Genomic DNA, 143,554 nt, shown 5'->3' on the forward strand with positions numbered 1-143,554 from the left:
CGGGTACTCGGCACAAGCAACGATCTCGGGTATTCGGGCGTTTCGGCCGCCATACGGTATATTATGTATAACGAATCACTAATGATATTTAAGTAGAGAGGTTCGGGGTAAAAAAAAAAAAGAAAAGGATGAAAAATAAACAAATTTACTTCATATTTTATGATTAAAAAATAAGTAAGCATTTTTTTTATCACGGTCATTTATTTTATTGTAATTCTTCTATTATATATATATATAATTTAATTTAAAGTATTTTTTTTAAATACATATTTAATAGAAAATTATAAATTAAAATATATTTTTTAATGTTTTTTTATAAATATAATTCAATTATTTATGTTAATTTTTAATTTGTTTATATCTTTATTTTTATAATTTATATTATATTTATTTGATATTTTTATTTTAGATGTAAACTTTTAATTATTAATACACAAAGTTACATTTCATTCAAATTTAAATTTAAATATTTTAATATATTTAGTTTAGAATTTAATATATACATTAATTAAATGTTATTTATTTTAATTTTAGTATTAAAAAATTGTTATTATATTTATTTAGTGTTATTTTTATATTAATAATAAACTATTATATTTTATTAGTATTGGTTTAATTATTGTTTAATATGATCGAATCATTAAATCTTGAAATAATATATATAACCGTTTTGATTTTAAAAACATTACTTTTTATATATTTTTTTTTCTCCTTTATTTCTTGATTATTTTTAGCAATAAAGATACTCATCCACTCATATTTATTATTTTTAAAATTTTTGTAATTTTATTTTTAATATTTTTAATTTTTAATTGTTTGCTCAATCTTTAATATTGTATACATCGAATATAAAGTTGTGAATTTTATGAAGACATTTTCAAAAATATAACATATTGATTTTATGATGAATTATTAATTATAATCAATATATTTATTATCGTTACCAATTTTAAACTATGTTTTCTTATTTTAAATTATTAATTATAATCATATTGTTAAAACATATTTTATCTAAAGCCTTAAAAACTACGCCGGATGGCTATAAATGAACAAACCCACCGTTTGACAGGTTATAATAGAACCAACGTCATTCACAATAAATTTGCTCCATGTATTTATTATTATTATTATTGCAAAGACCTTGACTTTATTATTTCTACAATACTTATAAATTTAAAGATTTTGACTTTATTATTATTATTATTATTGTTATTGTTGTTGTTATTGTTGTTGTTGTTATTTAAAATTATTAAAAGTTTTTTTTTTAAAAAAAAAATTCAACATCTTTCTTGCATCGTTCATGATCGGAAGGTTGTCGCTTCGATTGTGGTGGTGTAGATTCACACCAACCTTTACTAATAGCTTCATAGAGTCAGGGACGGAGCCAGGATTTCAATACTGGGGGGCCGAGAATAAATAATATATAATTTATAATAAATGAAAATTAAAGTATCAAAAGCATATAAAAAAAAATATAAAAAAAAATTAAAATTGTTGGGGGGGCCGTGGCACCCGTAGGTCCCCCCTTGGCTCCGTCCTTGCATAGAGTGTTATGAGTTGAGGTCGCTTAACGAATTTGAGCCAAGATCTAAAAAACTTTTGTCACACGTACTTGTGATCATGTGTAGTGCTACGAAATCGCTTCTTCGATCATGGTGGTGTAGATTCGCATTGACCTTTGCCGATAGCTTCCCACAATGCTCCGAGTCAGGACTAATGACGAGGAGGAGTGTTGTGCGATCATCGACATCAATGTTGTGATCATCGTTAGAGTTAAGGTTTGTTGTTGTTGGAGCCAACGTCACCAGAGAAGAAGTGTTAGGAGTTTAGGGCTAAAGGCTTAAGGTCCTTCTATGGCATGAAGAACCCACCATTGTTTGCGTCTGAATAAGTCAACGTCTTCACAAACAACGCCAACTCCTTCAAACCCTTTGAGATGCCTTCATTGTTGTCATCATCAAGCTCCAAGCTCTGAAACAATGTGCAATATCGCGACATGGAGAACTCATCGCCATTATTCATGTTTGACATTAGTGTCTTTGCGAACAACAACACCTTCTTTAAAACCTCCAAGGTACCTTTGTCATTATAGCCATTGAGCTTTGGAGCGAAACTAACCTGAAACGCTTGAAGATCCTGTCTATGTTAAGGTCTGCTAGAACTTTACTGTCACCAAGCGACACAAAATAAGCGATGAACTGAATTTGAAAGAGATAAAATAAAAATAAAAAAAAATGATCATTTATCATAAAAAATAAAATTAATATAGTAATAAGAATTTTATCATCAAATAAATGTGAAACATTTAATTTAATTATTCATACATTTAATAGTATTTTTTTATTTCTTCACTAATAAATTATATAAAAATTACACTTTTATTTCTTGATCTACCCATAAACCATATGATATATCGGTTCAGGGTAGAAATCGTCTTGATTTGGATAATACCAATTGATTCTTTAATAAAAACACATTTATTTTCATAAATCTTTATATACTCTCTTTAAAGAATATTCTACCTTCTTTTCGGATATGCGTTCGTCCATGCACCTTCAGGTTCAGCTCTTCACCAAGCCCAACTCGGCTCATGCCTAATCCAGGCCCACGACATTGGGATCCTCCCTCCGGTTCGATCCGATACCTAAGCATGTAGTGGTAGTAATATATACTATATAAATTAAATTTTTAAATAATGAACCACCCACCAACTCCAACTACTCTCACGAGTCGGCATACTGGAAGGTTGTTTGTTTAGTGGGAGTGGGAGAGGCCACTTATTTTGGGGTTATCGTTTTGATGTATTCTATATATTCCATTTTTGTAGCCGGATCAATATCATGTTTCATATGATATAAGTTAGTCAAACAACAATCTGTAAATTGTTTTGTTTTCAAGCTACGTAAGTAAAGGAGTATTTATTTTTAAATTTTAATGAGTTATATAATAAAACATATCAATGGGGGGAATAATCTTGTACAAACGTCGCTAGGCACAGTTCAAAATTGAAAATTCTGCTTCTAGTGTCTGTTTAATCACATTGTGATATATGTAGGACATCCATTAAGTTTTGTAATAATTGTTTTAAGAATAACATCCAGACTAATTATTTCAACATGTGAATAATCACAGTGAAATCCTCTTACTCGTAACCAATCACCACTTACTACACAACACAAAATAAGTTAATGGTAAAAGATTTTATTAACTTATCAAACGACATCCGTTTAAACCTACCTACGACTGTTTCTAGTCAACTCAAACCCGATTTCTGATTTATTAGTAACATATCAGAAAGGAAACACAGATACATATGGCAATGTCGTTAATTCTTGTGTAGATTAGACTTTGAAACTACGAATTACAAATATACAAGCTGCAAGGGATGATACATAGTTATTTATAGACACTGGAATAAAAATGGTTTTCCTTTCTTTCTCGATTCTCGCATAACAATTGAATACAAGTTGTTATACAAAATGTCAGAACTTACTGATTGGCAAGTGCTAAAAATATGCCCTCCAAAGTTCCAACTGACTTCAGTTTTGTCCTCTACCCCCATCAAAAACTCGCTTCTTCCTATCAATGGCTTCGCCTCACAAACGCCAATAGGCCTAAGGCAGCCATAATTGCAGCTCCAGCAGCAATGGCATTGTGTGTCGTGCCCCATGCTTCTGGATTAGCATAGCTCAAACTTTCTGGACTTGAATCAGTTCCATAATCTCGTGTTCCAGAGTAGTCTAAATGCAATCTCAATCCCTACGAAATTCATCAATTCAAAGTCAAACTTATTTCAGACAGATTCCTTCAAATACTATCATTGTTGATAGGTTCAAATTCCGCTCAAGAGACAGCCAGGTTTAGATGATTGGACGTTAAAATGATACAAATTAAGCATTTTTTTAGTTACAATGTACCAAAGATTCTTTTACTATGCGGTTAAACTTAACTCCTTTTAACCTTTCTCTTAATTTATAAAATTCAATTTAAAAAATAGCCGTATCTGATAGACACGCATCTTTTATATTCTATCAACACCTTTATGTTCTTCCATAAAATAAAATGAACAAGTTTTTTCACCTTATAAGACAATTGATTCTTGACACCGACAATAAACGTTTTAGGTTTTGCTATTCCATTTTGATATATTTGTGATCCCATATAAAATTAAAAAAGAAAAATGAAAAAGACTCATTATCCTATCTTGCTTAATCTAACTTCAAAATAAATCTATAGCTCCTCTCCCTCCCACAAAAAAAAAAAGGAAAAAGAAAAAAAACAATCCATTTAACCATACCTTTAAACCAGCCGTCTTCGCGTGGTCCACAGCTGCAGTAAGATCATTGTCTGAAGCCAGTACAACTTTATCATGTTCTTCATCTTCATACTACACACAAATTAACTAGCTTGCATTAGGAAAATGGGAAAGACTGACTTTAGAATATAAATATAATATCTTCAAAATTACCAAAATCTGGGGCAGGTTCTTGGGGTCAATATCATCACCGACTCTCTGAACGATGGAAGTTATAACCTCTGCCAAGCTCCGAGTATCTGAAGTTGCATGCAAGCAGACAAACAACTCAGCTTATATTATTTTCTTAATGCTTAATTAACTTGAAAGTTGAAGGAGCTACTTCAGGCAATGAACAATTTTCTCGTTTAGGTTAAAGAATACCCATTATTACCTTCTTTCTTTCCTTCCTTTTATTTTTTTAAATAAAAAATTTAATAGAAGGAAAGAAGACGTATTTTATCAAAATGCATCATTATTTATTTCCTTAAAATAAAAACTCAAGTACACTTCTATGCATATTGTTCCCATAGTCCTAACCTATCATTCAATGTTGAACTACAGAAGTTTCTCACGTTTCATCACCATTCATTTCCCCTTCTCTTTCTCTCTGTTTTATTCATCAATATTAATATTAATGAAGCGGAATCCCCTGTTTGAATTAAATGGCTGTACAATATGCGCAACTAACATTACTCAAAACTAATAAAGAATGCAGATTTACGCATCAATTGACTGAAGACATGCAAACCAGTCACACTCAACTGAGACTCGTGAAACGACAACGGGATATGAGCATATATTATAACCATCATTAGCAATTTTGCATGTTAAAAGAGATAGATTGTTGAGAGGCAAAGCACACATGTAAGCAAAGACCTTATTGGAAATATGTAATTTGACATACCGCATGTGAACCTATGCAATCTACCCTTCCTGTCTTGTAATTTGAAGGAAAATGCGTTCTGCATGCTTGACCCAAGATAAGACATGGATCTCCCTGTTTCTCCTCCCTCAGAAATCATTTTCAAGGAACTGTCGCTGCCATGTAATCAACAATGAGTAATTAAATTAAAATATTGAAATAATTTTTCCTTGCAAAAATTGACGCATATACACATATGTAACCTTTGTGAATCGTCATCCTCATCATTTGCAGTTAAGGCCATGGCCGAATCCCAAAATTTTTGCATCATGGAGTTGGCAGCTTCATTGTTAAAATTGGCAGTATTTCCCACCTAATTAGTGGAGAAAATTATACCGTCATTACAAATGTTTCCCGAAAAATGATCATGGAAGCCGAAAAAAAGTTGAATTTAGGTATTATGGTGTCTGCCTATTCAACATAACATCAGAAATGTTCCAAACCCAGTAAGTAAAGGAAAATAATTTTAGAATTATATCCATTAGGAAAAACTGTTGAATATATTCTTTTTGTCTTGGGAGCTACACAATGCAAGCAGGGGAGGGAAAATCTGAACCCGGAGTCCCAGATACTTTTCGTCATTGATGGGACCCGACTCAGGCTACCATTGAGCATAAATTGAAAATAAGGGTAAAAGAAATCCTTGATGCATCATGGGATAAGCCAGCAACAAAAGTAATAAAGAATATTTTATTTTTTTCCTCTGTATCCACTAAGAATATAAACATGAAATTCAACTTAAGGGGGATTTTATATAAGGATTGACTTCTCTATAATGCTTGACAATTGGTAACTCTAAATATTCAATTTCATGACATGAAAGAGAGAAAAAGATATCTTACGCCAGTAAACGATTTGTACGACGCTAATCAACGTGATTAAAGGCACCAGTTTTTGTTTTAATGACTCTGGTCATGATGATGATGGAAAAGATGAAACAAGAAACGGTAAAAATTTACAACTCTGTCCAGCATTCTTTATGTTACGTCATAGAGTATGTGGAGGTTGAAGCAGAGAAAAAGAAAGGAAAAAAGTGACTTCTAATATCGGTTCATTAAGATTTTGGTTATTGCTACGGTGCCAGTTTATTTGAAAGGGTCGGGTGCCCCTTCTAATATCAGCAAATCAGATATTGAAATGTGTAAGTCATGGTCAATTCTCTCACAACCGGTCAAGGGATAATTTTGGAATTTCACTTGGAACATCTCTCGACGAAACTATCGTCTTCTTCGACGAATCTATTGTCTTCTCTGACAAAGTAAGTGACCCAATTGGTTTATTCCAAAAAAATCCCTCATCTTCTCCGACGAATTCGTCATCTATCAGGAAATTATTGTTCAGATAAGAAAGTTGGGGGCTGAACTGGATTGAGGGGCGAGGGAAGTCAGTGGTGTGTGAGGCTGTGATTAAGGAAGAGGTGGTGAAGAAAGTGTTGAAGAATAGCGTCGAGGCTTTGGTGGAGCTTAAACCTTGCTAGTTCCGCTGCTGCTGGTGCTCTCGATGGCTTCAACGCTCATGCTAGTAACATTGTTTCAGCTATTTACATAGCCACTGGACAGGATCCTGCTCAGAATGTCGAGAGTTCACACTGCATAACTATGATGGAACTTGTTGCCGTCGTGAGGGAATGGTGGAAGTGGAGGTTGTAGGTACTGTCCCAAGTGAAATTTCAAAATTGTCCCTTGACCAGTTATGAGAGAGCTGACCATGACTCAGCTTGTTAAACACACGTGTCAACATTTAATTTGCTGATGTAAAAGGCGTATCAAAACCCTCTCAAATAGCAATAGCCTAAGATTTTTAGTATGATATGCCACCTCCTTTTCTAATCTTAATACCCAGTTCCATGCTTTAAGAAAATTTACTAGATTTTGTATAACAACATCAAAACAAGATAAACAACGAAATAAGGACATGAAAAATAACAAGGTTAGCTGACAATAATTTATTCTGACTTACAAATAAATAGCCACATACCCCGTTAGAACAAGGATTCAATAGATGTTTCATGCAGTAAAAAGTAGTGGGTATAAACATAGTACAAGAAGCATACCTGACTAGCTGTCGCCACTGCCGCATGAGTGATATGAATCACATCAACCGTAGCAACAACAATGCCATCTGTTTTCAAATTTCAACTACACATCAGAAAATATTGATGCAATAACTTGTTAGTTACTCATCTCATATACTATTTATATTACCTCTATCAACCACTGGAAGATGCAAAAATTTTCCATCATGCATAGTGTGAAGTGCGTCGACAATTGGTGTGTCAATTATTGCACATTCTGGATTTGGAGTCATGACCTGTTGATTGTGTTGACTAAATGTCAATAAGAGGGACAAGAAACGATAATTGGACGAACACTCTGAAAAACAACTTTTCCTTCTAAAACATGGCAGGATAAACATGGCTGTAAACACCACTAGGTCTAGTCGTACCTTCTGAACAAGAGTTGACGATGGAGGAAGACTTTGTGCTATTACCCGCATCAATATATCTTTTGAACTGAAATTTTCATGCAGGTTATATAGTACATCAAAACTATTCCGAATTTCCGATGATAAATGTTGACAAAAAAAATTATTTTTCAGAGCAAGGCAAACGTAGAAAATGTGTATGTTTTCTGAAAAAGAAGGAGGGCTGGCAATGTCCATAGCAACACACTTACGTAAGAATACCACAAGGTTTGTCGTCAACTGCCACAACAGCACAACTTACACGAAGTTCTAGCATCTTCTTTGTCGTCGTCAAAACTGAGTCTGTTGGGGAAACTGTTACAACCCTGTAAAGTGCCACTATCTGGTGAGTTCACTTTGAATAAAATAACTCCAAACATGCAAAAAATAAAAAATAAAAAATCTGAGGTAACTTTTGTTCAGCTAAAACAAAAGAAGGTATTACCTACTTTGAATTCTCAGGAATAATTGTAGACAAAGATGGCTTAAATATCTGCTCGCGAAGAGTCTCAATGAATGACGAATTGGAGCCTGCACAAAGACCAAATTAGCATGAAACGAAACCAAGCCTATAGAAACTGGCAAGCTAACTACACTGTCCGATAATTAGAAATACAAACTAGGCATGCAAAAAGAAAATACTGTACAAACCAGGAGCAGATGTTCCCCAGTGTTTTTCGATACCTTCAACAGCTGCGGCAATTGCCTTTCCTTTCTCAGCTGCTCTTTCCATACGGGCAATGGCATCATACAAACACTTAGCTATGTCAAGTATGGCTACAACTTCTCCATTCTCCACCACAGGTAAATGTCTGAACCTCCCTGAAAACATAAATCATCCTTGTTTTTATTCATACAAAAATAGCAATTAGCGTGAAAAAGTATATTAAGTGCTTCTCTCCGTATACTAGTACCCACCTTGCACCATCTTTTGGAGGGCTTCCACAGCAAGAGTGTCAGAAAGGACAAATACAGGATTCCTTGTCATAACCTTGGAAGCAGGTGTTTCTTCGAGATTAAGCTCTCGGGCAATAACTCTTGTTGCTATGTCCTTTAACCACAAAATTAGGATAGCAAGTTACATATATAAAATAAAAAAGTGTAGAAATTCAAGGAAAAGTCCCAAAACTTTTTGTTCTTATTCTATCCTAAAAAGAAGCCGAATATTTATTTACCTTGTCTGTGAGGATTCCACAGAGCAAAGCATTAGAATCAGTTAGTAATAGAGCATCTACTTTGCGAGCAGCCATCCTACGGCAAGCTTCATAGACAGATGTTGTTTCAGGAACTGTCAATGCCTTTGAAAGCCGCAATGTTTTCACAGTTCTCTCTCCCCTGATCCAATGGCATCACAAATTAGTGGTTAATGAATGAATCAGTCATGAGAATGTGTTTCCATAAAGAGAAAATCACAATTGACAGGAGCACGAAGAGGATATGCGTATTGGTAATAATATTTGAATTTGAATTTGAATTTATGTATGGAATCTAATTAACAATTGAATTGAAAAGGAAACATATATCCACGAGAACAGCAAAGATGAATGTAAAAAAAAGGAGAATGAGAAGGTACGTGGTGCGTAATGAGGAAAACGTTTTACGAGTAGTTAAGTCTAGCGGTGAATAATCAGAAGGTTTCTTCTTGGAGCGCGTGGGGCTATTGGACAAGGAAGCGCTCCTTCGATAAGAACCACCGAGGCTTGACATGTTTATATATATATTTGTTTATCTTTCCCGGACGCTACCTAAGCGTTGAAATTGAAATGAAATGAGGAGTGTGGGTGCAATAGGAAGAGGAACGAGTGGGGGAAGGGGGTAGGGGCGGTCGGAAAATGAGGGTTTCCGGTGACCAGCCGGCGAGGAGAGAAAGAGAGAGAGAGGGTTGTGGAGGTGGAGCTGGGTGGAAAAAAAAGGCGGGGTGATGGGAGAGGAGAAGTTCAAGCCGATTCCAGGGGGACCAATGCCCTTGCTACACCTCATCACTCCTTTTTATTTATTTATTCACTGTCGTAACAGCAACTGCGCTCAATTCGGAAATCTGAGGCTAAGCCATGTAACGTGCTCTCCGATGACGCCAAACAAACAAACAATACCTTATATCCCTTTTTACCAATTTCGGATATGTGTTTTATCATATCATTGCTGTCACACATATGATATAATTATAAATTGTTTTCGCTAACATTGCAAATAGATTAAACTTGTCACTAATAAGGTTTTTCCATCTAAAAACGTTATATTGATCCACACGTCTTAAAACAATTATTACAATCATTGAGATAAGAGAATTGATTTTATAAACACAATTAAGATTGAGTATGTGTAAATATAGTAAAAAAAATAATATTTATAATAAATATTTTGATTACAATATTTTTATAGGGATTAAAACCACCAGTTTTTTTTTATCATTTTAAAACTACTAATTTAAATATATACTAAAATTATTCTTTAAATGAAAATTACTATCATAAATATTAAAATTAAGTTGCACATTCAAATACATGGTTAACCCAAGTAATACTATTATTTTAAGACTTGCTCCAAACACTGGCTTGCGTTAACATTTTTTTTATAGGGTGTTCATATGATTCGTAGAAGTTTCGCTAATATTAAGAGACGTGATATTAGTGGGTAACTAACGAGGATCAAATTGCAAACCTGTTTATTTCAAAGTCAGAGTCATAATCATGCAGCTGCACTACTTCATAAACTTCTGTAGCCGTTGATGCAGCTATTTCATGTTGTACCTCTTCAATTAATTGAAAGGTTTGCCTATCATATACTCACAATAATAATAATAATGAGTCCAGCTGACACACGAGATTAAAAAAAAATCTTCGAAATTAATCTATGTCCAGGGGTTGGGTGTTTTACATTTTAATATAATTAATTTTTAAAGAATTAATGTCGAAAGCATTGTAGCCGGAAAAACAAGTTTATATATAAATACATTTTTAAAAGAATAAATATAAATATGATTTGTAAATCTCATCCTCGAAAATAATTATTAAAAAGTATTTTTTTTAATAAACTACACCCCTATTGATTTCTCATTAAGCTCCAATGTGTTGATATATTTAAATACTATACATTTCTAAATGTTAACTCTTATTTTTTATGGTCTAATCTCTTAGGCTAGATTTTTCAAGCTGAACAATTTTTCTCGTACTATTAAATTTCCCAAATTAATGTTTTCATGGCTTTCTATGTGAAGGGTAATACCCTTATTTGGTTTAAGTGGTTATACAATAACAATTAATTAACTGATTAAATTTTTTTTATTTGAGTACTTGAATGTCATTTTGATCTATCTTTCTAAACAAAATTACTAAAAATTTGACAATACTTGATTGTTTCTAAATACCAACTTCATTTTAAAAAATATTATCTAAATTGAGTATTTGGACTATCTCCATCTACCCTTGTTTCTTTTCAAGTTTACTACCATAAATCAAATGTGAACTCGCAATCCTTAAACCTCAATCCATAGGACTTGCCAGATTAGTGGAGGATAAGATTTGTGATTCAAAACCTAATGGTGTGTTTGGATGAGTGATTTTACAAATTCAAGGAATTTTAAATTCTTAGTATTTGAATTACTTTGATTTCAATTTCTCATTTTTAAAATATTTTGTTTGGATAAGTCAATTCAAATTTTTTAAATTTTAAATTGTTAAGTTGGATATAATAATTCGATTCTACCATGATAAAATTGATTTTAAAAATATATTTATATGTTGATATTTTTGAATTAAATTTTATAAAAATAAATATTAGCTAACTTTTAAATATTTAATAATTTTAAAATTTAATATTAAATAATATTTAAAAATTTTAAAAATATTTTTTAATATTCAATAATTAAAAATATTAAGAGATAAGAGATAAGATAAAATATATAAGGGAAATAAGAAGAAAAAAATATACGAAGAATTTGAAATTCTTACTTTTTTGGGAGAATTTCAAATTCTACTATTTCAAGGAATTTCACAAATATTTAAATTTCAAATTCTTTATAAATTCTCCATCCAAACAAAGTATTTCACCTTAAAGAATTTGAAATTCTTCAAATAAATGAATTACTCCATTTAAATTCTTCATCCAAACACACAATAAAATCATTTCCCAATTCCTTCTTCCTGCACCTGTTTCTTTACAACCCTTGTCGGCCAACTCTTCCACCAACTTGTCCCCACCTTCCCTTCTTCTTAAATGTCGCACCCATGCTTAAATGCAAGAATGTCACATGAAATGACTTTGTTTCAATTGTGATGAAACATTTTACCTAGCCATAAATGTAACCCTAACCAATTCTTCCATTTACTCATTGACGAAAAATCACCTATCCTAGATCCACTTGACCCTCTTGATGACTCTCTTCTAGATCAAAACCGTTATTTTTCTTCAAGCCCTAACTGGTCAACTCTTCCCCCAGATTCTTCGTTTTCAAGGTTCCATTGATGGTCTTTTAGTAACCATCCTTATTGATACAAACAGTTATCACAAAACCATGTAACCCCACATCGCTCATTAATGACAACTTCCTATCATCCCAACACATGTTTCCCCTGTCATGGTGGGTAATGGTGCCCATATTCATTCATTGGGTCTTTCCAACCAAGTTTCCGTTCTCATCCAAAAAACACAATTCATAGTTCTAGTTTATTTGCTTCCCATCCAAGGAGTTGATATTGTGTTGGGCATTGAATGGTTACAAGCCTTGAGACCCATTACCTCTAATTTTTCTATTCTTTGTATGTCATTCGTCTATAATGACTCCTTTATCACTCTCTATGTAGATCAACCTCTAGTTAACCGTTCTACACGCCAACAACTTTGGCATTTTTTTCATATGGATGCCATTTAATCCCTTCACCTCCTCTCCATCACCAAAACTCTATCTCCTTTTTCCCTTGTTTTACTTAACTCCATTACTCATCGTCACCCTCAAAGCAAGTATTTAACTTAAAAAAAAAAATAGGAACTTTTACAACCACTACCCGTTCTAAAAAATTATTAGGATAATATTTCTATAAATTTTGTTACTCATCTATTGCCTTCAACTCACTACCATATCTTCTAGGTGATCTTAGATCGACTTACAAAGTACTGTTATTTTGTTGTTTTACCTGATCATTTTACATCAACCAACCTTACATCACGATTTTTAGTTGAGATCATCTGTCGTTTACATGGTCTTATCAAAATGACTTTCTTTGACTGTAATCCTATTTTTCTTAGCATTTTCTAGTGCAAACTATTTGGTTTTAAAGGGACCACTCTAAAGTATTCCACTGCCTACCACCCTCAAACTGATGGACAAGCTGAAGTTGTTAATCGATCCCTCCAAACTTACCTTTGTTGTTCCATTGGTGACCATCCTTCCAAGTGGTAACATTTCACTCAATTAGTCGAACTTTGGTATAACACCTCATGGCACTTCTCCATCAACATGACACCTTTTTAGGCTCTTTATGGTCATCTTCCCCTAACCCCCTTAAATTATCAAGTTCAATCTTCTGATCCTCCAAATGACACCATTTCTTTGCAACGAACATGAAAAATCATGGAAGCTCACACAAACAAATGTTGAACAAACCTTACCTTTCAACCAAAGGAATGGGTTTGGTTTTGACTTCAACTTTATCATTAGTAATTTGTTTGCCATTGTCCTTTATAAAAGTTGACTCACTTTTTTTAGGGGCCTTTTCATATCATCCACCATATTGGCCAAGTTTCCTAGAAACTTGATCTTCCCTTGACGACACACATACATCTCGTCTTCCATATTTCTTTATTATGTTGTTTCATTGGCCCACCACCAACAATTTTCATCCTTCTCCCTCTATATTTGTTTCCTCCTTTGAAAAATATCATTTCAATCACCCACCCTTCTCCCTCCCTCACTTTAGTTCCCTAAATTGGTTCAACTCAAGAAAAGGACACAAACTTTGTTCCATTGTTTAATGACACACTCAATACAACTAGCACTCACTGCTTCTCGCCTAATCCTTATGCACAATCTCATCCCCTGGTTCATGCCTCGAAAGCATCCATCCTATTGTCACCCCCTAATTCAAACTTCACCCCACCTTCCTCGATTAATGTGCTGCCACCTCACTCAAAAGTTCTAGATTCTTCTAAGGGCTTTGAGGACAAAACCAAGTTTGATAAGGTCAACATTGATAAGTCTATTCAGATAAATAATCGTGGAGAAGGAAAGAGACTCAAATGTATTACAAAAAGGCCCAATTGACTTGATAGTTTTTGTTTAAATTGCAATAACTAAATTATCGCTTTTGTCTTTTTTTAATGTTGGATAATGACACCTTGACGCCTCTATTATTTTTAAACAGGGCCTAAGGTTTCCCCTTTACCATAGGGAATGAAGTTATATATATATTTTTTATAGCATTTCATAGATTATTTTACTGTTATATAGATTTTAGTGACTTGAAGATAGGGTTAATCTCATCATAACGATACCATTGAAATGACTTATTCATCCCAATAATACGAAGGTACGAGTGATAATACAAAGACAAACTTTTTAGGAAGATAAAAATATTAAATGCATCACTTTCATAGTATATATATATACATGTATATATACGTTGTATTTGTGTATTATAATTTATAATTGAACTACAAATAAGATCATTAGATTGTGAGTTATGTAATACAGATGTAATCCTAAAATAATTTTGCCCATTTAAAATATAAGATTATGCAAATAACAAGATAAGTCAACTCTTATTTAACTCTACTTGTGATTTAATTTTTTTTAATTAATAAATATGACTTATATAGTTAATAAGTTAATTATTATATACTTGTATGAGAAACAAATGAATCTTTTACTAAGTTTATAATACAATAAAAATTAATATATAATATAAAAACTTGAACTATTAAACTTGGAAGAGATTGAGAATCGAGATAAATGCATTATGACTTAAAAGAGTGGAAATGCGAGATTTAAAGAATAATATATTTAAATTGTGGGTGAGGAGAGGCGTGATCAGAGCCGTTGAAATGGCATTTAAGACGGTGACGCGTTTACTGAGAGTGATAAGCATCAGTTTCCGTGTTTGCGAGCCTTGTCTACTTTGTGTCCCCTCATAATCCTAACGTCTCTAAAATGGCTGATTGGGGTCCGGTGGTCATCGCGGTGGTGCTGTTCGTGCTGCTCAGCCCGGGGCTCCTGTTTCAGATACCGGCTAGAGGAAGGGTTGCTGAGTTCGGTAACATGCAAACCAGCGGTGCTGCCATTCTGGTTCACGCCGTCATCTACTTTGGCCTCATCACCATCTTCCTCATCGCCATCGGCGTTCACATCTACACTGGCTAGCTATCTCCCCTCCATCTCACTCTATTTCGCGCATCTCTTTCTCCCTGCTTTTTACTTTTCTAGATTTACATTCCCTTAGCATCTACTCGTCTCTAATTTCTGTATCTGTATGTGGGTTGGGATAAGGAACGAGGAAGATTAGGATAAGGATGATGTTATGTTCTGTTGTCTTGTCTTGTGTTTTATGGAGATATCAATCGTGATCGGTGATCCTTTTTTCTTTCTCACGTTCCCTTTGCCCAAAATTATTTCTAACCTTTGGCCTTATTATGCGCTCTTTCCCGGATTGCTCATCTACTTGTCAAATGGAAAAAAGGCACCCATTCAATGCATCATTTATCGTTTCCGCTTCTGAAAACACTTTTAACTTTTTCAAAAAATAATACTACCACTTCACTTGTGTAATTTTTGTTTAAATTTAAGTAGGTTTAATTATGGAATGCCTAATTTAATTTGCAATTTTGTTTTTCAATCTTACTTGCTTCGAGGAACACTCTTGGGTTTATTATGTTAAAAGTCTTGTAGTAAGTGTGGTAACTTATTTTATAAAATTAATCTTATAATTATTATTTTTTATTTTGAAAATGATGCAACACAAAAATTATTTTTTATACAATATTATTATAGATATAAATAAAAGATTTAATTAAGATTATATTAAGAAATTAATATAACACTTATTTTTATTCTCTTTTTTTTCTTCTAATGCTTCACTTACTATCAAACAGAGTAGTTTCAAGAAAAAGTTATAAGACTATTATTGTGAAATGACGTTTTGAAATTTGTTTTACACAAACGACCCTTCAGGCCTAAGCTATAAAGCTGTTTATGTTTACTTCGCGAGGTGCATTCACGTGGTTTCGACGTTTCGTTACTTTCGTACACCTAAAAAATAACAATGATAGCGTAAAATATAGTCCTTATAATAATTAATAATTTCAATTTTGTCACTTTATAATTTTTTATTTCAATGTAGTCCTCAATAATTTAAAAATATCAATTTGGAATTTTTTGTCCAAATTTTACAAACGGTATTAAATGTGATGATATGGATGTCACGTAGATGCATAGGTAGCATCCCTTCTCACCCTTTTTTTTAATGATTTGGAACAGCCCGTTCTGAAACCAGTCATGGCGACTCAGACACTAATATACGCCTAACTAATTTATTATTTATATGGGTAATGATGAAAAATAAGGATAAGAAGATCAACTCAAGTGCATATTTTTATATTTGAATTTATGCTATATTATGAATTTTTGTTTTCAATCTTTGAACCACATTGGTGCATTTTGTTGAAATGTAACATTTAAATTTAAACATCAGTCAATGCTCCTTTAATGAAACCAGAACGGTTCGTTCTGATACACTCGTTGTGTGTTACATTTGCACCTAGAACGACCCGTTTTAGATACAAAATTAACACACAATGAGTGGGTCAGAACGGGTCGTTCTAGTTTCAGAACGGCCCGTTCCAGCAACATTAAAAAAAGAGTATGAGACCTTGCCACTTGTGTATCTACGTGGCATCCACGTCATCTACATTTAACACCGTTTGTGAAATTTGGACGGAAAGTTCCACATTGACATTTTTTAAATTATTAGGGACCAAATTGAAACAAAAATTATAGAGGGACCAAATTGAAACAAAAATTATAGAGGGACGAAATTGAAACTATTAATTATTATAAGGGACCAAATTAGATGTTTTGTCTTAATTTTATCTTTGAAATTATTTTTATTATGATTCATAATTATTTTCGTTCTTGGTACTAGTATTATTATTTAATTTAGTGTCTGAGTTATATAAAAAAAGCCAAAAAGGTTATCTAATCTAATTATATAAAAATAATAATAATAATTTCATTAACAGAATTATAAGAAAAAAATAAATTTAAGCCTTTAAACTATATTGATTGAGCGATGAATTTATAATTAAAATGATTTATAATCCATATTGTTTGTTATATATAATAAAATGTTGATTTTAATTAATTATTTAAAAATTATATATAAAGTAGTTTCTAATTAACAAACCAAATAAAAATACTTATACTAAAAATATATGAAAGTTAAAGATAAATTGTTTGATTGTTAAAGTCAAATATCAAATGAAGACCATCCTTAAAAGTCTAAATCAATTAATTAATAATTATTAAAGTCAACAATCAAAATTATGAGCTCTAATATAATGGTAAAGACTTAAATAGCCTAATAATTATCAATTTTAAAGATTGATTACTTATTTGATGGGCTTTTTATTGTAGCACACTTTGCTCCCCCTAAGAAAAACTCATCTTAAAGTTTTTGGGGGCAAATTTATTTATTTATTAAATTTGTTGGACTAAAATTTCAAATGGGCCTGTTGTTCAGTTTAAACAGTCTGGGCCAAAAATGCAGGTCCAGATAGCCGATTTGTCTGTGTAGCCCAGAAACGCGTTTCCCCTGGCTTGCTAGGCGCTAGCACTCTTTCCCACTCTCATTTCTCGGTTTCACTCTCTCTCTCTGACTATCTCTCTCTCATGGCGAATCTCGCACGCTTCTCCAAGCGAGCCATCGGAAACGTATTCGCGCTAACAAGGCACCACGTGCTACCGCAGCCTCTGGTGGCGGCAGCGGAACGCCATTTCGCCACGGAGACGGTGAAATCGATAACCCCGTCGGCGGATCGCGTGAAGTGGGACTACCGAGGGCAGAGGAAGATAATCCCGTTGGGACAGTGGCTCCCGAAGGTGGCGGTGGATGCTTACGTGGCACCCAACGTGGTCCTCGCCGGCCAAGTCACCGTCTGGGACGGAGCCTCCGTCTGGCCCGGCTGCGTCCTCCGCGGCGATCTCAACAAGATCAGCGTTGGATTCTGCTCCAACGTTCAGGAACGCTCTGTTCTCCACGCCGCATGGTCTTCTCCCACAGGTTAGCTTCCCATTCCAGGACCTTCGAATTGGAAACGTTAATTATAGATTCGGTTCGAAATTCCAAGAATTCGTGTTTCGCGAAAATCGGTGCGATTTAATTTGTGCATTTGATAATACTATTGCACTTGTATAATCTTTCTTCTCTAGCAAAATTAAGTGGAGAAAACCTGGTTTGCTTCATAGTTTGGTAGTTGTCGACGTTGGTTCATTTGGTAATCAATCTGCTTTCGAATACATTGGAGCTGGGGGTTTAATTTTATTAACTTGTAGTTTCTGACACCAAATTGTTGCCCAGAAGAGAAGTACGCTTTTGTATTTCTGGTTTTCTCTACGCCCACACAACCTTTTTTGCCCCCTCCCCCGCGTAAAGAATAGTGCATTGCTTGTTAGTACAAGTTCTATATGAATATAGAGGTGTCTGTATTTCATTGGATTACCGGTAAGACTCTGTTTAGATAAATTTCTCCGGAAGGAAATAAGAAATAAAATTAATTGAGCTTCTCCCATGAGTTCGTTAAAATTAACAATGGTACTCTAGATTTTGTAGAAGTTAAATGGGAATTTGTATAGAAGTTAATTACATAAAGGTCCAGTTGGACTTTGGATTAACTTTTTCATAAACACTTATAGGAGAAGAAAATAAAAAATAAAAAATGAAATAAACTTATCCATAAGATAAAATTAGCTTATGCATAAGTTAAAACTAAGTTGTTAGAGAAGTTAATACAAGAGTTTTTACAAATTAGTTTATACATGATCTAATTTTAGTTTATGGAGATTTTTTTTTTTTAGTAGTGTTTATGGGGAAATTTATCTAAAGTTCTAAACATCTCTTGATTTTAGCTTGTTAGAAAATCTCAATTCATATGCATTTGTTATTTTTTCTCTTGATTTTAGCTTATTAGAAAACCTCAATTCATATGCATTTGTTATTTTTTCCTCTTATAAGTGCTTCTAGAAAAGTTTATCTAAATGAGACTTAAATTTAAAGAATACAAAAAATAAAGAAACTGGAATCCAACTTGTCTAAAGTGAGAAATTTACTTTAGAAGATAAAATATGTAATTCAGTTGTTTATGTGAAAATTAACAGTCGATATTACATGCATTAATGCATTAATTCAGTTGTTTATGTAAGTCAGCAATTGTTTTTTCATCAGTGATTGAGATTACTTATTGTTATTCACTTGCATTTGGTACCCGGAATGTTTTTCCATTCCTGGAAACCTTAAAATGAGAATCTTAGTTTCTTATGTTCGGTAACTATTTTTAAAAAATAAGATATTTCCAGGAATGTAGTTTCCTGGAAATCATTTTTATCCCACTTTCCTACAAAGACATTCTTACGAGGGGGTGAGAATTCAACTTTCTCGAGTTAGGAGGAAAGTTTAATACATATAAAAAGACTACAATATCCTTTTTTAAAATAGAAGATCTTTCTCCTATTTCTCTTTCTCTCTCTATCTCTCTCATTCTCACTTTCACTCCCACTCTTCCTCTCTCCCTCTCCCTCTCTCTCTATTTCTCTCCCTCTCTCTCTCCCCTTTATTTCTCTTTCTCCCTCTCTCTCTCACTCTCACTTCTCCTCTCCCTCTCTCTCCCTCTCTCTCTCCCTCTCTCCCTCTCTTTCTTCTGTATCTTTATTTCTCTTTCTCTCTCTTATATTTCATTATTTCTTGACCATGTCAATTTTAATAATATTATTAAAGTTTGTTTTGTTTCTATAGTTTAATAATATTTGTTGAAAAAATTTAATTTATTAATTTATTTATTTGAATGAAATGAAATATATATTTTTATCCTTCTTAATTATTATGTACCATTTTTATTTTGTTTATTTTTTTTGTTGAATTTTGTTTTTAAATAATTTTAACTATAAGTTTTTAACTTTTTAAAAATAGGTTAATGTCATTTTTTTATAAGATTTGAGTAAATAAATATATCTAATAAGTTTATTTTAATAAAGGATATTTTTGTAAAAAATATTTATATTCCCAGAAATATGGTATTGTAATAAAACATAAAAATCTTTAATTCCCGGAAATCTTATATGAATATTCTCAAAAACCTTTATGAATAAGGATTTGTAATTCCTTGGAATCATGATTCCTAAAAATAAAAAAACTTCTCCTTTATCCAACGTCCCATTAGGGTGAAATGGTGCCACTTGTTTCATGTAAAACTTTCGTGCAACAGTGTTGTACCAAATAGTATTTTGAATGAAATATTGTTTCATTGATTTGCCTAAAGTCCTTAACTTACTAGTTGACATCTGTATCAGGGGATACAGATGCTCTACATGTATAAATGAGTTTTCTTAAATGTTGAGAATGAGATTATTTTTCATTTCTTCTGAAGTTAATAATTTTCGAATATCATTGAAGATCGTAATATCTATCTTATTCATTGGGTCAAAAGGATTACTTACATATTTTTTAGAGAGTGGGGATGAGGTGGAAGAGGAGTTCGATGCAGATACTTGTTTCATCTGATTACTTCACAATGCTGGGGGATCAATCTTTAGTGATTGTGTTATTGAATTACATTGCAGCTTCCATATTCAATTTGAGATCCTTGAAAAATTCGTAATTATGGTTTATGAATGTATTGCTTATGCATTATTTATGCTTTCTTTCGCAAAACAGGCCTTCCGGCTGACACCTCAATAGAAAGGTATGTGACAATTGGGGCATACAGCTTGTTGAGGTCCTGCACTATTGAGCCAGAGTGCATTATTGGGCAGCACTCCATCCTTATGGAAGGTTCGTTGGTGGAGACACAGTCAATCCTTGAAGCAGGGTCAGTAGTTCCGCCAGGAAGGCGAATTCCATCAGGTGAACTTTGGGCAGGAAATCCAGCCAGGTTTGTGAGGACGTTGACTCATGAAGAAATCTTAGAAATCCCCAAACTGGCAATTGCTATAAATGATCTGAGCAAAGACCATTTCTCAGAGTTCCTTCCTTATTCCACAGTATATTTGGAGGTTGAGAAGTTTAAGAAGTCCTTGGGTATTTCAGTTTGATGCTCCTTTTTTGTTATACTTCAATGTATCTGTTAGCTGGAGTTTTGCTTGTAAGGAAATAAGAATCTAAACAAAGAGCAAGCTTTTGTATTTTCTTTGTATTCCTTGCTGGAATTATTAGCTAAAAACATCATGTTCTATATAATTGACTGGAGTAATATGTTCAGAGATGAGATGTATCTCCTGAGCTCTGGGCATTAGTTATTTTACTCCCAATTGGACAGATCCGCTATTTCTCCCATTTTATCCATTTGTTGCAAACCGGTATTGGGTGGATAAATCAGGTTTTTATCACTTTCTCTCACTGCCTGCTTTTTTTTTTTATATATTTTTTTTATCAACTATTTGAAGGCATTTGTGAAAGAGATACACGGGTTCATTTGAGTTGTGATTTGAGTTTCCAAAGGAAAGGGTATGGGTGGTTCTTCCTTGACTATGTGACTTTGCACACTATTCTTATGGTTTAACGGTCGTGACATACTTGCCTCAGTGTAATATATATGCAGTATGCTTATTTGTTTTCCTGTTGAAACATACAGTATTCATTATCCAACTTCGATATCCACTATGTCAACAATTATTAAATACTAAGAAAGCCAACTCCAAGTTATTAAGTATGAATGGGATAATAAAAAATATATATAACGTACAAAGACTGCATTGTTGTATGGTGAGAACTGAACAAGGATGATACTAAAATCTCACAGTAGACCCCAGAATCAGGGGGTGGTGCTGCCAGGCCAAAGGCAGACTCAAGAGGCCACCCCCACTTAGTCAAAGATACTTAAAGTTAGCTTAATTGTTATTGCGGGATTTGTTGTCAAACACGTTTTAGTGTGTTTATCTTTGTGATATAGTTGAAGGCATTGAGATGCTCTGTGGATGACATTGACTCCACTGTTAAGAATGGCAACATCATATCATAGGAGGTACTTTATTAGATGCTACTAACTCCCAATTATCGGAATTTTTTTAATTTCTGTTTCCTTTTGTTGTTGACGTAGTTGGATATTATTTCACATCTTGGGAAAAAAAATTTGTTTGGAGGAACCCTCGTATTTTGCGCTTGAATGAGATAAGTTTCTAGTGAGGGATGCTTTGGAAAAAAGGATTTAAAAATATTTCAATTGCTGCAGTGGACCATTTTAGGATATAATATGCTACAACTCCACTTTCATATATTAAGTGAGCTGGAAAATTCCTAATTAGTGAGGGGATTAGGACATGGACTATAGTTGTATAAATGATATATTAATGTTAAAAATGGCCACTTGAATTGTAAAAGGAAGGCAAGATAAGAATAAGATTATACGTTCAATTTCTCATAAACCAACCTGCATGAACTAAACAAAACTATGTATTAAAACTTAATGGATTCTCAAATAATTAGCCTAATTATTATTCCCTGTTGTTGTAGGAGATAGGAGGGTGGAAGAAGAGATGGGTTTGAATAATGACAATTAGTTGGCACAATGTTGGAAGCATTATTTAAAACATATTTGATTAGAAAACCGGTGAAGAAGGAAACCTCCCCTTTGTGGTCTCATATAATCATCAACCATAATGTAGGTATAGATGTAATGGGAAATTTATATAATAATTGATAGATATTGACCCCTCAACTATCCTAATTTAATTCAAAATTTTCCCTATATATCACCCGTTTTCTTCTCTTATAAAGCAAGCCACTTCAAGACTTGCTTTCTTCCATAACGCCAGAGGCCCCAATAAGACCCTTATTTCAGTTATTTGGTTCGTTGCTGGAGCAAGACTTGGCTCGAACTCAAGCCTATGTTGTTCTTCACTCACAAAGGTAGAAATTGCTAATGTTTATAGTAATTTCTTTTGTTGGGGGAATAGGAACGGATGTTGGGACGGCTCAATCAAATCAAATCTCCTAATGACTGGGTCCTTTGGTATGATTGAGCCGTGCCAATATCAATTCCTTCTAATCAAAGATTAAGGCATTTTTGTTATCCCTTTGTGTATGTTTAATTTAACTCATTTTTATCTTAAATCATATAGAACTAAAATATTATTAAGATAGCTTCCGAAAAATGATTTATTTTTTAAAATTAAACTTTACTCAACATGCGTGTACCTAAACAGTTAAATGCTGAATGGTTATTCTTATTATTTGCCATGTAAAATGCTAAGATGTTAGCTGACAGTGCCCACTGCCAAACATATTCATATGTAACTACAGTATGTAAGGGCGGATAAATGTTTCCCCTCCCGTTTTAGGAAAAATTACACAGTGCTGTATTTAACAAATTTTATGTCTAAGATAAAACATTTATTTAAGTTTTATCCTCAAATAATTGATAGTTTTTTATTTTTTTTATTTTTTGCAACAAATTATTAATTAAATCTAATAGTTTAAAATTTTCAACATCTCACTTAATGATCATTCATTCAATAACTATTTTGTAACATAGTCTCAAATTAATCTAAAAAAAATTAATTTTGATAAGTAATTATAAAAATAATTACAAATATTATTTATAATATTTTATAAATTAACATATTTCACGAATTTAAAAAATATTTTTTAATATAGTTTAATATTTATAATGAAACACTAATTTGTTTGTTAATATTTTTTTTATTAATTTCAATTTAGAGAAGAAGAAAAAATCCATAATCTCTAATGATGCAATTTTTTTCTTCAAAATCTTATTTATTGAAATTCAAATAAAAAATTCAAAGTAATTTTATATTTTAAAATAAGTTGTGAATAAAATAAAATAAGATAAAATGATTTGACACTTATAAAAAATGATCAAAACTAGACAAATATTTTTTTTATAAAAATTAGAAGAATTACTCTTTAACCAAATGTTGTTATCATTATCATTTTTGTTATATTTACTATCATTCTATTTATTTATTATATATAGGTTATCATATTTTTATGAAATTTAACCTTTATATTTATTTCAATAACATTTTTTCTTCAATTCAAAAAAATATAATATAAGTTTTTAATTATGATAAAATTTTCAAACTAATAATTTTACAATAATATTTATATATAGACACATTTTTTAAATAATTTTATAATCTAATGTATTAAAAAAATTAATTATTAATAATATAATTAAATATATTTCTTAATTACATAAAATTATATATATATATATATATATATTAAAAAAAATTGGTTGAAAACCTAAGACAAAGATCTTATTGACATTGCCTTAGCTACGATCATGAAATTACAATAGGTATAATAGTTTTTAATATTTGTTTATTATCCCTATAACTTTGAATTCACTAACCTGAACTTAATTTATTAGAGTAAAAAAAATATTTTTTACGTCCTATAAATTTCAAATATTGAATCCATTTGTTTTGGGCCAAGGCCGACTGACACCTAAACAGCCCAAAGATAAAACAATGGGCTCATTGTCTGCGTCATGCCTAGGAAGCACCATGCACCTGCGTTATACGGAAACATACTTCCTAAAATATGAAGTAACAATGAACGAGAATGACATGAAAAAATGGAGAGCATTTTTGAAAATGGGTGGATGAAAGATAAATTGATAAGTTAAATAGTACGAGGGAAGCATATAATAAAAGAGTGTATGTAGTGTCTATTCCCATTGGAAGGGAAATAGTGCAGGGGCATCATTCCCCTGGGATCCATTAGAAGCTAAGTTATACATGGAGGAAGAGTGGTCACTCCCAGTGGGGCCCAAAACGGGGTCCAAGCTGTTATCGTGCAGGCTGAGGCCCAATGGCTGCATAAGCGGCGAGTGGGGGTTCACCATTTGGTTTAACCCATTTCCAGGACTGTGCGGCTGAGGTGATGACAGAAGAGAGAGAGCACGAGAGGAGTCGTGGACCGAACTTGTAAGGCTATCACTGAACATTTTGCATCTCAGCCCACCGCTTTCCGAGTACGGGCTCGTCCTAAGAAACATCTGGGCCTGGCCCGCCGAACCAGCTCCCAGATGTGGGCTTTGGCTGTTCATGGCATGCGTATGGTCACCTTGCATGAACGCGACTTGCTTCCCTTCTTTATAACCGGTTGGAGAAGAAGACCCAAGAAAAAGGTCCTGTTTATCAACCAAATGCAATTGTTGGTGTTGGTTGTGCCCATGAAGCCTAACATCACCAGAACCACCAACAACTCCACCCCAAGTAGGATTCACCACAGTAGTGGAAGGGTACACATGTGAACTTGAAAAAGGTAGCAACTGGGTGCCTGATAAAAAGTATTAGTCACAAATCACGGTAAATATCACTTGTAATTTTAACAAACTTACCATATATCAACTATTTTCTCATTGTGGGGTATAGGTGGGCGTGCCTAACCAATAATTGAGCTTATGTGTGTGTTTGTTTGTGAAGAAATGTCCAAACCGTGTGAGAGAGTTGAGGTGTGACACAGGATAAGATATTTAGGCAAAATACATAAGACTACTTACACACAACAGTTCTAGGATGTCCTCTCTCAAAAGCAAAAGGCTTTTGTGTGTGTTGTGAGTACTGACACGTTATGCTAGTGGCCACTGGATTGGCATTTGGTAAGTGCAATGTGCAATTGTGTGTATATGTTAGCTTTGAAGATTTGTGCAGCTATGTGGGGATACTGAGGAAATGTCTGCTCCAAATCTAGGCACACAGGGGTCCACTCAGATAAGCTAGAAGTGGAAGTTGAAGCTAACCTTGGTAAGTGGACAAAAAACTAGCAGAGCGCGTTAGAGGTTCTGGTTGGGGCTTTCTTCTCCGTCGGTTGTGCCCATCTAACCGCTTCCTGCAGCTCCTTTTCCCCTCATCAAATTCCTCTAGTGAATGGAACCTACACAACACACAACTTCACTAGTGAGTCAGGTAACATGTCATGTCAACATGCCATCAACACGTACCATGCACATGAAGCTTCAAAAGTGGAAAAAATAGCTAATCAGGAATCATCAACACTCAATAATACAGCCATTAGGACACTTATTTATTTCTCCATATCGCAGAATCTACCGGTATGGGGGTTTATCAATGTGTCATCCCATCAAGTACAATTCAAGCTATACAACATCAAGGACATAAAAGAGTGTGGTCTCCTAAATTAGCATCATACTTGCTGTAAATTAAATTAACCATTAACAAGTGATTTATGTTGTACATTTTGCCCATCTTCACGGTAAATCATAAGCTACGATCCATCTTTGATTTTCAAACTTGTAAATCACAAATATTATTAGTTTCAGACATGTGATTGCACTGTTTTCAAGAACTTATTTGTGCTATGTCCAAGTCCCTAAAGATATAACAGATTTTTCTCCATAGATATAGATATCATGCATTCACACATTCATGAATCTGGACTGTTGGATGAAGATCAAACGATTCGTATTTTAATGTGCATTTTAAGTGAAATTTATCAAGATAACATATGAACCATCCAATCTTTATCCAACTATTAATGCATGTATTTGGTAACTGTAGGGTATCCAGATCCCAGAAGATGATCAGGTATCTTAATAGGGAATTATCTTAATTAATCAGGCAGCATTTTCTAGTATCTATAGGTATCATCAGTTGAGATTCCTTTTTTGTTAGGATTGTGCTTCTACCTCCCTAACAAGCAATTTCATCGCAACGCAAGACACACACACATACAAATGTGAAATATGAAATACGAAAGATGCACCTGCTACACTGTTGGCAGAACCTTTGTTTCTGGCCTCCAATTGTGACCTGTGCAGTCTTGGAGTGGACTTCACAGACCTTATGGCGCCTATGATAGTCCCTACAATTACTGAGATCAGAATGGCAACCATCCACAAGGCATGACACTGTTTGTGTCCCATTGCTAAGGGCACGAGCCCTCTTAGATGACCCTGAGGATGAGGATGCCATTTTGGACACTCCAACACCATCTTTGGACTTGCTCATCACTGATTCCATGCCAGAATTCCCAACCTGGCCAAGCTTCAAATCAACAGAAAATTCCCCCTTTGTTCCATACATTCCATATTTGTTTGACCCTTCCATAGTTTCCATGTTGGTCAAGTTTGCCTGATCCACTTCACTCAAATCCCAAGAAGGTGCTTTCAAATTCCAGTCCATAGCAAAAACACTTCCACTTTGCTCACCTTACTGTGTGTACCACGAGAAGATGCTTCTCAATTACAAGGAGATTGATAAGTAAGAGAAAATTAAACATTGGACCAAACAGATAGATTTTATGAAAGAAGGTAAACCAAACTTTATGAAAGTGCATCTATAACTGATTAATGTGCAACAACCGAAATTCTATTCAACAAGATTTTTTGAGTGACAACTGATAGAGCAGGATTTTATTTTAAAAAAATAAAATAAAAGGGACAAACATAAAATAGGCTCCTTGTATAGAACTATATTAGACATTTGTTTGTCCGTATTTAGCAAAAAGGAGAGAGAGAAGAAACCTGCACCAGAGAGTGTTGAAAATACGTAATAATGACTAGCACACAGCTGCCAAGTAGAAAGAGTTCCAAGGAAATCGGAGTTACAATTCACAAACTTACTAACAGCATGTAATGAAGCAAATAGGAAAACAAAAACTAAAAACACATTAAAAAGAGGAAAGTAAGTGTTTGTAGACAACCATAGGTGAAGTATGCTTACTTCTTCACTTCACCACCAAAACCGCCACTGGACAGCCAAATTAAGAAAGCAAGCTTTTTTTCTTCCTTTATTTATATTTTTTAAGTTGAAAAAAAAAGGGGGCAGAAAGAGAGAGGGTTGTGTGTAATATGAAAGAAGGAACACCACATAAAGCATACCTTGTTAGCCACTTAAGAAGATGAAACTGTGGATTTGTGCATACAAGAGTGTGGATAGTGTATTGATAGTTGAAGTTGATACTAGGGGAGGACTGAGGACAGGGACAGAGAGAGAGGGGGAGAGAACAAGAGCAATGAAACTCAAAAAGGGTGAGGATAATGTACCCTGTTTATCAAGTTGAACTAAATATTTTAAGAATTTAAAAATGCGATTTTTTTTTTCCAAAAATAGGGCCTCTTCCGGGTATGTAAAGCTTGAGAAAGAAAGGAAAGAAAGGAGATATAATAAGGACAGGCTGTTGGTTGCTTTCAGCTTTTGTAGTCAGGAAAGAGAAGTACAAAGAATGGATGCTCAAGACAAGGCATGTGGCATTGTGTTTCACATTTCATGGCATGTCTTTCCTTTCTAAGGATTATCTTCCTTTTTTAGTTTTCAACACTACAGTAATCCTTTGTTTAACCATCATGAAGAAAATAAATAATCAAATGAAGGAAAAAAATAGTAATAAAATATGCAATCGAAAGGATGTATTATTTAAATAAATAATAAAAAAAAGTATTTTCTTTTAATATGGAAAAAACTCTCTTATTTGAATACTAAGGCAATTTATTTAATACAAAATTTCATGTTCGATTCTTATTTATATGAAAATCCTTCAGATCAATGGTGACAATCATAATATTAAAAGGGAGATAGGAAAAAAAAACACTACATATAAAAAAATTAATAATAAGCTTTTATAAACATTTTTTATACAATAGAAATATTAAAAAAACTACGATGATAATTAAATATATAAGTTCTCACAAACATATATTTTTGTTATTTTTATTTGAATATATGCACATACAACTTCACAATGATTAGATATTGTCCAATTTATGTTTAAGTTTTTATGATTTTATTTTTGGTCATTATTTAAAAAACTTTCAACCAATAAAGTATGTGTGTGTTTTATAAATTATTTTTTTTCTCATATTCTAATGATGTGTTACTTAATCTATATCCCAATAATTTTCTACCTCAAACAAAGGACTTTAATCTCCCATTTAGCAAGATTTGTTTTTGTATTGCATTCTTTTTATTGTTTGCATGTTATGGATTATGGGATTATTGGTTGTCACTAAATCCAACCTTATACACTAAGAGGAGGTAGTTATACCTTTGTTATTTTTATTAGGGGTATTTGGACACACAACTTCACAATAGTTAGATATTGTTCACTTTAGCCAATAATTTGGATGAAGAATTTTACAAATTCAAGGAATTTTAAATTCTTGGTATTTGAATTACTTTGATTTCAATTTTCATCATTCTTAAAATATTTTGTTTGGATAAGTCAATTCAAATTTCTCAATTTTTAAATTTATGGGTTAAATATGATAATTTGATTCTACCATGATAAATTTGATTTTAAAAATATATTTATATGTTGAGATTCTTAAATTAAATTTTATAAAATTAAATATTAACTAATTTTAAAATATTTAATAATTTTAAAATTTAATATTAGATAATATTTAATAATTTTAAAAATATTTTTAAATATTCAGTAATTAAAAATATGAAGAGATATGAGATAAGATAAAATATATAAGTGAAATATGAAGAAAAAAAATATGAGGAATTTCAAATTCTTACTTTTTTGGGAGAATTTGAAATTCTACTATTTCAAGGAATTTCACAAATGCTTGAATTTCAAATTCTTTATAAATTCTCCATCCAAACAAGGTATTTCACCTCAAAGAATTTGAAATTCTTCAAATAAATGAATTACTCCATTTAAATTCCCCATCCAAACACATTATAAGTTTTTCATGGTTTTTGTTTTTGGTCATCACCCAAAAAAGTCTCATAATTAATGAAGTATGTGTGTATTTTATAAACTCGTATTTTTCCTTTTTCTTTAACTATGCGAGACTTGATTTATATCTCAATATTCCTTTCTAACCTCTCAATCATTATGTTAACCCTAGTAGTTGTTCTATACCAAAATAAATATAATCAACATCATTATTATAGTTAAATATTTATTACATATTTTCTCATTAGTAAAATAACTACTTGAACATCAGTCCACTTGGATTTCATCTCAGTTAGTATATTTTGGAGCTCAAACAAAGTCAACACTTCTACTTCAAGCACATCAAATTTCATACAAATTCATTATGATCGACCTAGTGATATGAAATCTAGATAATTTACTTGAGACTTTAGACTCTTACCTCACTAATCTATTATACACACACACATACACACACACACACACACACACACACACACACATATATATATATATATATATATATATATATATATATATATGAGGAGGGATTCACTTATTCCAATAAAGTCTATTACACTTACTTTATTCAATAACTTATGTTTCACATCAAATTTCAGTGATCTAACTATTGAATTAAAAATTCTTAATACATAGATCGAGTTTGCAAAATTAAAAAATTTAGAAAATTATTTAAAACTTTATTTCATTAATTCAAATCAATATATATATATATATAATTATTATTATCTGTCAATTTAAATCAATGAAACACAATATCAAATAATTTTTTATATTTTTTAAAAAATTTTGTAGATTTATTTTATACATTAAAATATTTTAATTCAATGATTGAATCATTAAAATTTTATGTAAAACATGAGTTATTTAATAGAATAAGTATAGATAAACTTAGTTTTAAAATAAGTGAATTTATCTTTTCTTTATGTATATATAAAGAGAGAAAGGGACATGGAATAAAGCTCACAACTTCTTGAACTAGTATTATGTTTGATGGCATTATTTAAATAATTAACCTCTCAAATAAATCTTCACATCTAAAAATAAATAAATAAAACTTTAGTTTATCCACTAAGAGATATTCTGAATTTACTTAAAAAAATCATAATTCATTGTTTTCTGAAAAATTAATCATTCTCATTATTGATTAAGCCTATCTTTGTTAGTTTATTTATTTTTGAGTGATATATTTATATTTAGTTGAAATTGGAAAGTTGGTGATGTAGGGTGTAGCCCACAGGGGCACAGGCGATGGAGCGACAGCGGGGAACAAAACAAAAGACTTGAAATTTGAAAATGAAAACCTAAGTCCTAAGGTGTAGGGTTTATTTAAAAGGGTAAAAGAAAAGAAAAATCTAAGGTTGTCTAACACTAATAGTCATGTTGTAGTGTAGTTTGTTGGCAGAAGGCTAATGATGAGTGGTGCTGGTGGGCCTTGGCAGAAGACGCTCGCCATTAATTTAGAGGGCTCCAGGTTTAGATAGATGCCTTCCTCAACAATAATGAGACTCAATAAAACCTTCACATACCCTCCACCACGTGATACTCATAATCCTTATTCTCTATCTGCGAATCCTCATGCTGCATAATTGCTATTTATCATTCTCACAAACCTTTTTTTTTTTTTTTTTTTTTAGTTCTATATGCAAATATATCCAATTATCCTACATTGATTTTGGCTTTTTTTATTTGAATTTTGAGAAGAATAAATTGATAGAAAATTTATAATAACGAAGTTTTCATTAAAATTAAGTTTTTTTTTTTTCTGAATTGATTACTTTCCTTCACTCAACTTTCTTCTTAGAAAATATATATCGTTGAGAGTATTCTTGCAACGTCGTTGGAATTATATTGAATGAGTGTATAAAACAGTTAGTAGAGAGATCTTAATTACAATTTAACTGTTGGTCAAATTTCTTTAAATGGGAGAAGTCAGGTCAGGTATCCAATGCGATATTTAAATATTAGGAACAACAAAATATATATAACTTTTAGGATGTGAATTAAAGCAGGTCAACTTAACTAAGTCAACTAGCTCATAATTGGAAGAAAAAAAAAAGGATTAATTAAATTGAATTTACTTTAATACCGAGTTAGAAACTTTATCCCAAATCAACTTTAAGTAAGTCGTGGATTGAGTTGATCTGCCATAATTTTTAATAAAATAAAAAAATAAAAAAAGATTAATTATCAAATGATTTCTTAAATAAATAAAAAATTATATAAACATATTCATAATAATCATTAACTATTCAATTATGATCGGTCTAATAGTATGTGAATAGTTCGAATAACATGTATAAAATTTTAAGTTTTAATTGTGTTGTCATCATGGATATCATTTAACTTTGGAGAAATAAAGTAGTTTTCAAGAATGAGGAGGGAAACATATCTCAGCTGGTTTATCAAATTCAAGTCCTTGGTTAATATTTTATGGTTGCATTAGGTAACATTTAAATTCCTCCTTGGTGAACAAAAGTGGTTAATATTGTTGGTGATGATAATGAAGTGACTTGTACACACATATTTCGTGAAACCAATTAGGTTGCTAATAGTTTGGCTAATTAGCATGGATGTTTTGTTAGCTGAAGATATCTATATTTTTTCAGGATCCTCCTCAATGGATTTAATTAGCTTTATTTGTTGATTTGTTAGCAACTTCTTTCTTTAGAAATTTTTAGTTTTGACTTTAGCCTCTTTTATATATAAAAAGGATAATACTTCAGTAAGTAATTACGAGTAAAATCATTGAATCATTGCATATTAAAAAAAATTGTTGAAGAAATACAAACTCTTAAATGGATCATAATATCTTGAGACATTATTCATTGGCTTTCGACCCAAGGATATACGCACAAAAAATATTTTAATTCATCAACACTAATAAATCTATAGTCACTCACAAATGAGTCTTACTAAGTTACTGATGAGGTTTTTCGCAAACCTATCACTTGGCAAGTGAACCAAGTTTCGAAGTAGTATTTAAAGATCGTCCTCAGGGATTTGAGTGATTAGTAATTCTTACTCTAATGATTTATAAGAAAATGATGTTCAATTTGCGGATGAATGATGATAAATTAAAACAATACAGTAAAACAAACGTAGTAAGGATGATGATTAAGAAACAAGGATTGGTTCGGAAGCACTTGCTAACTCATAGATCTTCTTAAAATAAATGCTATTCTAATTCCATTATTTCCACGTTCATTAAGTAATCCAACAAGATTCCTCAAGGTTGAATCCTAAAGTCATTAAGCTCAAAACATGATTCCTCTATGTTTTGAGTTCAACACTTCGCATTAAGAACAAGAACTTGAACAATGTGACTAACCAAATCAAGTCTATCCCTAGAACAAGAATTGATTAGGTGCAAGATTCAGTTCGGGTTTTCAAAAACGTTTTCCAACTGGATTCAAAAACCAAAAATTCATACAACGGGTGATCAAGCCGATATAAGCATTAAGTAAAGAATCATACACAAATAATGAGATTAAAATGCATATATTTAAGAAGGAGAAGAGTTAGTAGTTACATCCAACCAATCCTCAATGAAATTAGCCACTCATGGCCATTACAAATTCTGCAGCAAATTCCATAAGAGAGTACAAAGTTGCCGATGAAAAACAGAGGTTTTGGGAGCTCCTGTACGTAACTCCCTAGCTGCAGCCCCCCAATCAGTTTCCCTTCAGCTGTAGTCTCCAATCAATGTATATACAGCTGTTTTTGCATTATTGGTTCAATTAGTGGTTTTTCCACTAATGATTGTCTCCTTTTTCCTTGTTTGTTTCTCCTTGTCTCTCTTTTTTTTTAATTGAGTGCTCCTGTGCTTCTTGTTTCTTTCCTTAATTTTGTGCCCCCACTGTTTCTTTCTTTTCCTTTATTTATATCAACTTTAAAATAGGGGCAGAAAAGTGATTTTTATCTCCACAGCTACAGCTGTAGATTCACAGCTATAGCTCCAACTTTCTGGACCCTTTTCAGACTTCCACAGCTCGAGCTCCAGATTCACAGCTCGAGCTTCAGCTTTCCAGATTTCCACAGCTCGAGCCCCAGATTCACAGCTCGAGCTCCAGATTCACAGCTCGAGCTCCAGATCTACAGCTATAGCTTCAAGTCTCTGGAACTTCACAATTTCTCCCCAAATTTTCACAGCTCGAGCTCCAGATCCACAGCTATAGCTGTGGATTTCTGCCTAGCCAAAAAATTCTGCAAAAATATGAGGAAATTCCTTAAAATTGCTACTACTCCTCTACTCTTATAATATAACTTAATTATTTAAATAAAAAGAGTGAAATAACATACATATTATCTCTAATTACCCAAAAAGAGTGCCAAAAGTTGAGTGCAAAACAAGCCTAAAAATGCACTCAACAACTACCCCAACTTAATCTCTTGTTGGTCCCCAACAAGATACCAATCAAAAACCAAAAAGGTTACTTCCTACCATAAGATTTCTTCTATATCAACAATAGGTAAACACTCAATCAATTCACCATCAAAAACCAATTTCTACTCACTGAGGTGCCCACAACAACAACCATGCCCAAACACAAAAATTGCAAGGCAAATCATAGCATGAACATTACAAACCAATATCTGAACATACTCTCTCAACAATGGCTCTCCAGGGTGAGTGTTTCTCTCAAGTCCATTCATCATTTCTATGAACATAAGCATTGATATCATCTCTTCAGTACTACTCTTTGAGAGAAATTAAGGATCACGAGGACTTTTTTTTTTTTTTTTTTTTTTTGGAAAGTTGAGGGTTGACTGAAGCTTGGTTAACAAAGGAATGTGGTTTTTCAGATTAACAGGGTTTAAACTCAAGAGAGTAAAATGAACATGAACCAAACACTCCACTTTGCTCACTCTAAATATTCAACTCCAACCAGATCTCTCAGCCCAAAATCTTCCTCTAATTACACACCCTCTTTCCTTAAGGTTCTTTGCCTAGATTTCAAGAGGTCTCTCTCTCTTTTAAGACTTTTTGTACAGGTGCTTGCTTATTTTGCTCTTGATTTGATTTTATTTTATTTTATTTTATTTTTTTTATTTTTTTATTTTTTTTTTTGATTTTTTTGATTTTTTGATTTTTTGATTTTTTGATTTTTTTTTTTTTGATTTTTTTTTTTTTTTTGATTTCAAAATAATGATAGAATGAAAATAACAAGCACACTTGAATGTGAACAGAGAAAAATGATGGAGGGGTGACTCTTCCCTTCAACTTGCATTGGCTTACTTTCCCCATTTTCTTTCCACTTGGCAATTCTTACCAACTACCCCAACTTAATCCCCAATTCATTTTCATTTACTCTCAAGAATTTGGTCAGAGTGATGAGTTGGTATTTGGGAAAGGTTTAAGGTGATTTGAAGGTTAAGGCTCAAACAGGTTTTGAAGAATAGATTCAATTCTGGCTGGCTGTTTGGTTCTAGGCTTAAAAAGATTTCAGTTATTTACAATGGAATGCCTTGATCCTGTCCAAAACTTCTCACAAGAGCAATCATTCAAGATTCAACCAATGCAAACACATATACCATGATGATGGCTCTCAAAAGTGAAAAAATATATATGCACTGTTTGGTCTCTCACTCACCAGCTTGGCTAAGTGTTCAGTTATTGATTTTTCATGCCATGCTAATCAAATAACTCACAATTTCATGATTAAACAAAGTTGAAAGAGTGTTACCTCAAAACAAGCCGCAAAACAAGCTATTCTTGAGTGAATCAAAAGATGTGTTTTTACTATTGTTGATCTAAAATCCATCTCATTTAGTTCCTTTCAACAAACAAATTTTTTTTTTTTTTTTTTCACAAAAAGTATATAAACCACCAGATAGTTCAAACAGTTAACAAAACAAAAACTAAACAACTAGAATTTAAAAAAATGGCATAAAATTAAAGTTAAACTCCTCCTTTTCATCATTGCTTGCTCATGCTCTTGCTCCCCACCATGAAGTTGTTCACCTTGATCTCCTTGATCTCTACCCCCTCCAGAAAATATAGGACTGTCCCCAGGCCAGTTCAGATGGTGGTGGTGAGGTTGGTGCATCGGGGATTTTATGAGTGGCTTTAGAACTTCCATTTGAATTGCCACCTTTTGAACAAACTATCTGAAAATTTTACAACCAATTCTTGCAACCAAGTTAGTCTACAAGTTGATCATACAAACACAATATAATTCTTCATGGAGCATAAGGAATGATCAATAAACATTGTAACATGTGAAGCACTAAAGTTATTTCCAAGCCACCAATAAACAAGCAAATATTTCTTATTTGCTTCCATGATCAATGATTTCACACTTTGGATAAAGAACACAAATTCACTCACGCATTTAACCAAACACATGGTTTACATGAGAAAGAAAAGCAAAATGCAGGTGAATTGTTGCCATGCAAGGTTTACATTTCTTCACAAAAATGAACCATTTCAGTGATCACCTTTTTCAAAGCTTTCATTGTGTTCAAATCAAATACTTTTCTCATTCAGGCAATTCTTCAAACACAACATAGGCAGAAAATGAGAAGGATCATGCATGTGCAATATTGAAGAATCAAACACCCAAACTCATGCAATTCCACATTGGTGTACTTCCAAATCAATCAAAAAGTTCATAAATGATGAAAGATTATGAGAAAGATTCAAAGAGATGAAGAGCTCACAAATACGAAGATCATTGGAAGAAGGAAGAAAGATGAAGACTCTACCTTGAAATCCCAGCAAAAAGATGAGTGCTTTGGTGTTTTAGTGTGGAATGACTAAGGAAAATGGGGATCTTAATGAAGAGATAATGAGAGGAGGAATTGATGAAAAGGGATATGAAGAGTGGGGAGATGGAGAGTGTTCGTGAGTGGAGGAAGTAAGAAATGAAAAGGTGGAGGGAAAGTGGTTTTATCACGCATTTTGAGTCCCAAGATTTCAGAGTTGGCACCAGAGACTTGGCGCTTTAGCTGTGAAAGCCAGCGCTTGAGCGCTGGAGTTGAAACACCTCTCCATATGCTCCAGAGAGTTGGCGCTATAGCGCTGAGAATGGACGCTTGAGCGCTGGAAATTTAACATGAACAAGGAGGCCAACAGAGAGTTGGCACTAAGGCGGTAGCAACTGGCGCTTGAGCGCTGGAACTTTCTTAAGCAATGGTGCTGGAACAGAAAGTTAGCGCCTTAGCTGCAGATTTTGACGCTGCAGCTGTGAAATTTTGAGATCAAGGCTGAGCTCCAGAGAGTTGGCGCCATGGCTGTGGAGTCTGGCGCTCCAGCTGTGGAATTTTCACCTACAAATTGGCTCAAACCGAGACTTGGCGCTAAGTGAAAACTGGCGCTGGAGCGGTGAGATTTTGGACACAAAAATGACAGAATTTGGTCATGTGGTCTTCATGAAAGTTGTAGCTGTGGATGTTAGCTGTGTAGTCGTTTTGGAATCACTCAAAAACAAGGTCTATAACTCCAGATATGACTGTTTTAGTGAACATGGGTCAGGCTGCCAGTGTGAGTTAAAACTGTTGCGGTTTTTAGAATATTTAACACAGTAGATGAAGGAATTTGAAAATGGCTTCTTCATAAAAGTTATAGTATTTTCTCTTATCTTTCTATTGACATAAAGTTTGTATCATTTGGATAACCACAGATAGAGTTATACCCCAAAAACCAAGGATTGACAGTCAGCCCAGCGAAAACGATTTTAACATGTACTTAGCCAAAATCCATTATAACACCACAACAAACATTGAACCAAACCTCTCTATGCACAAATATCTTTCACTCCACACTCCAAATCATTAAACTACTTACAAACCCCACATAAACAAAGATATGTAAAACATATAAACATACAACATATTAAACACACACACAAAAACAAAATGACATCCAAAATCTTAACTCACAACACATAAACAAAACTTACTAAACCAGAAATGTTGAACATATTAAAAACACAACATGCAACTCATCAAACACAATCATCCTAAAATTAAGCAACTCTATGAAATTAAAACAAAAACATGCTAATTTAATGTCCTTAGCTTGACAATCCTGTTTGTTCATGGCTCCTTTAATTGTGTGCTTGTGGTGAATCTCTCAATCTCACCACCCAAATAATGGTTGAGCCTCTGACCATTAACTAACCAATTCCTTCCAGAGGCAGGATCTTCAAGTTCAATGGCTCCATAGGATTTGACAGATTTAATTGAGAAAAGACCTGACCACTTAGATTTGATCTTCTCAAGGAAGAGTTTCAACTTGGACTTAAACAACAATACCTGCTGGCCAGGCTGGAAGTTCCTATTCAGAATCCTCTTGTCATGGTACATCTTGGCTTTGTGCTTGTAGGACTTAGAAGACTCATAAGCTTTCAATCTCCTTTCTTCCCATTCATGCAATTGAAGCTTTCTTTTCTCTCTTGCTGCCTTCAAATCATAATTTAAGGCCTTCAAAGCCCCAAATGCTTTATATTCCAATCCCACTGGCAGATAACAAGCTTTACCAATGACTTTTTCCAACTCTTCATTAGAGATAGACAAAGCCTTCTCTAGTGGCGATGAGCTCTTGAAATCATTTTGAGTTTCTAAGTGCACATCATCTAATGCATCAATTCTGAAGCAATCTTTGAGACCTTTTGGAAACTTTGTTGTTTCAAATACATTGAAACTCACTTCCTCATCTTGGACCCTCACCTTCAGCTTTCCTTCATCCATGTCAATGAGAACTCGAGCTGTCTTCATAAAGGGTCTGCCCAGAATCAATGGAACCTCCACATCTTCTTCCATATCCATCACTACAAAATCAACTGGGAACATGAACTTGTCAACCTTTACAATCATATCTTCCACTATACCATGTGGATGCTTGATGGACCTATCTGCCAACTGCAAGGTCATTCTTGTAGGTCTCACTTCCACTTCTCCTATTTTCTTCAGCATGGATAAAGGTATCAAGTTAATACTGGCTCCAAGGTCTAAAAGTGCCTTACCCACTAATAGATTACCAATTGATACAGGGAGAGTGAAACTGCCTGGATCTTTGGACTTCTGAGGTAGAGACTTTTGTATAATGGCACTGCATCCTGCCTCAAGCTCCACAGTCTCTTCTTCAAAAATTCTTTTCTTCTTAGTTAACAATCCCTTCATGAACCTAGCATATGTAGGCATTTGTTCCATGGCTTCAGTGAAAGGAATATTAATCTGCAGCTTCTTGATGATATCCAGAAACCTTGCAAATTGTCTTTCCTTCTCTTTCTTAGATGGGGCATGAGGGTAAGGTAAGTCTTTAATAGGAACAGTGGAAATGACTTCCTTGCCCTTCTTTTTATTTTTCTCCTTCTCAACTTCATTCTTCTCTTTTATTTTCTCACTATCTACACCCTCATTTTTATTGCTTTCTCCCTCATTCTTCTCAATCTCTTCCTCAACCCCCCTCAATTCAACATTTTCTTTCTTTTCATTTTTCTCACTTACCCCAACATCACCACCTACCACCTTTCCACTTCTTGTTGTTATGGCTTGGCAATACTCCTTGGGGTTGGTCTTGGTGTTGGCTGAAAATGGGCCTTTAGACATGTCAGCTAATTGTTTAGCTAGCTGACCCACCTGCACCTCCAAGTTCTTGATGGATGCCTCTGTATTCTTCTGGTTGTTCATAGATACCTGCATGAACTGGTTCAGAGTATCCTCCAACTTGCTGGTTCTTTCATGCATAGAAGGATAAGCAGGCTGGTGTTGCTGTTGTTGTTGTGGTGGTGGCCTATTGGATGATCCAGCTTCATTCCTCCATCCATATCCTTGGTTGTTATTGTTGCTTCTCCAACCTTGATTTCCCTGCATATAATTGTTAGTGTTATAATTACGGGAATTAAAATTACCTCCTTGTTGTTGGTTCCCCACATAGTTGACCTCTTCTTCATTTGGAATTTCTGAACAGTGACCATTAGGATGATCTCCTCCACAAAAATCACATTTTAAAGAAGGTTTTTGTTGGGTTGAAGAAGAAGCAATAGCATGAAGCTGTTGCGGAATCTTGGCCATTTGCTTAGTCAATGCTTCGATCTGTTGAGACAGCAGTTTGTTCTGAGCAAGAATTGCATCATTAGTGTTAAGATCGAGAACTCCTCTTTTATGAGATTGATGTCTCCCATGCTCTGCTTGGTGATCAGAAGATGCCAGAGATTCTATGATTTGAGTGGCTTCCTCTGGACTCACAGTCATCATGGTGCCACCAGCTGCTGCATCTAATAACATCTTCACCTCAGGCTTGATTCCATTCACAAAGAAATTCAGTTGAGCTATATCTTCAAACCCGTGGTTAGGACATTTCCTGAGCAATGACTTAAATCTCTCCCAGGCTTCACAAAATGGTTCATCTACACCTTGCCTGAAAGTAGTAATTTCTGACTTGGCCTTAATATACTTGGATGAAGGATAGAATCTATTTACAAATTTGTTTTCCACATCACCCCAGCTTGTCAAACTTTGATTTGGGTGAGATTGTAACCAAATTTTAGCTTTTCCTGTTAGAGAAAATGGAAACAATCTCAAATACACAGCTTCCTCATCACCTCCAGGTATTCCCATTGTTCCACATAACTCATAAAAATTTGAAAGGTGTGAGTATGGGTCTTCATGGTCAAGGCCAGCAAATTGTTGTGAGCTAACCAAGGTAAGGAAGGCAGGTTTCATCTCCATGGCTCTAGAAGTGTTTGGAGCTGCAATGCTAGAGAAATGTCTAGGACCCTGTTGTTGTGCATAATCACCTAGGGTCCTTCTGGGAGGCCTAGTTGGTCCATTTCCACCATTATTATTTCCTGTTCCGTCTTCAGCCATTGGTTGATTTGATGAAGTAGAAGAACTTGGAAAATCCTGCTGTTGTTCTAAGATTCTCTCTAACTGTCTCAGCCTTCTTGTTCTGCTATTATTCCTCCTTGCTGTTCTTTCAATTTCAGGGTCAAAATGCAATTCTTCAGCTGGAGTTTTTCCTCTCATACAATTTTAAGAAATCTGCACAGGAAGGTGAATCCACAAAACACAACAAGACAAATATCTCTATATTGTAGCTATTCACAAAATGGATTATCTACACAATTGCAAAATCACAAGATTAAAAATTACTAATTAGCACCAAATCCCCGGCAACGGCGCCAGAAACTTGATGGTGTTTTTCGCAAACCTATCACTTGGCAAGTGAACCAAGTTTCGAAGTAGTATTTAAAGATCGTCCTCAGGGATTTGAGTGATTAGTAATTCTTACTCTAATGATTTATAAGAAAATGATGTTCAATTTGCGGATGAATGATGATAAATTAAAACAATACAGTAAAACAAACGTAGTAAGGATGATGATTAAGAAACAAGGATTGGTTCGGAAGCACTTGCTAACTCATAGATCTTCTTAAAATAAATGCTATTCTAATTCCATTATTTCCACGTTCATTAAGTAATCCAACAAGATTCCTCAAGGTTGAATCCTAAAGTCATTAAGCTCAAAACATGATTCCTCTATGTTTTGAGTTCAACACTTCGCATTAAGAACAAGAACTTGAACAATGTGACTAACCAAATCAAGTCTATCCCTAGAACAAGAATTGATTAGGTGCAAGATTCAGTTCGGGTTTTCAAAAACGTTTTCCAACTGGATTCAAAAACCAAAAATTCATACAACGGGTGATCAAGCCGATATAAGCATTAAGTAAAGAATCATACACAAATAATGAGATTAAAATGCATATATTTAAGAAGGAGAAGAGTTAGTAGTTACATCCAACCAATCCTCAATGAAATTAGCCACTCATGGCCATTACAAATTCTGCAGCAAATTCCATAAGAGAGTACAAAGTTGCCGATGAAAAACAGAGGTTTTGGGAGCTCCTGTACGTAACTCCCTAGCTGCAGCCCCCCAATCAGTTTCCCTTCAGCTGTAGTCTCCAATCAATGTATATACAGCTGTTTTTGCATTATTGGTTCAATTAGTGGTTTTTCCACTAATGATTGTCTCCTTTTTCCTTGTTTGTTTCTCCTTGTCTCTCTTTTTTTTTTAATTGAGTGCTCCTGTGCTTCTTGTTTCTTTCCTTAATTTTGTGCCCCCACTGTTTCTTTCTTTTCCTTTATTTATATCAACTTTAAAATAGGGGCAGAAAAGTGATTTTTATCTCCACAGCTACAGCTGTAGATTCACAGCTATAGCTCCAACTTTCTGGACCCTTTTCAGACTTCCACAGCTCGAGCTCCAGATTCACAGCTCGAGCTTCAGCTTTCCAGATTTCCACAGCTCGAGCCCCAGATTCACAGCTCGAGCTCCAGATTCACAGCTCGAGCTCCAGATCTACAGCTATAGCTTCAAGTCTCTGGAACTTCACAATTTCTCCCCAAATTTTCACAGCTCGAGCTCCAGATCCACAGCTATAGCTGTGGATTTCTGCCTAGCCAAAAAATTCTGCAAAAATATGAGGAAATTCCTTAAAATTGCTACTACTCCTCTACTCTTATAATATAACTTAATTATTTAAATAAAAAGAGTGAAATAACATACATATTATCTCTAATTACCCAAAAAGAGTGCCAAAAGTTGAGTGCAAAACAAGCCTAAAAATGCACTCAACAGTTACAAAAAATATATATAAGAAAATTCAACTATTTAGATTTACTCGGCCCAACATGCTCAAAAATAAGTTCCATTAAATTGAACTCAAAGAATAGAAGTGTTCATAGTCTGAAATATAACAAGTTTACATGTCCTTATGCAACTCAAAATTTTGATGGAATCATTTTTTAAAACCTAATAAGCCTTTTTTTTCATATTTTAAAGTGACTAAAATAAGACCCCAAAAAAAAATAGAGAGATTAAATTCAAACTTGAAAAATTCTTAAGAGGTCAAAAATATATTTTACCCAATGTAATATCATGTTAAACAAAATAATATATTCAACAAAAAAATTATGTATTAAGTTAAAAAGTTATATGATTAGTACATAATTATTTACAAATTACACTCTTTAAAAATCTATAACATTAGATCAGAAATATAACTTAAATTCGTTCTTAAAACTATCTTAAATTGGAAAGCCGTCAGAAGTTGGTTGAAAATGAATGAGGTTAGTGAAACGGGATGGGGTTTTGAACACTCGTATGGAAGAGTCGGTGAGAAATATGAATCCATCTCACCCTATACACTATACAGAGGGGTTCATGGTTTATTCAATGGATCATACTGATTTCATTGGTATGTTATGATGACCAAAAAAATACACTGAAATGGTTGAAGCCCCTAGTATTAAAGTGTGTTGATTGAGCTACGCATTGGGAAGGAATCCAAGTATAAGATATGAAGATTTGTCATGGGACCATGTACAAGTCTAAAGAAAGAGTGAATAGGATATGGGAAGCAGTGAGTTGCGACTAGTCACTGCGTCTGCATGCAGGCTTTTGGATCGATCGCAGGCTACCTTTGTTTAGTACACACACATTGCTGCTTATCAGTAATGTACACTTCACTTTATATGAGATATCAGTAACCATCATATATAATAAGTATCAATTTAAGACTCTCTACGTATTATTTTAACTCTCCTTGTTAGGTCGATCATCAATCATCGATCATACTAATTTACTTCGTATACGAGATATTGTGAGCCACGTTCACATCATTGTTTTGTTGGGGTTTAAATGCATTGTAACAAAATAGTAGGACTTTAATGTCACGTGACATCGAGAATTTATTTGTTCTTAAACAATATGGTACTATTATTTTACACACTCCATTCAAATATTGCTTTGTTGGCATCTTTATATTTTCCGAAATCAATTCTGGAGATATAATTAATGATAAAAGTATACCACAAATAGATATAACAATGTATACCTAGAATTTATAAGCAAGAGTCATCCCATACATTCTCAACTACATCAAATATTAGTCGGAGACAATCCTTTAATTAAATTATTAATATATATTTAAAAATATTATATTTTGTATCCAAATTTTATATATTGAATTCAATATATTTATATTTTATTTTATATTATATAATAATAATTATTAATTTATATTTTTCAAGAAAATTTTTCGCAATAATCTAAAATCTTGGATTCGTTATTGGTAACTATTACGGCACCACGAAGAATAGGTAACAAAAGATGCTTTTCTTATATATTCAAATTAGTAGGGCGAGATTATAGTTAAGAAAATGGGTGAATAGATAACCTAACTTCTCTTTTATATATATATAAAACTTATGTGTTTTTAGTACATGGAAAATTCACGGTTTTGATTTTTTATTTTTCCTGAATCTTTAATTTTTATCCCTCGAATGGAAAATCATTATTTTTGAACTATAACACTTGTTAATTATTTATGTTTTAACAAAAGATCAAGTGATAATGTTAAATGACATTTACTTGTATATGTGATATTATATTAATATGTGACACTTTAAAATATATGTAAAAAATTAAAATAAATATTATTTATCTATTTTAAAGTGAATATTGAAACTAAAATTAATGATTTTATATTTAGAATGGGTGAAAATAGATTGTTTTTACAATAACTAAAACTAAAATTTACTTATTTTCATGAACTCAAAATAATTGTTTATTTTCATTAATTGTTAAATGAATTGTATGAAAAGTTAAGTGACTAACATAAGTGATATCAATGGTGTCGGTGCTACTATATCAATATATGATACCTCTAGAATTTTTCATTATGTATAAAATAAATAAATATTATTTCTATTTTAAAATGAACATTAATTAATATTGGGACTAATGATTTTTTGATTTTGAATAGATGAATGTGTGTATGTACACACACAACATATATATATATATATATATATATATATATATATATATATATATATATATATATATATATATATATATATATATATATATATATATATGTGTGGATCAAGATTAGTTGGTACTATGATGCCAAATTAGTAAAATAATATTTTTAATAATTTTTATACTAAATGCAAATCTAACCATTGTGTTTTATGATATTACTAATTAAATTAAAATAAATAAAAAAACACATTTAATTATAAAATCATATCATTTTATTTTAACACATAAAATGATATTTAGAATATATGTAAATATTTATTATTAAATAATATATCAAGAAGAGTTCAAAGTCTAAATCATTTAAAATTTAATATACATGATAATGAATTTTATATCATCAAATACAACAATTAAATCAATTGAATTTACATTTGATACAATATTATTAAAAATATCCTTTCACTACTTTGATATCATTGTGTCAATAACATATCTTGGCCCAAAAAATACAGGCACACACGCATATTACAATGGTCAAACTCAATTTAAATAATTAGTTAGAGAGATGGTACTAGGCAAATAGAAAAACGTAATAATATAGCAAGAAAACATTTTAAAAGGATTGTTTTGGAAGTGCCAACATGTTTGTAAAAAAGTTTTTTAGAAGTGTTTAATATAATAAGAGACCCATAACTACACTGTATTTGGTAAAATGAAAGAAATGTGCAATATTGTAAATTTTAATTATTGTCTTTTAGTAATAATTATTTACATATATATACGGTGTTTGAGGTGTGTTGTGGGACTTTGAGAGTTTAAAGACTCTCAAGAGTTTTTTTTTTAAATCTCTAACTAGAGGTTTAGTTGACCTGATGGGAGGAAGTATTTAAGATTTGCATTGATACTAAGCCTTATAAGTTAATGTTCTCTATATTTTAAGAGATAAACTAAAGAGAAGTATTCTTGGTTTGTGAGTTTTCTTCTTCTCTAAACTTTTTCTACATTGGAAGATTTTTTCCTTGGAATAATTGATGTGTTTGTGTGCTTTGATTTAGGTCCCTAATGAGCTGAACCAAAGTGTTTGGTGTAGAGTTCTTGTACTCGAAGCTTAAAGCAATGTCTTTATTTCTTTCTTCCTCACTAGCAATTTTCATTTCTCCCTCATCATTTCACACTCTAACAAGTCCTTCTTCCAACCTAATTTTTGTTATAGAATAGAAAATTTGAACATATCTTTTATAACTCATTTTTTTTCAACAAATTATAGTTATCTCTTGCATTGACCATTCATCTGAATCACACTCAGTCATAGTAAATATTTTTCTTTTAGTGTATTTTAACTAATCACCTTCTGATTTTGTCATCATCTTTAGTAAATGACTCCCATGAAATACATCAATAATGAAAGTGTACGAACACATATTTTGGTTCCACAAAAAATTAATTTAGTAAAAAATCAACACCTTATTGTTATTGCAAATTCAAAGAAAACAACATGATAGAAAAATTAGATTAAAACGACCTACCTTTACTAATGCACCCCACAATAAACATTTACATGAGATGTTGGCAACAACATACTTATACGAAACTACAATAACAACACAATATTATAAGCTTTAAAATCCCTATTCGTTGTGTCCAACTACAAAAAAAAAAAAAAAAGAAAAAAAAAAAGACAATGATAAGATTTTTCTTGCTTCACAAACATGCCCATACCAACTAAGAAAGAGAAGAAACTTTATCATCAAAGATTCTTCATTTCTTTCCTTTTAAATCATTAATTGACATGTCATTATCTACAAAACTAAATATATTATCATCACGTAGATTTAATAAATTTATTTCACTTACACTTAATAGTGTTAGAAATAAACTAACAGATAAATTAAAAATGATTAAAAAAATGTAAGGTTATTATTTTTAAACTACAAGAAAGACGAAATAAGTGAAATTATAAAGATTAAAAAATATTTAAACTTTTATTTTATTTTATATAACTTTAGGGATTAAGTTAGTATTTTAATTTTCAAAAAAACATTTATTATTATTTTTTATTTTTATCTAAATTAACACTAACAAGTAACAACGTTAATAAAATCAGACAAAATATTAGTATTTAACTTTTTTGAAAATTATATGATAGATCAATATTTTTTTTTCTTTTGTGGATTCATATAATTATGTCATGTTATTTTGAAGAGTTAATTATGTTTAAATTCTTCATTAAATAACATCATGTTAATTAATTTTATTAGTTATCGAACTAAAAATAATTTTAAAACTTGTGTTAAATAATCTATAAAATATTTATTAAACTACCAAATTTAATCGTAAGAATAAAATTGGTTTAATTTTGATACTACATTGAAATTAATCCACACCAAAATCACATATTATTATGGTTAGTTTGAATGACTTTTGTAATGAATTTATTTAACCCAATTTGCCCTCACTAGTAAAAAAAACAAATTGCGCTAGATTTATTGTTTTTAAACAGAAGGATTTAATTGTTTTGAGAGTGAGTTGAGTTGACCTACATAATTTTAAAATAAAATAAGATGACCTACAAGTTAACTATAAAATAAATAATAAAAAACAAAAAAGAGTCATTCGAGTATAATATTTATTAATCTATCAAAACATTAATGAATGACAAAAAAGTTTAAAAGAAAAATAAATACAACACGATGAATTAATTTACTCAAGCCCAAAAAAGATGGATTAAAGTGAATTTTGAAAATAGTTAAAAACTCTAACCCATCTCACCTCATTAAGTTAACCAAATAAGGCGTATTTAGAAAATTTATAAGCAGAAGTTTCACATTGCATAGTAACAAATGTAGAAAATAATAATACGGCTTATGGTTTGACTTTCAAGTTAGTTCCAAAAACTTAACCGGCTCATTGGTTAGAAATACGAAATAATTCACTTTTTATTATGAAATTATATTCATCATCTTTAACGTGACATTTTCTTTACATAAGATTTAAACCTCAAATTTTATTTAAAATAATAAATTAAAATTTAGTATTACTTAAATTAATCATTTGTTAGCGGAATGTATATGTTAATGTCAGTGCATTATTACTATGCAAAAGTAGGTCTAAAAGTTTATGAAACTAACTTTTTTAAAAGCTTATATATTTGAAGTTTTTCATTTATAAAACATTTTATTTTTTTCTTAAAAAATAGTCCAATTTATTTCTTAAAATATCTAAAATAAATTAGCCAAAATATTTTATTAGTTGGAAGGATAAAATTAAAAGGTATATTTAGTTTCACAGTTAGAATAATAAAGCTTTAATTACAGTCAAAATATATTTTATTAAAATATAAATATTTATTTATTAATAGATAAAACTGATTTTTACTTAAAATTTAAGTTTGACTAAAAGTAATAAAAAAAACAAAAAATAAATAAAATTGGACACCTATGATAGCTAGCTATTTGACACTTATAAAAGAGAGAGAGAGAAAAATTACTAGGATGATAAGTGACATAATTTGATAGAAAAAGAAAGATGAAATAATTATTGATAGGGAGTATAGAATTGTTGGGTGTCCAAATATTAGTATCGTAAAACAAATATATAAGAAATAAAACATTATTGATTTTGAAAATTAATGTGAAAATATTTTTGAAATTAATTAAAAACCCCTTTAATTTCATTTTTGTCAAACACATTTTGTTTTGAACATTGTATTTGAAAACCAAAAACTACACTCACAATCATTCCAAATGATATTAAATTAGTTAATTTTAATTTTAATATCATAATTAAAAAGCTAATCCAAAAAGACTATAAAATTAAATGATAATTATATTTAATGATAGTATTCATAAATTAATAAATAAATTATTCTACCAATGGAGATGATTTATAATGTTAGTAGTTTAATATTAATTCTTATGAAAAATGAATACATGATTCGATAATAAATTAATAATATATATAAGTAAAATTATCAATTAGTATATTTAAAAATAAGCTTTCAGTTTAATAAATCAAAATATTATTTTGATTTATTTATATTCCATATAAATAAATCAAAATAATATTTTAATTTTTTTACATATAGGAACAAAAGTAGAAACTTTTAGTTAAGTGAAAAAAAATATATAAAGTTTTGCTGTTACAAACTTATTTTAAAGAAAAAATAATTTATTTGTAAATTATACCGACATTACTTGAGGATTTGCGAGATTTTGAAAGATTGAAAATAAATCCTTGTGTTTTTAATTGTTACAATAATTACTTGAATTATTTGAAAATATGACACTAACACCTTTTTAGATATCATATTAATTCTTGAATTGTTTAAAAATATAGCATTATATTTTGTATAAAATATTATTATAAAGATTAAAAGTATAAAAACGAGTATAATGTGAGAAAATTAGAGTGATATTAATTAAAAAATAATGGTAGAAATGTTTAGTAGGGAAAAAATAATGGAAGAGGGCATTAAACCTGCAACCACCAAAGAGTCAGTGTGGCAGCTATGGCCTATGGGTGTAATTGATATTGGGATGTGGATCCCTTTCAGTGCAGATTTTGTAAAACTCAGACTGCAGTGCTGTAATGTTCATGATTCAGCCTTTCAATTTATTATTAATTCATGAAAGAAGAAAATATGAATATGATTGTAGTATTTGAGTTAGAAGTTAGAAGTTAGAAGCTCCAGCAGTAGCAGTAGGACCAACTTCTTAAGTATTTGTCAGTTAACCATCTCCATTTCTCTTTCTCCCTCACTTCACTATGCTACACACAAACATTCTATATTTAGACGTGTCATGTGCCAATATGAAATTTTAGTCAATTATTCATATCATGTGAAATGGTTAATTAATTTCTTAAAAATATATAAGTAATTAAAAAAAATTACATAATAATATATTTTAAATATATTTAAATATTTTTTTTTAATTTTTAAATATAATTAAATTTCAACTATTTTTACTTCATTTAATGATATTCTTCCTAAAATACATATTTTTTAATGCATGACTTTGTATTATTTTTTTAAAAAAAATTTATAATAAATATAATTTTAAAAAAATATTACGAGATTAGTAAAATTTAATATAGATAACAAATTTTTTTAATATATGAAATGATGTTTTTTGAGTAGCTTTAATTGAGCCCATTTGTTGTGACAAGTCACAATCCATTAACATAATCATGTTAGTTGCGGGTAAAAAATGAATATGACAGGCCTACATATAAAAAGTTGGGTGTAGTTAATTAATTAGTGAGGTAAATCTTCCCTAGCACTTGTGGCACGATTCGAATTTCAAGACATGATAGTTAATTAACGCGACCCTTCTGTTCCCCCATCGATAGAAAGGTAAACCCCTTCCTATTCTTTCCCAATTTGATTCTTCCAATTGAATCCTTCTAATTCTAACACAAGAAGCAAGTATGTACACATACATAACTGCATGCCCTTGCCCCCACACCACACCCAGTTAAAGCAAAAGCAAAAGCAAATTTATTTATTCATTAGCCTTCGCTGCCAGATCAGGGAAAATCAGGTACGCATTGTTTTAACCACAACACACTTAAATGTGCTAGATACCCTTCATGATGCATGATGAATGATGCCAGACTTGTGGGTATGTGGACCATAATAGGACTTCCCAACCAGGAATTTCGCCCTGATACAGGTTAGTGTTAGTCACTCCCTACTTCTCCAAACACATTGCCTTTTCCTTTCTATTTTTTTTCTTCTCTATCATCAACATACCTCATCATTTTCAACTATCTGTATACTAAAGTCGTGATTATGCTCCCTTAAACACACAAAATTCTTTTAGGATTCTATTTAGAATCGATTGATTTGAGAATTTTTTTTCTTTCTAAATGGATGTCTAGAATAACTATAAATAGTCCAGAACATTTAAAGATTGTAACTTATCTCCCAGAAGTTATATATCAGTGTTTTTGTTTAGTTATATTAAAATTCTAAATTCTTTATAAGTTTCTTTCAAAAATGTAGTTTTAGAATTTAAAGGAATATATATCTCGAGCCTCAGGTATATAAGTAGAAAAAAGTTTATGTAAGTGACGAACTCAATTTGTGTTGATCGTCTTTGAATTCGAATAGTATAGTTTTAATTATATAATTATCTTTAAACTATTTGGTATATAATTAAAAAAGAAGAGTTGGTTAATTACGCATTATTGTATTGGCAGGATTGAAATGGGTGGTACGTGGTGGTGAGGATGCAAAGAGGGAGCATATAGTTAGAAGGAAGAAGAAAATAAGAGGCATTGATTCTGTGTTTTCTAGGCAAGTTTAGGCAATGGTTTTGTGTGTGTGAAAGGAGTGGAATGTGTAGGCATGGTGACAAATAAGAAATGCTAAAAGTAGCAGTGCTAGAGCTACACTAGACCTTGGACAAATAGTTCCAGCACCTAAACTTGGACCACCTTGAAAATCACACATTTAAAAGCAACCTACTTTTTTTGTTGGTGAAAATAAAACAAAAAGGTTCATTCTCTTTTGGGGCAGGGCGAGGCGAGGTGAGGTGTGAGTGTGAGTGTGAGGAGCAAAGGAATCAACTTCGTTGCTGAAGCCATGCCCTCACAAGTCACAAACAAAAAGGATACGACAGAATCAAATCAAATTCAAATTACTGCACGAGCTAATTTTTCAATTTTCAACTTCACACCTACACTCCACTATAACCATTTCATTCATTAAATATTACTAATGCCTTTTTCAATACACTTCTTCTAAACTACTACTGTTACCTTTCTTCCACTATAATATTCTCTTCTCCTATTTATTATATTATTTTCTTTAGATCTTATTCCTATAATTTTTAATAAATTTTAATTTTTCCTCAAAATAACTTCCAGTATTCACTGTAACTTTTTTCTTCTTCTAATATATGTATTTTTAATTAATAAAATGAGGTAAATGACGCATTGACTTCTTCAATATTTTTTTATAAAAAAATTTAGTTATATAAAATGAATATTTATGGTGATTGCATTAAGATACCAGTACTAGTTAAGTTTAATTATGAAAAGATAAAATTTGTTCATTTTCCATAGTGAGTAGTAGCTAAACAGACACATTTTCAATTTGCAATTAAAGCCCAAATTCTGTATACAGATTACGTGGTTCCGTAGTGGTAAAACCCAATAAAGTTTACTTGTCTGACACTTTGTTTAGCTTTTGGGCTGAATTGGGCTTCATCTGCTGGGCCCTTATGTTCTTTATTCTGTTGACCCTTAAAAAAAATACTACGTTCAACGTGACTCACCGATGATTCACATCGACGCGCTCTTGAAAGCTTGAACTGAGATACGAATTTTCGGTTTTCTGGGGGATTCAGCGCGAGTGGGTGTTTGTTATTGTCGTTAAGCTTGTGCTTTCTTTGTTTTTTATTTGCGACGCCGAAAATGGAAAGTGAACGTTCCGATGATGTCGTGGAACAGGTTGCGGTTGGGAATGGACGGTGACGGCGAGGAGTTGACGGCGCAGGAGACCGCTCTTTACGACCGTCAAATTAGGGTTTGGGGAGCTGATGCTCAAAGAAGGTTTTTATTCTGAATTGTTTTATGCATCATTTGCTTTTGTTACTTTACTCTTGTAACCTAATCCAATTCTGCTATTCTTTGTTCTTCGTTGTGTCTAATTTAATTGTAGTTTAAAGAACCACGATACGTAGCATTTTAATTATATGTATACTTTTTTGTGATTCTATTTTTTGTTTATTTAGATTAAGCAAAGCTCATGTCCTTGTCTATGGAATGAAAGGAACTGTAGCTGAGGTAAACTTTGAACTTGTCTCTCTGTTTTTTCAAATTTGATTTTGACACACACAAAAAAAAAAAGAAAAAAAAGAGAGATTAAAATGGGTTTTGTTTGGCTATTGGTTGTTTTTCGTTGCACTTTTGTTTCTCATGTTGTTGTTATAATGTGTAAGGAGTTTGAGTTTCCTGTTGTTGGTTAGTTTTGCAAGAACATTGTTCTGGCTGGAGTAGGTAGTCTGACTTTAGTAGATGATCGGATTGCTACCGAGGAAGCATTTTCCTCAAACTTTCTCATCCCTCCTGATGAGAATGTGTATAGTGGAAAGACTCTTGCTGAGCTTTGCTGTAATTCACTTAAAGACTTCAATCCTATGGTTCGAGTTTCGGTTGAGAAAGGTTTGTTTTGAGCCTGTTCCATATCAATGGTTTCTGCTTCTGCATTGATTTCATCTGGTTTTTGACATTTTGTTGTGGTTTTCCTTTTCTGTTTTTCATCTTGGCTTCAGGTGATTTATCTAGTTTTGATGTAGAATTCTTCAGCAAGTTTGATGTTGTTGTCGTCAGTTGTTGCTCACTTTCTGCCAAAGTAATGTGGAATATTCTTTATCTGATACATGGATACTCTGAGGCTTTACATCGCCACTTTGTTATAAATTACTTTACCCCTTTCTGGATACTGTAGATTGTCCTTTAACATTCTTGTTTACCGTTTTTCTTTTGCTGTAGAAACTGGCTAATGACAAATGCCGAAAGCTATCAAAACGTGTAGCATTTTATGCTGTTGACTGTAGGGATTCTTGTGGTGAAATTTTTGTTGATTTGCAGGACTATAAATATTCGAAGGTATCACTTTTTGGACTAATTTCTCAAAGTTAATTATTGGCTTTTATGACATGATATTATCTTCTTCTTTTTCGTGTTAGTTTGTGTGCTTTTACATGAAGGTTTGCAAAAAACTATAAATTTCTATTCTATGTAAGATGATAATGGATACAAAATATATTATAGTCTTCATATTTTGTAGGATTTTTTTTTCCCTTGCAATTAGTCATAAAAAACCACAAGGGCCAAATTTGAGTTTAATATCATGAAAATGAAAAACCTTGTAATTGTGTAAAATGGGATGAATGAAATACCTATATAGGCCTAATTGCCTATGATTGTATGTTGAGTTGTTGACCAATATTACACTTCATTAATATTTTTCTGAAATTTAATCTTTGTTTGTTACAACTAACAAATTGTTTGTGTGATTGGAAGTTGCAAATGATAAGCATAAGAGGATCTTGTGCTGCTACAAGAATCACTAATTTCTTTTTAATGTTCTATTCTTATTTGGCAGAAAAAACTGGATGAAACTATTGAATGTGACCTGAAATATCCTTCTTTTGAGGTATGTCAGTCTAAAATCATTATATTTTGCATTGTTTTCTTGCATTTCTTCATCTTAAGTTAAAAAAAAATACTTTATCTGTTTGGTTGGGTGAATGGAAAACAAGAAAAGAGAATTTTGAAATTTGAGTCGAAGGAAGGGAAATTTAATTTTATGTTTCTAAAAGTCATATTTTCTCTTCCTTTTCCTTTTTGTTTCTCTCCAACAAAATAAAAGACAACACACTGTTATCCGTTATCCATATTTTCTTTTTTCTTTATTTTCATTTCACCCAACCAAATATATCGTTTCTCTAAGTAGTATTTACAATCTAGCAATAGTGTGTTGATGTGTTGCAATCCTCAAGGTCTTCAATGTGTTCCAAATGATTTATTTTATGATTGGCAAAAGGAAAAATTATCTGATAAAATGACAGACTGGTTTTGACCTGAAGGATATTTGATGTAAATGATAACCTTAATAGTTGGCCCAGGCGCCCAGCTCCCTAGCCATTAATTTGCATTAGATACCCATGGGGTAACTTCCAATGCATACTGGTAAATTCAGTGATTCTAAAATAATAATCTAGAAGCCAGAAATGCCCTTGTTTTTGTTATATAGTTGGTTTGGCGTGCCATGTTAAATGTATGCTTTCCTTGCTGGATACAAATTTGTGACTTGTGTTGGTTTTGTAAAAGGAAATTTGGCCTTTACCAAGCTCAAATGGTAGATGTGGGGTTAGGGTTATCGTGCACGTTATTCAGCCTAGGCTGTCAGGACCGGCCCAATGGTTAGGTCAACAAAATCCTCACTTTAGGCTTCCTTTAAAAAATTAATTTATATTAATATTAATATAATTTTTTCAAAGTTATATAACTTAAAAGTCACATTTTGCATTTTTAAAAATTCATTTTAAAAGGTCTATTTCTAAAAGATATTAGAATATAATTATTTTTTACAAGGCTCATCTCTAAAATATTTTTTTTTTATATTTTTATTAAAAGATGTTATTATAAATTTTAAAAAAACCTTCCTTTATGATTTGCTTTAAGCTTAATAATATGTTGGGCTGACCCTGCAGGTTGTCTATGTCTATGTCATGTATAGTCCTGTGTGGCTATTCTTGTTATTCTTCTTTAACATAAATCATTTGTAGTTGAGAGCTTCATTTTCACGAGTATGCTCATTTATTTTCTGCTGCAGGATGCATTATCAGTACCTTGGAAGGAACTTCACAGGAGAATGTCAAAACTGTACTTTGCTATGAGAGGTCTGGTGAACTTTAGTGTTTTGTTTTGTGATTATAATACCCGGAATAAAAATAAATAATTCTAATCACTTGGAATATAAAACTTCTAGTTGAGGATGTCTGTCTTATTGATCGATTCCTTAGACTGTTAATAGAGACGAGAAAGACAGATAGGTGAAGAGAAAGCTTACATATTTAATCCTGTTAGTTGTCTCTCTTCCGCTTTGCATTTTATGATAGTTCTGGTGTGGTCTATAGACAAAGTGGCTGTCAGTAACATTGAATTGTATGTTGCAGTAATAGAGAAGTTTGAAGAGGCTGAAGGACGAAATGCAGGGGAAGTTTCAATTGCAGATCTCTCCGGTGTTCTCAAGTTGAAAAAGGAGCTTTGTACTGCACAAGTATGCTTGCTGGAATTGTTATTTTTGTTTTATATATGTTTTACGAGTTAAATTCATTAGTTCTTGCATCTTTATGTTTGTGTTGACAGTCTCTCAATGAATCTCGTGTGCCTGATGCTCTTCTAGAAAGACTGTTGACAAATGCAACAGAATTTCCTCCTGTTTGTGCTGTTATAGGGGGAATCCTTGGACAGGTATTTAACTACTTTTCACTGTTTTTTAAAGATGTCTTGTGATTTTTAACCGACTAGGTTGACTGTTGTAACATCACAGGAGGTTATTAAAGCAATTTCTGCGAAAGGAGACCCCCTAAAGAATTTTTTCTTCTTTGATGCTTTTGATGGGAAGGGCATTATAGAAGACATTTCTGCGAAGTGATTAATGGCTGAGGTTTCGGCAATCTAATTCTAAATTAGGGATGGATGTAACTTTTGTCAAAACAGCACAGAAAACTAGTAAATTTCAAAAGATCTCTATAAGAAGAAACTGACCCTTTTTATTAATTGCTCATATAGTTTCTTAGTTGGTAATTTATCTAGACTTGTGACTGTTTAGGGTTAGGATCTTCTCGTTTTGTAGACACTAAACACTTAAGTGTATGTAGGCTTTGGGCCGTTAATTATTTTTCATCACTAAGCATACTCTGAAGTTTTGAAGCCTAATTTAACTTGTTTGTGTGGTACTAATTTAACTTATTTAATGATACATTTTATTACAATTGATGACATTTTTGGTAGGACTTGGCGCCGAGAAAAAAAAAATAAAGAATAGTACTGATATTTGCTAATTTACATAAAACTCGCCGTATTCCGTCATTTGATAATGAATGGTCTATTATAATATTTTGGAACTCGGGTTGCGGTTGGTCATTGGTCTTATGGATCTAATTTGACCTTGTCGTCGGTAGAAAAAAAAAAATCTTTTTTTAAGACTTGCTTTTCTACTATACAAGATTTATATATGATTTATTAAACTTAAAATATTACTAGTTCGATTTGTAGAAAACTAACAATCTATGCTAGAATTTTGGATACCCGAAAATAACTATCTATTGTTCATAATTTGTGTGTTTTTAGATAAATAATGACTTGATTTAACATAATCACTTACACAAGCGTGTATGTTAGAATAGAAACTTCCCTGTAATCTCTTTTGTTAAACAGATTGACTGTTGGATGGAGTACTACAATTAACTGAAGATAATGTCCATCTATTGTGAATATTAAACTTTATGAGGCCTTACACACAAAATTAGCACACATTCTATTGAACTTTGACCCTATAATTACATAGACATACATGACTTTTGATATTTATATCTCCCTAAATAATAAGTAATTAAATTAGAAAGGTATTTAAGGAAAGATAATTAAAAAAAGAAAATGGGGTATATTTATAAATTACGGGAAGTGTAGTTATCTATGTACATATACTTAGTGATTCCCCAAATCTTAAATTGGATCAAATTACTAAAATGAGCTCAAAGGAAAACAAATATTTTAAGTCATACATCCAATCTATATTTTAATAAAATCAAAATACCAAAGTTAAGACACTTTACTAGTTAAATTATGTACATCTTAGTGTATTTTAGAACATTTTTTTTATTTGAGGGCCTTTTATATTATCTTAAAGAAAAATTATGTTTTATTTATAAAAATTATATTATTAACTTTTTTCATTTTCATTCTATAACTTTCTCCAAATACTGCTATGTGCATTAGAAGCCTAAATAAACAAAATGTTAACACGGTTCATATTTCTTTGAAAAGATAATGTCTTGTTATTTTTAGTAAGTTTTTTTTTTACTTACTAACCTATACAACTAAAAAAAATATTCTTTAAAAAAATAATGTTCTTTTTTATAATTGTAGAAATATAGAAACATTTTTTATTTTACATAAAATTAAAAAAAGAGACTGTTTTTATATTTTCTTATTTTTTCAGTTTTTTTAATAAACAGGTTAAATAGTAATTAAAGTTTTAACACACGAGAAAATATTTTTTTTCTTTAATGATATTTTTTCAGAATATATATATATATATATATATATATATATATATATATATATATATTATAGAGACATTCATGCACAAGTCATATTTAATAACACAATATTTATAATATGTTTAGAAGAATTATCTTTTTATAATCAGTTGTTAGTTCTTATAAAAGTATAAATGTGCTTATATTTTTTATGGGACAATACCTAGTTACCTATGATAATGATATCTTCGAGAGAAAAAAAATTTACATACAAATATATGTTAAAAAAATAATCATTATAATAGATATTCTTACTTTTTCTCTTTAAACTCTTTCTTTAAAGGAGCGAAATATATATATATATAAGAGAATGTATTTATTCTATGAATAAATCTACTTATTTATTCCGTTTAATAACTCATATTTTATATTAAATTTTAACGATTCAAGGTTTAAATTTAAAGTTCTTAATATATAGATTAAGTTTATAATTTTTTAAAAAATTAAAAATTATTTAATATTTTTTTTATTAATTTAAATTGATGAATAATTATAAAAAAAATTTACACATTAATTTAAATTAATGAAATAAAATATCAAATAATTTTTAATTTTTAAAAATATATAAACTTTAATTTATGTATTAAAAATTTTAAATTTAATGATTAAATTATTAAAATTTGATATAAAACATAAATTATTAAATATAATAAGTGATTTACTTCTAAAATGAACGGATCCCCTCTATATATATATTTTGGAATATAAAGATAAATACTAGCTCGATTGTTAAATCACAACTTCAAATTGACAATAAATTGAAATGTTGTTTATATCCACTACAATTAATGAACTAGATCTTTCAGATAACATTAGGTTCTATCTATCCCATGTCACCCTATTCTAACATTTAAGTTACAATATTAATTATAGACTTAAATGGTATATTTGAAAGTTTCTCAGAATCTGCTCAAAGCTTTCAGGTGACTTCTCAACAGGATGAATATGTATCCCTTCATAGGTTGTTACCACAATCTCTTGGTCTTTCCAATGCCGTTGGATTTGTTTCTTCACAGTGCAACCTCTATAAGAACATCTGTAGTAACTTCTGAAAGCACCAAAACAAATTGCAACTAAAGTTAACTATTAAAGATCAGGATTCAGGCTAGCTAATTGCTAACTAAAAAATATTTGCAACACTCACTCTAATACCGTGGCTAGTTAATTGCTAACTAAGAAATGTTTGCAACACTCACTCTAAAATATCGTCTTACTAATTAACACTTTTTTATTATGAGTTAAAATTCATAAATTTTTGTCAGTCTTATCACTAAATTATGAGAGAGATATGTTAAATGAGAAGTGAGGCTCATAATATTTACAATTTTCAATAAATTTCAATGATATAAAAAATGTTAAAAAGAGAATGCCAGAGAGATATAGATAGCATTCCCTCTTAATCTTTTTAACTTAAGAGATATATTTTTTTTTCTACTCTTAAAAGTATTTATGAAAAATTTATTCCAAGAACTTAATACTTTGTAACAGTTAATAATACTACAAATAGGCAATGAATTAAAAAGCAGTAATGAAGTAAGACAATCAAACCTAGGAAATTTATTGTTTTTGACAGACTTTTCCCCATACTTTCTCCAGCGGTACCCATCATCCAGTATGTCAACCTGACTCCTTGTTTGAAATGCATATTTGTGACTGATTTCTTTACCACCTTTCTGGCTTGGCCATGAAGCCTTCTTGACATGAACATTAGAATTATGGATATGATCACCAAGTTTTAAATCAGATGATGAAGATGAGATAGGGAACAACACTTTCTCCATTGATTGATTAAGAAATAACAAAAGAGGGTTATAGTATTTAATTCATGTGTTGTATATATATATATAGTGGATAGAATGTGATGAAGGATGCATGCATACATATTCTAAGAAGGTGAAACATGAGGGCGGCAAGCAAGTCAATTGGTCTGGTCAAGATCCAATTTATCTGACTATATATGGAGAGAAACTACATATCATGGGCATGCCAAGTATATCGTATAGCATTCTTTGGGGTGCCGTGAATAACATTGAATCTAATAAAATCATACGCAGACATTATAATCCTAATTTTCTATGCCAAAAGTTTCTAAATTGTGTCTTTCTTTTCTATTCTAACCCATCAAATTTAATTAATTAATTTCAAATTTATTTAACCCAAAGGCTATAAGAACAAAGTTTTTGTTTAAAATAAAAAAAGTTACATCTTAAACACTTTTTTAATAATATTTTTTTTTGATAAATCCAAAAGCCTTACCTTTTATCTATTCTTATAAATGAAGCTTAGACTTGCCAAATTCTTTTTTTTGTCACATTATAATTTATAGAATTTTTTTTTTTTTTACTGGTAATATGTATTTGAGATATATTCAGACATTAAATGTGAACCTTTTTCTAACATAAATTAATTTGAATCTTAGTTGTTTATGTAGCGAGAAAAGTAATCCCTTCCACAGTATCTAATCCTGACCCAAAGTTGTTCATATATTTTTAAACTGGGTGTGTATATATTTTTTTTCTACACATTTTTACATTTATTAGTCTAATAAAAGACGTGAGCATTTTGCCAACTGCGAAACGTGCGGTATTGGGCATATTTTAATGAGAAACATGGGACACAAAACACAACATTGTGTTGGATTCGTGAATCATGGCGGCATAAACTTGAAATAGGTCATACAAGTCATTAATAAAGGACCAACTATAGCATTTTGTGAGTTTCCATGAAATTGCTCCATAAAAGTACATTACCAACTTGTGCAGCAGCTACAGAGAAAAAGAATAAAATGCAGCATGCAATCAAGTTACTCTGTTGACTAATGACTAACCAAATTTAAATGGAAATTTCTTTGAGTTGTGTCGTAACGTGAAGATCTTCCAATACTTTATTTTCATGACAATAGAAAAGAGATCCAGATCAGAACGATGATACGTAGAACAGTGGTCCAAACCAATACTTTAAATTGCCCTCCTAAAAGCTCACATATACCGTCAAATTGTAATTGCTAAATTGATCATACACTATCATAATTGAATACATAGCCTATAGTATACCCAGGTGGTCCCAATATTTTATGAACCAAGGCGAAATAATATATTATTAGGCTTCTTATATACAACTATTCAAAAATGTAATTTGATTAAAAATGATATTTTTTTAACATTAAAAAGTGTTATAGTTTTAACAATTTTTTAAAAAATTGTATCACATTTTTTTATTCAATTTTCTCTAATATTATTGTTATCCCAATCTCCAAAATAAAAATTTACAGACAAATATCTATATACAAGGGGTCCTTAAATTAACATTTTCTTTAACTAAATTTGAAGGTCAATTTTGATTTTAACAAATATCTCTATATAATGTTTAACACATTTAAGCATAAAAATTATTTTTTATAATTATAGGAATAAATATATTTTCAAATGAATAAATTTTAACATTGAATCTTAATATATATATATATATATTATTTTCATCATTCTAAAATTTGAAATCGTTATTTTTTTATTTCTATAAAACAAACAAAATTTGATTTTATCCCATTAAAAAAATAGTTTCATCCCTTCAAAATTTAATCAATTATTTTGTCTCTAATATTTTATGTTAGGATACAAATAACATTTATTTTAAGACACAATTTTGAGGAGTTAGATGCTGGCATAATACGGTATGCATTATTGTATACCACTAAAACTGACCGCATCACCTTCTATTTGACATACAAGTAGTTGCTCATTACAACAAGGACAAAAAAATATTGATTTTAAATTTTAGAGTAAAAACTAAATATTCTTTTTTATAGAAACTAAAAATAACTCACTCATTTTACAAGAGCTAAAAACATTTAATTTTCAATAGTAAATATAATGGTTATAAGAACTCTTTCACACTAATTCGAACACTATTTCCATTACTGTTGGTTGAAATTGATGGCACAACGTTTTATACGTGAACTTGAAGAAGTTAGTTTCATCAAACTTGGTATTAAGGTTGTATTTTTTTTAATCATATTATTAGCAGAAGTATTAAAGTTGTATGTAAATGCACTTTAATTATTTATTCAGCTGATTCCAATAGAAAAAGTCTTCATAATTCTAGTAATATAGGCCATAAATGGAGAAGGCCACACGAAGTAACCAAGTCTACTAAAAATGATATGCACTTTAAAAATAATATTAATTCCTTTTGGTTTCGTGTTTACTAAAACGAGTCTGCATGTTCTCGGAAGGAGTATCCCGTTTTGTTGGTTCTCATTTTACCATTGCAATGAACTTCCGATTCATGTTTTTCACATTGCACCGGCTTTTCTTCTCTAAATACAATACAACAACCACAATGAAACCCTTTTAACATATCCACTGCCTTGAAATGGCAACAAATGTAAGTTTTCCAAACAGATGGTTGATTTACATAAGGAAAACCAAAGAGGAAAACCCTTCACGTTGAAAGAAACTTGCTCATGAGACTCATATTTCATCTTCTTCAAAGGGATCTCGTTCAGGGTAGTCACCAACCTGACAAGGAATTATACCGATAAATAGTTTTTTTTTTTTTTCCACAAAAGTTATCTGAAATTAAAGACATGTTATGCAGAGGCTAAATAGAACCTATTATAATTTTCCTATTTTCTTTTATTTCATTATTATGGAATTAGGATTTTATTTTCCACTTCCAAAGGCAATTAAATACCATCGCTAGCTTGCATAAGCCTCAACCATTTAGTTTTATATTGCAGCTAATAGGGATGCTTGCACGATTTGATTGATTTTGTTCGATTATAGTATTTTATAAAAAGACAGCTTAGTTCACAGACCATTAGAAGCAACCAACTTAATATTAAAACTCTTAAAAGCATCCAACTTCTAAGATTATGGCGGAGCTTTTGGATTTGGCTATGTTGGATCTTGAGCACATAAGGACTACATTGTTGTCAGTGCCTTCGGCCAGGGATTGATGTGTGGTGAAGTTTCTCAGTGCATTTTCCTGTCTAAAACGTGGATCTGATGCAACAGTCACACTATTATTGGAGCTTGACATTTAACCAACTAGAAGGTATCCTATGTGGAGCCTGAGTGAGTTTAGTACTGCTTACACCCCTACTCTCTTTATATCGTAACAGTAGGTAGCTGGTTGGTTAATAGTCCATTACTCTAGTATATTAACACTAATGTTAACTCAATTAAGAGCATCTTTACTCGTACAATCAGATTCCAATTTCCTGAATTCTCTCAATTTCTCTCCATTCTTTCTTTCTTTTGGGCTTTGTCATATTTCTCAACAGGGGTAATTCCCAACAAATAACATCTTAGTTCACACCAATAGACACAACAAAAAATTGAAAGTAAAATTTTGAAAGGTTAAGCATACCAAAATTTTAAACCATCAGTAGACTTGAGTTCATTCAAGCATTTAACCTAAACTAACTGAGATGTAACAGAATCCAATTCAATCGGTGAGAATCTAATTTTCCAAAAGCTTAATTTCTCAAAGATGCTTTACATAGGCTTAAACTGCCGTAATGAGGGACAGACACATTAAAGTAACATTTGGTGGTCATCTTTCCATAGGTGAGCATTTTCACTGTCTATTAGATATCTGTTACTGTTTGTAACTGTTCTACAGTTTATAATTTATACAGAAGTAACTACCCTTGACAGCTATCCAGTATAGCTATTAGTTAGGTCCTGTTGCTATCAACTTGCAGTTAGTTAGCTATGGCTATATATAGTGGCAGGGAGAGAAGGGGGGGGGGGGGGGGAGTGTATTAGGCGAGAGATGAGATTAAAACATATTTAACTATCCAATTTATATTGTATCATCAAGATTAACTCCTCTCATGCCCATATATATGTTTGTTTGTTTCCATTAGCGGAGAAGGAAAATATGAGCTATGCTGTATATCAAGTAAAAAAAGAAAAATTAATGACATGAGGAAAAACACATCTACACCCAACAAAATCAGCCAATGGGAGTAAAACTATATAAAAATAATAATATGCTTTTATGCACGTATTGTGCACGAAAAAAGCAACATAGCATGATAAGAATAGGTATTTGGATTCAATTTGGTGTTAAAGCACATGACCTTTTATATGGGGTTTTCTCACAATGTTGAGGTCCGAGGAGGGATTGGGTAGCTTTCCTCCAAGATATTCTCTTTGTTCTTTTCTGTTTTGTGTTTTGTTCTCATTTTAAGGAGGATTCCGTATTCTCTCATCTTTTTGTATTTTTATTTTATCGTGTTAATCAATTTTCTTTTATCAGAAAAAAGTAGCACCACGTAAAATGGAAAATATCCCAATATTTAAAGGATTACTACAATGTGATTCAAAACAAACCTTCACTTTCTCTGGTCTAAGCATTCCACCATGAGATGGAGGGCATTCGAAGTAGCGTACTCCTTTGACCCTGTATCATAACAAAGGGAAATTCTAAGTGTAGGTATAATCTGAAGTTTCTAAATACAGAAGCACGTAAGGATACTGATATCCATATCATAAATAGATATAGGAATTTTACTTACATGCCATCATGTTTGCCCAAGGGTTCATCATACTGGACTCCAACCCAGAAACCAGGACCCAGTGGTTCCGCCTGACCAACAAATTTTACAACACCCCTTTTTGCCCCAGGTTCAACTTCACATCTGGATCCTACCTTAATATTTTTGGAAATTGGAAACAGTAGAATAACAAAATAGCAATTAAAAAAGGTTTAATGCATTAAAATATATGTATGATAGACAATAATATGAACAAGAAAACATATCAACTTTTCAGCAATACAGAACAAAGGCGCATGAATCAAAATTAAGAAATCCAAAGAAAAATACCATGAAGTATCCAACAAATAGGTACCGTTCAAAAATCATCCAAATATTCAAGTAACTGAGGCTACAGCCAACCACTAGCAGGTGATAGATGTCTTTAGTCAGGACTCACTAATTATACTACAAGCAATTGATACGATACAAATTCTAACTCTTACAAGCATTTCAATTCATGTTTTATTTGGTTACATGTGGCTTCTTTAATTAGACGGCAAGCCCATCCATTTTCCTGAAGTCATGTTGATCCTTCTCTAAACCTTTTTCTTTTCTTGAGTCATCTATCCCCGCCCCTTTTCCTCCCTTGCATAAAACTAGTTGAGCACCAAACTAACCAAAGTTCCCTTTTATTTTTCTTCCACTCTTTAAGATAAAAAGGTGATAAATGAAAAACCCAATATGGAGAAGAAATGCAGCAGTAACAGAGGTTCCTAAGCAGTTTTTCCTTTCATTTACATGGTCACGATTTATTCTCCAGTATAAAATATTTAAAATATTCCATCAAAACCAGCTCTTTTGTTTTACTAAATCATATTTTTTCAATGGCAATGGCTCAATAAGCACCACTTCCTTTTTATGGGCCACTAAAAAATCTGAATTTAGAAAAAACTCCAGTGACTAAAAAATCAAGAACTCAAGTCTCTAAATTTATTAAATAGTAAAATTAATATCCAATGCATGTGCACAAAACCCTTTAACCTTTTTAGGGAATCAAAATGCACAGTTTGATGAGTTGAAGGAATTGAGTTTTGAACCAGCAGATTCTTCTAACATTGACAAGTAACTGAAGAGGTTTCTTGCATTTTAGTCTAACTTATACAACAGTTAGGAGGAAGCAGTTATTTCCAACATGCAGACAGATTTGGCAGCATTTCAGCACTTATCTTTTTCTTGTTATTGCTATTTATATATATAAATAAAAATATAAATAAAAAATATTTGAAGGGACCTGCTTACTGCAATTGGACCCTACGAAATTAAGCATTGTGATAGGATTTTGATTCTAAAAGAGGTGTACACTACGAAAGATAGGCATGACATAGGCAGATAACATCCAAGCTAACGGAATTATGGTGTGGTGTGGTGCACACAGCACACTTGGTACAATTGTCAGTATTATTCAATCATATAGGAAGATGAGACGGAGGGAAAATTAGTAAGAATTGGACTGGTTTAGGGGAGAGTACAGGGTCCCCCAAATACCCTGAGTTTCTATCTCATCTTCTATCTTCCAATCACACTAATTAGTGGAGAGTATACTCAACAATACAATTCCTTCTGGTTGTCTGTTCTTTCCTTTTTCGTCTCTGTTAATGGTCTGCTTTTTTTATCAAACTCATATCACAGCTCCCACATCCAGGGAGCTTTTCATGGCTGCAATCAGAGAGGTTTGTTAGAGCTGAGCCCGAGGCATCATAGCAAGGAAGATGGAGAATGTAGATTACCATGGAAGCTCAAACGTGTGAAGGCAAGAAATATTTTGTCAGCTGGAAGAATTACAATTAAACCTATCAAAATGGAGAAGACTCTGTATCTGATTCAGGGAGCAAGAATGCATACGTCAATGATGACATAGATGACAAATGGAGGAAACTCGAGATTCTGGTTTTCACCAAACACAATGCATACAGATGGGTGAAGTGCATTGAGGGATGCTTCCTGCTAAAGAGAGTGATGAACGATGAAAAGATGCAAGTGATCAAAGATAGCACCTTATCTTGGTTTTTAGTGGTAGGAGTCGTGTATGGTAAATCCAACATGCACCCTGTTTTGGAACACTGCCATCGGGCATTTCCAACCTACCATGATTTAGAACCCCTCAAAAATCTTGTTGGGGCTGAAACAGGAGAAGAAGGTGCAGGAGTAAAGGATTAGATACAAGGTATATTAGGCTTGAGAAGTAATTGTTTCAGCTTCAAGACCAAGTGGATTACTGGATTAGATGAAGTCATTGTTGAATTCGAACCTTCACAAATAGCTTAAGCTTCGGAGATAATTGGTCCTTGACATTGTAAGTTGTTAATTAAGAGACTGCGGATAAGCATCAGATGTTAGATAGATTAATATTATTATGTTAGGACTTAAGAGTTTTATTATTTTGGTAGTCTTATAGGGCTAGGCTTGTACTAATTTTACTACATCAGCACATGACCTTATTATTAGTATAAACGAGAAGAATATCAGGTTAGTGTTTTACGTACATCTATCATCACATCTCATATCAGTCTAACCTCACATTGTTTACAGTATCTCTATCTCTATTCAATTTCCCTCCTTTTCCACCTAAACCTTATAATTTCAAGTTTTCAACAGCTATAATAGAAAAAGAAAACAACATATAACAATTATAACCATTTGTAAATAGAGAACGAAGAAACATAGACATCATAAGACAAACCTTGATATCAGCACAGAGGTCTTCCATACAGGTGTCTGGAATCTGTGCAATGAATGCCAAATCAATGAAATTGTCAATTACCCAGAAGCCAGGCTACCCAACATATCAATTCTAAAGTAATAGAGATGACAAACTCTAATATACATGTAATTTTGTGCTGTACATGCAATAAGAGAGCACTAAAACAGCAGACTAAGCAGGATGCATAAATAAAATGATTACCTTTGCCTCCGCAGTTGTAGGAATTTGAGAAGTAAATTTCTCTTTATATTTTCTGAAAGTGTCTGTTACAGCATAGATAAAAACATACATAATAAGCTACAAGACCCAACAGTATGTCACTACGAATATACACTTTTGATATATTCTTAATAAAAAATGCAGGATCAAAATGTTTGGGTCTTTTGATAGCACATACATAAATCTTTAATCGGATTGAAATCAGCTGACTTGATTAGAGGAATTCTAAATGCATGCCAATATGCACCAACTTTAAAAAAGAAAAATAAAATGAAAAAAGGAAATAAAGAAAAACCTTGTGAGAGAAGGTTCACAAGACACATAAAAACATGGTCAACCATAATCCATTCAAGGGTGGCAACGCAATTTTTACCAACAACGATTGAAATCACACTTCAAGGGAATTGAAAAGCTCAATTTCTTCTTGGTGTTCTCATAATCATGTTAACATATGCAAAATAAAAGCCCCTATTTTCATGTTAGCATATTTTGCTCTTGAATAAGTATTTAAAGATTGAATTTTGAGAAAATAAAAGCCCCTATTTTCATTTTACAGTTTCTATTTTCCATTCCTAAACCTACTTCTTAAGGGTACACATCAACAAACCCTGTCTGGTACTTATTTTTTTTAATCAACAAGAAAGATTACAGTGGCAGTAATAAGGATCAAATTTAAGTCCTCTTGTATTGCTCCAACTCTCGCACCACTAGGTAGACCCTGATGGTTCCTGTCTAGTATCTATAAAGATAATGAATATATGTACCAACAATGTAAAGTTTTTTTATGCTATCATCTGATCACAGACTACAAACTACCATACATGGTAAGTCATACCAAGGATGAAATCTAATTGATTGACAGTATATAAAAACTTTGACATTCACAATACATTCCTATTAAACTCTATTTTCAATGCCAAAATCACATTGAACATGGAATTTTTTATTACTATTAACATAAGAACAAATCACCTTAAAAAAAAAAAGTAAAAAAAAAAAAAAGGTTTTTTGAGGACATGCCTTGTCGCTTGTTATAGGCTTCTTCAGAAATTTTGTACTTTTCGACCAACGAAGTATCTTCGAGCCAACCACCAGAGGAGACGGAAGTTGGATCAAGATCGAGAACATGCAAACGGAAGCCATCGAGAGGGGAATAGAAGCCAAGGGGTTTGGAATTGTCAGAGAGATCAGCAACTTTGTTGCGAGCGTCGTCGAAGAGTTCGAGGTGCATCGAGTTGACGGAGGTCCCGCATTTTCTCCAGAGCTTGTCTTTGACGGCTTCGACGGTGAGCTGAAGCGAGAAACGGATGTCGGAGGCGAAGGTTTTGAGATTGGAATGTGTCACGCGCAACGTAACGGACTCGTCCCCTTGGACTTGGATGCTCGACGCCATTCCACTCCACAGTCCACACTTTCTTCGCAACGCAATTCTAATTTTGTGTCTTCGTCTTCAACCACCTTTGTTACTGTGAATCTCTGATTCTGGGTGTGTTCGGCTTCCGCACCTTCTGTTGCTGCTGGGCCACACTTTTGGGCTTTATCGGCCCGTTTCTCTACTGTACTCATGACCAAAAACCAAAACGCTCAATTAGAGATTTACAATATCTCTACTTAAATGTGTGTTTCATATATTATTATCGCAACTAACCAAAATAATATTTCTTAGCAATCCACTTTCCTTGTATTTTTATTTTTATTTATATATTTCATTGTGAATCTAAAATATAAATTATATATTCAAAAAGCTAGTTATTTATTTAAAATGAGTTTTAATTATAATATAATTTGTATATTTAAAGTTATTTGTTATAAAATTTTAATTGAGTAAAAAACAAATGTTTACCTTGTAAGCTAAAATACTATTATTGCTTAAAGTATTTTTCCAAATAAAAATTATTCAAATATTATTTAATAATAAACGTTTGAAAGGATAAATTCGACGAATTTGTCATTTTATAGTTAAATGTTAGAAATATTTTATTATTAAATTTTAATTAATAATTTTGAAGACGATAAAAAAAGTAAAATAATTATTCATATTAAATTAAGCTTAAAATATAACTTTTTTACTAAAACCTCGAAATTTTTAGAAACAAACACACATATGGGAAGCATATTCAGTGAGGATGTAAATTTTTATATAAAAATGAAAAGAATAAATTTGGGTTATAGAATTATACATGAATAATTTAGATTTAATGTATTATAAACACTTAAAAGAAATAGGACTTTTTAAAAATTCACGTGACTTGTATATTTTAATTTTTATTGTTCGTGACAAAGTCCAATGATGAAAGATTTTTCCTCTCTATTTCACGTAAAAAGACTCTCTTTCTTTTTCTCTCTGAGCATTTTCATATTACATGCACATGCACATGCAAATGCATAGTTTGTATTGTAAATGCGAAACAGAGATGTTCTGCATTGTCTACTCCGATCAATGCAACATTACAACTTATCAAAAGATTGATTTGATAGCTCACGACCCACTCACTGCAAATGCAATCCTAGTTGATTTCCACATTCCCCCAACAACCACTTTGTGATATGCATGCATGGCACTGCCACACCTCTATACACAAATTATTTTGGACAATTATTCCTTCCACCATAAAAGCAGGATAATATTTCTCCGGTAACGGAAGTACCAGTTGGCGCTGGGCCCAACACCAAGGCCCAAATTCCCTGCAAATATTTAGGTCGGTGTCTCTAGACAACTCTTATGAAATGCTCTAGAAATTGTCAATTTGAATGAGATTCATGATGAAAAAAAAAAATCTTGAGGGGACACCGTTGTTTCCGGTGACCGTAAACTTGCTTCTAAAGCAATATGTTGCACTTAAGTTGAGCACTGTGGGCAAAATGTACGTGGAGAAGTTTGTTTACGTGTTAGGATCTTGATGTCTTGACGTGTAAGTGTGTCATTGGGTTGTTGGTGGATTTTTCCAGGTGTCAATACACTGGCTTGTAATTGGACATGTCGTCGGCACCTTACGTTGAAGAAAGGAGCAGGGGTATGGTCAATTTATGGTCTTTTGTTAGGGTAAATGTATAACATATGGTCAATTTTTTTATGAAGAGATCATTTCGATCGATGGTGATATCTGAGCAACTAACATGAGGATAGCAAACCCATTCAAACGGGCCCAAATCAGTGTGGGTTTTTTTTGTAGTTGGAAGGAGATTTGGTGGATCCAGTGTCTTCTTTAAGATTCTCGAAGTTTACAGGGCCACGTGGGAATCGTTCTCAAGCTGGAGCTGAATGATCTTTCACGTTTGATATGTATATTATATATATATATGACTGTTCAGGTGTGTTGGCAAAGTACATGATTTTGAGCGCATATATTCATTGATTCTAGGTTGTTTATGAATATCATATACAATTCATAACGACCATTATATTTGGCATTCATAACGTGTTATGTTATTTCCCAATTAAATTAAAACGTTGTTGTTGTTGTTTGGGTATGGAGGACCTTTACAATAACCTAGAAAAGGTGTAAGCTTATAAAATTTAAATAGTGTAACCTTTTGCATCTTGATCTTAGGGTTGAGTTCCATGGCATACGCTCATGTGCCAAAATCCTGGGACTTTTGGGATAATTTCTAAAAGTTTTGGCCCTACTCATTCTTTAATTTCCACTAAAATAATCTCAGGCTTTTGTGAGAGTGGTTTGTCCTACTTATACCATGTAGTAGACCAAAATCTAACATGCTATTATCAATCTGGAATGCCCAACACTCCTCATTTAGAATGTTGGCATGGTTAGGAAAGGGAAAGCCCTTTTGGAAGTTGGCCAGTGACCAAGTAAGACAGTCGACATAATATAAAGAGGCACAAAGGGAGAGTTGTCAATCGAGTCGGATTGATCTGATCCGATATAATTTATATAATCTAAATGTTATTTTATATTAGATTGTTTGTCCTGTATATATTTTTTTGAGCTACTTTTTTTTTGTTTCAATTTTATATATGTCAAGCTATTAGGTTAAATTGATCTATTTAAAAAATATATTTAAAAAAAAGTTCCATGTTTAATATTTGGTAAGAGTTTGAGTAGGAGCATCACAAATAAAGCAACAAATGATAATTGAAATGAAATAGAAAAATGTCATAACAAAAAAGATTTATTAGTTAGATAAATATATTTGAACAGTTAAGCAAAAAAAATTATATCATTGAGAAATAAGGTTTTTTATAAAATGAAGTAATACCTTATAATTTTGTAGTCTGAACGATGAAATGGTAAGTTGTTATCATCATTCCATGAACACAAGCACAAGAGTAATTGTGTCTTTATCTTTTTTTGACAAGTGAAACAAAGATAACAAGTCATAGGGTCGAGTCATCAAGGGAATAATGAGATTATGAGAATGATGTACAAAATTCTAATAATAGCTAATCTTAACCTTAAGTTTAACTATAACTTTGTAATCAAATCTCAAAAAGTAAAAGACTCTTATTGTTGTACTACCATTATATATATTTTTCTAATATTTTATAACACATTATAAATTATTATTAATTTAAAAAAATTTAATTAGTAATTAAACGAGCTAGTTCATAACCTTATTAACTTGATTGGGAAAACTGAGACAGAGATTGACCTAAAACCATAGAAAGTATACAAAATTGGATTTGATCTAATCAAGTTAATTGACTTATTAAATAGTCAATCCTAATTGAATTTGATTTTACATAACATATAATTAAAATTAAACTACATGATGCTACTTTCATACGATCCATTTAAGTTTTACACGATAGTACACTTATATTTCCTAATTAATGATCAGAGTATGATCAGAGTATACTTTACTTTTAAATAAGTCAATTTAGTGTATGAATTTATTTTACATACAATAGAAATTAAATTACTTTTTTTTCTGTTCCTGTCTGAGGACACACTCGTAATCTTCTGGGAGGTAGAGGGCCGAACGGGAGCTTCAGGTGGATACTTTAGAGGGGGGATGTACCTGCAAAAGGCACTTCGACGCTCAAGTCAAGGACAAACACGATTCTCTAGGGTAATAAATGCACAGTGACATACCTCGTTTCGTGTGACTTATTTATACTACCTTTGATGGACCTTGTCAGTAGTGGGCCTCTTCTAAAGCTTACTAAATTAGGCAATAAAATCGACTGATTATAGCTTAGTCGCGCATTTGTCCTTGTTAATCCGTGATTATCGTCTTAACTATGCTGATTGTCGGTCATTGGCCGAGTCGACAAGGAATGGCCGAGACAACCTCTTTGGCCGAGCCAATAAGGAACGGCCGAGTCAACTTATGGCCGAGTCGATAGGGAACGACCGAGACAACCTCTTTGGCCGAGCCGATAGGGAATGACCGAGACAACCTCTTTGGCCAAGCCGATAAGAAGAGGGTTGGATTCTCCATGGTTCTCGGCCCCTTGCCGAACCGAAGTAGTGCTTGAACTGCGTCAATATCTGATAGAATATGACGTGGCCCACGTGGCCGATCCACGTGGCCATAGGACCCTTCTAGTACATTTCCAAATTAGGAATTAAATTAATTTATTCAAATAAGATATTTTTGAATAAAAAATTAACTCAAAACAGTAAAAAAATTAAAATTTTGATTTTTTTAACGCAATAAAAGGAAATAAGGAACCCTGCGTGCGTGCTTGTCAGTTGTTAATTACGATATTTAAAGAGAAAAATATATCAAACAAATTCATGCTAAGAGACATATCCATGAATGAAAATCTTATCCTCTAGTGATTGTTTCGTAAAAATATCCTCCTCTTTAATTTCAGGGTTACATCGATTAATAATTGAGTAGTCCTTTTGTTATCGATTAATAGCATTTCATCATTGATGGCTTAGATGCCAAGTGTACCAAACCAACTATTTCAATATTGATGATATACCTTTAAATAGTAACACAACATTTTGCACGTCAAATCAAGAGTCACGTCGCACTTCCATGCACGAAAAATATTCTTAATTTACCCGGCATTTATTATCTTGTTATTTACACAACAACTTACGAATGCCAACATGATTGATTCCATTTAATTAATTAACCGGCTATTTTTTTTTTTCATACCTCGATAAATATAATATTTATATTAAAAATTATTTTTACTTAATATATAGCAATATATTATTAAAAATACATATATAAATTAGAATAACATAAATTTTATTAAATTTTATTTAAAATTAATATTAAAATTCTATATAATTAGATATTAAATAATTAATATATATATATATATATATATATAATATTTATAATGATATACGTGGTCGGATGTAATTTTTTTAGTAAACTTACGCACCCTTTTTCACCATAGCCATCATTCACGTCATCACCCTAGTTTCATCTTCGGTCAACTTTATTTTTCACTGTTTTTATCACTCATACACTCCCTTGTCTTGTTCGCAATTCGTGACGTCAATTTAAGAACTATCTAGCGAGCATTTCGTAGTTGGGAATATTCAATCAGAATTTCTTCCGTTTGAAATGTGATGTGTATGTGAAGAAATTAGTTAAGATTCAAATGAATGAAGTGATCAAAGATCTCAGAATTTTCTTGATTTATTAGTCTTTACGAAAAGAGTTTTGGAGGAAGCCTTATCTGAAACTATAGTTTCTCTCTCACTCACTCACTGTCTCTCTCATTTTACGTCAATGTAACGAGTTGAAATATACAATAACCAACTTTGGATAAATTAAGGTTCAATTCAAGACTGCCACCTAATTAGCCTGAGCATTAAAATCATATGGTTCTTCGAATGCAATGTAAGGGCAATTAATAAAACTAAAGATAAGAATAATTAGGTGGTACTTTGTCTTTAAGTGAAATTTTCAATCTCTATTTGCAATCATGATGCCCAAGACCTTTAATCAAGTTAGGTAGATTGCCTAAAACTAGTTATATGCTTTCATCACAAGAACACAACTTTTATCATTGCTACGATGAAAAATTAAGACATTCACCAACCCATCTCAAAACTTGCACTAAATGCACTCTTAGACCTACCCTTTTCCCTAGGGTTCCCAAATTGATAAACTAACAACAAAGTGTCAAAATGAAAATTTTTACCTTTTACATAATCAGTGAAATATTAATGTTTTCCTACATTGATTCTTTTCTTTATTACTTTAAATATTTTGGTTCTTTTGAGGAACTTTTTTACGAAGTAATAAAATATCTTTTTAAAGTTTATTTGTATACACTAGTTAATTAATATATTTTTAGCAATTTGAAATGAACATGTACTATGTCAGTCACAGTTGGCTAGTTCATTTGTGTTTTATATTATAATATTAACAATTCAGAAAGAGATACAAAGTTTTTGTTTCATATCATATTCTTTTCTTGCGATACTTTTAAAAAGTTTATGGTGTGAATATTTTAAGTGATGAAATATTGAAATCTGTACAAACAAATCATTAATAGTATTCGATTTGCTATTAGATGACTTAATGAAGGTGCATGTGAGTCAAGTAGCTATGTTTTGATTGGGGTTGGTGATAAGAGTACTGAAGCACATGGTAGTCCTCAACCATGCAACTTTGTGTTCCCTACTCACAAATACGTATGCAAAGTTTTGAAAAGCCATGTCTCCATCCGTAGGACCCTCAACTTTTATGATACCCTTAATTCTATGGCCCCTTCGTTTATACGCGCCCATTGGATATGATGTAACAACTAGGGGTGTTCAAATTGCTAAATTGAACAAACTAAAAGAAAACTAAACTAAACTATAATAAATAGTTCATCAAACTAAATTGAACTAAAATAAATATTGACTAAACTAAACTAAACTATTATCTACTTTAGTGCACTATAGTTATAGGAGTTTGAACTAAACTATAATATCAACTAAATAAAATTATTATTAACTATAAACTAAATTGAATTACATTAAAAAAAAAATTTAAAATTAACATTTTTAAATTGAGCTACCAAATCATTGATATTAATGATGAATTAACACTACTATAATTTTTTTATTACATAAGATTTTTCCTGCGAATTTTTCATAAAAATTTGCAGGAAACGTTGTTCCTACAAATTTTTTTGTGAAATTTTGTCTATAGGTAATAACTTCGTGGATAATATGTTTTTGCGAATTTTAAAATTTGTAAGAAATTTTCCAGCGAAATTTCTTGCAAAAAATATCGCAGGAAGGTTTCCTGCAAAAAAAAAATCGCAGAAAAGTTTCTTGCAAAAAAAAATCGCAAGAAAGTTTCGTGCGAATTTTTTTACAACAAATTTCTGCAAGAATATTTTTTACGAAAAAAATTAAAGAAATCACTAATGATCACAATGAATTTATCTGAAGCCCCAACATGTGATATATAATCTTTTAAATTCTAAGATTGTAGATTATAAGCCTAACGCTTAACCATACAAATCAACTTATAAGATAAGTGTTGCCCCAACTTATATATTTTTTAATTGTTTTATTTTCAATTGATGTGAGACTTGAAATTTTTTTAAAATATTAAACTTATAAATTTAAATATTTTTTTTTATTTTTCTTGCAGATTAAAATTGATAGGAAAATCCGCAAGAAAAGTTACCTGCAAAATTTTTGTACCATTTAGTAAACATTACTTACAAATTTATTTTTGCAAGAAAATTTGCAAGAAACAAAATAAAATTCTTACAATATTTTCTGTAAATTTTGACCATGGAAATTTTTTTCTATGATCATTAAAATTGTAGCAAAATTTACAAAAATTTCTTGTAGATTATTTTTCATAAAAATATTTATAGGAAATATCTGTAAATTATTTTTATTAAAATAATAATATTTTTTAGCATAAAAAATAAAATTATTTGGATAATAAAGAGATAAGTTTGTATATATATATATAATACATTTTTTTTAATTTTTACAATATTTATATTAAAAATATTGAGAGAGTAATAATTACGAAAAGTATATAAATTTCTATTCAATTAATAAATAAAAATTATTTTTTAATCCTATAAATTAATTATTTATTTAGAACTATAGTGCACTAAACTACTTTTTATAATAGTTTAGTTTTTAAAACTAAAACTTAAAATATAATTTAGTTTAGTTTTTATAAAAATTAGTTTAGTTTTTTATAGTCTAGTTTAGTTTAGTTTTCTTAATAATTTAGTTTAATATAATTCTTTGAACACTCCTAGTAACACGCCTCTATTCAGTCAACGTACTGATTTGGCGATTTTTGCTTATGATAATTAAAGTGATGAATAATAAATAAATTTGGTGCATTTACACTCTTTTCCTAACTTGGAATATCGCTTATAAGCAATAAAGGTGAAACTGAAGGGGTTTGGTTGGTTGGCATAGTCAAATGTTATTATGAAATTGAAAGTAAAACGCAATTCAATGTCTTGTTGAGGGGGTTGGACCCGATTCTGCAAAGGTAAATGTTACGTAGAAACACGATAAAAGTGAGACTCAGTTGTGATAATAATTTCTAAATTAATTCATTATATGCATATATTATCCTTTTTAAATATCAGATAAGGTACACATTCATTTAGTTTAATGGAACCGGAAGTTATAAGAGATTAATCTATCGAAAAACTAAGATTTTTTTAAATTAAAGGGGTGAATTTTTCTAATAAATATTATTTTCTTAAATAAAGGTTTTTGTGAATTAATGATATGAAATTCTAAATAAGAGAATTAATTTTATAAAAGTATAGAAAACTTTGTAGCTAACACAAAATTTGCAACTTTTCGCTATTTGACCCTACTCATTCCATAATTTATGTTCCAACTTCCAAGTAGTTGTACGAGTGTCGACCCACCACTTATAATTACCTTATTTTCATCTAGTTTCATAGCACTTCAGGGCAGGCTACCGTATGAATCACTAAAGCAATTAGCAGTCCAGGCCTCAACTTTCGAAGTTTTTATAATATGTAATATAAATAATCTTATAAATTTTTTTTAAAAATTAAATATATTTTTAGTCCTTATAAAATGATAAAATTATTTTATTTTATGAAACTAGAAATATATTAAAAAAAAATTAAAAAAAACAGTCTAAATTCTATGCTTAAAAATTATTTTACTTTATTACACTTTACGTATCCTTATAAATTGTCAATCATCATTTATTTACTTGGGTTAGCCTTCCGTGAATCTAATACTAGCACTAGCGGTGTCCAGCTCAGTGAGTCATAACTCAAACTTATAACTTATGGGTCTTCCTCCAACTCGTGGTAACATGAAAATCACGTGAACAACGTTTCCTTAGGTTAATTAAATTATAGTCAATAGATGTAACGGGTGCAAATTTAATTTCTTATCCGTAACCAACGCAGGATGAACTCAGTTGCTGTAAATTTCCTCAATTGTAATAGTAGTAATTATAATTTTGACGAATCTGTTCCGTCGAATTCAAAATACACCCAAGGTGCAGCTTGGACCACACAATAACGGGTTCTAGAGATTTCCAAAACTGCCCCACTCAGAAAGAAAATAAATAAATAAATCACATGTAACAATATTTGTGCATGTGTTTATCTCTTCATATTTATTATTTTTTTTTTTAAATCTCTCTAACATTAATAAATATCTTATATAATAAACTTTTTTATTCGTTTTATTTTCTCTGATAACAAAAAAAAAAACTTTCTATCAATAAACTTTAATTAATAATAAAAAAATGCATTAAAAAGTGTATTAATAACTCTTTAAACATGTGATCAGAAATAAATAAATAAAATCATGCACTTAAAAAAAAGTCAATCTCTTAAATAAATAAAATTACTTTTATTGATCAAAATTTATTAAAAATAATTTTTTTATGGATGTCACTCTCACCATTAAGTTAAGGAAGAAAATCATTAAAAGAAGCATGAGACTAAAAATGCATAAATTTTAAATAATAATAATAATAATAATAAAAGATTATGAAAAGCAAAAGTAGTGTGAACTATTCTTTTTATATATATATATAAAATAAAAAAAAAAAGTGTAATAATGTAATGCAATGAGAGTGAGCATGTGTTGGAAGCAGGATCCCCCTCCGTGGCACGTGCCTCTCAAAAGATGCCACGTCATGTGATGATGATAGAATGAGTGGCTTCAAATGAGATGGTGGTGAATCACAAACTCATAAATATATAAGAAAGAAAGAAAACTCAGATTCTCACACACAGACAGAGAAAGAAAACCCAAGCTTATCTGATATCTCCTCACACACTACACCCATGGGCGAGGTACCCTTCTCTTCTCCTCAAATTATCACCACCATTACCATTCCCTTTCTCATTTATTTTTTTAACAGGAGGAAAAGAAACCAGAGGAGCCCAAGAAGGAAGAAGAGAACAAAAAGGAAGACAAGAAACCAGAGGAACCAAAACAATCCAAGGAGGAGCCACCACCGCCGCCGCCGGAGATTGTGCTTAAAGTGTTCATGCATTGCGAAGGTTGCGCTCGCAAGGTTCGTCGCTCCCTCAAAGGATTCCCAGGTAACAACACACGACACAACACAACCCTCACTTTTCCTTTTCTTAACTTTTGTTTTCCCACGTTGTCTCACTCTGTTTCTGTCCCAATTTCAGGCGTGGAAGATGTTCTCACCGACTGCAAGTCTCACAAGGTTGTGGTGAAGGGAGAGAAAGCGGATCCGGTGAAGGTTCTAGAGAGAGTGCAGAGGAAGAGCCACCGCAAGGTGGAGCTTCTCTCTCCGATCCCAAAGCCAGCGGCGGAGGAGGAGAAAGAGAAGCCGGAGGCGGAGCAGCCGGAGGAGAAGAAGAAGGAAGAGCCTCAGGTGGTGACGGTTGTTCTCAAAGTTCACATGCATTGCGAAGCGTGCGCCCAGGAAATCAAGAGACGCATCGAGAAGATGAAAGGTAACGGCTCTAAAATAAGTTACATAAAATAATTTATGTTGGAATAGCTAGGGAGAGTAATTGAGATGGTTGTGCAGGGGTGGAAGCAGCGGAGGCGGATCTGAAGAGCTCGGAGGTGAGCGTGAAGGGGGTGTTTGAGACGGCGAAGCTGGTGGAGAGCGTGTACAAGAGGACGGGGAAGCATGCGGTGATAGTGAAGGAGGAAGCAGAGAAGAAGAAGGAGGAAGAGAAGAAGGAGAAGGAAGGTGAGAAGAAAGAGGGAGAGGGTGAAGGTGAAGGTGAAGGTGAAGGTGAAGGTGAAGGTGAAGGTGAGAAGAAGGAGGGAGAGGGTGAAGCGAAAGCCGAAGAGAGCACGGTGGTGGAGGTGAAGAAGAGTGAGTACTACTACAATCCACCACGGTACGGGACGGAGTTCTATGCTTACCCTGCACCCCCGTATCCACCTCAGATCTTCAGTGATGAGAACCCCAATGCTTGCTCTGTCATGTGATGTCAGGGGTGTTACGGGAATTTCACTCAGATCAGATGGATGCTGGATGTACTTTTCCACCCATCCAAACTCAAATCTACAGATAATCGATCTCTAGAGTTTTGTAATGCCTCTACTTTTTCTAAATTCTTATTATGTAAATGAAAATATAAGTAAAAGTAACTATAGTTTTTTAATATTCCCTTCTAGTTTTTGACCTTTTAAGGAGGTAAAAAGAGATACATATTTTACTTTCTTTTTTCACTTGCATGTCAATTTCTGTCTCTCTACTTTTTAAGAAGTATAAAATACGCAAATATCACCACCTTCTGCCTTTCTAGTTCTACCCTACTCTATTCTAAAACCAAGAGTGAAATTCCTCAAAAAAATGGTAACAAAAATAAACATAATTGAATTCATTCATTCTTTTTCCTTGGTATTATTTCATAAAATACTAAATGAAATAACGGATTTGTATTTTTTTATTTATAAACTAAAATAAAAAATAAAGGATTTGCAAACTTATACTATCTCTTTTAGAATAATTTATAACTCTTTCATGAATAATGTCATTCCAGTATTATTCTCTTTTTACATGCTGAAATGTATAATTTTATTTATTTAACAATAAAACATTTTTTTTAAGACAACCAAATTACACCTCCATATACCAACAAAACTTTTTTTTTTTCAAGTTTTGAGCTTAAAGTCTTGTAAATAAAATATTTTTTTAATGAGTAATAAATATTTCACACTAATAAATTAGAGAAAGTAACATTCTCTCACATCCTTTAAAACATATTTTCTAACATTGATTAAAATTTATTTAAAAAATATATATAATTTGATAATTTTCACAAAACAAGTCTACTTCGATTGAGTTTTGATGAATTTATTATCTGATCTAGTCAAAATTCAACGGATTGAGTTAGATTAGATTTGTGTGTTTTTTTTAAATTTAAATTTATTCAACCCGATCACTAATGAGTTTGATTGGATCAGATCAATTGAGTTAAACATAATTAAATTTATTGTTTTAAAATTTTAAATATTTTATAATAGATGTAAATTATTTAGTATTTTGTTGTAAATGTAATGTTATCGACTCATAAAGTAAATAATGATATAAAATCATATTTCAAAATATATTTGTTAATTTACTACATTGTTATTAGCTTGGACAATTAACATTGATATAAAATAAAATTTAAAATAAATATGGTGAATTGTTATAAAGTTATCAATACAAAAATACAAATTTTTATTTTGACTAAGAGTGATAGAGAGTATTGTTTTGAACAAGAGATCATCCAAACACTAATTTATTATTATTATAATTTTTTTTTTATTATATATGATCGAGTTGAATTAGATTGTGAGTAAAAAAACATAAAACTCGTTATAATTATTTAATATTCAATTTCATAATTTAAATTAAAAATAATTATAAAAATATTTTATACATTGATTTAAAATTTTAAACAATGAACTATTCAATAGTTTTAAATTTTTTCAAAATTTACAAATTTAATCTATACATTAAGAGTTTTTAATATAACAGTTAAATTATTAAAAATTGATGTAAAACATAAATTATTGAGTGAAATAAGTTTAGTAGACTTACTATTGAAATAAGGAAATCTTTTCTACATAAAGGATAAAAAATAATATTATAAAATAAGTTTAATTCAACTAATTAAACATTGTTGTAAATTCTTTTTATATTGACTCAAATTTTTATAAATAAAAAATACATTACTCCATGAAAATAAGTTATGAATGTAAATATATTATAAAACTAAAATAATTTTGTAATATATACACATGCTTAAATTTATTAGCAAATAGTTTTATAGTCAAATAATTATTTTTTTAATAACAGAAATTATGGGAGTTTTTATAGAATTTAATGATTTCATCTATTAAAATAGAAAGATATATATTTTAAAATAAGGAAAGAGAAAAAAATATTATTTTAATATAGATGACTGGACAAAAAATATTTTAACCATAGAAAAGTTTTAACAAAAAACTTAAAAATAAAGTGCAATTTATTTTTTGTTTGTTAAAAAGGAGGGACATATATTTTAAAATAATAGACAAAAGATAAAAGGAAATTTGATTAATCATTTTTAAGTATGTTTCTCTTTTCAATTACTTTTTATTCATAAAATTTACATTTGCCTTAAGACTTTACTTAAAGGATTTGAATTTCACATTCATATCAACAATTTGTTAATAAAAGATTTTATATTAAAAAAGATAAAATTGTGTAAAATTTGAATCTTTCAACAAAGAAGAGTGCAATTTACTTTTTATTTTATTCGCATATACATAACAAATAAAATATGTTTATTTCTTTTCATTTATTACAAACATGATAAATCTATAACTTTCGAAGATTCGTCAAACCAATTTAAAAAATAAATAAAAATATTATGAACGTACAAAAATACTAAAACAATAATAATATGATTTTGAAAATATTAGAAATTTAAATAAGATACGTTTTTATATAAAGCCAACAAAAAAATCAAGAAAACTTGCAAGAAAATAAGGTTTGTGCTTCATACCATAGTTGTCTAAGTGAATCTCCTATAGTTCCTTTGATGAATTCACTAAAAACTCATGCATTAAGTTTTTTTTTTTTTTTTTTTTAAAAAAAACACATACAACATGCATAACTTTTCAAATCTTCAACTCAAGACCTCTCTCTTGAGTTAATCTTAGTTGGGAATAATATTGATTGCTTTTTCCCTTGCAGCAACATTAAACCTAGAAAATTGAAATTGACAAAAAAAATGCAATTAAAATTCAATTAAGTGAGATAAAAGTTTAGAAAAATGCTACAATTGTTATAAAACAAAATTTTAAAGGGTTTAGAAATTGTAAAATAAATAATACATGACGAGTTTCTATTTAGTTATTAACATCGAGAATAAAATACGGCGTTCAGCCTAAAATCAATTATTAAGCCATGTAACTTTGGAAATCACTGTTAAACTCAACTCATTCAAATTCCTAACGTAAGTTTATCTTTCTCTTGCTTTTTTTAGTTTATAAATTAGATAATTATTAATTATCATGCAGTTTACCAAATTAAAACTCCATCCTTATCCCCATTTTTTTTTTAATAATTTCCCTCCTTAATTTTAATCACTTGTATTTTTTATCAAAATAATTATACAAATTTATCTTATAATTACTTATACTTTACTTTGAATTATCAACTTTTTATATATTAAACACAAATTTTTATATTGTACAAGAATGTTTTTAAAAAAATTTATTTAATTTTTTTAAATCTAATTTAGTTATTATTTATCATAATTATTTATAAATTAAATTTTAATATTTTAAAATAAATTATCAATAAATAAAAATAATATTATATTATAATGTAAATTATTTATCATAAATTTAAATTATAATTTATATATTATTGTAAAAGAATATAAATTTTATATTTAAAAATATCTATTTATATAAATTTCAAATATGCTTTATATATTCAAACATAACATTTATTTGTATATATAATTTATTATAAATTTTAGTTATATATAATAAATATTTAATCCGTTCGATCTGCAAGTTAAAATATTAGTTTCTAAATTTTTACTAAAAAATAAACAATACTCGGTAGTTTTAATCAATTTTCAAACAACAAATTTATTCAAAGTATTAAGAATAGAAAAAATCAATTTAATAGCAATAAAGCTGATATAACTATAAAATTTCAAGGACGGTATCTAATAAAAATATCTGTGTAACAAAAAATGTTACATTAACAATCTACCTCCTATCTTACCAAATTAATTCGATGATGTTTATTAGAGCATAGAAGAAGAGAGTCCAACTATATCTATATCTATATATATATATATATATATATATATATATATATATATATATATATATATATATATATATATATATATATATATATATATATATATATTATCTATTAGAGAGAAAAGTGTTAAAATTTAAATACCAATTTAAATATTTTATTTTATTTTATCCGAAACTTTTAACATTGTCACTTCTTTTAAAAGTCTCAATGTTCATCATAAATTTTATTCCATCAACATAATCCGGTAGTATTTTTTTTTCCTTTTGAAGAATTCACTCACACGTTAGTATTTAGTGTTACACATTAATTCAACTTATAGATAGTCTTGTTTTGTATCCCAATTCTTAATAAAAACATTAATTTTTTCTTCAATTTTTCCGCTTTATTTATTCAATGAAAGATAACTAATCTCTGCTTAAATGTGAAGATTATGAAAAATAAATTTTCTTTAACTCTCTAACCCATCCTATCAATGTTGTCAAGAACATAAATATTACTTTTTTCCCCATATTTTTCTCTTTATTTTCCACTTTTTGGTATTTTTTGTGCAAATATAATCTAAGTACTGATATTAATTATTAAGGATATAAATTAATGTAATAAGTTGTTAAAAATATTTAATCTTCGAAAATATGAAGAAAAAAAAAACATTTTTTTTTTAACTTTTTCGCTTTTAAATAGTTGAAATTTACCCTCAACATGACCAGTAAATTAATTTAAGGTGGTGGTCGTCTTAAAAAGTAGAGGGAGGAGTACGAACTGCAGAGACACTATTTTGAAATTGTTACTGGATTGCGTTAGAATGAGTGTAGTGGGGCATGCATATCGTGAGTGGGATTTCAAAATTTGACTTGCCAATGACGCACCTTTTATCTAGTGTACTCCTTTTCGGAATGAATGATACAACTACCACATCGATATTAAGAAAAGAAAATTTAAATTTTGAATCGGCTCTTAAGTATTTTTTTTTTTTTGCAAAATAATTAAGACTAGGAAGGTGGAAAAGACGAATAAATGAATTCTTTTAAGTTGAATTTTCTCATAATTTTATTATGTAAAAGTTGTATTTATTTCTTTTTTCACACAAATTAAATATTTGAAATAATTTTAAAATTAGTTTTTTTTAAATATTCAATACAATCCATGTTAACGCTATATATCCTACATCTGACATCATTAAAATAGGAAACTATATATCTCGTCCACGCTCAACATACTTGTTCCGGCCAAGGGATGGACTAGGGTTTCTGTCTAGGTCTAGCCTCAAAGCCAGAACATTCAAAAGTGTAATCTCCTTTCTCAACTCTAGGGTTTTGGATTTTATGATACGTCGTTCATGGGCCTCTTGGGCCCTGAGAATAAAGGGATTTCCCTCACCGTTCTTATCTTGATGGCGCGAGGTTAAAGGGGATAAGTCTAGTCGGGTTCTTACCGACTGGGTCCGCGCAGGGGACCCAGTCGGGTTAATGCCGAGTAGTCTCCTTAGTCCTTTTAGGCGAGAGGAATCGAGTCCCCCAGGTCGAGTCGAGTCATGACCGACTAGGTCTATGCTGAGCCCTCGGTCGGGTTGGTGCCGAGTAGGCATGGTCGCCCCACTGCCGAATAGAGGTGCAGGTCGGATTTCGACTTGGACGGCACACTTGCCTTCCAGCCCTGAGCCGAGAAGGCGAAAGGGCTTGTGGCCTGATACGATAGTCGGGAAATACCCGAGAAGAAAACCTAATCGGATTTTAACCTGGACAGTACACTTGCCTTCCAGCCTTGAGCCTGTAAGGCGAGAAGGCTTGTAACCGGGCGGCCTGGTCGGGTATTGTTCGAGCAGAAGGTCAAGTCGGATTTCGGCCTGGATGGTACAATACTCAACTTGCATCTGAGGTGGTTGAGGTAGGAAATTCATAAACCCTCACATCTAACATGATGAAATCTCATGCTTTGACCTCACACAAATCTAAGATGATTATCTTTTCCCATGTCCAACACATTGAAGACAATTATTTCACCTCATATTCGTTGTCAATCAAACCTTGTTTAAGGTCAATTCAATCATAGACTGTTATCTCTCCTTACACTTGGCACAATCAATCATGTGTCTGACGTGAGCAAGAAAAAGTGTCATCAATTAAACCACACTTAATGCCATTACCACGCACACGATGCAAGAGTGAGTTTTGCACTTGCAAACTTTGGAGTTGCTCGTTTTTTACTTGAAAACGAGACAATTTTCTAACATGCAATGAAATACCATATATTTATACACCTCAAACAACCCATTTCCAATCAAAATCACAACATGCAACAATCAGATAACTCCATTCATCAAAATCTACCTCATATGCTCAAAGCACCAAAATTTAACAACCTATATTATTCAATTTGAATTTAACCAACATAACAACAATTTGATGAAAATAACTAACATGCATCACAAGCAATCCAACTATCTTCTCTTACCTCAATTTTGAGCAAAGATAGGAAAGAGAAAAAAAAAAACTTCGAGTTATGGGAAGCTTCACACAACACCACAACCTTAATTCTTAACTATCAGTTTTGAATCACTGACCTAATGATGATCTTATGTGTTCGAGAAGTTTATAACAGAGATGAATAATTAAAAATTCAGAGCTCCTCTCTTTAAGTTTTATAATAAATGAATTTTATAAGATTCAATCTAAAAGTTAAATTGAATCTCTATCCAAAGAAACTCTTTAAGATATCTAAAGACTCTTTAAGAATTTCTTAACTTCTAAAATCTCCCAACAATACCTAAGAACACTACAACATGTATTATTGCTAAAATATAATAATTAAATGAAAACTTACAATATTAAACTTTTGAGAAAAAAATAATATATTCTTAAGAAAAGAGAAATAATATAAAATTTTCAGGTGATATCGTGTAAAATTAATGAGAAAAATAATAATTATTGAATAAAAAAAAAAGTTTTGATGGATTTATAGTGATTGAAATTGATATGTTGCCAATGTTAATTAGTTTGACAATTGCTATAATTGATGTTCGAATATCAAAATCTAAAAGTTAAATATTATATATATATATATAACGACTCTGACAAAGACTACTTAAAAGAACGGTTTGTTGCTATGGTGATTATTGTATCATTATTTATCGGGGCAAGGTAACTGTTTCCATTGCATAGGCTTGCGCATATTGTCGGCTTATTGGAAATTTGAAATAAATATTTTAATATGACTTTTTTAATTATATAAAAGAATGATAAACATAATTACATTTCTGCTCTTTTATTTTTTACTTAAAATATTTTCTTCTAATAATAATTCATTTATTAATATATTAATGAATATTCTTTTATTACCGCTTGATATCACCGCAACAAATTCAATGTGATGATTTATATTCACAAATGACATTATAAATATGATAGATAGTTTTTAAAAAAATATGTTAACATATACCTTTATATATATATATATATATATATAATATTATTTACAGTAAAATAATGCACTTAACATAAAAAGAAAGAAAACATAATGCACTTAACATAAAAAGAAAGAAAACATATCAAATATAGTACATATTTGTTTATTATATATATATATATATATATATAATAAAAAAATACATATGTATGTGTATTTAAATAAAATAGTATATAAAATACGTATGTGGCTACCATTTTGATCACATCTATTATTTGGAGATCAATGTTGAAATATATTCCGTTGGAAAATCGGTCACTGTATAAAAAAAAGTTAACAATTTTTGTAAATGCGAATCTTGATTGCCGAAATAAATAATTAAAAAATAAACCATCATTTGATTTGTCAACAATATAAAAAATTTCACACTAAGATACATATGACTATTAAATTCTAAAAATAAATGTGAAGAATATTAGAAAATAAAATTAAAATAATTAAACAATGTCATCGAATGAAAGATGTATGTATAACTTTGTAACTTTAATTATCAATGTATTGTAATTTAAAATAGATGAATATCTATATTCTCATCCTAAAGGTTTAGATAATTGAAATAACTCAATCACATCTTAAATCTTATCCAGTCAAGTTTTTCCTAACAAGTCACACATGATGATTACTCATTGACATGAGTATTTTTGCTATGTTTACACAAGTGGGTATTGAAATACAAGTAAATGCTTTTACACATTTAAACACTTTTAACTTTTAACAAATATTTTCATAATAAGATAAATAACATAAATAAATTCTATGAAAACTCATTAGATACGTATTTTTCTTTTTGGCTTGAGATGTCCTCCTTCTGATTTTTTTTTTTAATAAAGCATTACACCTGCAATCGGACTTAAACAACTTTTCAGAAAGTTACAAAAGAAAATTGAATAATTTTCGTTTTATCGAACTTTTGACACTTACTTTAATCTTACCTTTATTTTAATCAAAGGATAACTATTTTTTGGGGGGGATTTTTTCGATTATATTTGTTCATTGAGGGAATTTTTAGGCATTTCCCTCTCCTTTTACTCTTAATAAATAGAGTTGACGGCTTGGAATCATAAACTAAAACCAAAGGGGAGGGGGACATTTTCAGAAACAAAATGTTGAGGGTAGGATTGAGTTCGAAGATACTAAATGAAGACATAATTAATTAGCATGTCGCTATTTAAAAAAAAAAATACTAATAAAATAAATATAATATTTTATCTTTCTAAGTTGCTCCTTTTAAAATATACTATAGGAAAAACAAGAGGAGGAGGAGTGTACTCAAGTCGCATAGGTTTCACCTAAGTTCTTGAAAATGTCACTTTTTTTTTTGAAGGCCACACCACTTGTTCTGAAAATCAATCCTAAGTCAGAAACAGATGAAACGGTTTTTTCATACCTAGCTAGTGGTAGTGGTAGTTCTCCACTTCTCCTTTCCCCAGGTAGATTAGAAAATCACTCCCTAATGAGCAGCTGAAAAGCTCATTGAATTGGATGAGATGAATTGAGATTTTAGGAAAACTCAAAAGCATCGATCGTGATTATTATTGTTTTTTAATTTGATGTTCTGCTTAGTACGTATTAGTATAACACAATAAGAGATATGTAATCTAAATGGGATTATCAATATTAGTTAATACTGGCTTGTACTTTTTAATTACTCAAATTATTCAGGATTTTAAATTTTCATTTTGAGTATAGAATTAATTATGTTAGGAGAAAAATATTTAATTTGTATGTATACATGATTTCTGATGAAAATTAATTATTATTTTTAGTGATAAATATTTTATCCTTATATCATAGTTACTTAAAAAAAAAAAAAAACCTAAATGTCACTCCCTTCTCCAGGCCTCACGTCTAGCATTATTTTTCTTTAGATGGGTTATTTCTTAATCGTTTTAATCGATATTTTGGTTGAAAAATTATTAATTGAAAGGTTTGTTGAAAAGTGTATTAGAGATGTCAATAAAATTGAGAGAGTACATTAACATTATTTTCAATACCAGAAGAATCGAAGTTTTGGATCGAAGGGAGTATTTAAGACAATCTTTAAGGATGTGTTTGAATCAGGAGTATAATCGAATACAAATGAATCATACATTGTTTCTAAAATAGGAATTAAGATTATTATTTTTTCTATATAATTTGTAAATTATCTTCTCAAACTATCTCAAAGAGTTTATTAAAATAAATTGAAAAACATTTGTGGTATATATATACATGCTGTTATATGCTTTGTAACGACACTGCCTTGTGTACTTAATGAATATATTACAGGAGAACGCCAAGTTTTGTAGTTTTGCTTAGGCTCAGCTGGGCAACACAGCAATTCCTATGGTGCTACATTACTTGATAATTTACTCGTGCATAGATATTGTTGAAAAAAATGTGGTCTGGAAAAGAAAAGCAAAAGGGGAAAAAAGGAAAATTTGAAGTTGAGTTCAATCAATTTAATGGCTTAAAAAAGACATTTTTTAAAAGGAAGAAAAAAAAAAGAAAAAAAAAAGAAAGGCCTTAAGTTCTGACAAAGTGGGCACGAGTAAAAGTGGAAGTAGGTCATGGTGGTGGGTTTAGTAGACCAAATAATATGAGTAAAGACTCGTATCTAGCATAATTGCTGGGATATTTGCACATGCAATGCCTTTTGGTTAGTGTGTGTGTTCAAAGTAGTGTTGTCGAGAGTTGTGCCAACAGCAGTTTTGGCGCATAACTTAATCATGTCATGGCAACATATATATAATTAAATATTAGATTATGGAACACTCTCTCTACGACTCAAAAAATTCCGATATGGAAAGGTTTTGTGACTGGTTGTGCATAAGATTCGATCTCACATGCTAATTCCATCATTCCAGCTTGGAGAACTTTGTTTTTGTTTTCTTCTGAGGGGAATAATGTTAAAGCTTTCAGATCTAGTCTTCATGGAGGAATGGATCAAAGAGTATTCCTTCCAGTTATGGCAAAAAAATGTGCCACCCAATTTAAATATAAAAATCTCAAAGATGGGTTACCACGTATGTACTTTTTGGCGAGGGAGAGGGGCAAATGGGGTATGTAATAAAAATGATAAATAAAAAATGCACTTTAGTTTTCATGGTGGAATGGATCTAAGAGTATTCCTTTCAGTTAAGGCATCCTGTTCGTTCATTTTAGTTTACAATTTACACGGAATGGAATGTGCTTTTTGTCATTTCCTTAACGCCTTTGGACCATGCATGGCTTTCTCTGTTTGAATGTATTTTACTCCTTGCAAATGTGGCTCAATAAAGCAAATCCATTTTAGAATGGAAAAATGCATCTCATTTTTAAGACTTTTGCGAACCTGAATATCCAAAATATTAGTTTTATGAAAACCTTGCACGGTTGCAAGGTCTTGGTTATGTCAAACCCACAAACGATAAATGGTCCTACAATTTTTGGAACCATCAACGGTCACAATGAATCAGAGTTAGATTATCGGAATATAATGAATGTTTGATGTAAATAATAATAATGAGGGAAATGGGGTAAAGTGAGTAATAAGTAATAAGCGAGGCCTAAATAGAGAATATTCAATTGGTAGTATTTGTTAATCTTTGACGCAACTCATTCCTATTCCTATCAAATAGAATAGAATAGAATAGGGTGGAAGTTAAGAAGAGAAATGGGTTTTGAAGTGACGCAACGCAAATATGATGACATTTGGTTCCACCGTCTTTCCTACACCACCACGTGACGCCTACCTCTATCTTCCCCTATTCTCTTTCCTATTACTCTAATCTATATACTATATACCCCATTCTTCATTTTGCTTTTTTTTATTTATAAAAATATCTGTCTTAAAAATATTCATTAAAAATTCAATTCCAAATATTTTTATAAAACATTACCACCAACGTCATTCCAATGCAACTAATAACATACTTTTCATGATTTTCGAAAATCTTTAATTAATATATTGAATACCTTTGTTTATAAAATTTAGAAATAATTATATAGATATAATTAGGGAGCATAGTGCTTGTATCACATTCTCTAGTGAGACGTGAAAAGTATGTAAGGAAAAAAAAAGTTATACGCTAGCATTATATGCTGACATTTTTAGGTTATGTCATTGTCACATAACAAAGTGTGCTCTGTGTGCATGTTCTTTAAGAGTATTTTTATTTCTTAAGAAAATTTAAAATTTACTCTTAATCAATGAATATATATTATACACGAATTTTTATATTATGTAAGGATATTTTTAGAAAATTTTTATAATGAGATAATTTTTTTAAAAAATTAACCTCTTATTTAATTTAATTTTTATTTATAATAAATATTTATTAATTAAATTATAATGTTTTAAAATAAGTTATAAATAAATAAAAAAAATATTTTTTTATTACATAAAATATTTATAAATTTTTTAAATGAAATTTATATGTTTAAAAATATTCATTTATACAAATTTTAAATATAATTTATATTTAAATATAGTATTTATTTTTAAATAATTTATTATAAATTTTAGATATATATAATAAATATTTAGTCTATGTATTACACATGTTAAAATACTAGTTTCTATAAAATTTAAAGACAGATTTTAGTTTCCAATAAATTATAAAATCTTATAAAAAATAATATAAATATTAATATAAAATATTTTATAAAAAAAAATATAAAGCGAGAGTCTTGTTAGCTCACACTTATGGCAGCCCTGAAATTGATCTGTCTTGCATGCAATTCAGGTTATATGAAGGTGGTGTGTGAATCAGATACTTCCGTAGCTCTTGGTGTCTTGCATGCAATTCATTTTTTTATTTTTGGTATTAAGGAGGGCTAAACCACTTCATTTATAAGTTATCGAAGTGAAGGTATTAGATAAATATAACACATTTCAAAATTAGAATAATAGAAAAAGTAGGAAATAAAAATGAGAATTTGGATGATTTATACGCGGGAAGAATATATTTGAAGAAGAAAGGATCTGGGTAGAAAGCAAGTGGTAACAGTTATTTGTTTGTAAAAACTAAGAAGGAATTATACGACAAGGACATATTGCTGCAGTCAGCATTAGTAACTCTGTGCAGTGTGCAATTTGTCTGTCATAACCTTTTCCAAGACCTCATATAATCATCACTGTAGAGTATAGAGTATAGAGTATAGAGTAGAGGTGGGTCCAAAACTAACCAACAAAGATAAGAGTCAAATCGTACGTACCAAAAGCAGCGAAAGAATTCCAATTTTAGCTTCTTTATTCCATTTCCGTCATTGTTGAAATAATTCACCTCCCCATTACAGTAATCCACTTCCACATTTTTTTTTTCTAATTTCAAGATCAATGGCCATCGATCTTCAATTATTTGTGCTTGTGCATAAACATTATCAAAATCTATATAAATTCAATTTTTTTTGGCTGAAAATCATCATCTTTCTTTTGAAGTCAACTAAAAGTCTTGTTCTTTTGATCATAAATGTGAAATGAGAGATAAAGTGCATGTGTCCGTGTGTGGGGCATTTTAATTATATCCCATTATGAAGAGATAGATATATACAATTATCAATTATTCAGTGTCACATGTCTTATCATAGTTTGGTTGGATGAGAATGCTCAGTTTGACAGCCTTCAGATCAGTCATGATATTTGATTATTATGAATTAATTAGAGAATTATTTATCAATATTACTTGCTTCTCGGTGTCCATAATATTGATTACACTTCTTGACAAGATGATGGGTTCAAAATGGTTTCCAATTGCTGGTGGAAGTTCATTCTACTTCTTTTTCTTTTCTTATGTGCTTGTGATTGGTGATTTAAAGTGGCACAGCATAGGGTAGCAATAATATAAAATTAAAGCAACCATGACATATATGGAATCTCTTTTAATGCTTCTGATCTATTATATATGTCCCCATGACCCCATCCTTGTGAGTTTTCATTAAGGGTAAACACCTTTTCTTTGCGTCCTTTATGTCTCTTTGTCTTTGGTGGTTTCTTTGTTTTCATTCTTCCTAGATAATGCTTTGGTGATTGGTGAATAAGATATATATCATGGTGTAACATTTCGACAATACATCAAGCAAGTAAAAATTGACACATATGCATTGTATAGACTGCAAAAGTCGTGTTAATTTTTGGTTTGTTGAGTAGGGTGTACCATAGTAGGCTTAAAGTTACGAATCTCGCATGAAATGCAGTGAGATTGATGGATAGTGGAAGAATGGATGGAACAATGGAGTCTGAAGATTCGGGTGATAAGAGATACTACCTACCTACCTGTCCACCAGAGTTACTACATTGCTACATACATTTGGATTCCCTACGATTGAAAAGCAATTCTGCAGTCACAATCTAATGATTCATATATTTTTTTTTATTTTATATATTTATTAAAATTTTAATTATAAACTATAAGAATTCAACGTGCAAATTCTGTGCGTTTGAAAAAGCATCAGGAGAAAACACAAACACAGGTTATGAATTTTTATTTATTTATTTTTATCATAATTGGAAAATTCAACTACTACATCTTATGCAAAAATTAGTCAAAATCATAGTCACATGATAATTTCTTACTATTTGATAGTAGTAATTTCTCGCTTTGAAACAAGAGCCCTGGATTGGGTGAGGGTTTTAAGACTACATAATAAAATCTTCAAAAATGTGTAGCACATTTTAAGATTAACGGAATACAAAAATTAAAACCGAACGAAAGTAATAGGTGTCACAATCCTGATAGAGTGGTTTTTTCTTTTTCTTTTTGTACATTACTTGGTCTTTTAACTTTAAGTGAGCATTTCTTGTGCTATTACTTGATGAATTAACAAATTTATTTGACTTATTAAAAATATGATGTGATGAAAAATTAATAAAAGAAAAATAAAATGGAAAGTATATGAAAGAATAAAGTTTATATATAATGATAATAATCCTAAAATCCTTCGTCCAACTATTTTTTTTTTTAGTTTGTCCCACTGTTTTATGTCTACTTTTCTACTAAAACTACACCTTATTCATTCAAAAAGAATAATGGTATTCATATTCATAAATTTTAGTTACAACACTCTTTAATCCAAAGTTTTTTTTCATCTTCAATATTATTCTTTCTATATATCTCTCTTTTAATATTTGTTACATTTAATTATTTATTACATTCACATTTTTTTCTCTCTCTGTTAATTTTCACTTCTTACACTCAAAAAATGATTACGTCCATCATTTTTCTTTTGTCTTTATCTCTGTCTATTACATTATTCATTTTATTTCACGCATTCTTTTTTAATTTTTTCTTCTTCTTGTGTCTTTCCTTGATAAATAAATATTTCTCATTTAAAAAGAATAGTGATCTATCTCCTATTGGATTTTCATTTAAGATCTCAAATTTTGAACAAAAAAGACTTCATAAGATTTCTCTTAATTTAATTTTATTAAATTAAATATGGAACAAATTACAATTCTAGAGCAAAAAAGACTTCCTAAGCCAAAAAAAAGAAGAAAAAAATAGCAATATAAAAAAAAGGCGTGATTTGATTTTCAAAATTACCTCGCTTTTTAGACCATTACACTGCCCCTGTAAATGTTTAAAAAATTATTTTTGACACCCAAAATCTATTTTAACAGTTACTGAGAAAGATAAATTTAGAAAAATATAGGTATGATAGGTAATGCAACGTGATAATAAAAGAGAAATAATAATGTGTATTAATTAATTAGAATTTTTAAAAAAATTGAGTGCCAAAATATCATTGACTTTGAAGTTTAAAGCAAAGAAAAACCTTTTTTGCTCTTGGGCTCATGGATAGTATAAATTACACTAGTTTAATGTAACGTGGGCCTTGATTTGGGCCTGTTCTACGCAGGAGTTGGAGAGTTGTAGCTGTTCACTGATAACTACATATATAGTATATCATCGTTGCTCATTTTTATTTATTTATTTATTTTATAAATATTTTGGTTAAATTAATTTTTTGATATTTTTATTTAATTCAATTCAGTCTCTTTATTCTTAAAATATTTAATTTAATTATTAATTTTTTAAAAATAACACAAATCGTCGCATGTATAAGAAGTTAGTGCTGTTAGTTTCAATAAAAAAAAATGACCAAATTACATTATTTTAAAAAATTAAAGAATCAAATTGAATCAATTAAATAAATAAAAAATACAAAAATCATTTAACCAAATATTTTTATAAAATAAAATTTCCATTGTGTCCATGCGTACATATATATAATAAAAGTATTAAATATTTAAATTATTTTAAAAAGTTTTTTATTTATTTATTATGCTTTGAAAAGTTATCCAATAAGTATACCCCTCATGATAGTCAATTATCCATTGGTTTATCTTCATTAAACCATATTGATCCAGGGCAGTGTAATTCTAAAGCCCAGTTCAATCTCTTATTGGCCTTCTATATGGGAAGATGGACAAGAAGGTAAAACCCATGAACCCAGGTTGCTGAAGCAGCTTTTTTTATGAGCCTTATTATGACATACTGTAGTAATTATGAAAAATTGAACCAATTGTCCTTACAAGATTGTAAAATCACTTGGATGATGACAATATCATTATTTTTTGTTTTTAGTGAAATCAATACCAAGTGATTCCCTCGAAAAGATCAATCATGACTGTTTTAAAAATAAATATGGGTTACTGGACCATATTTATTGGGCTTATTCGAAGCCTTTGTTTTTGGAGAATGCTGTATTGTATAGAAGAGTAATTCTATTGCATGGTGATGATGATCGATGATACACACCAACAGCATGTTCAAAACGGTATAAGCTATGCAATTGCAACACATCCATGTACCATATATTCATCCTTATTAAACAAAATCTGAAAATTAAATGAGATGATCACTAGTCAAGCGTGACTCGTTTCCTTAAGAATCTCATGCCTCTCTTCTCTCTTTCTCTTTCTCGCGCGAATGTTGTATTACAAATTAAATCAGAATCAAGAACCGATATAATTCCTTCTGTTGATCTTGCTACTTCGTTCCCTTGCTTAGTATGTAATGATTTGTTATGCATAATGCATGCAACCTCTTCTCCGTTTCCCTTATATAATTTTCTTCATTTTATTCATCAATATCCTCAGGTACATTATTTTTTGCAGGCCCGTGGTAACGTTATTTTATCCTTCGTGAGTATATTGGACATATATACTACAGACAAAAGGTACAAGCTATAGCAGCGTATATATACTTTATGAACTTTGCTTGATTTCTCTTTTATAATATTATAGCACATATAAATTGGAATACGAGCAGAGGGTTGCTTATTGGATAATTTATTCGTTTCTCAGCATCACGGAAACGGTTCCTCACCCTATCTTGCAGCGGTGGGTTTGATTAATTGAGTAATATTTTTGCAAGATTCTAATAATGTAAACACTCCTTAATTAACATCTCTGTCTGTTTTTTCCATATTATATGAGTTATTAAATTTACACTTGTCTCTACTGTTTCTTTCTCATTCTGGGTTTGATTAGTATTAGGATGTCCACTAAATAACATAATAGACGATGTTGGTACGATGTGAAGCTATGGGTGGTGGCATGGCTTGTGGTCAAGTAGCTCCGTGGGTTGTACGTGTTCAGTGTTCACCGACCAACCCAGACATTGAGAAGCGTGAACACGTGGCTTGTGCTATGGGCAAAGAACCTTCCTTATTAATCTCAAAATTAACTCAGATTATTATCACTAAAGTGGACGGCGCTGATTCAACGTGACTCGTTTCTTTTAGAATCTGATGCCTCTCTCACGTGCCTCTCATCGCATCTATTACAATTTAAATCACAGAATCCAGAACCACTATAAGAAGAAACCGTTCACTACTTCATTAATGTACCAACATTGTACACTTTTCGTAACTCTCCAACGTTTTCATTCCCACTTTACTTTCTCTAACGATCTTCCTCTCCTAAGTTTTCTTTTGGTAGACTTGGTATATACATCACATAGAAATGAGCAAGTTGTGGACCTTGATTACCCAACTTCATTCCCTTGCTGGGTATGTAATAATCTGTTATGAATAATGCATGCAATTATCTCTTCTTCTCTCCCTCATGTTTTCTTCATTTCGTTAATGAATTATCTCTTAATTTATACATTCCATCTTTTGCAGGCCGGTGGTGACGTTATTGTATCCTTTGTGAGTATCGGATATACATGACACATTCTATGAGCATATAATTTATATACGAAGATTGATTAATTTGTCGTTACTTTATAGGTATGCATCAGTGGTGGCTATAGAGAGCACATCTAAATTGGATGACGAGCAGTGGCTTGCTTATTGGATCATTTATTCGTTTCTCACCCTCATGGAAATGGTTCTCCAGTCTCTCTTGGAGTGGTGAGTTTCACATTAATTAATTTTAATTTAACCAGTGATTCATTATAAATGTTTGATTTATATGGATGATTAAAAAAAAATGGATTGAATTTTCAGGATTCCAATTTGGTACGATGTGAAGCTATTGGTGGTGGCGTGGCTGGTGTTGCCGCAGTTCAAAGGAGCAACTTTCTTGTATGAAAGGTTCGTGAGACAGTACATTCGGGCCTACGTAACGGAGAGGGTGCCCCACCACGATAAGTCTCCCAACGGTGGCAAGACCAAGCATAAGTTTTTTGACTTCATCGCATCCAAGAAAGTGAGTTCATTCATTTTGAGAAATTAATTTCTTAAGCTTTTTGATTTCTGATGCTACATACATATTTGTGGGAACAGGGGGATCATGATGCATGAGACAAATTGAATTCAAAGACAGTGGTGACGTGAATTAATGCTGCACTTTTGACTGAAGACTGCTGCGTTCATCATCTTTGATTTCACTTTTTTTATTTTACTAATCTTTAATGCATTATGTGTGGCTTTTGTCACAATTTCAAACCTCACTTTCTTGTTTAAATCTAATCATTACGTATGTAATGCAATTTCTTTCGTTCACATTAAGTTGCTTCGTAATAAAGGGACATTTGAATCATAAAGTGGACTATTAGATTGCCATGCACGGTTCACAAGGAATGTCTCACGACTTTTATGCATAAAATGAGATTCTAACCTGATATTATGACGGCCGTTTTCACGCCTTAATCTCTTTACATTACAGTATTCCTTTTGGTATCTCAACTTTAATAAAATAATATAATTTTAGGATTTAAACATATAAAAATCTAACTATAAATAAAATAAAAATAATAGCTTATTAAATTATTTGGAAAAGTTTTATGATTGAATTATGCTTTAATTCTTTGAATGTTTAACTTCTTACATTATGTAAGATTTTTCTCATTATAAATGAATATAGAGGGATATCTCCAAAAAAAATTAAGAAATTTTTTATTACCTCTTAACTATTATTACAAAATACAAATCACTTCATTATTTCATTTCAACTTCTTATATTGATAAAAAAAAAAATCGTATCAGTCTTTGCAAGAGAGATGTAAAATTAAAACATGAGGATTCATCTACGTCAATTTAAATTTAACATATTTCATAAACGTAATTACACAACATAGGATTCAGAAAAATCATTTACTCTTGGATCATTTTATCCTCTTATTTTAGTCTCTCTCTCTCTCTCTTTTTTTTCTTTTTTCAATTATACTTTTTTTCACCATCTTTTTCTTCTCTCTTTTCTTTTTACATATTTCGATCATTTTTTTTAATAATCTCCGTACCCTCCATGCCTTAGGACAATTGGATAAAATCGATTAAAAAAAACATCAATTAAGATGGCCAAGTTATAGAAACCTCTATGTGCATCAGTGTTTGAGGCTTGAAGAGTGTGTACCATCTAAATCTTTAGGACAATCGCCTAAAATAAAAAATAAAATGAATTATCAAATGCATGAAAAAGACTATTAGCTTGTTCTCTCTTTCTTCCTCTTCTGCTTGCTCTTAAAATTTTAGAATAAATTAGGGAGACAAATGTCTCGGTAACTGCCTTAGGACACTACAACGTATAAACATATAAGTAGATATACATATATTTAAAAGCTCTCCCGTTAATTAAGTCCGTTTAATTAATTATTTGAGCTTATTTTATTTATGAAAAAAAAACCCTATTATTATATTAGAAAAATACATATTTGCACAATGTTACATTTTAACTACTAAAATTAAGAAGCAAAATTGATGAAATTATAGGATAAAGTGCATATTTGGATTTGCGTTTGGAGAATTGACTTTCATCTTTATTAGCGTTGGCCAAAATCAATTTCTTCAAGACACATAAGTAATCTCCACCAACGTTGACAAAAATTAATTTTTATATATAAGATCATGTGAAAATGAAAATTTCCAAACATGCATAAAAATAAAAAATCACGTTTTAGAAGGAAAAAACGTGCGTTGCCCTACCAGAACCTGTATCCAAACACACGCAAAAATTTATTCAAACCTTATAAAAAGTTTTATATAATAATATAGAAAAGTATTCAGAGACCATTTTCTACAACAAGAAAAAAAATATATCGATGATAAAATAGTTATTATCAATAAAAAAAATAAATAAAAAAGTGAGCTAAAATGCTAAACTTGATTTCCATTTTACTAAGTGTGTGTTTGGTTTGAATTTATAAACGTAAGTTTACACTCTTTCTCCACGTCCATAATTTTTTCCTTTTAATGAAACGTGTTTTTTCACGTTCGAACGTCAACTCAAACAAGCTATAAGCTGAAATTATTTATGGATCCAACCCTAAAAGGTTAACATTGATATCCAAACCTTACTGTTGAGGTTCAAAATATCACTTCTTTGAGACTGGACTGTGGGCCCGAGCAGATGCTGGCAGAGGGAACATGTATAGTTGTTAACTTCTGGGTTCTTCCTTTTCTCCTCCTTTATATGGTTTCTCTTTGTTGCATCTCTTATCTTTTTGATGTTTTAATCCTTTTTTACTTTTTTTTAAAAATAAAATAAAAGGATGTTATACCATTTTAAGGTCACTATAATCAGAAGTTTCTATTAAAAAATGTGTTAATACCCATGAGTGTTTGTTTTAAAATAGAGCAACATTGATTTTCATAGATTGATTTTGAACCAATTAATAATGTGTTTATATAAATTAATCCCAGTCACAACATTAAAATGTATACACAGTATGAAATTAATGTTCTTCGTGTAAAAAGAAAAGGCACTAAAGGACAAAATATTTTTTTATTTAGTCATTATTCTATAAATAGAATTAGGTGATAAATTAAGAAAATATATTAAAAAAACACGTAATATATATGCAAACATAAATTACAAATAATTTTTTTTAACTTGATTTTTTATTTCAGTTATTATTTGGTGTTAAAAAAGTATTATATGTTATTCGGTGATAAAAATATTAAATTCATAATATTTAAATTTTAGAAAAAATATATCTAAAAATTAAATTAAGGAAATTTTAAATATATAAAAATATAAAATACTAAAAACAATATTAACAACCCATAGTTTCTATTAGAAGAAAATGAGATTGGATTTTTCACATTACACCAAAAATATACCAAATCATAATCTGTCTAGCAAAAGTTTTTATTTTTTGTTTTGTTATTGTTTTTAATTCGTCACATTTCTTGAGTCTAGAAATCACAATTTTTTTTAGTCTCGTTTAATTTTTTATTTTCCGAGTCTGAATCTTAATTAATAACACTACACTAAAATTAGGTTTTTGTGGCAATTAATTTATTCTTTAGCGACCATATAAATGGTCATTATTTTTTTTACCAGCATTTAGATAATGACTGGTGTATCCAGTGTCGCTAATACTATTACCGACATTTATATAAAATGCTGGTAAAGACCTACTAAATTGTCGGGAAAACTTATTTTTTTTAGTGACAATTTTAGTAGCCATTTTAAAGGCTATTAAAAGTTATTTTTTCAATTGTCTCCTTTCCATCCATTTAGTGACTTTTATCTTTTGCTAGTAAAACTTTAAATAATTTATTCCTATAATTTTCTTTTCTAAATTCATAACTTATATACTTTTTTTTTATCTCTAGTCGATGTGAGATTTGTAAGATGAGGGTTGTCTTCTATATATATATTTTTTTTTAAATGTCTTATCTCTTAAGAGATGTGAGATTTATAAGGTGAAAGTTGCTCTCTAATTGTTTTATAACACTATTGAACTTGGTAATAGTGGGTGATTTGATATTAATTTATTATAGTGAATTAAGAGTCTAACTCAACCCTATAAATCAACTTACAAGGTGATAGTTATTACTCACTTATATACTATTTAATTATCTTATCTCTAATCGATGTGGGATTAGTTTTTTTCAATAAATAATTGTCGCTAATAGTAAACTTTAATGTAATATAAATACACTTTTAGTGGCTATTATATATTAGCCATTAATATTTTTATTATATAATTAAATAGCGGCAATTAAATTATTGCTATTAAACAATTGTTGTTAAAAATAATTTTTGTTGTAGTGTAAATAAGATTCATCGAAATATGTGATTTTTCACACTCTAACAATAGCTAGGAGGCCTTCTTTAATTGTGTATGCAGAGGAAATGAGCTAGACTATATACATTACTAAAAAATTTGGGGAAAAATTACTCAGGTATCCTAGTTATAGGTAATGTAATTTTGATTTTTAGTTTATTTCAAGTTTTGTTATAGATATGTTTTAGTTTTACTATTATTCATTTGGGTTCTTGACGTACAAGTGATGTGATATTTAAAGATAAATTTAAACCCTAAACATTTAAAGATGCATACTTTTGCATTCATAATAATTAGTGATCATTGAAAAAGATCTTCTATTATTGTTCATTGAATTTTCTTCCTCCTTCATTGAAGAAAAATGACTCGGTTCATGTTAATCGCAACTCAAACCTTCTAGAGGTGAACTCCATCATGTTGGTGTTGATTGGTCATTCTTACTTATCAAAGTCTATCCAATGTGGAACTTTCTTCATATTTGAACTCCGACAATCTCTCTCAAGTGTGAGTCTTTTCCATCCCATTGAGTGAAAATTTCTTTTTTCATTCATCATGAATATTCAATGGTAGCTTACTTATAGGACCATTAACACACATATCAACAAGGCACGCTCTCTACTCCATAGAGTTTTAATACAAAGAAATTTCACTCTTAGATCCATCTTCAATTTTATTGTGCAATAAAGATCTCCTTAATTCTTGGATCTACTGTCAATTCTATTAGTTAATATTCGTTTGAATTGTTCATTAGTCACTTGTTCAAACTATCAACTTTGATATCATAATTGGAGAGTTAAACACTAGAAATCATTGCATTCATATATAAATAGTAAATAAATCACACAAGTAATCTTGAAATCACATTATAACTTAAATCTAAAGACATTAATTAAATTGATAAGATTTTCTAACTTATATTTACTGAATAATTACATTTATCTTTCTTCTAAATTATTTTGTAAAACTTCGGTTAAAAATATATTTATTTATATATTCTCCTTGCGATCTTTTACTTTAACACGAGCACACCCTAATAATGGATTAATTTTCTTTTCTTGTCATGGTTTTCCTTTGTTGAAGGGAAGGGTCCCAGAACCGGCCAACCAAAATGCTTTTTTGTTAACTTTTGCAGATCACCATAAAAAATGGCCCTAGCGTATCCCAAGAGGCCTAGGCGCTTTGCACTGACTAATAAAGCTAATAAGGTGACTAAGCGATCAAGCAAGTACCCAAACACTTGCTCATAATATATTGTTTTCTTCCTCTACCTCCTTTTCATTCATTGATTCACACGTCATTATATTTAATCATTCTGTATTTCGTAATCCCTTGCCATGCATGCACAGGCTCGAAGGAGATAATGGGCGCCGTTTTATTCAATAAGTTTATATATAAAAAGGAAATTATATATAGTTACTTGCATTTCTTTAAATAAATATGATCGATCTGCATAAAAACTGATAATTAAATATTAATATATTCATGTAAATCTTAATTTTTTAGTTAAACATTATTTTAACACCATCTCCTATGGTTATCGAGATGTACAATATAATCATATTTTTTGAGAGGCCAACTAAATTGCAAATTGCTTTAACAGAGTATAGTTGTTTTATTCCAGTAAAGATTCATATTTTTTTTTAAATCCATCTCACTGGTTGTAGTTATTTTTGCTAGTTGATGTTTCTGCTGTTTCCTTCTTTAGTGGTTTTTGACTTAAACATCTAGTCCTTTTGTGTAAAAAAAAAAAAAAAAGCACGGAACATAATGAAATTTACTCATAATATATATCTATTATTTTAAAAAAAATATTATTCTTTTGGAAACGGGACAAATATATTGACGATTACTTTATCAAAATTGACACTTAACGAATCATAAAAAAAATTGACACATAACGGTATGCATGCAGCAGTTATACCATTTAACGAAATTATGGAGCGTATTTTTGTTGTGCTTTACTCATCATAAATATACACCTATTCATGAAGAAATTTGAATGGTGTGCTGTGGTAGGAAGAGATAATTAACCTTGTCTTAATTTTTTTCCTTTAAATAACCTGGGTTTAAAAAAATAAAAAAAAATTGGCACTACATTCTGAGAGTTTATCTTCATGGAAATACACAAGCAATCATTATCTTCGTTTTTATCAAATTCGTGTGGATATGTGCAGCACATAATATTGCTGTGCGTGTTCTCTTGTTACATGTAGTACTGTCATTGAATTCTTATCAGCTCATCATATTCACAAAAGTTATGTGTTTCTTCCATGCCATGCCTTGAACAGTTAAACCTTGTTTCACTTGGCAATATTTTTCTCGTTCCACTCAATAACGAGGCTTCTGCTAGAAGAAATGTAAAAGAAAAAGCTAAAGATCGAGTTCCTTTAACAGAAATCTATCCCACTCCCTCCCAGTAAGACCACAGAAAGGAAAAAATAGAAAGGGATACCAAGACTTTCTAGAGGAGATTCTGTTGCCAATTGAGATCAGTCAAAATAATATTCTTTTCTTAACGAGAATGTTGGATAAAATATCTTACACATGCTAGGGTTAATTAACTAATGCAATTTGTCACCCCAAAAATTCCAAGTTTCACATTGTTGTGGAATCACAATCAGAGAAGCAATGAAGATTATTTGATTAATCCATTTATTTTTGTTATCACTAAGGAACGTGTTCAATTAGCAGCTTAGCCCAAATTAATTATACAAGGTGCTCCAAGGATATCATTAAAAACATACCATATACAACTAGATCGACAAAATGAAAATAAGCATTATTTGTAGCCCGTTGTGGAGTGTAAATAATTAAAATTTGAAATGAAAAAGGGGGCAATAAACGCCACGCCACCATGTCCCATATGGCTTTTGAAAAAGTCTATAAAATATTCCTTATCAAATAATGAAAAAGTATAGCATTAGCATGTGAATAATTTTATTAATTAAACAATCTCTTCCCTCAATCTATATAACTCGGGAGTTTCTAATGCTCTTAGTTCAGTAAAATAAAAATTCTTCCCAATATTCCACGAGCCTATAATGGATCCTACACAATTCAAGAAGATTGAAGCCATGAAGAGGTACAAGAGACACAAGTTCATGCATGATTTGTATTTCTATTTCTTAAGTGCCTTGACTTGCAGTGTGTTCTGTTGTGTCACTCTCTGCTTGCCCTATATTTCTTCTCTTGATCGTGTCTTTTTGTTGGTGCACATCTCAAGTTTAATACCCCTTTTGTTGAGCACAAAGCTCTTATTCATCATAGGCAACCTCATCATTTTTTTCCTCGTAGTAAACTCCAGAATCCTCTCCTCCGAGTCCTCTTCAACTTGTGTTGTTTACTATGATATTGATGAGTACATTCAGACCAAACAACCTCAGATTCCAACGCTGGAGAAACATGTTGGGGAGAATGTGGACATGACATGGGAGTATGGAGAGAACAGTGTGGAGCTGAAGGGCAAAGGGTGGGTTAAGAAAGCCTCAGAAGCATCTAAAGAGGAGGAGAATCTAAAGGATGGAGATGAACAAAGTTTGGTTCCTTGTTCTGATGAATTGAACAAAAGGGCTGATGATTTCATTGCAAGAGTGAATAGGCAGAGGAAGCTTGAACTTAGCATTCTGCATTATGGTACTTAGTTACTAAGGTGCTTTCTAGTGCAGGGAATCTTTTGTTCTCAAGCAGATTATTTTCTTCGGTTTATTTGGGAAAATTTATGAGAGTTGTTTAGTTGTTATTTAACTCTCCTAATTACAATATTATATTTACAGGCTAATAAGTAAATTTAAAGTAATCATGGCTACAAAGATATCCTATTTGTATATTATATAGAAAGGTGAGTATCACAATTTTGCGATCTGCAGAACGATCAGGAGAACAAAATGACTGAAAAAATAGAATGGAGAACAATAAGTGTGTGAAAATAGGTAAGAAATAAAATAAAATTTTGATTATTTAATTGAAGAAAAATATGTAAAAAATAATATTATGTAATATTATGAATGTTTAGTAAGATAAAAAAAAGTGAGAAATAAAAAAAAAAATATAAAAAGAATAAATAAATAATACAGTAAAAAAGAAATAAATGATGCGAGAACTTTTCCTTTGTTCTTAGTGTGATGTTTGCGTTTGGCTATAGGACTTGATTCATTGAGTTTGTGAGAGACGAGGATGGTGCTTGAGAGATATCAACAAGTGGCTTAGATTGTGAAAAATGTTTAGAAGACATTTGTGTGCATTATAAGTATCATAACATTTGAGATGAATATCTTGGTGGAAAGTATTTACGAAATTAGACGGTGAAGGTCCCAGAGGGGTTATTTAGCATGGGCCTTGGGGCTCATTATGATTGGTGTGGAAGCCGCATTATTAAAATGAGCCAATCTATTTTTATTTAATGAGATGAGAGGTCCCATACATGTTATTATATAGGAGAGATAAATTGTTTTTTACATCATTCACACCACTGGCACTCAATATGATTTAATATAAGAAAAATTCTAACATGAGATAGAAAAAATATGATATATGGATGAGGCATTACTTTTTATTATTAAATTTAATATTATAATAATTAATGGTTTAGATTTGTAACTGATAACTTGAAAATATTTATTTTTGTATTTTTCATATTAATTCCTGTGTAAAAATATAGAAGGCTCCACTGTCACGGTTTAGATCTTGTTCTATATAATATTTAATACTTTTAAAGTCCATAACTCTTATTAATGACAAATCTTTCATTAATTACCTTTAGTTAGAGTTGTTTCAATTATGTATTTTTTATTTATAAAATTCAAATCTAAGAATTTATAAAATTCATACATAATTTTACTTGTACTATAATGTTATTTGGAAAATTCTAACATGAAGTAGCAAAAAATGTGGTACATGGATGAAGCATTATTTTTTACGATTAGATTTAATATTATAATAATCAATGGTTGAGATTTGTTACTGGTAACTTGGAAGATAATATTTTTTGTATTTTGCATATTAGTCTCTGTTATGGTTTTCTTGTGGTGGTGAGGGTTGGGAGTGGTTGCCGGTGGTGAGGACAAGGAAGATGATAACAGCAAGTGTGACGACGAAGCTGTCAAGGGCGAGCCAGGGGCGGGGAGGGCCGAATTTGAATGTGGCGAGGTTTTGGTCGTAGTAGATGTAGTTGATGGCGGAGAAGGCGGCGGAGAGGCCCCAGGAGAGTTGAATGCCACAGACGACGGGGAGGAGGAGGTAGCGGTGAGGCCGGTGGCACCAAGGAGGAGGAGAATGGCGGGGACAGAGAGGCCTGCAGTAAAGATTTGGGGGATGGTGAGGGACGGGGAGGCTGGTGGCGATGTTGTAGATAGGAGTGAAGAGGGCACTAGTGGTGAGGACAAGGAAGACGATGGGAGGCGAGTGTGATAGCGAGGTCGTCAAGGGCGAGCCAGGCGCGAAGAAGGTCACGCCTTTACTGCCACCACAGTGGAAAGAGAAGGCACCTTTGTTACCACCGGGCGAACGAAATCACGCATATGCTTCGTTTATTTAAAAAATTGAAGAAGAGTATTTTAAAAAAAAAAATTACTAACATTAGTAACATAAAATTTGCTAGGGGCAATGATTTGAATGTATTTAAAGGTAAATAAGAGTATTTCTCAAAAAAAAAAAAAAAAAAAAAAAACTACTAACATTAGTAACATAAAATGATTTGCGTGAAAATCAGAAAATAGCAAAATATATCATTCAATAACCATTGATTTTTAATCTTATTCACTAAGTAACACTAGTTATATTCGATTATGCATATACTTAATTGAATATATAACGATTATATTAATCAATTTACATATTTGATTATATACATAATATAATATGTAATTATTACAATAATATATATTTAATTAATATATTTGATTATGTATGTAATTAAATATATAATTAATTTCAAAAAAAATATTTATATAATTTTAAATAAATAATTTAAAATATAACTAAAATTATAATTATAATTATTATAATTCATAAAATTGAGACATTTTGTATTTTAATATTTTAAATAAAAATATTTAAAAAATTTAATATTTATTAGATCAATTTGATCTTTAAGCATTAAGATCTTAAATTTAAGTTTTGTTTATAAAAATAATTAATTTTTAATATTATTTTTTATTATTTAAAAATAAAATAGCCTAAAAAATATATAACTCAAATAAGATTCTCACTTTTATATATATGTTATAGATAAATAAATTAGCAAAAATGAAATAATTTAATTTCATAAAGATTTAATTATATAATATTATTTTAAAATAATATTTTTTATCTAAGTTTTCTTTAGCGATCAATTATAAAATTTATTTTATATTTATTTTTATTAAATCAGTTATTATTTAATTTATTGCATTCCCTTAAAGTGTGACAGCGTGAATGCGCTAGAGAAGACAAGATAAGATCGCCATAACTGCCGAGTGCCGACAGCAGCATTTAATGTTCTTAAATTCTAAACAAACAATTATGGAAACCTTACCTACTTACTACAAATACACCAAATACTAACTTCACTTATACAAAGCTCCAACTACAACTACTTATTTAATAACTATTTCTAAATTTACATAAATAGATTGTTTCTCGCTCATTTACCTTAGACTTATACAAATGTTTTTTTATTCATAGTTTTAGATAATGAAGTCATTTTGTGAATCAAAATAATACTGACTTAAATAATGAAATGTTTAATTTAGTTTAAAAAATAATCTATCTGTTATTCTATTTTAATTCTAAATATTAAAAATTTGTATTAAGTTAATTAAAATTAAAATTATTCATAAATTTAATATATTAATAATGGACCTTATTAAAATATACTGCATAAAAGTTATATTCGTACTTTAAAAGTTGAAACTAAATATTAATTTAATAAGATTATTCATACCAAATATTTAAAGGGAATATTTTAAAAATTATAAACTTCATATATTAATGTAAACTAGCATAACTATATGAAATAAAGATTGAGGACTATTTTAAATTTAGTATTATTAAGATAAGATATGTCCTTTAAACATAAAATGACGATTGATGAGTATTATTTATCCTTATAAAAATCAACACAATAGAATAGAGTTATACTTTTTTCTTTCAAAAATGATATTATTACAAAAATAAAATAATATATTTAGTTGCGATTCCTATTTATGTAGAGAGTCGAATCCTAACCTAAATTAAGAAGTATATATAAGTCAAACACTCAACTCTATTACAGGTATATTTTAGTTGGACAACCCATTTTAATAATGTTATATTTTTAGTCTGAGAAAATTACATTACTATCTTTTAAGAGATATGAGTATTACACTCTTTCTATTTTTATGCTGAAATATACACTTTAGTTTATTTAATTTAACATTATTAATCTAAATCATACTCCTTTCTTTTAATATACGTAAGTATTACATTATCTCTCCTTCATATGTTAAAATATCTAATAAATTAAACTTTTATCCTTTAGAGATATAAGTATTATATTGTCACTTTTATTATTTTAATTTAGAGTAGTTAACCTTCCAGCGTTAAAAAATTATTATTATAAGATTTTAAAATATAATTTTAATATTGACAAAAAAATATATTTTTAATTAAAATATATTATAAAATATTTTTTTTCATTGTCTTTCATTTAATTAATTAAAAAAATTGTAAGATATATAACTAACTAAATTTAAATTTATTTATTAAATAATAACAAAATAAAACTATAAATAAATTATACATGTATAATATATATATATATATATAATCAACATGCATATATATAAGTATTAAATTTTGTAATAATCATGTTAATTAAATATAACAAATAATGTTTTATCATAAAACACTAATTTATTTCTATATTATTAAAATATTTTATTAATAACATTAATTAAATAATATCTTAAGAATTATATATTACTTTTAATATATATAATTAATTCTATATAATGAGAATAGATTGTAATTTTATCTTTTAATTAATATAAAGGAAATGTTACATTTGTCAGTTTTTATTTATCTTATTAACATATCATAAACAAAACATTGAACAAAAATAAATGAGTTAGCTAATTCTGGGTTCCTGTAACTCTGGGTTTATGTGAGACACACAGGACATGCCCAAAAATGAGGTTGTTACACCTATCAAGGAGTTCAAATTCAATTTGGTGTTTCAACATTGTTCATGGAATCTTCAACCTTCCATTTTGTATAATTTAGTTAAAATTTTAATTTTTTAATATATTTTATAATTAATAAAAATAAAAGGTTGATATACAAGATAAAATCATTTGTTTATATGTATTAACTTAGTGGGTGTTTTATTCGATTTATTTAAAAATAATAATTACTTATTTTTAATAATTTTCATGAAACACTTTTATAAATAAATAAAAAATCCAATAGTATAAACAAACATTTTTTTCCTTCGCATTGCCCTACAAAATTAAAGCAAAAGACTAGTATCAATTAATTAAAACCCGACGAGAGGAAATAATTTTCTTGAGCACGTGGCATTACATGAATATACCGTACATGGCAATGAATTAACTCAACTATATTCTATACACATTAACTTTCAATAACAGTTACTGTACCTACCCAATGTAATGCCCATGGTCTTGTTAGTATTATTTTATTTGAGTCACTTGAGTCAGATGTGGATTGAGCTGAGTAGATGATTTTCATTTTTGTTATTATTGTATGCTTAAAAAAACTATTATTTGTTTTTTAACATGTGAAGTATATGAATTTGGTAATGCCTAATCTATCAATAAACCTAGTCAGGAACTACCTTTTTAATCGGGGTTTATCTCTCTGGTATGTTACTATTATTTTCATATAGAAAACTTGAATATAAAATCTTAAATATAAGTTTCATACACAACTTTAGTCATATGCTTAATGTTATATTTACTGTCTCTTGAGTATTTTTTTTGGTATAGTATCTTCAGTACTACGATTATATTTGACTATTTTTAATTATTATATTATTATATAATTATATAAATAAAATGGAAATTCTTTAATATATTTTTGAGTTCTACCAATTGCAATAAATCAAAGCATGTATCCGAAGCGCAATCACCATCAAATATATCCGGAAAGTAATGATTTGAATCTCTCACAAAGCCATGGTTTCAATTACCAAGCTACTGAACTTTGCATTGCCCCCATTATCACTAATTTTGCTCAGCATCTTGACACTACCTTTGCTGTTATGGAAGCAGCTTATGTATGTAAAGAAGATGGTATACACCGAAAACGTGGCAAACAAAGTTGTATTAATCACTGGAGCAGCCTCAGGGATTGGCCAGGTCTCTCACTTTTTTCATGTCCCTTTTAGTTTGAGTTCTATGTTCGTAACATTATTTTAAAATATTATTCACCTATACTCCAATTTTCTCTCTTTTTGTATAAAATACAATATTGTTAATAATAATGTATTATTATTTATTTTCGAAAGCAACTAGCATATGAATATGCAAGGCGAGGAGCAAAACTGTCCCTGGTTGACATTAGAAAGGAGAAACTTGTAACAGTGGCTGACGAGGCACGATCTTTGGGCTGTCCTGATGTTACCATCATTGGTGCAGATGTTTCCAAGGTTCAAGACTGTAAGCAATTTGTTGATGAAACACTGAACTACTTTGGACGACGTATGTCACCACAAATCACGCGCTATAGTGAATTTTTTTTATATTCCAAGCAATTTCGTATTTGCTTTTCTACTTTTTAATTAAAATTGATTGAATTAGTGTCATGTGCAGTGGACCATCTGGTCAATAATGCTGGAATATTTAGTGGTAAGCTTGTAGTGATCGAGGATTTCCATGAAGTTTCGGAATACACTCCTGTTATGGTAAGTCATGAAACGGAAGAATGATATTTTAACAACTAATTATGGGTGCATTAATTATCTATTAGTAATTGGTACATCCCTTAAATATTAATTCATCATCTGAAACTTTAACATGCTTTTGAATTTTTTTTAATATAATCTATGTAGTATGAGGATCAAAGATTAATCTATATTCGTTGAATATAATTTTAATTTGTAAGCATTTTTTAATGAAAAAATATGGTTCCATATATGATTATTATTTGCTCACAGGCAAGAAAGAATAAAAATATTGCTGAGAGGCTGTATCGTTGTGGGATATATTTATTTTTATCATTTATCCTGTGATGTTGTTCATAATTGCTTGGATATTTGGATGATTAAATCATATAGTGAACAGGTTGAACTAAATTAGAATCTCTAGTCTTATTCAGAATTTTCTTTGTTTTAATAAAACTAACCTTTTAGAATTTTCAGGATACAAATTTCTGGGGAGCAGTTTATGGAACTTTATATGCAATTCCATATCTGAAAATGAGCAAAGGGAAGATCATAGTGATTGCTTCAGGTTGCGGATGGTTTCCGTTACCAAAACTAAGTATCTATAATGTAAACTTTCCATACATATATTCATTTCAGACTTGTAAAGATATACGTACACTGCATATATATGCCACTAGACCATTAATTAATTACATTCTCCTTGGTTAAATTATTTATTTAGTCAACATAATAATAAACTCAAAGTTCAATCTGGTACTTTATCAAAGTCTCGATTTAAAGGGTAATTAAATTACGAAGATTTTATCTGAAGATCATATAAATATAATTGTGAATAACGTTAACAGGCAAGCAAGGCAGCGGTAATAAACTTCTTTGAGTGTCTGAGAATGGAAGTTGGATGGAGAATTGGCATAACAATCGTCACGCCGGGTTTTATCAAGACGGACCTTGCATCGAGGGCAATGGAACACGAGGTTGGTAGTTATTTTGTAGGTGTTAAAAGAAACATGAATGTTGGAAAGCTAAATCTTAATAAATTTCTTATATTCAGGCTATCCTGAGAAAAATTCCAATGGGGTCAGCACGTAAATGTGCTACAGCAATAGTGGAAAGTGCATGCAGGGGAGATAAGTACGTGACAGATCCATCGTGGGTGAAAGTATTGTTTCCATGGAAGGTGCTTTTTCCTGAAGTGGTGGACTTTGCCATCCGCTTCATCCTTGAGCTTTCTCAAAACTCGTCTATCATGAAAGCCAATCTGCACTTGTCCAGGATTCCAGAGCTTAAGGTAGACTAAAATCTTAGATTCTTCAACATGGAGGTGTTTGTGACACACAAATTAATGTACCACATAATTTATTATTTATATAACTATCTACATTTATTGATTTTGTTTTTGTGTCCTTTTTTTCTTTTCCAACATGACATTATCATGTGTATTATTATTATTATTTTTAATTATGGTATTGATTGGTATTCATCACTGAAAACATGCACAAAAGTGAATATTTATTTTAATATAATTTATTTCATATTTTAGATTAATGAGAATTATAGTAGTGTACATAATCTTATGTTTTAACTTTCTTTTTATCATTATAATTCCTATGGATAAAAGAAATATTCAAGATTAATATTCAAATTTTTTATAATTTAATTAAAAGACATAAATCATTTCTATTAACTAATATCGATAGGTATTTGTTATGAATACCATAATTCTCATCATAACAATATTGTATATCACTATTGTTTAATATTGACAGGAATATTTTTTAGTGTTTTATGTGAATTGAAAAAGTAATATTATCTTCAATCCTAACTATAAGTATCACATGACAAATCATTTAGATAAAAAAAAAAATAATTAATATGATTATTTTTAATTTATTCTACCATAAATTCAAAATTTATTCTAAATACACTCTTTACTTTATGTGGTTGTTGTATTTAATGTTAGTTATAATTTATAAGTAAATGCATAAAAAAAAATATAACAATAATAAATGAAGGGTATAAAAAAAATTTAATCCTAAATAACTTTAAAAATTAGTTGTAATTTAAATATTATTTTAATTTGCATTTTTTTTTCTTGCAAAACCACAAATAATTCGTTCAATATCAATGTTTTCTTAAATTCTTTTAACAATTTTAATTTAGAAAAAAAATTGTCTCAACCGATGCTATTATAATAATAATAATTAATATTATTACATAACTTGTTCTTGCATTAAAAAAAACAATTCTAGCAGATACAATTATAATAATAAAAATTAATATTATTACATAACTTGTATACATGCATTAGAAAAATAATTAAATATTTTCATATAATTTAATATCATAATAAAGTTTGATTTTTATTTAATTATTTTTTGCATCAATTTTTTATTTAATTGTTAAAATTTATGTGATGAGTTTTAATTCTTCAAATAGAATTTTACCATTAAGGTTTAGTTATCATCAGTTTAGATAAGCTTTAACGTGTTTTGCAACATATAATTTCAAGTCTTTATTAGAAAATGATCACAATTAGCATTTCAATACTAAATAAAAAATCTATAAATCTCCTCTTTGCATGTCCTATATTATTTTTATTAAATACTGTTTACTTATTTTCATTGATTAATATCCATTATATCCTAAAACAAGTATTTATGGACGTTTATTTAAAATGTTGTTATCACGTTTATTGAAACATTTTAAAAGCCATTATTTATTATTAATTCATTTTAAAAGCCATTATTTATCATTATTTATTCCTGATTTTGTATATTATATATTAAATGTATATGTCAAATAAATAAAAATACAAAAAAATAATTATATAAAAGTTATATTTTTGGGGGTGGTTGCGTGTTGACGGATCAGAAAATTTATGTTGTAGGGTCGACACTAGTATATGAATTTATAGGAATAATACTTATATTATGAATTATTTTTTTATAATGCATTTCATATTATGTGGGTAATTTATAATTACACATATGCATTAGATTAATTTCTTTTAAACAAACCATTATTCCCATCGATTTCCAAAAGAAATTAAAAAAAAATGCACAAACTATTCACATAAATGACACTTGTCGTTCTAATTTATGAGTTGCAGACATGTAACATGGAATGAATGATTGAATCAACAAACAACAATGGTGGGAGTGGGCATACGAGATAAAGCAAAATTAATAGCTGCATTTTATAGTATATTTTATGTAATAGTTTTTCTTTACCCAATAGGAGTGTTTCTTTTTAAAAGGAAATAATACCAATATTAGAGAGAGATCTTTAGCACATGGATCTTGTTGGTTGTTCAAAAATAAACAACTGTTACTTATTTTTTCTGTATTCGAGTTGGCCTATGTACGTCACACTAAAAGGCAACTTAAAAAAAAAATACATAATTTTTTTTGTAAATTAATTACTTGTGATATTATAAAACTTAGTTAAAGTAAATAAGATAATCAAAACCCACGACCGTAAAAAAAAAATTGGATAGCTCGCGGAAGAACCTCTATCTAAACGAGACTACGTACTATATATTGTTTATTGTCATATTCATAATATTTTTCCTTTTGTAACATGCATGTTATTGATATTTTAAAGAATATATATTATTATTAGTTTAAGAATTAAAGGTTGTTTATCTGTAAAAACAAAAAAAAAAAAAAAAATTTAAGGTTTTTCATTTATAATCTTTACCCAGAAGATTAAGCAAACATTATTTACAATATTGAACATAAGTTTTAGGACACATCCAATTAACAAGATTTGTTTTCTTACCAATAAGCTTAATATATTCTATTTGTATTGTCTTTTAAAAAAAAATTCTTCTACGTATGTATACATTGTTTGTGATTTGTATAACTAAAATTCTTTTAACCTTAAATGCATGAATTTAATTAGGCAAGTCATGTCGTAAATATTGAAAAGATAAATCATATATTATATTGCATTAGAGAATTTTAATAGGTTGACATAATAATAAAAATATTATGTATTTACACGTTGTAGAGATAATTTGTTTAACAAAATTTTTGCATTTGATTCCTATAATATATATTTATAATATAAATGAAATTAGTTTCTAACGCAGTGGATTAAGAGATATATTTGATAGATTAATATATATGCATTGAAGATCCATTAATTTTTTTTTTATCCAATACAATGACATTCCTATCAATTATGAGTGTCAGTTTTTTCTCCTATATTTCAAAAGCAAATTCTTTTGGTCTTGCTAATTCTTTTTGAAATGAAACTTTAATACCATGAGTTAATGTAATTGTTAGACATTGTATACTTACATGTTATGAGGGTCATCTATGTAGTGGAGAACCCCTTTTTGAGTCTCACCATCTGTGAAAACTTATAGAATTATCAACAGTTACAATGAATAAGATTAATTTCTAGTCTAATATGTTAACATGTGACATGAATAAAATGATAGTCCTTATCGATAGGTATGCCTTGCATTATATTTCAAAACTCTAATTTTTCGATGAAATCGATCGATTACTAGCAATGGATGCAAGGTTTTGCGAATATTCAAACTTTGAAATATCACGTTAGGCATTTTTATGTAGTGAATACTATAATCGAAATAGTTTGTTTTTATAATGTACGTTGTATCATACATCACAATTTCTACAAGCAAATTCCGGTGAATCTATGATGCAATTTGATACTCAGTTTTGCTTCTCCAAATATTTGCGTAACATATTTGAAGTGTACAATGCCATGAAAAACAAAGACGAAAATGGAAAGATGAGGAAAATAGAGAGAGATTGTGATAGGAAGATAATTAATATTGTTGGGTTACTTTCTTCTGTATAAAAATAAAGTGCATTTTACCCTAACTTTATTGTATTTTAAATTAATATACTTGACATATGGCATTTAAAATTTTTAATGTTATTAACTTAATGCGTGCTTTGGTAGAATTTATTTAAAAATAATAATCACTTCTTTTAAATAATTTGTTGGAAATTTTTAAATTAAATCAAAATTTAATCTTTTCCAAATAAAAAACCTTGAGTGTAAGAAAGGGAACTATAATGAAAGTTTAGCAAAGAACCTTCTTTTTTCTTTCTTTTCTAGTCTAAAAAAAAATAACCCATATTCATAAAAATAAAAATAAAAATAAAAAAACGTACAAAATCAAAGCAAAATATCAAACAACAGGAAGGAGATAATTTTCTTTTGAGTATTACGCTGCTTTATTTTTTAATTTTTATTTTTTATAAGCAAAGAAATATTATTATACATTTTTTTTAAAACATAATATTGATACAAAATATTTACGTTAAAAATAATAATTAATCCGTTTAATCCGTGTGGAAGATAGTAAACATTCTAATGTTCAAGTGCAATTTTATGTAAAATTATAAGGGTCTTATTAAGTAAAGCAATGTCCTAAGGAGACTAATTAAGAAATTATATATAAACAAAGTTAATGAAATTTACATTAAACTTATATAGGAGTGTGCTATTAAAAACTTCTTTTTTTTTTCATTTCTTAACTTGTATCTTCAGAATACTGAATAGCTAGCATTTCCCAAAACCTAAAACGTAGTGTTTAATACTATATCTACACAGCATTGAATTAATATATTTATACTTATTAACTCATCCATACCCGTCACTTTACTACCTTATATAATGTGCAAGGTTCTAGTAAATACCTGCCCTATATTTGAAGTAAAAGAACATTTATAAGTTATTACAAGTACCGAGCTACCCTATATGATCAAACAAGTTTTTCTACTTGTAAAAAAAAAAAAATAGTAATTAACTAAAAATATTTGCCAAACATGCTTACACTGAAGTGCAGAGTACTAGTCAAATTTAATTTTACAGTGAATAAGGTAAACTAAATTGCAACACTTTAACTTGCTTGAGGTGTAACACAAAACATAAGAGTCGATATGTTATGCAAATTAAATATGTTGTATTAAAATAGGATATTTAGTGAGTAACACAACTTTTTAGTGGTTAGTGTATTTTTGCAATGTAGGGTAGTCTAGGAAGAATTCCGATGGGATCAGCATGTGAATGTGCTACAGCCACAGTGGAAAGTGCATGCAGAGGAGATATCCATCGTGGTTCAAAGTGTTGTTTCCTTGGAGGCTTCTTTTTCCTCAACTAATCGATTGGGCCTGCCGCTTGGTCTTTGGGCTTTCTCCAAACTAGGCTACTGCTGTTCCCAGACCTTAAGGAACAATAAAATGTTAGTTTGTTGCATTCTTCATTTCCTGACTTGGGCTGCAAATGAGTGTAACTTGGAAGTGTTTGTGACAAAGAATGTTGCATCACATTACAATAGGACTTATTATTTATATAGGATCGTTATTATTTTCTTTTTTTGTCCTTTTTTTTAATGATTGTAGTTTAGGGATTCTACACAAAATAATAATAATAATAAATAATGTTGAGTTAAATGTGTTTTTGATTTTTCACAAAATATTAAATGTGCGATTTTACTCTCAAATCTTAATTGAACAATTTTAATCAGTTAAGTATTGCAATAATATAATTTTGCTTTAATTTTTATTTGGACAATTTTAGTTTTTAAAGTATTGCAATTGTGTGATTTTAGTCTCTAAAATATTTTGATTACACAAAAATATACTTATTTAAGCTCATATATTAGTAATTTTAGAGTGTGTATATATACATACATACATACATACATATATATATATATATATGTGTGTGTGTGTGTATCATTTATTAATGTTTGAATGAAAATTATAATATATATAACTTAAATATGTCAAAAATTGTACAATTGCAATATTTGAAGAGATAAAATTAATTATAATATTCATCCTTGATTTTTAATCAATAATTATTATTGCACTTTATCTTCTAATGCTTCAAAGAGAGTAAAATTCAATTTTATAAATACTTTTTTATGCTTAAAATGGAAGATAGAGGATGATACTTAGATGACTACCAAATTGAGAGTCAATGACATGTTGAGAATCCTCATATCAAACATTAATGTTCACTTAGTGATTAGTCGAAGTTCAATAGTGTTAGATTTGACTTAGGACTTTCCTTACCGAACTTAGGGTCGATAAGGGCTTACTAGAGAAATTTTACCTTTGATGCTGAGAAATTTCCTTAAGTATACCCACTAAAATAGGATTTTGATGATCATAGGTAGGGGTGAGAATAGGTCAGGTCAGACTAAACTTTGTGTAATACTCATATTTATGATGTTTGATTTGAATTGTGGGGTACAACAGAGAGTTGAGATTAGATAATTGATTTAGTCTTAAGGAAAGGGTCTTGTGGAGTTTTCTTAAAAAGAGGGAGGGGTACATGATCAAACTTGCTCTTGGGATATTTATGAAAGTTGTAGCCCTGAATGTTAGCTTTCCAATGACTTTAAAATCACCTAAAAAAGAAGTCTAGGACTCCAATTATGACCTTTTTAGTGAGCAAAGGTCAAATTGTCAGCATTCAAGTAAACTGTGCATTTTCTATGGTTTTCAATATAGTATATGATGGAGTTAGAACTTGAAGTCTTCATAAGATTTGTAGATAACCTTTTTAACTTTCATATGAGATAAAGATGAGTTTGATTGGATTTGTGGAACTCCAATTATGTTGAGTTATGTGAAAGTTGTTGTTGTATGCTAATTGATGATCACATGTTGAAAATGATATGTGCTAACTCTCTTATAACATATGGTAATATACGATGATGTCCTAAGCTATTAGATGTTGAGATTACTATAAATGTTCTAAGTGGTACTATTGGTTGGAAGTTGTGTTTCAAGTTATTCAGTTGTGTTTGAAGTTGATTCAGTTGTTAAATTGTTTTGTTGTTTTCAGTTGATTGTCAAGATGTTGCTTTTGTTGATGTATGCTTAAAGTTGCAAAACTACCTTGATGTTAAGTTGTTATATTGCTTAGATGTTTTGAGTTGTCTTATAGTTGAATGAGGATATATGAGTTGTAAGATGGATATTGATAGTTATTAAAGTTGAAAGCTGTAAAGTTATTGTGTATAAAATGTTGTGTTTATTATTGTGATTAAGTTGAAAGCTGGTATACATGTTGAAAGATGATTAAGTTGTAAAGAAGTAAGTTGATATGATGATATGTTGTTGTATGGTTAAGACGTAAGATGAATGATATTTAAGCTATAACATTGTACGATGATAATTTGTTAAGTTGTTCAATTGTTATGCATGTGGTTGTGATACATGTCTATGTTCAGATATATAGAAACTAAAAGAGAGTTAAAGATATTTTTGAATTGTAATATCCCATTGTGCATATATATGTTATGTTGAACCCTTTAGTAAGTAAGTGGCTTGTAAATGGGTATGCTATTTTTAGTTGTCTTCTTTAAGTTCTATATGGTATCTGTATGTGAGTAAGGTCGAGACATACATGTCTAAAGTGACCACAATATAGGGGTGAGGTCGAGATATACTAATTATAAGTGACCAATCGAATAAAGTATGAAGTCAAGGACTTAATCCCTAATCGAGTATTTAAGGGTTGTGATAGTCGGTGGGTTAGTCCCATAGGAAGTTAAGTGTTGCAAGCTAATATCGTGGTAGGCTTATACTCAAACCGTTCTACCTTAACATAGTATCATACTTCCTAGTTTAAGTGATAAAACTTGATAAATTAATCTAGCTTATGTTATTCGTTGTTTCTAGCCTTATACTAGCCGTTGTTTTTAGCCCTAATGTCAACCAATGTTTATGGCCATAGTGTCAGACGTTGTTTTTCATTTTATACCAACCATTGTGATTTGGTAGGGTCAAGTCACTTAAACTCTTCACCTCAATTGTAAAAGATTTCCATAATTGATTTGCGTGACACATCAATTGTATTTATATGTTTGTAGATTATGTTGTTTTGTTGAAGATGTTGAGGTGAATGATAGTTAATGAGTTTTTATGTTGTTCTACATTGTTTCTGATGTGTTAATGATAGAAATGTTAATGTTGTCTACTGATATGTATATGAGTTTATTGAAAGTTGCTAAGTTGAAGGTGTAAAGATATATAGGCTGCTATAAAACGATAATTGTGAGTGAAATATTATTTGATATTGTGATGAAATTATTTAAGTTGTACAGGTGTTTGGATACTTTAAGTTGTATGACAAGATATGATATGATATAATGAATGATGTTCATTTTAAGTTGTTTATGTTGGATGTTGTATGCGATACTTTTGTATCACATGCTTACCATATATTTTTCCTTGTGGTTTGGGACTGTTATGGTCATATTTGATATGGAAGCAAGACATAATTAATAGGTCAAGTGGTATTGTTCGATAGTGAATCACACTGGAGATGACTCTTTTTTGGATGTTGCTCTCTTAAGATAATGAGGTCTTGTATAGAAGCTTAACCAGTGACTAGGTTTATTTTGTACACAATAATTACTTCTTTTGTATGAAATATGTATATATGTTCAAGAATAATCATTTTATTCCTTACTTATATGATTACTTGCATGAGATTTACCTACTTGTTGCATAATATCCTAAGCACATGTTTGATGCTTATGTTTCTACTTAATTTTTATTGTAATGTAATAAGTGTAGTGACTAGGCGGGTCGTTACACTTTGAATATATAGGTCAAGTCTGATTTACAAAATTAAAACTTAAGTCTGACCTATTATTTATTATAAATTTTTTTATAAGTTCGATCTGACCTTTTTAAAAGTCTAATATTAATCTATTTAAAAGTCTATTTTACATTAACTATATTAATTAGGTTAATAAACATAGTTTTTTAAAAATCAATAAATTTATTTTTAAATATGTTATCATGAGTTATTTTTTTAATTTTCATAATAAAAAAATGATTTATTCAATATTATTAAATTTTAGATTTTAAAATAAATATATACAATGTCATAAAAATAAAAAATATGAATATTTTTTTGTTAGAGTGACAATTCATGTACACTTATATATCTTAATGTACATTCACTCACAGATAGTAAACATTTAATAAATAAATAAAAGTAATTTTATTCTTTAAAAAAAATATTTATATCTTATTCTTGTTGTGAGAAGTACAAATATTTCAGTAGAAAAAGAGGTTGATATACGTTAAAATTTATATAACTTTTTATATAAAATAAGAAATAATATATATGATAATTATTAATTTAGCATTTAATTTTATATAAAGTAACTTTATACAAAGTTTGATTTATTACTTTATTGAGTTGAACAACACTAACACGTATCCAGATTCCGAAGACAAAAGTGCTACGTGTTGTTTCTACTCCATGCAAAATTAATGTCAAAGTAATGTAGAGTATTTTCTGTGTCTTTTTGATCTTTCTCGCATTTTCTTTTCTTTTAGAGAGAACTCAATTCAAACCATGGTTTTCATTCATGAAACCTTTAACATTGTATGTCACCCTGTAAACATGGTTTTGCTGCTCATCATTTTTCCGTGTTACCTGGTTTTCAAGATTCTCCACTTCATCGTAAGATCGGTGTTTAGTGAAAACGTTGCAGGAAAAGTGATACTAATCACTGGAGCCTCTTCTGGCATAGGCGAAGTTGTTTCACGTTTTTAACTATTTAAGTTTCAACCATTATTAATTCTTGTAATTGACCTTGTGGAATTGGTTTCTTTTTGTGTTTTCCTTTTTGATTTGCTTCTGAAAGCATCTAGCATATGAGTATGCCAGAAGAGGAGCGCGTCTAGCACTTGTTGCAAGAAGAGAGAATCGACTCAAGGAGGTTGCTAGCAATGCCAAATTGCATGGATCCCCTGATGTGATCATCATTCCTGCAGATGTTTCAAATGCTCAAGATTGTAAACGATTTGTTGAATCAACAATCAAACACTTTGGACAATGTAGGTTTTTCTTTTTTCGCGATTATTATTTGATTTTGATATGTTTATGAGAAGAGATGGTCAATTGTGACATTCCTTTGTAGTGGATCATCTGGTGAACAATGCAGGAGTAGGTCTTCTCGGCTTGTTCGAAAAAACCCCTGATATCACTAATTTTACTCCTGTAATGGTAATGAAACTATCTACTTTTAACAATTCTCTGCAGCAGCTTAAGAGGAATAAATTATGAACATTTACGTCCACCTTATATTTAGATTAAAACAATGTCGATTTAACAGGACATTAACTTCTGGGGTTCTGCATATGGCACTTACTTTTCAATCCCCCACCTCAGAAAAAGCAAAGGCAAGATCATAGCAATAGCTTCCTGTACTGGATGGTTGCCTGTTCCAAGGATGGCCATCTACAATGTAACAGACGAGACCTCATCAACAAGCTAATTTAAGCTTCTGTAATGATATTTTTCTCTGTAAATAACCAGTTTATACCTTTTCTTATTTCTCTAGGCGAGCAAAGCAGCAGTTATCAGCTTATATGAGACTCTGAGATCTGAATTGGGAAACGACATTGGTATAACTATAGTCACTCCAGGGCTGATTGGGTCAGAAATGTCGCAAGGGAAAGTCCTATCAAAAGAAGGCAAGATGGTTTTAGATCAACAAATGAGAGATGTAAGATAGCTTTACTTTTGTGACAGAACTTGGATGCAATTTTTATTTATTTATTCATTTGGTCATTTTGGCAACAGATTCAAGTGAGTTTGATGCCCGTAAGATCAGTCACAGAGGCCGCCAAAGCAATCGTGAAAAGCGCATGCCGCGGGGATTCGCATTTGACGGAGCCAGCATGGTTTAGTACAATGTTCTATTGGAAGACATTATGCCCTGACTTGTTAGAATTTGTTAGTCGCATGTCACTAGTGTCGGGTTCTTCGGAGAGGGATACAGTTAGCAAGAAACTCCTTGATGTAACAAGCTTAAAGAAATATCTGTATCCCAAGTCAGTGAGAAATCCCAATCTCAAACCCAACTAAACATCAGTGGTAAAGTGCCGTTGAAATTAATATTAATAAGGAAATAATAGACAAGATTCCCTCCAAGGCTTTAAGTCTTGATTCTTGAAGGAGATCAACTGTCACCTGTTTCATTTTGACACTCGTTCAAGAAATTCTTATTTACTTTTATTTTGTTATCAAATACTACTCCCAAACTGAACGAGTATTTGACACTACAGGAGAGGTGCAAACAATTGCTTTTAATCTTCAGAGATGTTTCCAGGGATATACACTTGTGACTATTCTACTCGCTACATTGCTACAATATATAAGAGCTACATTGATGATAAAAATGTCAGTAAACCTGACGAAACCACTTGGACTAAAATTAGCAATGCAAACAATTGCTTTTAATCTTCAGAGCTGTTTCCAGATATATACACTTGTGGCTATTTTGCTCGCTACATTGCTACAATATATAAGAGCTACATTGATAATGAAAATGCCAGTAAACTTGACAAAACCGCTTGGACTAACATTAGCAAAGCTAAAATCACCGTCAGAAAATTTACAATTCTAATTGCAAAAACAAAAAATTATACGCATTCATGAACTACAATGCATCCTAAGATGAAAATATACATCTCATCCGACAAATAAACCTCCAGTGGGAACACCGAGAACAATGAAAGATGCAAGGCCAATTCATGCCTCAGCTGTAGTATATATCAGGCAACCTTTCATTCCTCCTTTTCCCAAGAGCAATTGATTATTTTTTTCCAATGTAGGGCAATGCCATTTAAGGTCCATCAATCACCTTTCTTTTTCTGCTAACTTGGATCAACGGTAATTCCTTTTTTTCATGAAAATGAAAACCATACATTTTTGTCGACTTTTCTCCGGAGCAGTACAATATATCTTACATCTCTAGTCGTTTAAACATTCATCTCAGGGCGAGATGGCAGCATAAAAGTTGGTCCAGCATCAAATGCTACCTCATAATCTCATATTTCTAAGTCATCTTTGATATGCTAGGGTGTTGGAATTCGAGGATTTTGGTGAAGTACGAAGAACGGTACTATTTTCATCTTGGATAGGTAACTCTGATGCTTATGGGGATAATTCAATTGGATCCGAAGAAAAATGTTCTTGAACTTGTGGAGGGTGAAGAGACTTCAGCCTTCTCAGAAGTAACCATGCATCAGATTGAGGACAGCCTTGACTCATCTCTAGTGCAAGGGGAAGGGAAGATTTTTTATTTAATTCCACAAGTATTATTCCCTAGAAAAAAAAAGCATGAAGATGATAGTTAACAGAATGAAAAAACAATTAATAATTTGTAGCCAATTTTCATGGCTAACTGCATACAACTTGCAGTAAGCTGTCAGATTCCCTTATGTCTACAGCGAGAGAATTTATATTACCTCAAAGTTCGCTAAAAAAGCTTGAAATTTACGCATTGTATCCTTCATTTGTTGGACAATTTTCGTGTCATGAGAAGAAAGAGCGGCGGTTACCTCCATAGGAGAATAACCAATTCCTTTCTGTACCACCTAATGTTTTTTTTTCATTGATCAACATAGTACAGTAAAAAAATAAAGACCGTGCAAAAGCTTAAATTCTAGAGCAAACTCACATCATGATCAATGAGGATTTCAGAAATAAGGCTACCATCGTCTACATATGCCTGAAGCTCGTAAGTTGCCCTTTTCTTATACTGGAATCCTTTTACACCAGTCAAAAAGCACTACAAAATAAAAAATGATGTACACATAGAGAAAAATATAAGATTGCAAAAAATTACTACGTAAACATCAGTTGGTAGAATTATGACATGCTCCAAGGAAAATTCTATCCAAGAACCAATTTCACTATAGAATATCAAGTTAGCAACGAATGGCTGGAATTCAAATCTCAAACGATAAGGTAGTAATTTAAAAGAGGAAAGAAACGTCTGACAATAATATCGTAGTAAGCATGTTGGTTGCATGCTCGATTATATCAGCTACTCATATTGGCTGAAGAGTCAATAAAAGCAACTCAAATACTGACACGTGCATAAGAGGTAAAAATCACTGCTCAAAGAAAGAAACAGTAGATAGTTTTATCATTTTACCTTGATTTTACCCCGAACAAAAGGAGCTCCCTCCTTCATTGCAGCCAACTTGGCAGACAAACTAGCTAAGTATGTGAAAGGAACCTCTTGGTCTCCAGACATAATGAGTGGATGGTCACTGGCATCAACCATGTCGACATCGCTAGTGTTTAAAATGGTGGGGGAGGATCTTCTTGGATGAGCAGTATCTGTAGCTAGATGAGTTCTATCCCTGTCTGTGTCAACATTTTCAACAATGGGAGAGCACTCCATAACCACAGAACTTTCTCTTGTTATATGAACAGTGTCCTTATGTGTCGCTGCAACATTTAAAAAGGCGGGGGAGGATCTTCTCAGACGAGCACTATCAGTTGCTACATGAGTTCTATCCCTGTCTGTCTCAACATTTTCAACAATGGGAGTGCACTCGGTAGCTGCATAACTTTCTCTTGCTATATGAACAGAGTCCATATGTGCTGCTGCAACATTTGAATCCATGTGAGAAGTGTGATTGTCAACAGAAGTTTCCCTGGTGAGGTTAGCAGCATCTATATGCATCTCCTCAGCCTTTGAGATGACAGAAGAGAGCTGGTTAGCCATCGGACTCACACGGGAAACAGGATTACTATCCCTACGCATATTCATATTTATGGCCTCAGCATTGGATGCCATGTGGAGTATAGAATTAGAAGCAGTATTTTGTGCACCCATGGACACAGTATCTTCAGTTGTTAAGCTGTTACCAGTGCCAGACATGCTCAGGCTAGCACCTGTGGTGAAACGCATACATGAAGAACAGATAAGAACAAAATCCGGAAAAATAATATGGAGATTGTCTACATCATATATGCACACTCCCATCCACACATATACCTACTTTTATCTGTAACAAAAGAATGTACCTTGATTGTTTTCCTGGACAGAATGTGAACCGTGTGGCATGAAGCCACTGCGCCCAAGATCATCAACTCCACCTGAAGGCCATGCAGCAAGAGTAGCTCTAGTTGCTAAAGGAGGAAGCACTCCGTTTTTGGTTCTGCACGAAGATAGTAAAGATTAACCAATCAAGGTTTACCTATATGCAGTAAAATCACATCGTAACAGTATAAGCCAGCAAGAAACGTAGAAACAACAAGAAAGTCTGCTCCGACGCAGCTTCCACATTAAAATATCATACAACTTCCATTGCACATTATATTCCAAGTAACCCTATTGCAAATATTTGTACCTTTTCCCCCTAGGTGGTTTATTTATTTCTTCAACCAACCGTTTTCGAGCTGCATCCAGCTGCTCAACCAATCCCCCCAAAATTACAATGGTTTCAGGGACCAGCATCAGAAGTCCGCGACGCACATGTACATTAGAGATGACAACCTACAAGTATCATATAAATCTCTCAACTTCACTGACAAGAAATATAACCAAAGAATAAACCACCAATTTAGTCCCCCAAGCATTACCCACCCTCCTAGTATTACTCACTCTCCTTAGTAACCCCTAAAGTAATAAAACTATATAAGCAATCTCCCAAGTGTTGAATATTCGTCAATTTAGTCCAAGTTGATATATATATATATTTACTAAGGTTTAAGGACCATCTTTAAAGATTTTTCAATATTTAAAGGATCGTTTGGGAGAGAGTAATACTTCAGGATAAATTATTGGTGATTCTAGACCATAGTCTCTAATGAATATCATGGGAATCTCTCCATTATATGAAAAATGCTATTTTTATCTTTAAATTGAAAAAACTTAAACACATGTTAGTAGAGATTGATTGAAACCATAACCACTTGATACTTCTGGACTACCAAAAAATTTCTCAATAGTTAGGGATGAAATTGAGAGTTTATTATCACATGGATAGCACGTTGAAGCGATAAACCAAGAGAAGGCCACAAAAAACAAGAAAAACTAAGAATACAACAGAAACACTAAATTCCCAAAAAGGAATTACATCCAAAGGAGTATAGTTTATAAAACATCCAGATTTAAAAATAAAAAATAAAAAAGGTGATGGCACCACCAGAGAAACCTTTGAACCAGAAGATGCACAAACTTCAAGAGCTTTGATAGGCCTATACTCCATTCCAAAGACTCTCTGAACGCCATCAGTCATAGACAACTTGAGGCACCTTTTGAGTCCAGCAGGTGCCGCTTCATATCTGCCTCGCAGAGGACAACAGATGTTGATAACTTCATCAACCTGCCACAGTAAATCGAACATTACGGTGAAAATGCGCGAGTCTTCGTGTAATTAGGTATGAAGAAAGCAAAGCATGTGAGGCGCACCTGCAACACGTAGGGACCGGGGAGAAGCCGAAGGTGCATGGAATCGACGTCGGGAGGGAGTACACCGGCGCCGCAGGAGTTCATGTCGGCGAAGAGAAAGTGCTCGAAGCAGAGCTTGGCTTTGGCGGCGGCGTCGAGGCGTTGGAAGGCGGCGACGGAGGATTGGAGTTGGAGAAGGCAGGAAGCGAGCCAGTCACGCCTGAGGGACAGTCCGAGGCGGCGGAGGTGGTCGGAGATTGGACAGGCGGAGGCGGGAGAGGGAGGAGAGAGGCTATCGGCGACGTCGATGAAGTCGTCATCGTCGTCGTCGGAGATTTCGACGGGACGTGGCTGAAGTGGATGTTGTTGTTCTTCGTCGGAGTCGGAATCGAGCCTGAGGCGGCGAACGGGCATTTTCAAAAATGTGCGGTGGCTCTCTTCCCTTTTCTGTTTTCAGAATGAGAAGAGGAGGGAACGAACGGGGTAATACAATCTACAGCGCGCATGGAATACTTCCCCAATTATTCTTTAGTCTTACGGATAAAATAATATTTTTAATTGCCATTTCATATATATATATATATATATATATATATATATATATATATATTTTTACTACTTTCTTTTTTCGTTCATGAAATATCTACCATCGATAGCAGTTCTCCTCGTTATATTGGAGACACCTCAAAAAGTGGGATAGTTGACTCCAAAATTAGTCACGCTAATAACGGTGACTAATCTTTTACTACTTGATATTTATAACAAAATATTCAAATATATTTTTTATAATCAGAGTAAAAAAGTTATTTTGTGTGTATTTTATTTAAAAACAAATTATAAATATAATTGAAGTTAAATGTGTTATTGATTAACGATTAGTAGATATGAAGAGTTTGAAAATTAATTTTTTAAAGAAATAGAAAAAAAAAAACTAATAAAAAAAATATGGAAGAAAATTAATGTTTTAAGACTTAAGAGACAAAATGATTAATAAAATGTGTACATCAAAAATACATACCATTTTTTATTAATATTATAGATATAAGACAGATTATCAAAATCAATAAAAGTAATTAAGTTCATTATGTTTTGGTTAAATTTACTGTAATTTAAATTTTATTTTAAGTAATTGTTATATCTAATATTAATTATAAATAATTACATAAAAATTAGAGTGATAATAAATTAGGTATAATAATTATATCTTAAAATAACTTTAAAAATTAATAATTATTACTTATAATTAAAAATAATAATTTTTTATTTATAACTAATATCAATGTTAATATTACATCACTTGCAATATTATAAGTTGTTTACTGTTATTCCTTCACTTATGCGATTATGTTTCCCTTCCTAATATCCATGCACATTGCAATTGACGGTACACTATTTTTCAATCCGTAAACAACAAACATTATAAAGTTAAACATAAAAATAGCCTCAATATGAAAATTGGGAAGGTATAATAGTATCATAAAGTTAGTATCTTACTACAGCCCGAGATATCTCTTGATTATTAATATAACAATATCGGATGTGAAGAAAAAATTAGGCATTGGAATAGGATTTAAATAGTGTGAATCACAAATTTGTATTTTTTAAGTGATAAAATAGTGACGCTAACAGGAAAGAATGTTAAAGAAAAGATAGATAAAATATAATATTTTTATATTAATTAGTTTCAACCATCAAAATTATATTTAATTCTCAATTTAATCGGATTAAGTTTCATTATCTTAAATAAAATATAAGTATTCATTTCACAAGTTACTTTTGGTTAAAACTCACATGTTATTTGAATTGTCTCTTCAAATAGCCTACCCAAACAAGTCTTTTTAGTTTCAAACAAGTATTCTTTTAGAGTAAAATCTCTTTAAGCTCAAACAAGTTTTTTTCTTACAGATAAATATATAGGTCAAATTTTATAGATGTTGTTTTGTCTTGTAAACAATACGTGATACAAGCAATTAGAAACATAAATCTTCACAAAAATAATGAATGATAATTTGTACAATAGTTATCTTCGTTAATTCTTAAAAAAAAAAATCTTTCTAATCATTAAGTTTATTATATAATAAGCCTAAATGAAGATGAATGTTGCAAAACTTTAAGGGTTTCTCACAAACTTGTTTCATTTGTCTTTGTTGTAGATTTCTTAAGGTAAGAAGTATTTGTTGATGCATTAAATGTTTCACCAAATTGTCACTTCTTAACTTATCAAAAAATTACTTATTAACTCACCAAATGGACTATTTGTAAGGATTGTCAACAAGGAACGAGTTATGCATTGACTTTTTATGCAATTTCAGTGATACATTTGTCCTTAATTCTCGGTTAAAGTATAACTTCATTCTCTTTAACAGATTTGCGAGTTTCAAAGAGTTTTCTTAGGTTGGTCTATTAAATAATCAGTTAGACATACAACAAGTAGTCGTAAGTCATTATAGGTGATGTGCATTAAATACTTTGTGAAGTTAGATTGTATACTTTGTATGATGACACATTGTTTGTCAAACATTTTGCGTCTCATACTTCACTTGATTTATATTTTGCAATAACATTTTCACTTAGGAAAAACTTACTAGTTGTTAATATTAAAACTCAAAAGTTTGGGAGATCCAAAATAGTCTTTTGATTTAACATTGGGTGATGTGACATCTGTCTTGGATTTATGCACAAGTGCATGTGGAACTTTAGGTGGTTGTTCCTCAGACAATGATATCAAGTATGGGTGAGAGGTCATCTAGTCTTATTTTATGTACCATGTAACAATAATGGAGGGTACACCACTCATGCGCTAGTTAAGTGGTTTGTAGTGTAACCACCTCTTGTCCATTTTAGCTAGAGTATTCACGGTTTGTCCAACCATAAAGCAAAACAAACCCTTACTTTAGGTCTCTTAAAAACATGTAATATTAGTATTTATATTATTTCTACTATTAGTTGATTCAACATAATAGTAATTAGGGTGTTTTTTGTTATAAATAAAATTTGAACATTGTTGGCAAAAAAAAACTATTTTATTTGTTATAAAGACCCAATTTTCATTACTTTTATTGAAATTATAAAGGCCTTATATTAAAATTTGTTTTAGGTCCAAAAATATGTTAGGTCAACCTTAAAAACAGTATGTACATATTGTATCTCATAAATTGGTAGAGGAATTATTTGAATATACATATGACTACACAAAACACTATTTAGCAAATGTAAGTACATCATGGGTCCTCATTTGAGGTTACTAGAAAATAAAGAAATGACTTGAAACAATCATTTCATACATTGGTCATCGTACAATGTCCAACTAAGATCATATGTGAAGAGGTCATTTAGTCACCTTTAGTACGTGACAATTAGTAATGTCATTCCAACGACTCGATCGTGAATTTGCATTACTATAACTATAAACATGACTCGTCAAACCAACATGTGAGAAATAACAACTAACAAAGTTTGAACAAAATTATTTACTTGGAACAAGGTCATGTAACTAGTCAGTGGCCTAGTGCTAGACAAATAACTTTCAAACAACTTGTGGTATATGCATGTCAACATAGTTGTATCCCATGCATAACCTTTGCAACCCTAAAGGTAAAAAATAAAAAAATAAACTAAAAAATGAAACATTGACATGTGTAGAACTTTTGTCAACAAAGATAGTACAATCAACTAAATGTAACAAGTATACCCTAGTTTCCTTTATCCATTGTAACTGGGCACACCTGTTATCATAAACATCCCTCGATAACTCAAAGTAATTGCATTTTGATACCAACTAAAAAAAAAGACAACACACAAAAAGGGGGTTAAATGTGTGTATGCAAAATTATTAAAACCTTTTTCACAAGCAAATGAATATAAGTTACAAAATATTCTTAAAATAATGCATAAAAGGAGAAAAATAAAATAACATATAGTTAAGTTTTATATTTGTTTACTTGATCTAAAGTACATTTAGGTACTTTCAAACTCAAAGGGTTATATGAGTCAACACGGTTACAAATTCTAAATTTTGGCAAAACACCTAAGTAAACTTATCTCAAGTTTACCTAACCTAAATATCCCTTTTCACTTAGCCTTTCCAAGCTTTCACTATCAAACATATTTCAAGCACAATATAAAAAATAACTTTGTCAGGAAAAGGACAAAACTATTTAAGTTTGTATAAAGTGATCACCAAATGGATGAATAGGAACACGTTCTTGAGAGGATTATGAGAAAGTGTTCCAACAAAGTTTCAACATTTAGGGGGGTGTATTGGTTTAGGATTTTATAAGATTTTATAAGATTTTTTTAAGTAAAAAAGTTCATTGGTATTTAATTAGGATTTTATGTTACTTAAAAACAATATAGTGGTATTCAATTTGGATTTTAAATTTTTTTTCAAAAAGTTTATTAAAATTCATTGGTATTTATTTGAGACTTTTTACAACTTAAAAATATTTAATTGGTATTAAAAAATATAAAAGATTTCAAAGAATTGTTGTATTATAGAGATTTTGAAGGATTTTTCAGTAGTATCTATAAATACAAAATTCATAAAATAATCTCATCCAAACCTAGCAGATTTTGAAGGATTATTTGAAGTGATTTTTTAAGTGCTTCAAGAATTTTCAAGTAAGTTTTTTATTTATTTTTTCTATGCTCTTGTCTTTTCCTTTTTTTTTCTCTGCTAATAATACTGCACTACTACTCATATATAATATTGTACTACTGTTCCCATTCCATTCCCCTATTTGGTGAAACTTCAGTATATAAATGACAAAGCTATTGACTTGTTCTATTTTTTTATCCGTTCTCTTTAATTGACTTACTTTATTTTATTCTATTTAACTGAGTTTATTCCTCAGATATATAATACAGAAAACGCTTAATTTTTTTTTTTTATAACATGCGCAAGGATGAGAATAAGCCAGACCTTAAATAGGGGCATATGACTTGTCCTCTTTAAAGCTTGGTCTCGCCTAACTTGTTTAATAAAAAGGCTAGGTTTAGGCTTTTAAAAAATGTCAGACTTAAACTTATAGAAAAGTTTGTTAGACCTGATAGGTCAATCTATTTATTTGTATAATATAAGAAAAAATTCATATATATATATATTATTAAAAATATAAATAAACAAATAAAATTATTAAATATTTTTTTTCTAAATTTAAAACCCTATTGCCATCCCTAAACATGTGTCAAGAAAAAGAAAAGGTGAAAGCTGAAATTAATATCATGAAATTAAAAGTCTTTACCATAGTTAATTAGCACATTTAATTGTTAAGTTTGAGATATTTGTCTACACCATATAACATTTTTTTAATTGAATAATTGAATGTTTAAATATCTAAATGTAGAAATAATAATAATGCTATTTAGGAGGACATATATTACGAATTATTATTATTATTATTATTATTTATTCATACATTATTATTTTTTTATATTATTTTTGTCTTTGACTTTTTTTAAATTTAAATGTATGAAAAAAAATCTTAAACTCTTATCATATGTAAAAAATCCACGAAATTCTACAAATCTCACAAAATCTCACATAATTCATTAAATATTAACTTAAAACTATTACAAAATTTATTAAAATTATAATTTAAAGTCTTACAAAATTCTTTAAAGTATTAAAAATCATAAAAATTCTATAAAATTCACACATAACTTTTTTCAATTTAAAAAGTCCTTTAAAATTTTATTCTAATACACTTCTTTTAAGTTCGCCTTCTCCTTTGGTTGTTTTTTTGACTTGAATTTATATTAAAATCTTGAAGTATTCATTGATGAATTTTGGTATTGTTGTTCTCGTTTTGACTTTTTTCATTAAATGCATGAGGAAATATTCATGTTATGACAATGAAAAATTTGTTTCTCACTCGAGAGAAAATGTTTGCTCAACTGTATACCGTATATTTTTTACTAAAAAAAAACGTTAGCATTAATTCCTTTTTTTTATTACTTAATTTTGACATTAATATAGACATGTATAACTTTTGATTAAAGATTGTATCTGGATATTAGAAAACTTACTTTTCATTTAATGTAAAGATATTTAGAATATTATAACATGATAAAAACATTTTGTTAAAAGTTTGAATACATACGAGTATAAGGATGTGACTATTTAAACAAAGTTTGTGCAAATATTGGACTTGCAAAAAGGGTATTTGGACACATGTATCAAAGATAAGATAACAATAATTAAAAAGAAGAATAATATAACAAAAATCTTTTGTTTGTCTATATTTACAATAAAAAAGTAATATAACAAAATAATTTGTTTGTCTAAGTTATATCGATAAAAAAAACATGTTTATCATGACATTTTTTTTCCTTTCCTAACTATGATTTTTATTTATTTAATTTATTTTTTATTAGTTATTTAAAATAAAAAATTATTAGAAGATATATTTTTTATTAAATTAATTTTTTTTAATATCAAAGTAATTGAGCATATAAAAAGTAGACTAACTGATTTACATGATTATAAGTCTTAATAAATGTCATATATTACAAAGAGAATTGATATCAAGAGTAAAAGTAATGTTACAAGACTTTTAAAGATTATCGACGTTAGTATGTCTGAAAATGTTATAACATAAGATCATTATCCTTTAAAGGTAACAATATTATTTTGCGTAGTCTATTATAATTTAGAGAATGCTATGTATATACCATCGCGCTAAATGAATCAATATTGGGATGACATCATCTATTTAATCATTTTTTGTTTTCACACATCCACACATACAAGCAATTATAATATACTATCTTTATTTTTTATTATAAGTAAAAAAAATAGATTTTACATATTAAAAAAATTAATTATGTACACTAAATTTTACTAATTCCAATATTCTTGTTATAAATAAAAAAAACATATAATATTTTAGAGAGAGTACTACTTTGATATTTAAAAATAATATTTGTTCTTATAATAACCTTTAATTTTTTTTAATAGTTAATTTTAAGATTTTGCCGGGAGCGGAGTAAAAAATGGTGAAGGAAGCGCTCAGAAAATTGGCATAAAATTTGAAAGACTTGTCATGAGCGCGCTTCATCTCGTTTCGTTCCCTCCATTTTCATTTTCATTTGACGTTTCCCTCTCTTTCTCTCTTCCAATCACAATCACTCTCATAACTAAGCCTCCTCTCCTCTCTTCTCAATTCATTTCCCCCTCTCTCGCAAGTCGCAACCATGTCTTCTGAAACCCTAGAAAACGAGAAGCCTCACGCCGAAGAAGAACCCCAGGCTCAAGACAACCACACCGAGCAAGACAACAAAGCCGAAGAAGAAATGGATCAGACAGAAGAAGAGAAGAATGAAGAGGAAGAGGAAGAGGAAGAGGAAGAAGAAGAGACCGAGGACCGTGTCAAAGTGAAGTCAAACAAGTCAACGAAAGAAAGCGGTTTCACCACGCCAGTCAGTGAGAGACCAACTAGGGAGAGGAAAACGGTGGAGAGGTACACTGTTTCTTCGCCCGATAAGTTTCCTGGATATTCTACTTTCAAAGCTCTCTCAATTGAAAAGGTTCGTTTAATGTAGTATAATTCACGTGTTTTATTTTCCGAGATTCTCTGTTTTGTTTCTCCGCTGTGGCGAATTGATTAAACACGTGTTGGTGTTGGATTTGATCGTGTGAATCTCTTTGGATTTCAGGGAAGCGGTACGCAGCTCAAGGACATTCCAAATGGTAAGGCCTGTTATTGTTGCGTGGATTTGTGAAGAAATCTCGTGATCTTATTGATGCCTTGTTCTATCTCTTAATGTTGTTGTTTGCGATTCCAATGCCGTTTTGAATTGTTGATCCATTAAAAAAACCGCTTTGAATTAGTAGATAAAGTAATTGTGAATGGTTGTCTAGGCGTTGTGGGATTAGGTTTGGGGTTTCACATGCTAAAGTTTTCTCATGGAATATTTCTGGTTAAAGAAGAGATGCTAGGTGGTTTTAGCATCTTAAGGAAAGCCAGGCAGGAGAGTGGTCACTGTTGGTAATGGGTGAAGATAACTAGAAGAGCTAGAATTCTCACTATTTTACATCAATTTGCAACATAAAACTTGATATTCAGGGGGAAAATACAATAATAAAATGTTCCAGTGATATAGCGTGACTATGATAGGAATTACTTGGGTTATTAAACTATGCCTGGACTCGTTGTAATGTTTGAAGTAACAATTTTCACTAGGAACAGGCTTAAGTGCAAGGGTTCATTCTCAGATGTATCTTGCGTTGTTGGTCTCGTTTTTGAAGTTAAACTTCATGCCTTTTGATTTCCGCAGAAGTTTGTAATGTGTAAATGTATTCCAACCTATCAGGGATATTCTCCTTGTTTATTGAAGATGTTTTTAAATGGAAAATTAAATCCAATGTAGTATTAGTGTAGTGGCCTTTTGACATAATCTGCTTGTTGGATTTGACCTCAAAGTGCTAGATGGTAGTGAAAATTTTTTCTCTGGAAAGTCATGTCTTCAAATTTTATGAAGATAATATTCCATATTTTCAAAGAAATGTGTTTCAGGTGTTTGGTCCATTGCTAAGTTTGGGTGTTCTGTGCTGGCTGTTTTTGTTGGCAATTTTTCTTTAAACACTATTCTAAACATGTGAATTGTGAAGAGTGATGGATTGCGCTTTGCTTTTCTGTTATTGGATTCACTCCCTTGGTGTTTGAAACTAAGCTTTGCAGATTTTCAAATTGATAGTTCACTTTAGAGCTTTAATGTTTTGTTTCTCTAAAGCAGTGTTTTTAGTCATGTTATTTTCTTTTAAACTTTTTCCAGTGGCTTTCAAGTTATCAAAGAGAAAAACTGATGACAACCTGCGTACACTTCATAGTATATTATTTGGGAGGAAAGGAAAGGTGACTGACTAACTTAGTTCCTTGGATGGTTTTGTGTTATTTTTTTTACATGTTTCATCATTTTTTTTCCTGTTATTGTTAATTTAGGGTGGATGAACACTCTAATTCTTGCTGTTTATTGAATGTAAGTGGCATGATTTTTGTGTAGGCACACAATCTAAAGAAAAATATAGGACTGTTTTCTGGCTATGTGTGGACTGAAAATGAGGTATAGTTGCATTATATATTGTAATACTGCCCGTCTTTTATTTGTAACTATGCAATGAATCTTAATGGATTTTGTGTTAATATTTAGTTTATTTATTTATTTTTGTTAAATGTGCATGTTGTCTTAAAAGTTTGAATGCCTGAGGCTGTAATCAACCTGCATATACTATGGTTTTATAATTCTTGGCAGGAAAAACAAAGGGCGAAGATAAGGGAGAAACTTGACAAATGTGTGAAAGAAAAGTTGGTGGACTTTTGCACTTTGCTTAATATTCCAATAAATAAGGCCAGTATGAAGAAGGTATGTGTTGATCAGATATTTTTTCCACCCTTGCATGGAATCAACGACTTTATATTTATGAAGAAATGTTATTAATGTGACATTTCAGGAGGAACTGTCTGCAAAGTTGTTGGAATTTTTGGAGTCCCCACATGCTACAACTGATGTTCTGCTTGCTAATAAGGAAAAGGTTTTCCATTTTATTATTTATATCATTGTATAAGGATAAGGATAAATTAATATTGGGGGTAAGTTGTGACTCAGTCAAGTTGTGACTCAGTCTATCCACGCTTACCTCTCAGATAGTACACTTTCATGTCATTTTGAAATTGTTTACTTCAACCAAATATCTTAAAATTAATAAATTATGGACTTTCCGAATTCAAGAAAATTAACCATATGATTGAAGGCTTATTTTGCCCAAATTTTGCAATATTTAACATGCAATCTCGTTATGATTTATAATTTAACATTTGAATCAATAAAATAGCTGGTTTTTTGAGTCCTGACTTGTATAGCTATACTGTTTAAATTAAACTTATTTTATTGGTGCTAGTTTTTTGAAGCTTGGTTCTATGTTACAGAAAGGTAAAAAGCGAGCCATAAAGGAAAAACCACGCAAATCTTCTGGGGAAGGATCAGAAACAACTGCCAAGGTGTGTTGTCAAACTAGAAATTCATTCTGGCTTGCTGCATATATGTTATACTTTATCATTTGCTTGCAATCTCTTTCATCAAACCATGGCAACAAATGTTTGATTTTTCATGTAGCATGTGGTAATCTGATTTATGGTGATGGTTCAGTATCATTTCCAAATAATTGCTATTGGTATGTTAGTGTTAGACTTTATCTTTTATTAGGTTTTAATATGATTATTTCAGTAATGTTTGTGTGATCCTATCCCTATGAACTGGATGTGAAATTACCATGTGGTTATGAACTTAAAATATAGATTTTTCAGATATTAGCATGTTAACAGGTCTACTGTTAATGTTAATGTTAATTTGGTTCTGAAGTTTTGTAATTTGGCCAAGAAGATGTTCCAACTGTTTTCACCTGAGTCATCCTTTGACCTTTTCTGTTAGGATATAGAATAAAGGGAATTAGAATAGTTATTAGTTAGAAAGATATCATGGGCTAGGCCCATCACATCTATAGGAGGTTACTTGGTAGAGGGGAAGATTCAGATTTGTTCACATTTGTAAATTGAGCATTAGCTCTTTGTGAAAGGAGAAACCCTTTGTGAAGGGGAAACCCTTGGAGGAGATATTTCTCTCCTATTTTTTGTTCTTTTCAACATATTCAATAAAATCTTTCTTTTCTTTATCTTTCCTAATTCTTGGTTCCTAACAATTGGTCCAACCTGCCGAATCTTCGAGGGAGAGCCAGTGTTACTAGAGATGGAGGAAGCACATATTTGGGCCAAGGGGTAGCTGCCAGTCTTTGTGGGTACAAACCCATTGGGGTGGATTGCTAAGGCTGAGGAATTCTTTGAAGTGCAAGAAATTCATTCTTTCCACAAGTTGCAATATGCTTTCATGAGCATGGAAGGAGTAGCAATGAGGTGGTTCTACTTTTGGAGCCAAAAGAACCCAGATTCTGATTGGGAGTCATTCTCGACATCATTGATCAAAAGATTCTTGAAGCAAGAAAAGAAAAGGGACAAAGAAAGTTTGAAGATCAAGAATCTTGGTGGCGAGAAATCTGAGATTAAGAAGAGACTCAATGAGGTTTCAGAGATCAAGAAACTCATTAATGAGAGCACAACAAAACTTGGGGAAAAAAGATAAGTTGCAGGAGGATCTTGATCACCTATTGCAAAAAATAGGACTTGACAGAAGACATTGGCACCAGCAACCCAGTTCTGGACAGATTCAAGAAACATGCAGAAAATACCAAAGGCAGTGAGTCAGATTGCAGAGGTGACCTGGTGCATTCTTGGGAAAAACAAGTGGAGTTAGCCACCTTTGATGGAAGCATAGAACAGAGAATTAACATGAAGGGTAGCAGTCTAAGGTGTAACAGTAACCTGTTGCAATTCTTGAAGTTAGAAAACAGAAATAAAGAAGTTTCAATAATCAAGAACAACATTATATGTGGTGGGGAAGACCACTTTCTAGGCGAGCCTTCATCATTAAACATCGTTGCATCTATGGATGACAATAGGATAATGGAGCCTAGGCAAAAGGAAAGTACGAAGGCAACAATTGTGATTCAAGTTATACGAAGTCCACCCTCATCTCCACTACCACCGAAGCCGCCAGACACGGGTTTGTATGCAGTGGCAAAAGGGGTCGTTGCTGACCCATCATGGGTAGACAACAAAGAGACACATTCTGCTAGAGTAAGTGATTTGGCTCTAGAGGATGAGAAAGAGGAAGGGGTAGATTTGGAATTCTACAAAGTGGGTCCAATTGCCCAAACCTATGAAAAAGTAGTTTTTTTGGGGTGTTGTTTCACTTTAGTCCCAACTATAGCGTGTTTTGATGTCATTTTTTTTTGGTTTTCAGATTCCAACCTTGAGGACAAGGTTGATTTTCAAGGGGGTGGTATTGTTAGGATATAGAATAAAGGGAATTAGAATAGTTATTAGTTAGAAAGATATCATGGGCTAGGCCCATCACATCTATAAATAGGAGGTTACTTGGTAGAGGGTAAGATTCAGATTTGTTCACATTTGTAAATTGAGCATTAGCTCTTTGTGAAAGGAGAAATCCTTTGTGAAGGGGAAACCCTTGGAGGAGATATTTCTCTCCTATTTTTTGTTCTTTTCAACATATTCAATAAAATCTTTCTTTTCTTTATCTTTCCTAATTCTTGGTTCCTAACATTTTCCCCTGGTGTTCCTTGTAAATGTAAAAGTTAAAAATAATCCTTGTTAATATATTTGGTTTTGAAGTTATTTTTTGTAACTCAGCCTGGAAGGTGTTCCAGCTGTTTTCACCTGGGTTGTCCTTTGATTTTTTCCTCTGAAGTTCCTTGTAAATGTAAAAGTTAAAAGTAATCCTTGGTTAAATATAATATTTGAATCTTTTACTGAGAAGATATTGTTCGATATTCCTAGAAAAAAAATGCTGTTTTTTCAGATTATTAGTTACTGTGTTTTGTCATTTGTGGCTCCTAAAATTTCATGGTTCAGTTTTCTCTCCCCCTTTGGGATGTAAATTATCTCATTCTGCAAAAGCATTAATTATGGCAGGGTTAATTTATTTTTCTTCTGTTTTATCACTTATGTTTCTCATTTGACTTTAGAAGCAGAAGCAAACTTCACAAGTTGGGAAAAAGCGAAAGCAGTCTTCTGATGTTTCAGATGATGATATATCTGAACCTTCAGATGCAGAAGTTGATTCTCAGGAAGATGATGTTTCAGTGCCAAAAAGTGAAAGTGATCATGAGGAAAGCAAGTCAGAGAACGAGGAAGATAATCAAAAGGCTCAAAAACGTACTTCAAAAAAGACTTTGAAAGATGATCAAACCACGTCAGTAAAGGAAGCCAAGAGCAATGAAAAAACTGCTAAAAAATCTACTTCAAAAAAGGTTGTTACTGACAATACTATTAAGCCCAAGCAATCTGCTTCCAAGAAACAGAAAACTTCAAGGGAAGACCAGAACTCTAAAGGGAAGGTTGCAAACAAAAAGCAAACTGACAAGTCTCCTAAGGCTTTAGTTAAGGATCAAGGTTGGGTCTTTCTCATTGCTATTGATGATATCATTTGTGCTACTTAATCTAATGCCAGTTGCCATGATTTGCTAGTCACTCAAATTATTTTTCTTTCATACGATCAGTTTTGCTCGAGTTGTGCCTGGAAACTCAACCGTGTTATGTTTGGACAAGTTACTCAAAATCTGTCAATTTTACAGTACTGAGTTTTGTTATCAAGTATGCCTGTGTTTCCTCCTTTTTTTGCTTACCATTCCATTCTTATGTTAATGGCAGGCAAAGGTAAAAGTAGTGAGAAAGCAAAAGCAGAACCTAGTAGGAAGGAGATGCATCAAGTGGTTGTTGATATTTTGAAGGAAGTAGATTTCAATAAGGCAAGTTGTGTTTTTGTGCCATTTCATGTATCTTTTTTAACATCGTATGGTTTTTTATTTTTGTATATTCCTTGATGCAGGCAACTTTATCTGACATCCTCAGACAACTAGGTACGAACTGTTCCACTACATTCTCCCCCCAAAAGATGGTAAATGATTTTGGTGAACTCAGCTCATTTGTATTGAAATGTTGGCAGGTGCCCACTTTGACTTGGATTTGATGCATAGAAAAGCAGAGGTGAAGGATATAATTACAGATGTAATTAATAGCATGTCTGATGATGATGGGGAGGAAGCGGAAAATGTTGGGGATGATGATGCAGAAGATGATGTGTGATTGTAGAATTTAGTTGGGTAAATAATCTTAGGCCCGTGCAGAAATTAGATGCATATGGTTCACTTCACAGCTAGATTTTCTCACCATGATTCTTGTTACAGCCATCTCTTTCGATAATATAATAGGCTTCAATGGATATGTTGTTTGAGTTGTGACCCTTTTCCATGGTAGGTATTCTCAACATGGTTGTATTTTGTATTAGATTTATTCCGTTTCTCTCTATTATTGAGTGACCTTAATTTTATTTATTATACTGAATAGGTTCATTAACCTGGCTCTAAACAATATTGCTCAGCATGTATTTGTTTTAATAGCTAGAAATAGATTATGAATCTTTTTATTTTTTATTTTTTTAATTTTTAAGATTATGAATCTTAGAAAGTTAAGATTGTTTCGCATTGTGATGGCTTTCCTAGTTAATTTCTGGTAGATGTTATATCAAAGATAAACCATAAAGGTTATATTTGATTATAAAAGATTTTGCCTGTTATACGACTACTAATAATGGTATAAATATTCAATAAGACATTTAATAATTTCATCAATTATAATAAAATAATAAAATAAGTTCATTAACATTAAAATAATTTTATAATATAATTACAAGAATACTCGAAATGCCTGTTAGGTGATGAGGATGCTGCTAGGCGACAGAAATGCTAACCTTTTTCTGCAATTTTCAATATTTAGTTTTTAAAGGTATTTTTCCTTTTAGGAATTTTCAAGTATTTCTTTTTGAAAAAAATTAACCTTGTTTATCATCCTGTGTTAGTGAAGTCCTTCACTTTTAAAAACAATCATTATGTATTAGTGAAGTCCTTCATTTTTAAACCAAGATCTAATGTGATGATTTCCAGCACAATCAGAATTCGCTTCAACTTTGAGAATAATATTATTTCTATGTAGTCATATAGTCCATATCCATTTAAGACAGTAATTCAAAATTTTCATTTTTAAATTTATGAAATACTTCGTCTGATCTTTTATATATAAAAAATATATAATTTATTTCTCAAAACTAATAAAAATAGTTAAAATAGTTAATTTTCATTAATAATATCTTAAAATTAAAATTTATTCTAAAAGTATCTATTGAATTGATTAGTTTAAATAATAGTAACATTAAATGATGCTAAACATAATTTAAGAGATGAATTTTTTTACTAATGAATATAACTTGTATTATTAATAAATTAATAAATGTATTCACTTGCATTAGAATATAAAAGAAAATTAACAAGTAATATATTTTAAAGAAAGTATTTATTTCTTATAATTAAGATAAAAGATGTACCTATTTGTTTTGTACATAAAATATCAAAAGGAGTATTGTTTAGATATGAAAAGATATTATTCTCTTACATTGTTTAAATTTAAAAATATTGTATTTATGTTATAAATTTACTTTTTCTTATAATGTTATGATGTAGAGTCAATAAATAGAGTTAAGAATAATAAAATGGATCAATTTGTATTATTTAGACTTGTCCCATCATTAACTTGTAAAAAATGGATTAAAATAAGCTAACTCGTCAAATGAAAACAGGTTGGATATCTTAACTCACCTTGTGTGTGTGATTTGGTGGGCCATCAATAAAAAAAGAAATTTTTTTTTACATATTTATTTTAAATACTTATTTCAATATATTTATTTCTTAATATTTAAAAGATCTGTATAAATTCATATACCTGAATAATAAAATAAATATCAAATTATAGCAAATTTGGTTTGATTTGCTACATAACAAATCAGATATGTAACTATAATAATTCTTTCAACAAGTTTAACAAAAATCTTAAATTAGATATAATAAAATAAATCAAATGTATAACATATTTGTTGTAGAACAAATTACAAATTATTTATGTAATACATCTCATGTAACTTATTTAAATTTAAAATTAAAAAAAAGTTAATACAAATAATAATAATAATAACATAGGTGAACCGACGAGTCAATTCATCCTAATCCATCATTTAGTCAAATGGACTAGATAAATTGTATTATAATGCCTAACTTGTCTTGTTTTTATCATCCTTAAATAGAGTTACTTTATTAAATGGGAGAGAAAATTATATGTATAAAAAATTACAAAATTTTATTAGAAAACTTATAAAGAGAGTTTTACCATTATATTCAATCTATAAATTTTGAAAGAAGGATTTTACTAAATTATTTAAATCAATTAAAATAATTGCTTGTTTGGTTATTTTTACAACAGTTATTTGCATAAATTATTTAAAATAATTATTGTTAAAAAATAATTTGTAACAGAGAAATTACATTCTTATTTTATAACATAAATGAACTTTTCATGCTATATATATGTTGGAACGCACATCCTCGATACCAATAGTTTAAAATTGTTATCCAAAGAATCAATTCTATACAGCTATAATTTAAAACAATCCAAACCAAATCCTCTTATCTGAATTGGTAACAAACATTAATAGCGGGCTCACCACACTAAAACAAATAAGTTTCTAATATATGTAGCACTCATTTTCTTTTTATATATCACCATTCATCAAGAATGCTTTTGACCCCTTCTATCTGTTTCAAGTAGCTCAACCGGTCAACTCATAAGTCAAAATATCGTAAGTTCGTAACATGAGAAATTATCCTAAATTACCACTAAATCATAGTTTCAATCAATGCTTATATAACACATTTAAAATTTTCAATTTTTACAAGAAGTAATTAATACATCGAAATATTAACGGGAACCATAGTGGTCAATAATTTCTCCAATTCACATATCTACAACAAATTCAGGTTAAAATGAAGGCATATATCGATCATGTGGTGCTCTCCATCACCTTGAGTGCCTCAGAGAATAAGAGAACGTCGCAAGGGATCCATAAGGGACCATCGTTTCTATACCCATATTCATATGAATCATATTCATATTCTCTCTCACTCTCACCCAAAAGCTTCTTGAACAAAGGGTGGTTTACCATCTTTATCTTCATTAGGAATCTCTCGCTATTGGGTCCAACGTATACATAAATGCAACCTTTTGGAGCCACACGATGCATATTCTTCTTCTCATA

At 30.7% G+C, this 143,554-nt stretch overlaps 16 protein-coding genes across 35 annotated transcripts in view; 9 read left to right on the forward strand and 7 right to left on the reverse strand.

Moving 5' to 3' along the window:
* Window positions 1–1,410: 1,410 nt before the first annotated feature.
* LOC109816439 (CBS domain-containing protein CBSCBSPB1) lies at window positions 1,411–9,582 on the reverse strand. Of its 6 annotated transcripts, none has more exons than XR_014431816.1 (16): window positions 9,256–9,580; window positions 8,858–9,017; window positions 8,601–8,733; window positions 8,334–8,504; window positions 8,132–8,213; window positions 7,895–8,008; window positions 7,665–7,731; window positions 7,424–7,529; window positions 7,273–7,340; window positions 5,423–5,532; window positions 5,202–5,335; window positions 4,469–4,554; window positions 4,298–4,387; window positions 3,494–3,759; window positions 2,523–2,644; window positions 1,411–2,118 (listed from the first exon to the last, which is right to left on the reverse strand). XR_014431816.1 is itself a non-coding variant. In XM_020381454.3 (14 exons), the coding sequence occupies exons 1-14, from the start codon at window positions 9,387–9,389 to the stop codon at window positions 3,583–3,585; spliced, it is 1,626 nt and encodes a 541-aa protein (XP_020237043.1). In that variant the 5' UTR covers window positions 9,390–9,582; the 3' UTR covers window positions 3,313–3,582. The 6 variants fall into 6 exon arrangements, 3 of the variants coding, with proteins under 3 accessions (XP_020237043.1, XP_082925252.1, XP_020237042.1); XR_014431817.1 differs by having other exon boundaries at window positions 1,411–2,166; XR_014431818.1 differs by lacking the exon at window positions 2,523–2,644 and having other exon boundaries at window positions 9,256–9,581.
* A 5,091-nt stretch (window positions 9,583–14,673) lies between these two features.
* LOC109816457 (DUF3339-domain containing protein) lies at window positions 14,674–15,263 on the forward strand. Its single transcript, XM_020381487.3, has one exon. It carries the CDS (start codon window positions 14,827–14,829, stop codon window positions 15,034–15,036), a length of 210 nt encoding a protein of 69 aa, XP_020237076.1. The 5' UTR covers window positions 14,674–14,826; the 3' UTR covers window positions 15,037–15,263.
* Window positions 15,264–17,501: 2,238 nt separating this feature from the next.
* LOC109816438 (gamma carbonic anhydrase-like 2, mitochondrial) lies at window positions 17,502–21,277 on the forward strand. Its single transcript, XM_020381452.3, has 2 exons — window positions 17,502–17,950; window positions 20,597–21,277. Exons 1-2 carry the CDS (start codon window positions 17,560–17,562, stop codon window positions 20,971–20,973), a joined length of 768 nt encoding a protein of 255 aa, XP_020237041.1. The 5' UTR covers window positions 17,502–17,559; the 3' UTR covers window positions 20,974–21,277.
* Window positions 21,278–24,489: 3,212 nt separating this feature from the next.
* On the reverse strand, window positions 24,490–28,019 carry LOC109816441 (squamosa promoter-binding-like protein 13A). 8 transcript variants are annotated; one of them, XM_020381459.3, is made up of 5 exons: window positions 27,750–28,019; window positions 27,393–27,438; window positions 26,633–27,081; window positions 25,650–25,783; window positions 24,490–25,186 (listed from the first exon to the last, which is right to left on the reverse strand). In XM_020381459.3, exons 3-5 carry the CDS (start codon window positions 27,049–27,051, stop codon window positions 24,573–24,575), a joined length of 1,167 nt encoding a protein of 388 aa, XP_020237048.1. In that variant the 5' UTR covers window positions 27,052–27,081; window positions 27,393–27,438; window positions 27,750–28,019; the 3' UTR covers window positions 24,490–24,572. The 8 variants fall into 8 exon arrangements, with proteins under 8 accessions (XP_020237048.1, XP_020237052.1, XP_082925255.1 ...); XM_020381463.3 differs by having other exon boundaries at window positions 27,592–28,019; XM_083069129.1 differs by having other exon boundaries at window positions 26,633–27,103; window positions 27,750–28,018.
* Window positions 28,020–34,264: 6,245 nt separating this feature from the next.
* On the reverse strand, window positions 34,265–40,955 carry LOC145954575 (uncharacterized). Its single transcript, XM_083069132.1, has 2 exons — window positions 36,263–40,955; window positions 34,265–35,665 (listed from the first exon to the last, which is right to left on the reverse strand). The coding sequence occupies exon 1, from the start codon at window positions 40,526–40,528 to the stop codon at window positions 37,595–37,597; it is 2,934 nt and encodes a 977-aa protein (XP_082925258.1). The 5' UTR covers window positions 40,529–40,955; the 3' UTR covers window positions 34,265–35,665; window positions 36,263–37,594.
* A 10,582-nt stretch (window positions 40,956–51,537) lies between these two features.
* Window positions 51,538–55,790, forward strand: LOC109816436 (SUMO-activating enzyme subunit 1A). Its single transcript, XM_020381451.3, has 11 exons — window positions 51,538–51,690; window positions 51,789–51,890; window positions 52,073–52,124; window positions 52,307–52,502; window positions 52,613–52,692; window positions 52,833–52,949; window positions 53,449–53,499; window positions 54,682–54,748; window positions 55,025–55,128; window positions 55,218–55,322; window positions 55,402–55,790. The coding sequence occupies exons 2-11, from the start codon at window positions 51,802–51,804 to the stop codon at window positions 55,504–55,506; spliced, it is 966 nt and encodes a 321-aa protein (XP_020237040.1). The 5' UTR covers window positions 51,538–51,690; window positions 51,789–51,801; the 3' UTR covers window positions 55,507–55,790.
* A 2,111-nt stretch (window positions 55,791–57,901) lies between these two features.
* Window positions 57,902–59,104, reverse strand: LOC109816460 (putative WRKY transcription factor 75). Its single transcript, XM_020381490.3, has 2 exons — window positions 58,724–59,104; window positions 57,902–58,223 (listed from the first exon to the last, which is right to left on the reverse strand). Exons 1-2 carry the CDS (start codon window positions 58,954–58,956, stop codon window positions 58,043–58,045), a joined length of 414 nt encoding a protein of 137 aa, XP_020237079.1. The 5' UTR covers window positions 58,957–59,104; the 3' UTR covers window positions 57,902–58,042.
* Window positions 59,105–61,335: 2,231 nt separating this feature from the next.
* EMB2804 (tubulin folding cofactor B) lies at window positions 61,336–68,148 on the reverse strand. Its single transcript, XM_020381466.3, has 6 exons — window positions 67,663–68,148; window positions 66,625–66,686; window positions 66,403–66,444; window positions 63,702–63,835; window positions 63,517–63,586; window positions 61,336–61,692 (listed from the first exon to the last, which is right to left on the reverse strand). Exons 1-6 carry the CDS (start codon window positions 68,033–68,035, stop codon window positions 61,645–61,647), a joined length of 729 nt encoding a protein of 242 aa, XP_020237055.1. The 5' UTR covers window positions 68,036–68,148; the 3' UTR covers window positions 61,336–61,644.
* Window positions 68,149–77,703: 9,555 nt separating this feature from the next.
* LOC109816442 (heavy metal-associated isoprenylated plant protein 7) lies at window positions 77,704–79,226 on the forward strand. The gene is made up of 4 exons (XM_020381465.3): window positions 77,704–77,857; window positions 77,926–78,109; window positions 78,203–78,493; window positions 78,571–79,226. Exons 1-4 carry the CDS (start codon window positions 77,849–77,851, stop codon window positions 78,981–78,983), a joined length of 897 nt encoding a protein of 298 aa, XP_020237054.1. The 5' UTR covers window positions 77,704–77,848; the 3' UTR covers window positions 78,984–79,226.
* Window positions 79,227–95,837: 16,611 nt separating this feature from the next.
* On the forward strand, window positions 95,838–97,235 carry LOC109816462 (HVA22-like protein e). Of its 2 annotated transcripts, XM_020381492.3 has the most exons (5): window positions 96,020–96,255; window positions 96,370–96,396; window positions 96,478–96,600; window positions 96,697–96,898; window positions 96,976–97,235. In XM_020381492.3, the coding sequence occupies exons 1-5, from the start codon at window positions 96,209–96,211 to the stop codon at window positions 96,991–96,993; spliced, it is 417 nt and encodes a 138-aa protein (XP_020237081.1). In that variant the 5' UTR covers window positions 96,020–96,208; the 3' UTR covers window positions 96,994–97,235. The 2 variants fall into 2 exon arrangements, with proteins under 2 accessions (XP_020237083.1, XP_020237081.1); XM_020381494.3 differs by lacking the exon at window positions 96,370–96,396 and having other exon boundaries at window positions 95,838–96,255.
* A 6,433-nt stretch (window positions 97,236–103,668) lies between these two features.
* Window positions 103,669–104,447, forward strand: LOC109816430 (uncharacterized). The gene has a single exon (XM_083069134.1). It carries the CDS (start codon window positions 103,745–103,747, stop codon window positions 104,342–104,344), a length of 600 nt encoding a protein of 199 aa, XP_082925260.1. The 5' UTR covers window positions 103,669–103,744; the 3' UTR covers window positions 104,345–104,447.
* Window positions 104,448–109,751: 5,304 nt separating this feature from the next.
* Window positions 109,752–112,048, forward strand: LOC109816434 (11-beta-hydroxysteroid dehydrogenase-like 4A). Of its 6 annotated transcripts, none has more exons than XM_083069135.1 (6): window positions 109,753–110,038; window positions 110,188–110,380; window positions 110,480–110,583; window positions 111,031–111,171; window positions 111,411–111,539; window positions 111,617–112,048. In XM_083069135.1, the coding sequence occupies exons 1-6, from the start codon at window positions 109,856–109,858 to the stop codon at window positions 111,860–111,862; spliced, it is 996 nt and encodes a 331-aa protein (XP_082925261.1). In that variant the 5' UTR covers window positions 109,753–109,855; the 3' UTR covers window positions 111,863–112,048. The 6 variants fall into 6 exon arrangements, with proteins under 6 accessions (XP_082925263.1, XP_082925261.1, XP_082925262.1 ...); XM_083069136.1 differs by having other exon boundaries at window positions 109,757–110,038; window positions 111,040–111,171; XM_029275023.2 differs by having other exon boundaries at window positions 109,759–110,038; window positions 110,492–110,583.
* Window positions 112,049–120,853: 8,805 nt separating this feature from the next.
* LOC109816455 (11-beta-hydroxysteroid dehydrogenase A) lies at window positions 120,854–122,620 on the forward strand. The gene is made up of 6 exons (XM_020381484.3): window positions 120,854–121,122; window positions 121,232–121,424; window positions 121,508–121,593; window positions 121,703–121,834; window positions 121,931–122,095; window positions 122,173–122,620. Exons 1-6 carry the CDS (start codon window positions 120,940–120,942, stop codon window positions 122,455–122,457), a joined length of 1,044 nt encoding a protein of 347 aa, XP_020237073.1. The 5' UTR covers window positions 120,854–120,939; the 3' UTR covers window positions 122,458–122,620.
* Window positions 122,621–122,801: 181 nt separating this feature from the next.
* Window positions 122,802–127,307, reverse strand: RMI1 (recQ-mediated instability protein (DUF1767)). The gene is made up of 8 exons (XM_020381482.3): window positions 126,806–127,307; window positions 126,549–126,719; window positions 125,742–125,887; window positions 125,416–125,549; window positions 124,535–125,283; window positions 124,055–124,165; window positions 123,843–123,971; window positions 122,802–123,699 (listed from the first exon to the last, which is right to left on the reverse strand). Exons 1-8 carry the CDS (start codon window positions 127,196–127,198, stop codon window positions 123,529–123,531), a joined length of 2,004 nt encoding a protein of 667 aa, XP_020237071.1. The 5' UTR covers window positions 127,199–127,307; the 3' UTR covers window positions 122,802–123,528.
* A 6,475-nt stretch (window positions 127,308–133,782) lies between these two features.
* Window positions 133,783–140,846, forward strand: LOC109816453 (DEK domain-containing chromatin-associated protein 1). 2 transcript variants are annotated; one of them, XM_020381481.3, is made up of 11 exons: window positions 133,783–134,311; window positions 134,441–134,474; window positions 135,560–135,639; window positions 135,788–135,847; window positions 136,037–136,147; window positions 136,236–136,316; window positions 136,711–136,782; window positions 139,386–139,806; window positions 140,065–140,162; window positions 140,243–140,273; window positions 140,360–140,846. In XM_020381481.3, exons 1-11 carry the CDS (start codon window positions 133,979–133,981, stop codon window positions 140,497–140,499), a joined length of 1,461 nt encoding a protein of 486 aa, XP_020237070.1. In that variant the 5' UTR covers window positions 133,783–133,978; the 3' UTR covers window positions 140,500–140,846. The 2 variants fall into 2 exon arrangements, with proteins under 2 accessions (XP_020237070.1, XP_020237069.1); XM_020381480.3 differs by having other exon boundaries at window positions 133,785–134,311; window positions 139,380–139,806.
* Window positions 140,847–143,299: 2,453 nt separating this feature from the next.
* Window positions 143,300–143,554, reverse strand: part of LOC109816450 (auxin-responsive protein SAUR71) — a 354-nt gene continuing 99 nt past the window's right edge. Inside the window, exon 1 of the mRNA XM_020381475.1 lies at window positions 143,300–143,554. This exon is cut by the window's right edge and continues 99 nt beyond it. Coding sequence (XP_020237064.1) covers window positions 143,300–143,554 — 255 coding nt within the window.

Source organism: Cajanus cajan, chromosome 2, assembly GCF_000230855.2.
Source record: "Cajanus cajan strain Asha chromosome 2, NIPB_CcT2T_4, whole genome shotgun sequence".
NCBI classification, from domain to species: domain Eukaryota; kingdom Viridiplantae; phylum Streptophyta; class Magnoliopsida; order Fabales; family Fabaceae; genus Cajanus; species Cajanus cajan.

Bases quoted from the DNA above. Each gene is read 5' to 3' on its own strand.
- LOC109816439 (XM_020381453.3), bottom strand. From the start codon at position 9,389: ATGTCAAGCCTCGGTGGTTCTTATCGAAGGAGCGCTTCCTTGTCCAAT. The intron at 7,732-7,894 runs GTAAGTGTGTTG...TGAAAATTTCAG, and splicing joins AAACCTTGTGGTATTCTTAC to TTCAAAAGATATATTGATGC. The intron at 3,760-4,297 runs GTATGGTTAAAT...TGAATTTCGTAG, and splicing joins CGAAGACGGCTGGTTTAAAG to GGATTGAGATTGCATTTAGA.
- LOC109816457 (XM_020381487.3), top strand. From the start codon at position 14,827: ATGGCTGATTGGGGTCCGGTGGTCATCGCGGTGGTGCTGTTCGTGCTG.
- LOC109816438 (XM_020381452.3), top strand. From the start codon at position 17,560: ATGGCGAATCTCGCACGCTTCTCCAAGCGAGCCATCGGAAACGTATTC. The intron at 17,951-20,596 runs GTTAGCTTCCCA...TTCGCAAAACAG, and splicing joins CGCATGGTCTTCTCCCACAG to GCCTTCCGGCTGACACCTCA.
- LOC109816441 (XM_020381464.3), bottom strand. From the start codon at position 27,051: ATGGACTGGAATTTGAAAGCACCTTCTTGGGATTTGAGTGAAGTGGAT. The intron at 25,784-26,632 runs GTGCATCTTTCG...TGTGTTGTGTAG, and splicing joins TTCTGCCAACAGTGTAGCAG to GTTCCATTCACTAGAGGAAT. The intron at 25,187-25,649 runs GTTAGCTTCAAC...ACTTTTTATCAG, and splicing joins TTTTTTGTCCACTTACCAAG to GCACCCAGTTGCTACCTTTT.
- LOC145954575 (XM_083069132.1), bottom strand. From the start codon at position 40,528: ATGAGAGGAAAAACTCCAGCTGAAGAATTGCATTTTGACCCTGAAATT.
- LOC109816436 (XM_020381451.3), top strand. From the start codon at position 51,802: ATGGACGGTGACGGCGAGGAGTTGACGGCGCAGGAGACCGCTCTTTAC. The intron at 53,500-54,681 runs GTATGTCAGTCT...TTTCTGCTGCAG, and splicing joins TGAAATATCCTTCTTTTGAG to GATGCATTATCAGTACCTTG. The intron at 54,749-55,024 runs GTCTGGTGAACT...TGTATGTTGCAG, and splicing joins ACTGTACTTTGCTATGAGAG to TAATAGAGAAGTTTGAAGAG.
- LOC109816460 (XM_020381490.3), bottom strand. From the start codon at position 58,956: ATGGAGAAAGTGTTGTTCCCTATCTCATCTTCATCATCTGATTTAAAA. The intron at 58,224-58,723 runs GTTTGATTGTCT...TGGTGCTTTCAG, and splicing joins AAAAACAATAAATTTCCTAG to AAGTTACTACAGATGTTCTT.
- EMB2804 (XM_020381466.3), bottom strand. From the start codon at position 68,035: ATGGCGTCGAGCATCCAAGTCCAAGGGGACGAGTCCGTTACGTTGCGC. The intron at 66,445-66,624 runs GTAATCATTTTA...TTCATTGCACAG, and splicing joins CTACAACTGCGGAGGCAAAG to ATTCCAGACACCTGTATGGA. The intron at 63,587-63,701 runs GTAAGTAAAATT...GTTATGATACAG, and splicing joins TTGGGCAAACATGATGGCAT to GGTCAAAGGAGTACGCTACT.
- LOC109816442 (XM_020381465.3), top strand. The intron at 78,110-78,202 runs GTAACAACACAC...TCCCAATTTCAG, and splicing joins CTCCCTCAAAGGATTCCCAG to GCGTGGAAGATGTTCTCACC. The intron at 78,494-78,570 runs GTAACGGCTCTA...ATGGTTGTGCAG, and splicing joins ACGCATCGAGAAGATGAAAG to GGGTGGAAGCAGCGGAGGCG.
- LOC109816462 (XM_020381492.3), top strand. From the start codon at position 96,209: ATGAGCAAGTTGTGGACCTTGATTACCCAACTTCATTCCCTTGCTGG. The intron at 96,256-96,369 runs GTATGTAATAAT...CATCTTTTGCAG, and splicing joins CAACTTCATTCCCTTGCTGG to GCCGGTGGTGACGTTATTGT. The intron at 96,397-96,477 runs GTGAGTATCGGA...GTTACTTTATAG, and splicing joins GTGACGTTATTGTATCCTTT to GTATGCATCAGTGGTGGCTA.
- LOC109816430 (XM_083069134.1), top strand. From the start codon at position 103,745: ATGGATCCTACACAATTCAAGAAGATTGAAGCCATGAAGAGGTACAAG.
- LOC109816434 (XM_083069135.1), top strand. From the start codon at position 109,856: ATGGTTTCAATTACCAAGCTACTGAACTTTGCATTGCCCCCATTATCA. The intron at 110,584-111,030 runs GTAAGTCATGAA...CTAACCTTTTAG, and splicing joins CGGAATACACTCCTGTTATG to AATTTTCAGGATACAAATTT. The intron at 111,540-111,616 runs GTTGGTAGTTAT...TCTTATATTCAG, and splicing joins CGAGGGCAATGGAACACGAG to GCTATCCTGAGAAAAATTCC.
- LOC109816455 (XM_020381484.3), top strand. From the start codon at position 120,940: ATGGTTTTCATTCATGAAACCTTTAACATTGTATGTCACCCTGTAAAC. The intron at 121,123-121,231 runs GTTGTTTCACGT...TGCTTCTGAAAG, and splicing joins CCTCTTCTGGCATAGGCGAA to CATCTAGCATATGAGTATGC. The intron at 121,594-121,702 runs GTAATGAAACTA...TCGATTTAACAG, and splicing joins CTAATTTTACTCCTGTAATG to GACATTAACTTCTGGGGTTC.
- RMI1 (XM_020381482.3), bottom strand. From the start codon at position 127,198: ATGCCCGTTCGCCGCCTCAGGCTCGATTCCGACTCCGACGAAGAACAA. The intron at 126,720-126,805 runs GTGCGCCTCACA...TTACTGTGGCAG, and splicing joins CCGGTCCCTACGTGTTGCAG to GTTGATGAAGTTATCAACAT. The intron at 125,550-125,741 runs GTACAAATATTT...ATCTTCGTGCAG, and splicing joins AAACCACCTAGGGGGAAAAG to AACCAAAAACGGAGTGCTTC.
- LOC109816453 (XM_020381480.3), top strand. From the start codon at position 133,979: ATGTCTTCTGAAACCCTAGAAAACGAGAAGCCTCACGCCGAAGAAGAA. The intron at 135,640-135,787 runs GTGACTGACTAA...ATTTTTGTGTAG, and splicing joins TATTTGGGAGGAAAGGAAAG to GCACACAATCTAAAGAAAAA. The intron at 139,807-140,064 runs GTTGGGTCTTTC...TGTTAATGGCAG, and splicing joins GGCTTTAGTTAAGGATCAAG to GCAAAGGTAAAAGTAGTGAG.